Below are 144,179 nucleotides of genomic sequence, written 5' to 3'. Positions count from 1 at the left end.
CTAAAGATTATCGAGTAGTTCGAAATGTTTGGCCACGTTAGAGAAAATCAGTACGGTTGTGATAGTTTCTCTGGAATTAAACTGTACAGAATAATTTAAAAATCGAGATTTCAGATCAGAAAAGGAATGACAGGTAGTCGAAAATTCCTTTTACCTAAAGGTCTGGTCTTATGGTCAATTTATAATCATGCTTTGATTGATATTGACCGTCAGGTATTTTTTATTTTATTAGAGCTTCAATTTTAGAGATTTTCATTCGCCTTTTACGATTTATTGTGTTGGTCTTCTTCTGAGATTTTTTTTAGAGAAGTAAATCAATATGCCAAATTGGGTACGCGCAAATCTGAATCATGGTTTTTAGATCCGCTGTTTGGTGACAAATCCACCATTATCCTTTTCGTTTTTCTCTTCATGCGACCCGTCGTTATAGAAAGCATTGGATATGTGTACTTTCTTATCGTATCCGTTAAATTCTTTGCTCTCTGAATATCACGTCCATCAAGTTTCTCAGTGCTGAAATCCGTAGATTTAATGCTCTCTGACGCATCTATCAGATTTGTACTGCTTCCACTCAGATAAACCAATCTTCGGAGTCCACACCTCATAAGCTTCAATTATTGATTCTCAAAACGATTCTCTTTTATTGAATTGTTCAAATCATCTATATTTTTCCATCTCTCAATTGAGAATTCCAGCACATAAATCTTGTACTACCTATAATGTGCCTATCTCGAGCTATCCAAATTACGTCTTGTAATTGTTAGTGCCCTATCTCAAACTTGATTTTGAACTGTGCATGTAAGCCGTCAGTAATATTGTCTCTCATGCGAACCCCATGACCAAACTGTTCGTGGTCATCCTAGATGAGAACAACATCATACATGTCAGGAAGTGTGTCACCATTTCGAAGCGTGGGTGGTGGCTGTTGAAGCATATGGAATTAGGTGAGAGGGTCTTGCAGTGAAGTGGGTCCCGTAGTGAAGTGGATTTTTGTAGTGGATATAGGAGTTGATCAACATGAGCTTCTTAGTGGAGTACTTCAAAATCCATAAATAATCAATATCCCACTCCAGTGTATCAACTAGACATGATTTAGTGTATAACTATCAACTTTATTTTTTTTTTGGGTATGGCATGTATTGTTTAAGGTGATTTTCATGCTTCTCCAGTGATATTTTATGCAAATATGTGAGGCATTTGGTGTATTTTGTGGTTGCGTCTACAAGTTTTCTAATATTTATGTACATGTCTCCTACACCCTAGATGCACCTTATTGGTCATTATCCCACTTTTTGAGAGAGATATTTAGGCTATTAAGCCTCATTCGTAGGTTGCTTCTTCCATTTCTCAATCAAAGAACTTGATAAATTTTGCACTTATTTATTATTGTAATAGACTCATGCGTTTGAATCAATATTATTATAATTTTACCTCTTCTCGCCTTCTTGTATGGGTATGTGTGGGGAAAAAGGGGATCAAAAGGGGTCTTAAGTGGTCACTTTTTTTATACTCAGAATTTGAAAACTTGATAAGAACAAGAGTTGCAGTGCTCTGAATCTACTTTGTAATGTTTTTATTAGAAAAACATTACAAAGTGTTTAGTGTGCCGACATAAAGTGTTGACCTTTCTTTAATATTTTCAAAATATATTTAGTGAAAAATTATTCAACACCAAGTAGTTTATGTCAGATTTGTTTTGCCATTTTTTTAATTATTGTGTATTTTTTTACTAATTTAAAAAATGGACACATCCGTAAAACCAAAAAAAATGTGTCTTCTTGATTAATCTTTTGGGAACTAGTCAAAAATAATCTTTTTTGTTTTTTTTGTCTACATAATAGAAATTGTTCTTACAAATATAATTTTATTCAAATTTCAATGATCAAGTAAAAATTGAAGCCTAAAATACCATACACAAGTTTTTGATACAAAATAAACACACTGGCAAAATAAATTAAATTTCAAAACGTAAACATAATTAAAATGTAGAATAAATTACATGGTTAGAATGTTAAGATAAAGTTCAAAGTTCAAATGTTATTGTTTTAACATGACATTAAAAGGCATACAAACTTGACATAGAGCACAATTGAGGTTGTGTGATTTATTTACAATTTGCAAAAAGCATGTCTATGGGCACTTACATGTATGTCCATCCCTTTGGGTTGGAAACATCTAGAGAAGATAATAACATGAGTGTGTTATGATATGGGCATTCTATATAACATACTCACATTTCCTCGAACAAAAAATGCCTTAGCTCTTTCTCTTCCCATGTCTCTATACCTCCTTATACATGTCATACTCTTCATCTTCATTAGACTATATAAATGAAATAAACATTTAAGTATAAGTGAAATTTACATATGTGTTTTTACTTTCTTATTCTTATGTTATATTTCATGTATATAGTTTAAAGATGTTGGAGAATTTTTTCATATCTCTACGAACTATAATGTAGATTCTAGATTTTGAAAGATCTTAAAACATTTTAGATAGTCATACTTTAGTAATCAACAAGATCAGTTATCATTTTGTAGTTGTAACCATTGAATCACCAAGTATCTCCTTTCGAAAAGGACCTATTCTTCTGCAAGAGACCATAAATTAGGAGGGGAAAGCCCCCCACACCACAAATCAAGAACTAAGATCCAAACATAATTTTAAAAAACTTCTAATTTTGGAAAGATAATCATAATCCATTTGTTAGGTCCCAGAGACAACTGAGAGGGGGGGGGGGGGGGGGTGTGAATCAGTTGTCTAATAAATTTAAACCAAAAACAACTTAATCAACTTTCTGCTTAATACCGATGAAACAATCTTTTATACCGGTGGACAGTTTTATCAGATAATTGTAATACTAGTAAATATTAAAGCATGAAACAAAAAGAAAAAGTCATCCACAACACATAACACCAATATTTGTACGTGAAAACCCTGTAAGGGGAAAAACCATGGTGGGAAACCTTACCCACAATCAGATGATACTACTACAGATAGTAAGTGTATACAAATGGGGTCTGCACGTGCAGAAAGGCCAAGCACTTAGAGCTCACTGCTCAATCACAAAATAGGAGTCACACTGACTACAATTGGATGGTTAAATCCAATAAGAATGTACTACTCAAAATAGCATCTTCATATGCTGGATTCAGTACCGGTGTAGTTCTGGTTGCCTTCACAAAAACCCTCCTTCACCTTCAAATGATGTCTGCGTGTATAGCTCTGCTTATTCTTGCATATATCTTCACACAATCTTTTTTCGCATTGCACATCTGATCTTACAAATAAGATCTTACATTTATACCGTACCCTAAGACCAATTTAAGTAGGTCGGCTCTAAAGGATAATACAATAAAATTAATTTACAAATCAATTAATACCCAATGCAATAACTAATTCGGCTTAATGCATTTACAACAACAATAAGTCATCTCTATAGCGTTTCATGCTGATCTAGAAAAGATAAACCTGCCGTTGTAACCTGGACCTATTTGCTAGTAATAGAAAATATGTAAATACGAATATTCCAATCAACAAAACACCAAGACAAGGTGTCCACACGATTTCTTTGACATAGCCAAGTGTTTTCTATATCATTCCAAGTGCTGGTGATCATTATATCCTATCAATGTACTAGATACTAGTGATTGTGCATAAGTCATTTGCTTGCCAGTGAATGTTGTTGATTCTCCAAAGTGCCAGAGTTGATAAGTGTTTAGTAGGTGTTGACATCAATGACAAAACCATACCAAAATACCAACACCATTACCAACAATGCCTCCCTACATATCTCTCTCTCCCCCTACCTCTACCTCAACCTCTTTCTATATCTATATCTATTTTTTTCTATCTACCTCCATCAAAATATCTAAGTCTATCTTCCACTTTGTGTTTCTATTTCTAGATACATCTCTCTCTTATTCTCCCTATCTCTCTTCCTTTCTCCCTATAATTTCTTCTATCCATTTCTCTTTGTCAATTTATTTTTGTATCCCTTTCTCTCATTCACATACATACACACCTCCTATTCCTTACTACCTATCTCTATCTCTCTATCTTCCCCTCTCTTTTTATCTCTCTCCCTCTCTGTTACTTGTCTCTATAACTCCCCCTCTCTCTCTTGGCTCCTCCATCTCTAACTCTTTATCTCGCGCACACGCACACACACACATATATATAACTTCTCTCCCTCCATTTCATACTCTATATCTCTCTCTATCCTTCTCTATCTCACTATATATTTTCCTTTATCCCTCTCTCCACCTTGTTTTCTCTCTCTCTCTCTCTCTCTCTCTCTCTCTCTCTCTCTCTCTCTCTCTCTCTCTCTCTCTCTCTCTCTCTTTCTCTCTCTCCCTCTCTCTCTATCAGATGTTAGTCTAGGTTCTATTTTCTAGAGATAAATGCCTAGGCTTGATGGAGGGAATTATAGGGTATGGAAGATTCAGATGGAGACTCATCTGAGATGTCTTGGAAAGGAGATTTGGGAGATTATTAAGAATGGTGTTACATCATTTAATCTGATATTTGGAAATCCTCCTCTAGCTTGTCTGGATAAAGAGCTTGAGAATGATTGTAGAGCTAGAGAAGCCCTTTTGTGTTTACTTTTTGATCAACAAATTATGGGGCTAACTGACAAATCAACTACAAAGGCTATATGGGAAAAATTGGAGACTCTGAATTAAGGTGACCCTACTGTTAAAATTGCTAAACTTGATGGTTAATGGGTAAGGCATGAAAATCTGAAGATGGAAGAAGATGAAAGGATTATTGCTTTTGTGGAGAGAGTTGATGAAATTGTTTCGGGAATTCAATGTTGTGGTGGATCTCTGAGTGAAGATGAAATAGTTTCTAAATTACTGAGAGCTTTTCCACCAACTTATAAGATGAGGGCTATTGCAATTAATACATTTAGAACTATGGCAAACACCTTTGTTAATAGGGATACCTTGTTTGGGAGATTATCCGCTTTTGAGCTTGAGGAATTTGGACCTTCTGGAGCTGTTAAATCTGAACCTTGTTTTCATACATCTACATCATCTACCAGCAAGAGTAATTGGAAAACTTATATGTGAAGGAACTAGAGGATATGAAGAAAGAAGCTGAAGAATTTGAGCAACTTGAAGCCTTATTTTCTTTAAGAGTACCTAAAGGACCGACATGAAGTAAGTATGAAGGAAAATCACCTTTTAAATGCTTTGCATGTAATAAGATGGGCCATTTTGCATCTATATGTCTTGAAATGAATTCAAGATTTTAAGAAAGAGCTAGAAGATCTTTTAGGCCTAACCATGATTATCAAAACAAGCATAAGTACATGAAAAACAAAGAAAAATCATGCTACTATGCAGATGAGGAAGTTGTGACTGATTCTGATGATGAACCGACATAAGATTTAGCTATTGGATCCAACAATAGAAAGGAATGGGTATTTTTGGCTATCAAGGAAGATGATCTGGTACCTGAAGAGAATTCCCTTGCTGCTAAAATTGAAGACAAGGATGAATGGGTAGTTGACAGTGGATGTTTACATCATATGATTGGAGATAAAAGGATGTTCTTATCTATCCAAGAATTTGATGGTGGTCAGGTTAGATTTGGAGATGACAAAGCATGCATGATCAAAGTAAAATGAACAATATCACTGGACCGTAAGCATAACATTGATAATGTTTATTATGTTGAAGGTTTAAGGCATAATGTTTTGAGTGTAGGACAATTGGTGGATAAGGGATTTCAGTTTTAGTTCAAGGATGGAAAATGCAAGATTATCAACAAATCTAGTTTGGAAATTGCAACTGGTACACAGACTAAAGGTAATATCTTTCATTTGAACTCCAGTGAGAAGACATGTTTTGTTGCACAAATTGATGAGAGTTGGCTATGACATAAGAGGTTGTGTCATGTGAATTATGATTGCATTGTGAAGATCGGTTCTACTAAGGTAGTTAGAGATATACCTAATATTGTAAAGCCCTATAATCTGGTATGTAAGGAATGTCAGATGGGAAAGCAAGTCGGAATTTCTTTTAAGAGTATACAAGATAAATCTAATGATGTTCTTGATCTTATTCATACTGATTTGTGTTATCCTACTAGAATTAAAAATTTTCTAGGTTATAGATATTTTATGTTAATCATTGATGATTATTCTAGAATGATTTGGGTTACTTTTCTAAGGGAGAAGTTTGAAGAATTTGCAAAGTTTAAAATCTTTAAAGCTAAAGTTGAGACAGAGACAAGATTGAATATTAAATTCTTAAGGTTAGATCAGGGTGGAGAATTTACATCCGGTGAATTTAACAATTATTATGAGAAGAATGGGATAAGGAGACAATTGTCTGCACCTCGGACACCTCAACAAAATGGAGTTGTGGAAAGGAAAAACAAAACTATCTTGGATGCAGCTAGAACCATGATGATGGAAACTAATCTATCTCATATCTACTAGAGAGAAGTTGTAAGCACGATGATATACACATTCCACAGAGTTCATATCAAAGGAGATACCGGTAAGACACCTTATGAGTTGTGGTTTGGTCATACACCAACAGTTAAGTATTTCAGAATCTTTGGTAGTAAATGTTATATCAAAAAAGATGATTCCATTGGAAAGTTTGATCCTCCATGAAGGAATATTTCCTAGTTATTCTAATGAAAGAAAAGTATATAGATGTTATAATAAAAGATTGCAGAGAATTGTGGAGAGCACAAATGTCAAAGTGGATGAGCGGAACAAAGGTCAAATCAGAACTTGTGAGAGAGAATTGACAGTGGAAATGATCATAAATGAACCAGTAGAACCTATACCGGAATAGAATGTTCAATGAGTTACTCTGACAGTATCAAAAAATTCAATAGTAACTGAAGATCAGGATAGAGGAATAGAAAATCAGAAGACTCCTACGCATGTAAGGTTGAATCATTCTAAAGATCAGATCATTGGAGACAAAAGAAAAGGAGTGATGACAAGAAGAAGGTTGGTAGCTGATGAGGTATATTTTATTTCTCAAGTTGAACCGGCATTAGTAATTGAATCTTGTAAAGATTAATTTTGGATGAAAGCCATCGAAGAAGAATTAGATCAGATAGAAAAGAATAACACATAAACTTTAGTTCCCCGACCTATAAATAAGAATGTTATTGGAACTAAATGGGTTTTGAGGAATAAATTGAATGAGGATGGAGAAGTTGTGAGGAATAAAGCCAGATTAGTTTGTAAAGGACATTCTCAGAAGGAAGGAATTGAATATGATGAAACCTTTGCACCGGTAGCTAGGATTGAAACTGTGAGATTATTTCTTGCTTATGTTGCTCATAAGAATTACAAGGTTTATCAGATGGATGTTAAGTGTGCATTTATGAATGGAGATCTTGAAAAGGAAGTTTATATTGAGCAACCTGATGGATTTTCACTTTCAAATGACAAATACATGGTTTGCAAGTTAAGGAAAGCTTTAAATGGATTGAAACAAGCCCCTAGAGCTTGGTATGCAAGACTGGGTAAATATATTTTGAAGCTTGATTTCTCTAAAGGTAATGCTAACAGTAATTTATATTATAAGATAACCGATGATGACATATTGATTATTGAGGTCTTTGTTGATGATATCATTTTTGGAGGTTAAGATAAGTTGTGTATGAAATTCTCTAATAATATGAAGAATGAATTTGAGATGTCTATGATTGGGGAGATGATATTTTTCTTAGGTTTGTAGATTACTCAAACTGATAAAGGTATTTTCATCTGTCAAACTAAGTATGCTAGAGAGTTGTTAAAAAAATTTGGCATGGAAAATTGTAAACCGGTTAGTACTCCTATAGTTACAAGTGATAAATTGACAAAGAAAGATGCATCTACATCGGTAAATCTTACTAGGATAAAATCTATGATTGGTAGTTTTCTATATTTGACTTAGACTAGACTGGATATAATGAATGCAGTTTGTATTGCATCAAGATATCAGAGTGATCCTAGAGAAAATCATGAGAGTGCAGTGAAAAAGATTTTTAGGTATTTGCAGGGAACAACTGAATATGGTTTGTGGTATCCTAAAAATGATGACTTTACATTATATGCATATATAGATGTAGATTGGGCTAGAGATGTTGATGACCGAAAGAGAACATCCGATGGAGATTTATTTTTTGGAAAGAAACTTGTTTCATGGATTAGCAAGAAGCAGTCATGCACTTCTTTATCTACTATTGAATCTGAGTATGTTGTTGTTGCTACTAAATCTACACAAGTTCTATGGATGAAGCAAATGCTGAAGGATATAAAGGTGGATTGTAATATACCGGTAGTTATTCACTGTGATAACTCTGCTGCTATTGATATATCAAAGAATCTGGTATTTCATTCCAAGACAAAGCATGTTGGCATTCTACACTCTTATGAGAATAGTTGATGTTGTCATTGATGGAAACCAACTGGAAACCAACTGACAATCACCTGGCAACCCACTGGCATTTACTAGCACCGGCAATAGACTTCTACATACATCGACAGGCACTTCACTAGCAATGGCAATAATGCATACCAACACTCAAGCCGACATGGAATAAACTTTTGTTTATTATTGTAATTATCTTTTGTAAATGCCAACATGGCATATTGTAAAAGACTCATATATATATATATATATATGAGATCTTATAGGTCATTTTGAGAGATAAGGAGATGATACGATGACAGTGAGTGAATATTGTGGGTCACCAATCACATCGAGGTTTTTCCCACACCGAGTTTCCTCGTTAAATATCTTGTGTTATGGTGTGTTCTCTATGCTGTCTTTGTTATTTTTATTTTTTGCATTAATTCTTATTTACCAGTACACTGTTTTGGGATACAATGTTCTTAATAAGTTCAAATATTCTGCTAACCAGTTAGACACTGATTCACCCCCCCCCCCCCTCTCAGTGTCTTTGGGACTGTCATTGATTCTAACAAAGCACATATCTTTCAAGTATAACTTTTTGAAGGAGAAGGTGTCAGCAAATGAAGTTAGACTATTTTATGTGAACACTAAAGAGAAGATTGCACACATTTTCACTAAACCTTTGCCTAAAGAATCATTTGATTACTTTAGAGATAGATTGGGAGTTTGTACACCTCCAATAGAGACCTGAGTGATGCTAATTGGCATCAGTCCGGTATGCATTATCAGAGTTATTACTCATTCCTAATTGATGTGGTGGTGATACTACTCAAGGGGAGTAGTCAGTTGTATGATTCAGAGGATTTATGATTTTTCTTTGATGTCTTATGCCAGATCTTTGGTATTGATGTCAAAGGGGGAGGGATATATGTGAAAAATAGAGCTTAACAAAATATCAATCAAAAGGGAGTTTGGTTCAGAACTTCATTGTGTTGGCCATTTGGTGGAATTGATTATGTGTTTCATTGATGTTTTTTCATTGATGTCAACACTAGTTTTTTGGATGCTTTACCGACACCCTTCTGGTCCCGGTAGGTTGAGTAGGTTCTGGTTAACTTAGATCCGGCATGATTCGATTGACTCTGGTATAATCTAGTGATGGAATTGGCTTGTTGATGATATTCATACTTATATTTGGTCAGTTGGTTTCGGTCTAGAGATTGGATGCTATCCTTCTTACTTAGAAGATTGCTTTCTAGTTCCAGTGAGGGTTTCACCGGTAGAGCTTTTGTTGGAGATCTTTGATGCATTGCATAATTGGTGTTGGTGTAGCTTCTGATGAAGTTTCAGGATGTTATTGGTGATCATGTTCGAGGCTTGGCGTTCGGAGATCATTGCTGAAGTGTGTGGACCTATACTTGGTCCCGGTTGATCTAGGTTATGGACCGACATTAATGTAACGTGTGGATAGGACCTATTATTGTATTTTTGGGATGTCTTATGTGTGGATATTATTTTTTTTGGTCTAAAGCCAACATGGTTTATAATTATGTAATTGGTTTATTGTCTGATAGCCGACCTAGTTGTTTATGGTCGAGGGTTTGTATAAATAAGATGTAAGATCTCATTGTAGATCATCATGGTTATTGTAAGAGTTCATGGTCAAGGAATGTAATGTGCCAATTATATAATATGATTCAGGCAGACGATTTGGTCGATCATTGGAGATTGAATTAGGTTTGTGTAAGAGGATTTATTCCCCTAGTTTTGAGCTTAACCAGAACTGTACTCAGACATAGGAGATGCTATCTTTTGCAGTTCAATACTTTTCTGGATTATAGTCTGGATTTAGATGTAGTCAGTGAGGCTCCTTTTGTGATGAGAAGTGTTCTCTAGGTTGTGGGCCTTCCTACAAGTTCACGCCCTTCATTTTAAATTAACATACTTACTCCAGAAGTATTATCTAACTATGGGTAGGCTTCCCACCATGGAATTTCCCTTTATCGGTTTTTTCACGTACAAATCTTGGTGTTGTGTGGATGGAATTTATTCTATGATTATTTATTCTAACTTCTATTCGGGTATTACTGTCTTGCGTTTCGGTATTAAAGTTTAAATTGCTAATGTTTTCGGTAATCTGTGACAACTGATTCACCCCCCCCTCTCAGTTATCTCCTAGTTATCAGAACTATCTAACAATTGGTATCAGAGCTTTGGTCCTCTCTGCAGAAAGCTTAACCACTTGAGGAAGATCATATGACAACTAATAGTTCAAGTTCATCCAGTTCTTCTGGAGCTATCTTTCAAAGGGATATACCGAGGCTTGAAGGAACAAATTATACTATATGGAAGATTCAGATGGAGACTCGTCTAAGATGTCTTGGCAAGGAGATTTAGGAGATCACACAGAATGGTGTCTCGCCCTTTAATCCAGGATCTGGAAATCCTCCTCCGGCTAACCTGGACAAGGAGCTTGAGAATGATTGTAGAGCAAGAGAAACCCTCTTGTGTGCACTTTATAATCAACAAAATTATGGGATTAACAGACAAATCATATGGAAAGGCTATATGGGATAAGTTGTAGACTCTTAATGAAGGTGACCCTATAGTTAAGATTGCTAAACTTGATGGTTATTGGGTGAGATATGAAAACTTGAAGATGGAAGAAGATGAAAGGATTACTGCATCCATCGAAAGGCTAAATGAGATGGTTATGGGAATTCAATGTTGTCGTGGAACTCTGTGCGAAGATAAAATTATTTCTAAAGTCCTGAGAGCCATACTACTAGCTTACAAAATGAAGGCTACTACTATTAATGAGATGAGAACAATGGCTAATACATCTATCAGCAGAGATACTTTGGTTGGGGAACTATCTGTTTTTGAGCTTGACGAATTAGGATCTTCTAGTGTAGGTCCCGGGGACAACTGAGAGGGGGGGCGTGAATCAATTGTCTAATAAATTCAAACCAAAATCTTATTAACTAACTTATTGCTTAGTACTAGTAAGACAGTTAATTGTGCCGGTAAACAATGTTAACAGGAAATGTTGTACCGGTAAGAATTAATGCATGAAACATAAGCACAAAGTCAACCAAAACACATGACACAAATATTTGTACGTGGAAACCCTGTAAGGGGAAAAACCATGGTGGGAAACCTTACCCACAATCAGATGATACTACTGCAGATAGTAAGTCTACAAAGAGGGGTCTGCACATGCAGAAAGGCCAATAGCCTAGAGCTCATTGCTCAAACACAAATGGGAGTCACACTGACTATAGTTGGATGGTTAAATCCAATGAGAATGTACTGCACAAAATAGCATCTTCATATGCTGGATTCAATATTGGTGTAATGCTGATATACTTTTCCAATAACCTAACTTCACTTTCAAATGATGTCTTCATGTATATCTCTGCTTGATCTCACATATACCCTTCCTTAAAAAAATTTCGCATTCCACATTTGAGCTTACAAATAAGATCTTACATTTATACCATACCCTAAGACCAATTTTAGTAGGTCAACTCTACAAGATATTACAATAAAACAGTTTAAAAATAATACAATATCCGATGCAATAACTGATTGAACATGTTGGCTTAATGCATTTACAACAATAATAAATCATCTCCATAGTGTACCATGCTGATCTGGAAAAGATAAACCGCCAGTGTAACCCTAGATAACCTGGACCTATTTGTCGATAAAAGAAAATATGCAAATACGAATATACCAATGATATTACTTCAAGGAAAAGTGTCCACATTATGTCTTCAACATTACCAAGTGTCTTCCATGTCATTGCATGTACCGGTGAACATTATATCCTGCCAGTTAACTATATACCGGTGATTGTTTGAGCATTTTACTGATTGCCAGTGAATGTTGCTGGATCTCCAAAGTAGGTGTGTTAGCAAGTGTTGACATCAATGAAAAAACCATACCAAAATACCAATAGACTAAACCTGCTTTTCATGCATCTACATCTACAACTCGTAAGTAAGACTGGAAAGCTCTATATGCAAAAGAACTAGAAGATATGAAGAGAGAAGATGATGGTTTGAGCAACTTGAAGCACTATTTTCTAGAAGAGTATCGAAAGGACCGGTAGGAAGTAAGTATGAATGAAAAGCACCTTTTACATATTTTGCATCTAAATATGTTGAAAGAAATTCAAGATTTTAAGAAAGAGTTAAAAGATCATTTAAGCCTAACCCTGGATATCAGAACAAGTGTAGATTCAACAAAATAGAGACAAATCATACTACATAGCTGATGAGGAAGGCATTACTGATTCAGATGATGAATCAACATAAGACTCTGCTAGTGGATCTGGCAATGGGAAAGAATGGGTATTCTTGGCTATCAAGGAAGATGATCCAACACTGGAAGAGAATGTACTTGAGGAGAAGGCACTTGCTACTAAAATTGAGGACAAGGGTGAATGGGTAATTGACAATGGTTGTTCACATCATATGAGTGAAGATAAAGGGAAGTTTTAGTCTTTGCAAGAAATTAATGGTGGACTAGTTAGATTTGGAGATGACAAGGCATGTATGATCAAAGGAAAAGGAACTATATCATTGGATGATAAGAACAATACTGACAATGTTTATTGTGTTGAAGGTTTTAAGCATAATCTTTTGAGTGTAGGACAATTGGTAAATAAGGGATTTCAATTACAGTTCAAGGATGGAAAATGCAAAATCATTAACAAATCTGGCTTGGATATTGCAACCGGTACACAGACAAAAGGTAACATATTTCATTTAAACTCTAGTGAGAAGACATGTTTGATTACACAAATTGATGAGAGTTGGTTATGGCATAAAAGGTTGTGTCATGTGAATTTTGATTGAATTGTGAAGACCAGTTCAATGAAGGCTATTAGAGATATACCTAAGATTATGAAGCCCTATAATCTGGTATGTAAAGAATGTCAAATGGGTAAACATATCAGAACCTCTTTTAGGAGTATACAAGATAAATAAAATGATGTTCTTGATCTTATTCATAGTGTTTTGAGTGGCCCTGCTAGAGTTAAAAGTTTTCATGGTGATAGATATTTCATGCTAATCATTGATGATTATTCTAGAATGATGTGGGTTACATTTTGGAGAGAAAAATATGAAGCATTTGAAAATTTTAAAATCTTTAAGGCTAAAGTGGAAACAGAGACAGGTTTGAAGATTAAATTTTTGAGATAAGATCATGATGGAGAATTCATGTATGGTGAGTTTAATAACTTTTGTGATAAGCATGGTAGAAGAAGACAATTTTGGATGCTACTAGAACAATGATGATGCAAGCAAATCTACCTCATATCTACTGGAGAGAAGCAGTTAGTACAATGGTTTACACATTCAACATAGTACATATCAAAGGAGAAACCGATAACACACCTTATGAATTATGGTTTGGAAATACACCTATAGCAAAGTATTTCAGAATTTTCCATAGTAAATGTTATATCAGGAGAGATGATACTAATGGGAAATTTCATCCTAGAAGTGATGAAGGAATATTTCTTGGTTATTCTAATGAAAGCAAAGTATATAGATGTTATAACAAGAGATTGTAGAGAATAGTGGAGAGTGCTAATGTCAAAGTAGACAAGTTGAGCAAAAGTCAAATCAAAATTTATGAGAAGGAACTGGCAGTGGAAATGATTATATGAGTGGCTGCAAGAAGTTGAGTCCCACTTTTGGGCAAAAAGTGGAAGTGTTTTCTCTGTTTTTCAAATTTTTTGTCGATTGATGTCAAAATTTGATGCACTTAGAGATTGAATCTCAAAAAACTTTAGTACAAGAAAATGTAGTGCTTGAAGTCTACTTTTCAAATATGTAATTTATTTTAATACCCACATGGTAGAAATCGCTTTTTAGTAGGAAGGTTTAAAAGCCGATTATTTTAAAATGCCTGTTTTAGGACCATACCACACATGTGTACAACCACCCTTTTTTGATGCAAATAAATGAATTTTTGTAAATGCTTCTAAGAAACGATACTTAAGACACCAAATATTGATGAGAATATTTTTTCTTATTTTTTTAGTGAAAATATTTTTTTAAATTAATTTTTAACTGACAATAAAGTATATTTTCAAAACATCGAGTATACGACCACCATAACTTGATGAAAATTTCATATTTTTGAATTTTTTTTTTAATATTCAAAATAATTGTATGTAGATCGATGTCATATAATTTATTTTTCTAAAATCCTAAAAACAAAAAAGTTATTAAAGTTTTAGTGAACCTCGGCATTTTAGGTTTAGGTTGCACTTTTGAATAATAAATAATATAAAAATAGTAAAAATAATCTTATCACTATGAAATTTACATTTCTGAAATCAGAACGCTGAAAAATCTAATGGGTTTTCGTTTTGTCCAAAAATTCAATCAGAAAGGCCCTAAAAAAATTAGGCCGAGGTAGAAATTTGATGTTGTTTTACCTTGGCCATTTTTTTGGAGGTCCAAGCATAGGTTTGGTGGGACCAAGCCTATCCTAAATCAAGAAACAATGTTAAGGTTTGTTTCCCGCCCCTAATTTTAACAAACGGGCACCCATTTTGCTTTGTACAGTTGAAAGTGATGATTCTAAAAGTGACACTTGTTTCATTAATTAACAGGTGCCCATTTCTGAAAAGATCCATTGGGCCAAAATCTAGCCCACAAGCACAAATCCCAATGATTGAATGATTTTTCAATCTTTTCCTGAAATGTACGATCTGCAAAGAGAGTGTTTTGATTAATCATTTTCTTTTTTGTCTTGTTGTCAATTTGGTAAGGAGATCGATTCGAATTCAAAATTTGGTGCAGCAATGAGATCAAATCAATGCAGGAAGAGGCAAAGGAAGGTTTTGACAACTGAGGAGATTGCAACAAATAGGGAGAAGGAGGCGATACGTCAACGAGAGAGAAGATCAAGAATGAGACAAGGAGCTTCAATTTCCACAATCGTTTCTAAAGAGGAGAACATCAATGAGACCATAAATTCTGACAAAGGAAACACAATAGAACCATTTAATTCAGGTGCATCTTCTAATCCATTATTGGATACATTTATGTCTTCACAGCCCTATGTTTTTTCTCATGAACAAATTGGCGATTTAATAGAAGTAGGTTACTTATTAAATCAAACGCCAATTGAAAATCAAACCCTAAATGAAATTAGAACTCAAGTTATAACTGAAATTGAAATCCAAATTCAAACCCCAAATGAAGCTAGATCTCAACTTGAAATTGAAATTGAAAATCCACCTGCAACTGAAACTAATAATGTGGATGTAGACATGGAAACACCAATTCAAAATGAAACATGTTTGAATGATAATCAAATGAATGAAAATTTTAAAATTAAAAGTGATGTACTAGACAACCTTCCTGGCTTGGTTTCATGGAGACAGATTGGGACACATGCAAATAGATTGTTTAGACATTTTTTTATAATAAGAAATTTGGGTTTCAATGTCAATTAATGGTACAACTAGTTAAAATGACTAAAATGCAAAAAGTGATGAAGAAGTTAGGCTTTTATGTCAAACCCAAGAAGAAGGACGAGTCTTTAAAACAAGTTGTATCGACTATTGCTAACCCCTTTGATACAATCAGAAAGAAAAGTAATTCTAAAGATAAAAAGCGGCATGACAAGCAATAACAATGGCTTTAGTAATCCAAACAACTTCTAATAAAAGAATGATGAGTAACATAAGTGGATATCTTCATATATTCATCGTAAAACTTTGTCAAGAGCTATAAAAAGAAGAGTTAATTTTGAAAGTGATCCAACAAACAATTTATGGACATTGAGTGGTAGACTACCAAGGTCTGATATGAAACTTACTGGTGAAGTCGAAACTTTGATCAAAAAATTCTTGCACAATAATACGAGAGTATCACCTAATGTTAGAGATGTTCTTAAATTATGAGTTGGGTCAAAAATTCATGATCCACATCCAAAACACCTATTGGACATGACTCAAACTGAATTGGACAAAAAAAATTTGGATGATAAGGTGTTGACTATTAGCATTTGTCAAAGGTCTTTTGAAAGTGTAAACCTTGGTATGTTCAAATTAACAAGGAAAGAGTCACATGTTGTTGTAAAACTCATGTTCAATTTTGCTACCATTATGATGTATTTCAATATATACGTGTTACCATGCATAGTAATGGAATGTTCCAAGAATGTGGTATAAATATACCACCTAAAACTATAAATGAGTTTATATTAAGTTTTTTTTGCAACCCACCAAATGAGCAAAATTTTCTTTTCAATGCATGTGTTTCCGGTGTATGTGATATATGTGGCAATCTTGCATTGTTAGATGAATGTTCGCATGAAAATATTTCAAATGATTTTGGACAACAGTTAGTTGATGTTAAAATATTTAAAACTGTTGAGTATCCATTGAAGGATGGAAAGGTTGGAAGACGGTGTGATCTAATCACTGAAAAAGTTAGTTTTCATGCATTTATGAATGAATTTAAGAGTAAGATCGTACCTAAATATGTTAAACACACTCAAAATGCTAGATGGCTCGATGGTCAGATTCGAATATGTAAGGATACATTTCCTATTGGTAGTATACTTTCAATCATTGACTTTGTAGAGAACTACACGCTTGCACCATAAGATGAGGTCCAATCACAATACTACAATTCAGTGCAAGTATAGATTTTTGTCTATATTATCTATAGGCATGTACAAGATAGTACATAAGAGGATCATAAAATTTTGAGAGAGTACCATTTCTATATGAGTGATAATAAATTTCACTCATCTGAGTTTGTCTAGTATTGCTTCAAGACCTTTTTTCAGAATTTGAGGGAGAGAGAAATTCAAATGACACAACATCTAATTTGATCAGATAATTGCACAGGGCAATTCAAGAATGCTAGAATGTTTTATTGGTTGAGTAGGATTCATAAGAAAACTAATATCGAACACATGTGGAGTTTTTTTGAGGCCAGACATGGGAAAGGAGAACATTATGGTGCCATTGCATGTGTTAAGAGAGCCCTTTGCAGAGAGCAACTCAAATTCGAGGAAAAGGCTAAATTTAAAAATGCAAGTGCAATTGTGGATTGGTGTAGTGCAACTTTATCCACAGGATCAAGTCAGAACTCTACAATTAGATGTTTCTTTTGGATAGTTAAAGAGAAGAATATCCTTCCAAGATATTATTGTGATACAATCAATGGGCTAGCTAGATGGCATTAATTTAAGAGTTCTAATTCTAATAGATGGACTATATGGACTAGAGAGCTTGCATGTTTTTATCAATTTTGTGTTGCAGGTGAATGGGAAGAATGCGAGAATATTGAATGGGTCAAAGAATGGAAACACAAATCCTTAACACCTAGTACACAATATCAAGATGTTAGAAGAAATGAAGACCTAGATCATGCATTTGCATCAGAAGATTATGATCATGTTTTAGACCTCAGACAACCTGGCAATTTAATTCAATTTCTTGTTTATAACTTTAAATTATATATTTTTATGTATTGTCATATAATTTATGATTGTATTTGAATTATAAATTCTAACAAGATTTATGTCTACATGTACTTAAATTTGTTTTCTAGGACATGTGTATTTTGTTGTTGCACCTGAGGATAATGATGAGTAGGTTGAGTATTGTCTAGCTAGATGTGTAGAACCTAAGAAAAAGTTGATATGTGATCAAGTAGATGATGATGGTTTTTAGTATCCAGTTGGGTCAGTTGTGGTAGTTGGCACATGGCTATGCAAATACTTAACAAGAAGGAATGGCTTACCAGCTTATGAAGACTACCAATCAGAAAAGAAGATTATACACTATTCTCATTCAGTGGTGGCAACAAACATCAAATTAGAAAGATACAAAGGTAGACCTACTAATAAGGTATTGTGAACACTTTCAGTAGAAGAGCATGAGGCAATCATAGACGCATTGCAGGAGAGAGAGGATGCAGATGGTACATTAGGTGGAATCAAATTTATATGCATGTAAGTTTGTATTAATTATGTGAACTCTTTTATATTTAATTATGATAATTGTTTTTCTTTGTCCCTTTAACATTGTATTTGTCTACATTTGATACAATTTTGGTTTCATAAACAACATTGTACTAGTTATCTTCTTCTTAATGTTATTTTGTACACATTGTAATTGTGTTACAATCATTCTAATTTTTTATGATATATTTATTTTATCGTAATCTCTTCATAGATTAATTGTAAGTTCTTGATTTTATTATCATTTTAAGAATATGATGTTATTGTAAATTGGGATCATTATTTGATTGAATTATAAATTGTTGCACTATAAGATGATCAATCACAATGTTAATATATAAAGTCATAAATAGATCATATATAATCACTAGAGGGAATTGAATCACAAAACAACATCACATATATAATCACTAGAGGGCGCCAAATCACATAACAAGACCTGATATCATGATAGCAATGAAATGACATAATAAAAATTTCTATATATAATCACATAACAATTCCTGATGACATAATAACAAGTCTTGAAAAAATAATAACAAGGAAATGACATTAAAACAAGTCCAAATAACATAATAACAAGTCCCAGGATAACATAACAAGTGTCATCATAAAAAGTCGATAATACAATAAGATGACATGATCTAAAATATATAATCTTAGAACTCTTGTGCATCTCATCTGCAATCCTCTTCACTCCACGTGAAGGTGGCTGAGATGAATCATCTCGCTGCACATGGTCCTTAGATGCACCATCATGTGTGTGTAGTATCAGTGTCTCCACCCTCCTGTACAATATTAAATGATTTTACATGAGAAGAAGATTTAACATGAGAAGAAGTTACTTGCATAATTCACTTATAAAGTAATTAAATACTGAAAATTTAAAATAAATTACCATACGACCATGCTCTACAATGCCCTCACTGGTACTTGGAGGTCCACTATCATGAACAAGAAAAGTGGTTGTAGTCAAGTCCTGTAAAAAAAAACATTGTACATCAATTTTGATAATCCCTATAAAAGCCAGGTACACAGTATAAACAAATTAGAAATTATTTTTCTAATCATCACCACAAATGACAATGTTGACGGTTCCATCTGGCTCAATCCCATAGCCATGACAATACTGGTAGTGGTATCAACCTGAACAACATATATAAAGCATGAATCAAACTTGTATACATACTTAAATTATAAAGTATATATATATACTACAAGTTTATCACAAAAAAGCATACATGTGATGCAGGTAAAGTAACTGATGGGTGAAGGCATACATGTGATGCACCATCAAACAATCCAGAAGCCTACAATTACAAAAAATAATGAACATGAATCGGAGTTGTACATAAACTAGTAAGCATATAAACACTTCAAATTAATGGATGAAAAATATACTAGTGGTATATGAGGTTGAGCCTCAACGGTCCACAAGTCGCGTGAAGAACTACCCACCTTGATGCTACATGAAGCACCCTAAAAAATTGAAAAAATATATCACACACATAATTAAATTAAATTTTTTATTATTTATTTTAAATGTACATATCAATTCAATGTATCTAGATGAAAGTGGATACTGTAAATGGGGGTACCGACATCTCTAGGTATCGAGGTAACATGATGTCTATTCCTCAATGACGTGGTATGATCCATCCTCTGTTAAAAAAAAATTGACTCATGTTATGGTTCATATGTGTATATATAAGTAATTTAATATTGTACTGTAAATTATATAAATGAATTTGTACCTCTGTAAGCTGATCATCGTGTGCCCACAGAAGATCAATATATTAAGAGACAACATCAACATGTGCAGCCTCTTCAACATCATCATAACCACCATAGGCAACATCAACATCATCAAAATTACCATCTCCTCCAGGGGAAGCCTCACTTTGTGGACCCATACATACATTACCGCAACTCGTGCAAACATGTGCTAAGCTGGGGGCAACCCTCAACTCACGCAACTGTTGTACCAAATGTCCTGACAGGGCACTTAATGAACCAAGAGCAAAATCCACTCCTCGATGCTGGGCAAGTGCTGGAAGAACCGGTAAAGGAAGAGGAACCAAGAGATCATCACGCACATAGTTTCTAACTCTGTTGCTCAATTTGACCCCTGACCTATCCTGGGGCATGCCTCTCCCGACCCCCTGAAATGATATAATATTAAAGTAATTGGGTTTTTTTTCCAATTCAAATTCGGCCCATAATTTTTTCAAAAAATGCATGGGGACCCCATGATTGGAGTGTGGCAGATAGTCAAAGACCGTCCACTACCTCTCCCAAAAGTGTCTAGCTATGCCTGGTGCCTACACCATCAAATTGAGATCTGTGGCTTCTTCGGATCTATCTCTTCACCTATCATAGGGTTCGCAAAATATTATTTCAAATCCATTAATTTTTTTTTTTATTCATTTACTTTTTTGTATGTTAGGCCATAAATGTAAAATGCACGCAATCCTTCCCTCCAACTACGATAGCTATCCAACTCGCTATCTAAAGCCTGTACAGACTGTACAATCCCTTACATACTATCTGCAAGGCATAACAACTGCGGAGGTGGATGAGGCTCACGTCTAGTGCTATGGATATCTCTAATCAAAGAATCAATATTCCTCCTAATGGTCTGCCTCAACTCATCAGGTGGAGGTGGAGGTGGCGCTAGACCTAATAGCTCATCTATCTCAAACTCATCCATTATGTGAAAATAACCTGCATATATATACAAACATGAAAATTTAAAATTACTATTTAATTTACATTTCACCTTCCAAAAAAACTTATAATTAAATACAATTTACCAACTTAAATATAAAAAAAGGAAACTCACATAGATCTATATTATTAATAGGTGGGTCTATTTTAATAATAAGCATTATTTAAGAAATATTATCCACTTAAATCAAAGTATAAGAAATATTCTACAAAATAAAACATCATAATGCCCATGCAACTCAAACAATACTTTTTAACATCTAAAGATGGGTTAGTATAAGTTCCATAAAAATTAAAAAAATAATCATGAGAGAGAGAGAGAATAGATAATGAATAATCATCTCCTCTAGACTCCATTGAGGGCTCATTCTCGATTAAGATATTTTTTAGTTGGTATTTTGGGCCATCATGGTGCATTTGTATGTTTGTTATAGAGAGATGGATGATTACAATACCTATGATAGTTGTACTTTGGGACCCATAATAGTTGACCATCTTGTCATGAGAGGCTTCTAATCATAATTTAATGGTAGCGTTGTGTAGAACACTTACATAACTACAATACCTATGATAGTTGCACCATAATGCTAACAAATAACATAGCTATTGGTATCTTCAACACCTCCACAAACACCCAACTAAAGACAAAGAACTGGGGGAAATGGTCTCAAGACTACAACAAACGAAAACTAGCATTGTTGGTGGACTAAATCACACCCAACCACCTATTAGAAACTAGAATCAAACATAAAGAAAACACACTATTTCAATCTCGATTGCAAGATCATACAATAACATACAAAGTGCATAAGGAGGAATACAAATACTTTTGACTCAATAACAAGCTCAAGGTATTCACAACCATTTAAATGATTCACAAATAATACACTAAAGAGTAGGATATTTTGAATTTAAACATAACTCTAATTAATGCAAGTTGATGCAATAGCATATATTTGACAATGCATCTGAAAAACATTTAAACAAATCTCAAATAATGTAAAAATATTTGACTAAGGAAGATATTTTTGAATGATCATTATTCTATTTAATACCACATCCAAATTTAGTACAACCTCCACAACTTACTCCCTTGCAGATTCTGTTTGGGGCTCATAATTAACATGATAGAGATTAACACTTAACATAACATAAGACCAACAATTTCAAACATTTAGAATAACCACCATAAGAATTCAAGAAAGCCCAAAAGGGGGAATTATCAATTCCAACACTAAATAATCAAAATATCAAAAGTATCAACAATAAGTCAAGTTTGACCAAGGATCACAAAATAGATAGATGGAAAGGTTTGGTGACTAGACTAGTCATAAGAAATTTAGAAAATTTGACTCTAGCCCTTATAATAATTATAAATTCTATCAATGACCACAATAAACCACCAATACTTGAAAACCACTTTCACATAACTAAGTGACTAATGTTAGCCACATTTGAGGGAGTAACAACTACATGGTCCCCGAGAATACAACATTCAAGGTACATTGGAGAATGTACCCAAGAACATCAAAAGAATGAGTTAATGCAACAATAAAGAACCAATACACTTAATTATGCAAATGGACATGTGTAGGATTTTATACCACATCCACTTGAAATTCCTTTAATGAAAGGATTAGGTCACTTAGAGTACCACATTAACTAGGAATGTACAATTTTACAAGACTAAGATGTACATTCACACTCAACTAATGATACTTTACACATTCACTTATGTAGGGCATGAATAGAATTCAACCATTTAGAGAATATCCACACTAGGGATATGCATTTACTTCATACAAAAAATCACTACCATGGGCTATGAAAAAATGATATCCACATACTTAACATGGAAAACACAATGGAGGCACTAAGCCCCATTAACACAATGCTCCTACCATGCATGTTTTCCTTTTAATAACTTAATTATGAACTTTACGCAAGATAGGGTTTGCACAAGATTATGACAAATAGATGTTGGATATACAAAATGCATATGACCCATTTAAACTTCTTCCTCATTCTTTTTAAATAGTGAAATTAATCATCTATGTTCTCACATATTGATAAAATATAATGCAAATTAGCGACATAAGTCATTAACCCAAATGATCTATATTAACAATTCACGTTTCTTTCACTTCTCCACACTACTATTTCACACATGCAATAATGCATTCTCATAAAATATCAATAAACAATACACCTTAAGGAAGCATATCAACACAAAATATTTTCCACATATCAAACATACACAATATTTTAACCTCTTTCACATTCAAATGCATCACCTCAATAACCTAATTCACAATGATCAATCATGAGCCAAATCATTAGCATTCCAATCAAATCAGAAAAATTCCCCAATCACAACATCTCATAAAATATGCTTGAGAAAGAGGACCACTTAAGGGCCACTAAGAAAGAATCAAAACATAGAGAAGACAATTGCACATGAAATAAATATTTAGCACACTCAAGGGTCTAACTAATATTTAACATGAAAATCTCAAACATATCATACTAGGGAAAACTAGGCAACAACCCTTGTTGCCAACAACATCCACACAACCAAAAAAGCATGAAGACTGAACAAGAACTCACACACAAGGAGTAACATGCCAAAGAATAATCATTCTCCACATCAAGATAATATTAAATAGGGGTATTTATTCTTCTCTAAGAAGTGCAAAAGGGCCTAGGAGACAGTCTTCCTCCACAACGCATTACTTGGGTTGGTTCACATTGAACTCACTAAAATTCCATACACGGTACCAAGAAACAAGGTACCAATCAACAAGACATAAACCAACTCACAATACAAACACTTACATAACTACAATACTTATGATAGTTGTACTTTGGGATCCATAATACTTGACCATCTTGTCACAAGAGGCTTCTAATCATAGTTTAATGGTAGCGTTGTGTATTTCATCTTTTCAAAGAAGGTAACTTCCATGGAATTACAATTTAGTACCCTTGCAATATTTAACCATTATCTTCAATTAGGCTACCACTTTATATTTTCAACTTGATAGGAAACGATTGAGAGAGAGAGAGCGTAATGATAGAGATGGTGACATCTACGTGTGTGTGAGAGAGAGAGAAGTTTATTGTTGATTTTCATCTCAGGTTTATTGTTCGTTTATTTCTATCTAAGGTATATTGTTCATTTTTTTCTATCTAAGGTATATTGTTCGTTTTTCTGTTTAGGGTTTATTATCTATTTTTTGTGTAATGTTTATTGTTCATTTATGTTTTGTTTTTTTGTTTTTTTCCTATGGTTTTAAGTTTTTACTATTTTTTAAGTTTATTGTTCATTTACGTTTTCATGTTTTTTGCAATATTTAAAAGCTAAAAACTATTTTAAACATGAAATTAAATAAAATAAGAAATGTTTTTCAAATTTTAAAACACTAAAATTAAAAAATAACAATAAATTAACATTTTTTTATGAAAAATAATAAAAAAGAATATGAAAAACAAAACTATGTACCTGGGAAGAGGTAAATAATGGTCTGAGGGGTCAGCTGGGATGAAAAAAATGGGTACCCATGCTCCTCTGAAACGTTTACTCATTTTTGAAACAATGAAAATGATGGAAAAAGGTTTAAAAAAATAAAATAAATCCATTCAAGAAACGGGCGCCCGTTTTGCTTCGGGCACCCGAACCAAAACAGACGCACGCTTCTGGAAAATGTGTGTCCATTTTTTAATGGCTCGGGCACCCGAAGTGAAACATGTGCCCGATTTGTAAAAATCAGGCACTCATTTCTAGCGGGCTCTTTTTCCAACCTGCGGGCTTTTGCGGGATTGGGACCCAACTTTTTGCATTTACCCATATCTGAACTGGTAGCACCTTTACCAAAACAGAGAGTTGAACCAGTTACTCCAGCAACATTAGAGAATTCTATAGTAACTGAAGAACAAGGAAGAGGAACAGAGAATTAGAAGACTCCTAGGTATGTGAGATTGAATCATTTTGAAGATCAAATCATTGGGGATAAGAGCAATGGAGTGATAACAAGAATAACACTGACAACTAATGAGGTATGTTTAATTTCACAAGTTGAACTGGTATCAGTAATTGAGACATGTAAACATGACTTTTGGTTAAAATTCATGGAAGAAGAATTAGATTAGATGGAGAAGAATAACACATGGACTTTGGTTCCCCGACCTAAAAATAAAAATTTCATTAGAACTAAATGGGTTTATAGGAATAAATTGAATGAGGATGGTCAAGTTAAAAGGAATAAGGCTAGATTGGTTTGTAAAGGATATTCTCAGAAGGAAGGAATTGATTATGGATAAATTTTTACATCAGTAGCTAGGATTGAAGCTATAAGATTATTTCTTGCCTATGTTGCTTATAAAAACTACAAGGTTTATCAGATGGATGTTAAATGTGCATTCTTGAATGGGGATCTTGATGAGGAAGTTTATATTGAGCAACCTAATGGTTTTTCACTATCAGATGATATTGATATGGTTTGCAGGTTAAGGAAAGCTTTATATGGATTGAATCAAGCACCTAGAGCTTGGTATGCAAGGTTGGATAAATATCTTTTGAAGCTTGGTTTTACTAAGGGCAGTTCTGATAGTAATTTATGTTATAAAATTATTGATGATGTATACTGATTGTTGAAGTATTTGTTGATGACATTATTTTTGAAGGTGAAGATAAATTATGCATAGAATTTTCTAAGAACATGGAGAAAGAATTTGAAATGTCTATGATTGGTGAGATGATTTTTTTTAGGTTTGCAGATTACTCAGACTGACAAAGATATTTTTATCTATCAAACTAAATATGCTAAGGAATCAGTGAAGAAATTTGGTATGGGAGATTCTAAACTGGTAAGTACACCTATGGTTACAAGTGAGAAATTGACAAGGAAAGATGTTTTTGCACTGATAAATCCTACAAGATACAAATCTATGATTGGAGGTCTACTTTATTTGACTTAGAGTAGGCCTAGCATTATGAATGTTGTTTGTATTGTTTCAATATTTCAGAGTGATCCTAGAGAAAATCATGAAATGGCGGTGAAAAGGATTTTTAGATACTTGAAAGGTACATTAGAATATGGCTTATGGTACCCTAAGAATATTAACTTTACTCTATGTGCATATACAGATGTTGATTGGGATGGACATGTTGATGACAGGAAAAGAACTTCTGGTGGAGCTTTCTTTCTTTGAAATAAGTTGGTTTCATGGATCAACAAGAAATAGTCATGTACTTCTTTATCTACTGCTAAAGCTGAGTATGTTGGTGTTGCAACTAATTGTACACAAGTTTTATGGATGAAGCAAATGTTGAAGGATATAAAGGTGGATTGTGATGCACTAGTAGTTATTCACTGTGATAACTCTGCTGCTATTGATATATCAAAGAATCTGGTATTTCATTCTAAGACAAAGCACATATCTATCAAGTATAACTTTTTGAAGGAGAAGGTGAAAGCAAATGAAGTTAAACTAGTTTATGTGAATAATAAAGAACAAATTGCCGATATTTTCACTAAACCTTTATCCATGGAATCATTTGAGTACCTGAGAGATAGATTAGGGGTTTCTGCTCCTCTGGCAGAGACTTTATTGATGCGGTTTGGCATCAGTTCGACATACATTATCAGAGATACTATTCATTCGAACACTGATGTGGGATGCTACTGCTCAGAGGGAGTAGTCAGCTTTGAGTTTCAGAGGCTTATGATTTTTTCCTTTGATATTTCTGTCAGATTTATGGCATTGATGTCAAAGGGGGATAGATAGTGATGTGAAAAATAAATTCAGAACTTTACAAAGATATTATTCAAAGGGGGAGACATTGATATTTAGAGCTATATGTGGGAGATTGTTGGCTGTCTTCCATAGGGGGAGACTTGTTTTGCATTTCTTGGTACTTAGATATTTTTCACATCTAGTGTTGCCATCAATACCAAAGGGGGAGATTGTTGGCCATTTGGTGGAATTGATAATGTGTTGCATTGATGTCAACACTAGCTATTTGGATTCTTTACCGACACCCTTCTAATCTCGGTAGGTTGAGTAGCTTTTGGTTAACTTGGATCCGGCATGATCCGGTTGACTCTGGTATAATCTGGTGATGGAATTGGCTTGTTCATGATACTCATACTCATATTTGGTCAGTTGTTTTTGGTCTGGCGATTGGATGCTATCCTTCTAACTTAGAAGATTTGTTTCTGGTTTCGGTGATGACTTCATCGATAGAGATTTTGGTGGAGATATTTGATGCATTGCATAATTGGTGTTGGTGCAGCTTCTAATGAAGTTTCAAGATGTTCTTGGTGATCATCTTCGAGACTTGGTGTTTGGAGATCATTGTTGAAGCATGTAGACCTATACTTGGTCCCGGTTGATTTAGGTTATGGACCAACATTAATGTAACGTGTGGATGGGACCTATTGTTGTATTTTTGGGATATCTTATGTGTAGATATTATTTGTTTTGGTCTAAAGCCAACATGGTTTGTAATTATGTAATTGGTTTACTGTCTGGTAGTCGACCTAATTGTTTGTGGTCAAGGGTTTGTATCAATAAGATGTAAGATCTCATTATAGATCATAATGGTTATTGTAAGAGGTCATGGTCAAGGAATGTAATGTGCGAATAATGTAATATCATTCAGGCAGAGGAGTTGGTTGATCATTGGAGATCAAATTGGGTTTGTGTAAGAGGATTTAGTCCTTTGGTATTTAGATTAACCGGAATTGTACTCAAGCATTAGAGATGCTATCTTTTGCAGTTCAACACTTCTCCAGATTGTAGTCTGGATTTATATGTAGTCAGTGAGGCTCCTTTTGCGGTGTGCAGTGTGCTCTAGGTTGTTGGCCTTCCTACAAGTGCAGGCCCCTTCATTATAAATTCACATACTTACTGCAAAAGTATTATCTGACTATGGGTAGGCTTCCCATCATGTTTTTTCCCTTTACCGGGTTTTCCACTTACAAATCTTGGTGTTATGTGGATGGATTTTATGTTGTGATTATTGTTTATGTTAACTTCTATTTCGGTATTAAAGTTTAAATTGCTAATGTTTTTGGTAATCTATGACAATTGATTCACCCCCTATCTCTCAGTTGTCTTCTGATTATCTGAACTCTCTAACACATTGTTATATCATTTTGTGGGAGATTGTTGGTTGGCTTCCATTGGGGGAGACCTGTTTGGCATTTCTTGGCACTTGGATCTTGTTCACATCTAGTGTTGCCATCAATGCCAAAGGGAGAGATTGTTGGAAGTTTGGAGGAATTGATTATGCATTGCATTGATGTTTTGTCATTGATGACAACACTAGTTGTTTTGGTTGTTTACTAGTTTCCAATTGGTTCCGGTAGAGTGGTTGATTATGTTATTGATCTGGTAGGATATGATATGCTTTGGTTTGTGGAATTGGTTTGGATCTATTATTCATGCTGCTAAGATGTGTATCACAATCAGTTGGTTCTGGATTTGATGACTCAGGAGCTATCATTTATTCTAGTAAACCTTTTGGTCACCAGTAAGGGTTTTACTGGCAGAGCTTTGTTGAAGATCTTTTGATGCACATGATAAGTGATGTTGGTGTAGCTTCGACATGGCTTTCAGGATGGTGTTGGTTATCTTGTTCATGTTACAATTCATCAATAGTGTTGGTTTTGGTTTATGGCGACCTATTTTGGGTCCGGTGTTATCTAGGTTATGGACAGGTTTCTGTAATGTGTTGGAGGATGTTCCTAATGAGTTACTAGTGTGATTTAATGTTTTGTTTACATTGTTTTCAGCTAAAGATGACTTGGTTGATCATTGAATTATGGCTTTATGTTATAAATTTATTGTTTTATCTTTTGGGAGGTCGACCTAATTGTTTAGGTCCTGGTTTGGTATAAATATGATGTAAGATCTCTTTGTAGATCAAGGGTTGAGAGGTTAGGGTTATGGGATGATCTCTGTCCGAATAATGTTGTAATCATATGCAGAAGGCTTGGTCGAGCATAGGTGATAGAATTGGGTTTGTAAGAGAGGTTTAAGGCCTCTGGTATTGAGCTTAACCGAAACTGTACTCAGGCATAGGAGATGCTATACTTCCAGTTCACTCTTTTTTCTAGATTGTAGTCTGATGTTTATGTAGTTAGTGAGGCTCATTTTTGTGATGAGAAGTGTGCTCTAGGCTGTTGGCCTTCCTACATGCATAGGCCCCTCATATTGTATTCACATACTTACTACAAAAGTATTATCTGACTATGGGTAGGGTTCCTACTGTGGTTTTCCTCTTTACCGGGTTTTCCACGTTCAAATCTTGGTGTTATGTGTTATGGATGGATGGTAACTATTCTGTAATTTATGTTTATGTTTAAATGCTTTATCAGTCATTCCAGTATTTAGTTTATGTGTTCTGGTAATAAGGATTTAAATGCTTAAAGTTGTATAATTCAGTGACAACTGATTCATCCCCCCCCTCTCAGTTGTCCTCTGGTTATCTGAGTTGTCTAACAGTATGTTTATGAGGACTTCACATTAAGGATTGATTGGAGGTATGTAATAAACAAGGGTAATAATTAGAAAAAGGCACAACCTTTCTTCTTAACTAGTATTTAAAAAATAAATATCTAGTCTCAAATAATATGTTGTATTTATTTTTAGAAAAATGGTTTCAATTAAACATCTTATCGAGTAGAGATAATGAGTACAAAAAAGCTAGAGAAATAGGATAAAGAGTAAATATTTTCTACCCTCCACTTAAGATCTGTTTTTCATAATCTTATGATTATAGCCAATTTTTGTCATAAAATAGAATAAGCATTTTAAGAAGACTCTATAATGTAAAATGATAAATTTTAAACAAATTATCATAATTTCTATAAAATACATTTAATATATGTTTAACTTATGTAATTTTAAAAAATAAAATGCAACTTATCGTTTGAAAAGCAACTTCAAACAAATAACTATGACATGCAAAATTGTCCGTCAAATTTAGGCTTTGCTTCCATTTATTTTTACATTATATATTCATTATTAATATACTTTTGATATAGAAAAAAAATATTGCACATACTCTAGTAGAAATGGTTCGAAGAATATATATATATATATATATATATATATATTTTGTTCATGTATTGTGTGTATCAAATTAATCTTAAGCACTTGAGACGGTAACCTCCTTGAGAGAGATGAATAGATTTTTACATTCCCTTCTCTATTTTAAAAGATAACAATCTCTCCCTACTTCTATAAGCTTCAACTCCCTAGAAGAAAATAAATGGCAGCCCAAGCTTCAAATAGTTGAAATGAAGCTTATGAATTATTTTCCAAAAAATATCTTTCTATTGATAATGATATGTGCCTATTTCTTGGTTGATGCATGATTCATAAAACCACGTTGCTTCCCACTTAGATAAAGTTTTTGATAAAGATTTACGGGTTTTACATAGACCTGAAACCAAAAGTTTTACAGCAATCGACCATCAACCAAACAGACATGAACCAACATCAAAATGGGGGAGCACCCCCGAATAGTCACGAAAAGAAAAGAGACTCAGACAAACAAGACAAAACAAAAGAAAGACTCTCAATTAAGAGAGAGCACCAAATCCTTGTTCATCTAGATGGAAATCTTGTTGATTTCTTCCATCTTCTCCATAATGAATCTGGAGGTACCCTCATTGTTGTTCTTGCTTCTGGTTCTCAAACTAGAACCAGTGGTTTTGTTGTCTCCAATGACCATAAACTATGGTAGGATTTGTAATCAAGAACCATGGCATTGATCTTTTCAAGGCTCTTTGTACTGTTGTTCATGGCTACTTTGCTTATGTCAACCAGGTTCTTGAGATTTTTCTTTATCTCTGCCATAAACTATTCCACCTTTTCAATTCTTGGTTCATGATTGCATTTCATCACCTCAACATCCTGGGAGAGCTTTTGGGTCGTAATCATGAGTTTCTCAGATTTGTTGGGCTCAGGGGAAGTAGTGAAGATATCAATAATCTCTTTAACCCCCACTTTAAGGGTATCAATTTCGTGCTCCACCCACTTCCAGTAGCTCTCATGGGTTTTGGTATCTTCCATAACCAAATTCATCAAGTTACCAGTCCTTTGTATCCCACTATTCTCTTCTTTGGCCATGGTCCCATGTTTTTCTTTCAGGACGTTGATAGGGATGTCGAATTTAATTCCGCGATTAGAAATCTTCGGACCATGGTCCTTAGCCGCTAGCTTCTTCTTTTTAGAGAGGGGCTTAGCCTTAGAGATCAGTTTGCTGGTGGTTTTGTATTTTCTAGCCGCCCATCTGAGAGGATTCTTGCTGCTAAATGTCCTAGGGGGGACCATCATCTCCCCTTCATTCACAGGTTTATATTTAGGGTCATCAAGAGGAACCCCACTTTCTTCCAAATCCATTTCCGAGTCAGAGACATCCTAGATATCAGTTTCTTGGCCAGACTCGGTTAGAGGGGGCACAAATTCAAGGGATTTAGCGTACTCCATGATGAGCACAATAAGTCCCTCATGGAGAGCAGGGTTGTTTGGATTATCCAAATGTTTTTCCAAGATATTTTCAAGAGAGGAGGCCAGATAGAAAGGAACATAAATGATTTTACCATGCCTAAAGTGATTTAAAATGGTAAAATGAGAGAAAAGATGTTGGCATATCTGCCATCGAGCATAATATACCTCATGATGAACTCGGCCATGTCAGCCCAGGGAGCCATAAGATCTTTCCTATTGTAGCCACCATCAGCCATCTTGGTAACTCTAGAGCGCTCCTTGTCTTTGTCAAAGAAAGTCGTCAAGTCCTCACCAGTTTTCCTATCCGTATTAAATCTTCTGCCAGTCGTCGCCAAACTAGTGACCGTCGCCACTAGGGTTTCATCAATCTGATACTCGATGCCATAAGCCCTGAGACTCCCTTTTTTCCACTCGTTGACAAAGACTTTCATGAGTAGAGGAGAAGAGCCGTAGAGTCGATCCAAGAAACGGGCGATTCCCCCATCAACGACTTCCTGCCACACATCCTTGTTTTTCTTCCATTTCTCGCAAGTAGAAGGCTCTTGCCTGTTCTTGTCCCCACCCATTATGCTCCTAGTCGCCGAATAGTAGAAAATGGGCCACACCAGAGAAGGCACCAACCAGTCGCAGAAAGTGGGCCACACTAGAAAAGTCTCCAAATAGTAGCAAAAAATGGGCCACACAATAAGACAGAAAATCTAGTCACGAGGGAAGTTTCTAGATCTTCGGTTAGGAAAAACCAAAAAGAGTTGTTTCCCCATCAACTCAATCGAATCATGATGAAAGATCATTGATTAACACAGTAATCATATGGGCCAGCTCACACAGATTTCTTCGTATGTAGAATATTGTAAGTTTGAAATGAGAAAGCTCACAAGTAATTGCATGAAAAGAAACGTCATAGATTAAATGAACAAATATTCAAATGCATTCAAGGCTGTTTATAAGAAGGCACTATAGATGCTGTGTTAAAAGATTCAGCAGCTTCAAAAATACTTTAGCAGCATAGCTAATCAAAAGAGTAAGCTCCAGGAATGAACTATGAACAGCTCAAGTGATACCACTCATCTTGTGTGCATGCGAATAGTGCTTAGGATTGTAATCAACCATAGCCAAGAATATCATGCAAAGATACCTTGTAAGAAGCAACCACGTGAAAAATGTAGAGGCATGGGGTATTTGAAATGATATACGCCTTATGGCTTATTTTAATATGATTTAATTCAGTTGTCAGAGGCCAATTTTGATCATAAAAATAAAACGAATATCTATCATTTTTAATATAGATAAGATATAAAATTGATATAAACTGTGACCACTAAGCTTGGTGATGCTTAAATAGAATATGCGGGCCATAGACAGAAATTAAAATAACAACCAAGACCAATCTCTAAAAAGTTGCTGATTAAATTCAATGTAGTGACGCAGTCTTTGTTTACCAGGAGTAATGTTAAAACCACAGTAGTTAGGTTGCGGACCTACATATTGTTTGGAATTTAAGTAGGGTCACAGATCGAAAGATTCCAATGCCTTCAATCTGTACGCGGTCTTGAGAGGCGGCGCCATAACATGGATGGATACTGTTAGTAAAAGATGTGTGGTGGCAGATTTGATAGATATGTTTTAAAAAATGAATGCATTAAGAGTCCCATGAAAGGCCACTGACCACTAGAGGTTTTTTCTTGTACAAGTGGTACTTGGACAGAACTTTTGAATTTTGTAATGTAATTAACAAGTAATATACAAATTCAGCTACACTTTATGTTTCCATGATTGTTGAAGTAAAAAATCAAAGATAATTTATTTATATAATATGATGAAAATAATCGTGACCATATGTTGAGGTTGATTTTTACCTTGGCATCTATTTTTTAAAAATGTCTTAGATATGATTAGATCTAATTTGTAAATATATATCAAATAATATCTAAAAATTAAAGAAGATTCAATAAGATCTTTATCTCTTATCCATTCTTAAAGTATAGGCAGGGCACTAATGTTCTTAGGTATCATGGCTATGCTTAAGTATTAAATCTTGGTTCTTAATTCTTATTGTATTTTCTAATAGTCTTTTGTCCCAAATATTTCAATTATTCCGATTTTGAACATCATTTGTCACACTCACACAATCTTGGTCTCTTTCTTAATTATTTCTTGCATAATTCTTTCACTCATACATGCATTCAATTTTTTTAAAGAGAATACTTCTTTTACAAGTCTATATGATTCACCATTGCAAATTTAAATATCAAAGATGTTCATGGATCCAAGCCTTTCAATTATTCCCCTCACTTCATCTTATCTTCATATATATTCATAATATTGCCATTTTCCATGAGTTTTTCTCCATTATTGATGATAGCTTGAAAGGCCTACCTCAGTCTAGCTATGTTATAGATAGGACATTTTTCATCATCTTCAACCTTTCCATGTTACATGTTTTCTAACATTTATCTCCTTTTATCCTCCATCACTTGCACTCACCGCTCTTGTTTAAAACCTACATCTCCATACACACTACCATTATCACCTTACTAAGGTTACATACACTCCCAATATTCTAATGTTTATTCCTTAAGCACTAAAATATGACTAATATGGGAATAACTAGAGCAAATTATGAAGCACACAAACCCTTTTTTCCTTTCCATCAAAAGTTTTTCTATTGATATCTTTAAAGTGGTGCATGATGTGATATTTCTAAAATAGGACAAGGTTGAAAAAAAAAATTTACAGCAACAATTTTGTTAAAGATTTAGATTTGCTAAACCAATGAACATGAGTGTGGTGCAGATAGGATGTAGTATGTTGTCATTAAATGTCAACCCTTCGATTTCAACCATGACCTATACTAGCACACTTATATGTCTAAGGGGGAGAAGATTGTAGTATGTTGACATTGATGGCAACTTATAATATAGTTGTGAGAGGATTTTTTATAGATATAAATAGGAGATGGTTTTGTTTGATGCATACATAGAGTCGACATGGTTGATGGGTCAATAAAGAAATCGTAAATCCACTACATATGACATGAAGCAATCTGAAAGTGGTGGATAGTCTATTTGTGTGTCTAGAGTATGATGTGATGATGGGTACACATATTCAAGGGCATTTTTTCAAGGTGTTTATAGTGTTACCTTGTCATTTGTATGCACCACATCTTATGATATTATTTGAAAATTTAATCAAGGCATAACTTGGTATATTCTAAGGAAAAAACATAATATTTAGGTCTACATTCCTTTGCATTACAAGATCTTATCTTGCAGTTCTAATGTTGAGTTGGTTAAGTAGGAAACATGTTATATAAAAAGTTTCTAGTGGTAACTTCTTCCACATAATGTGTTATAGTTCACTATGTACCAGACAATGCTAAGGCAGTGTAAAGTTCTTCACAGGAAAACTAGAATGCTTCACACTCCTCTAGACAAAGAAATATGGCTGCACAAATTTGAGGACATCTTCAATAAAGTCTCAAGTATTATATGCAAGATTTAGATAATTTCATTAACAAAAATTCAAAATCCAAATAATTAGAATGATAAAATTAATCTAACATGCTCTATTCTCAGTAGTATAGATTGTTTGTCCACTTGTACCAATACATAACTCTTAAACCTTCACCATGAGGCATTTGTCTAGTCTGTTGTTTCTAATGGCTTAGGAAGACCTCTTTACTAGGATTGATGTGTTGATCTTTTGAAAGCATCACCCTCTAATGTAGGGTACTTGGTTATATTTGTGTATCTTATAACTAGCACCATTTTCTCTCAATTATAGGTAAATTAATTTCAAACATTAGTAGTTGATTTAGAAAATTTTGAGCATAAAATATACCTGAATTGCCCTAGACTTCTCATTTCAAAATGATAATTGCTATGAAACTATGCCTCTAGAAACTACAATATATCAGAAAGTTCACATTTTTAAAAAATGTGTTGGTAACACAAGGTAGATATCAAAATGATCTAGGAAGTTGAGGAAGGGATTCACATAACAAATAGGTAGAGGTCTATGTAGACACGAAAGTATTCAATAATAATCACATCAATATCCAATTTCCACTGATGCAAATATGAGGCCTTTTCTTTTAAGAGAAAAACAAAAATTAATATATTAGAATCTCCTCATTATAACACTACAATTATATTGATTTAAGAAAATATATAAACCTTTATGATGAAAAAATCCACACTAGAAGCATCAAGACATTAGCCAGGGAATGCCAATCAATCATGTGTGCATTGTGCTTGTTATTATCCCTTTCCTCAAGGTGAAAAACAAAATAGGATGCATCTGTGTTAAGCTACATAATTTGGTAAATTCCTCATAGCCAACTAGATAGAGTCTTGATGCTAGAAAAACATCCATAACCTTGAAAAACATAGCACTACTGCTAGTGAATATCTATAGCCTTGGTACAATTATCCATGTCACCCAGACATAAAATTCTTTAATTAATATTTTCTACTCTTTGAGCTTTGTTCATTTATTGCAATCTTTAAATCCTCTAAATAATATAATGAGGTTGCCAGGTTGAAAACCAAAGTGGTATCAAGGACAACCTTTAGATTTTGTACTTAAAGTTTATGCATGCCTCTTAAATTCTTCACATTGAGGAAAATTAATTACTTCATTGTGAATGGTATCATGGATGCTACTGCAAAACCAATGAAAAGACAAAAATGGTATGAAAAATTATGACACAAAAGTTAGAACCTCAAGTCAAATCAAGGTAAATCTTGAGATATAAATAAGAAAAATAAATAGATTAAATTTTCACTTATCTTTTAAAAGAAAAGAATTATATTAGTATCTTTCATTTTCATTAAAAGGACATGTAAATAAACTTACCAAATATATAAATCATTAAGAACAGTGTCGTAAACACCTTGACACTTGAAAAGAGGCATGATCATCCACCTCAATATACAAGCGAATAGTTGTCCACATGCACAGAGAATTGAGTTGTCTATAAAAAGTAGTTTATTCAATTCATAAAATCATCTCAAACTAAGATGATTAGGCCTATGTAAGAGAAGTATTAGTGAAATTTTGCAAGTTCAAGTAGTAATGGATATCCCATTAGACTAACTACTGGAAAATTGTAGAGGGACATTTTGGGTGTAGTAAGTGACACAAGGGTGGAGTAGTTGATAAATATAGATAATGAACTAGTCCCCGCTACTGTCAAATGCGTCTCAGGGAAGAATTTCTTAGCATGTAAGGACTAATATCATGTTAACATTGATATTGCATCTCTCTTTGTGGGTTCCTTGCTTGATCCTGGAGCTCCAAAGAATATAATTATAAGGCTAAGTATGTGGTTTCTTGGGAAAGAGATCACTGGTGGGTTGGACCAAATCTTGGAGGTAGCTAAATATGTAGTGGGCATCCCTACAACAATGTATTTGAAGACATACCTAGAGAAGGATACAGTTGTACCCTAGTGGCCTTGTGGCCAATTTCAAAAGCCACTCTCCTAGAAACAATCAAATGCAATGTGACCATGCCATCAAATTCCTCAAAAAAGAAACTAGAGAGGAACCTACCTTCATCTAAGGGTGGCTAGAAAACTTCGAATTCTTGGTTGCCAATTGGGTTCTAGATAACAATGACAGTGATAGTGATATCCCTAGAAAAATAGAATTATTGTAGATAGACAAATATCACTAATACATTTAGCCTAAAATTCCGACAGAGGTTTCAGACGGACAAGGTATATTGTGATAAAACTTGTTTTTTTTTTTTTTAAATGCCCAATTTTGTCGGAATTCCGACGATAATGCAATGACATTTAGGGTTTATTTAGAAAAAGTGCCCGCGTTCATCGAAATTCCGACGACAGTGTGCATTACTTTAAAAAAAAAGAAAAGACCAAGTCATTTCATAAATCCCACCTCTTTACGAAATCCCGCCTCTCATTTGTCCCGCCTCGGTAGCGAACCTGTGGGTTTAATCGTGGTGGGGAAGATCAATATTGGTGTGACAAGCTTGCCACCCGATGACAAACACACCAACATTCCAAATCTATTGCAAGCACTAGATAACAACATGGCACCTTCCGTAATTAAGAGCCTTATTGAGGAGATCAACGAGAGGGAAGAAGAGAACAAGATCACCGGTATAATAGTAGACGCAATGACATGTTTTGGGTTAAAGGTGGTAGCCGATTTCTATAAGATTCCTCTCTTTGCTTTGCACGCATCACTCGTCGCCAACTGTGCCATCCACTACTTCATTATGAGGCCCGTCTCTCTTGGGACCCTTGCTTAGGATGGTAAGATAGAGTCACGCTTCTTCGTAATTTTTTTCTTTTCCTTATCTTTTAAAAGAAAAGAATTATATTAGTATCTTTCATTTTCATTAAAAGGACATGTAAATAAACTTACCAAATATATAAATCATTAAGAAACTTGTCGTAAACACCTTGACACTTGAAAAGAGGCATGATCATCCACCTCCATATACAAGCGAATAGTTGTCCACATACACAGAGAATTGAGTTGTCTATAAAAAGTAGTTTATTCAATTCATAAAATCATCTCAAACTAAGATGATTAGGCCTATGTAAGAGAAGTATTAGTGAAATTTTGCAAGTTCAAGTAGTAATGGATATCCCATTAGACTAACTACTAGAAAATCGTAGAGGGACATTTTGGGTGTAGTAAGTGACACAAGGGTGGAGTAGTTGATAAATATAGATAATGAATTAGTCCTTGCTACTGTCAAATGGGTCTCAGGGAAGAATTTCTTAGCATGTAAGGACTAATATCATGTTAACATTGATATTGCATCTCTCTTTGTGGGTTCCTTGCTTGATCCTGGAGCTCCAAAGAATATAATTATAAGGCTAAGTATGTGGTTTCTTGGGAAAGAGATCACTGGTGGGTTGGACCAACTCTTGGAGGTAGTTGAATATGTAGTGGGCATCCCTACAACAATGTATTTGAAGACATACCTAGAGAAGGATGCAGTTGTACCCCAGTGGCCTTGTGGCCAATTTCAAAAGCCACTCTCCTAGAAACAATCAAGTGCAATGCGACCATGCCATCAAATTCCTCAAAAAAGAAACTAGAGAGGAACCTACCTTCATCTAAGGGTGGCTGGAAAACTTCAAATTCTTGGTTGCCAATTGGGTTCTAGATAACAATGACAATGATAGTGATATCCCTAGAAAAATAGAATTATTGTAGATAGACAAATATCACTAATACATTTAGCCTAAAATTCTGACAGAGGTTTCCAACGGACAAGGTATATTGTGATAAAACTTGTTTTTTTTTTGAAAAAATGCCCGATTTCGTCGGAATTCCGACGATAATGCAATGACATTTAGGGTTTTTTAAGAAAAAGTGCCCACGTTCATCGAAATTCTGATGACAGTGTGCATTACGTAAAAAAAAAAGAAAAGACCAAGTCATTTCATAAATCCCGCCTCTTTACAAAATCCCGCCTCTCATTTGTCCCACCTCTGTAGCGAACCTGTGGGTTTAATCGTGGTGGGGAAGATCAATATTGGTGTGACAAGCTTGTTGCCCGATGACAAACGCACCAACATTCCAAATCTATTGCAAGCACTAGATAACAGCATGGCACCTTCCGTAATTAAGAGCCTTATTGAGGAGATCAATGAGAGGGAAGAAGAGGACAAGATCGCCAGTATAATAGTAGATGCAATGACATGTTTTGGGTTAAAGGTGGTAGCCGATTTCTATAAGATTCCTCTCTTTGCTTTCCACGCATCGCTCATCGCCAACTGTGCCATCTGCTACTTCATTATGAGGCTCGTCTCTCTTGGGACCCTTTCTCAGGATGGTAAGATAGAGTCACGCTTCTTCGTAGTTTTTTTCTTTTCCTTCTTGCATTTTGGTTAGACTAGTTGTTTTTGGTGTTATTGAAGGAGCTCCCAAAGAAGAGAAGAAAGTATGGTATATTCCCTCCATGCCTCTAGAATTGAATAAGGATGGAATAATAGAGAAGGGGGAGATTGTTAGAGCCATTGACAGGTTGCTGGTGGGAGAAGATGGCACAGAGATAAGGAAGCACGTCACCAAATTGATGAGAAGCAGTAGAGATGTGGTGAAGGAAGGAGGATCCTCATTCAACAACTACAGTAAGTTTCTTCACCAGATGAAGAAATAGCTTCTTGACTGAAATATTAGGCCGTCACTTCTTTAGTTTATCAGATTTTTTGTGGTGCGGAGGAGAAACTGGGAGGATATGTGGTGATTCAGATTCATTTGGTTTATTGATTCTATAATGGTGAAATTTCTATAAATGATTTCTTTTTCATTTTCTTTTTTCATCCTTTAAAGGGAATGTCTTAATGTGTATATATATAAATCACATAATTTTGTATGAGATTGGGCTCATCATATTTGTCTTGTTTTAACCTTTTATATTTATCTTTAATCATGGTTAGAAGATGGCTTGGTTAAGACATAAAATTAACATCGAATATCCACCAAGAAACCCAACCTTTTGGCTTCTCATCATGAACTACCTCTTTCATCTCCTTGATGAAGGCATTTGCCAGCTACACAATGCTTTTTTATGAGAATAAGAATGAAAGTTATAAGAAATTCTTCATACACTATACCTCCATGTAAATGTTTACCTTGGAAACATTAAAGATTACTAACCTATCGTATGACCTTTACAACACCATCCATTACAACAATCACTTGGTTTAAGTTTTTACATCATTGTCCATCCTTTGAAACTTAGCAGGAGTAAAAGAAAGGCCATGGACACTTATGACAGCCACATGAATGTGAAAAGATAATTAACCGAAACCTACCTTGGGATCTCCTTGGCCAATCCGAGGGAATACAATATGAATGAAATCCAAACTGTAGATTCTCCCAATGCTTTTTGTCATTCAAAATGACCTCCAAAATGTATTGTTCATAGGTATACTTTGCAGTCGCTTGTACATCATGTAAGCTATCTAGAAAATTTCAAATGGAGCATGTAATATTTTGAACTTTCTAATTTACAAATTTATGTGTGCTAGTTGCATTTATTTAAATTCAAGAATCCACTTCACATCTATATTAGCAAGATTCTTCTCTTTGCAGAGATTCAAACTATTCAAGAAGGCTTAAAACTTAGCCTCGTATTCTGGACCAATAGATAAAAAAAATTGAAATAGCTCACAAAATCTCTTCATTATAAAAAATCTTAGGTTTATACTTAGCCACCCCATCAAAGTTCAGTTTTAAAGCCAATAAAGGGGGGATTCCATTTTATCATTTCTTTTTTATATCTTTTGGAGATTTAAGGGCCACTAACATAGTATGTCAAAGTGGATCTAAAAATGTATCATTTTTTTGTTAGTTTATAGTCCCACTAAGGGAAGTTTAAGAATCATATTATCTAATTTTTATTGACCAGTAGCATTTTGTAAATATCAATTATTATTATTTTTAGATTGAATAAAACAATTAAATATTACAAAATTGAAGCTACAGAAATAACTAATAAACATAACTGAATCACTAGCAGTCTAATAACTCGGAAAAAAAACAAATGATAATGATTTTGTTCAATCAAAGATTCTTTTCTTTAATACCTACTCAATCAAAGATTATTTTCCCTTGACTCAACCTAAATTCCACACACAATTATAGGAGGTCTCGTTATGCATGTCACTTCCCATAAGGAGTTTCCCACTTGAAGCATATCATATCATTTTAATGCACCTCCCCACTCGAAGCATATCATTTTAATGTCCCTCCCCATGATAATTATAATTTTTATCTATGGAATTGGCTTCTTCTTCATTCATTCTCTAAGCGTTCTAACCCTTTATCTCCTCCCTTCAAACTTCTCCAAAAATAGCAAGAATTAGAAAAATTATCCAATAATCTTTAATATAGATAACATGTTAAAAAACTTAACTGTCACCAGAGTTAAGATCTCGGAAATATTTTATTCTTTTTGCGTTGAGTGGAACATAACACGTGTCACCTTGGTATCATTATTTTTTTTGCTTCCAGACAAACTAAAAGTGATAAGATTGTTTCGGTGTAAGCCATTAAGAAAAGTTGTCACTGATTTGATGGCTAATCAACTTCCCTCTAGGTGTGGGAGACTCTACCGGTAGCGTACACATCAATATGGTAATCATATCTTCATATGCCATGGCTGCAGCGGGGAATGGGGGCTGACATTGATCAATCAGTCGTTGGTAATGGGAGACATTATTTTAAATGGTATGAAAAATTTCCAACTATGGCTAGATAGATCATGCTTTGGTTTTCAGGAAGCCATTGGTGTGAAGTTGATTGCATCTTCTGGTGTTAGATAATTTGTATTTTCCTCATTGTAGGGAAGATAGGTTGTGTACTTCATATTTTAATGCTTATCTTGAAGGAGATCGGATATGTGGTGGACATTTATTTCAAATTATTATTGTCCTACATGACCTATATAATCAAGGGGTTCTATTTATAATCTCATTCATTCATATTGTAAACTTGAATTCATTGATAGGAATATAGTTTATTCGTGTCATATTGATCTTCTCATTTTGTTGTGCTTTCCATTAGACCTCTAGATCTTGGGTGGCCATCTCCATAGTCAAATCTTAAAATATTTACCTTTCTAGATTCTATAAAAGAAATGGTTTTATCAAGAATATCATATGGAATAGCTTCTAAATATTTGCATTTGATAACAATATTGTTAGACCATTTTGCTTTATAGGAAAATAATCTAAACTAGACTTTTTTTTTCAAACTAAGACAAAACAAAGTAAGGTAGTACAATAATCACTTTGTAAAAATAATTAGCTAACACATCTTCTTTTGGGAATTTTTGTATTTAGTTCTTCCTTTGCAAATCAACATACCCTATTTTGGTTTCCCAAATATTTACTAAATAACTTTGAAGATAAATTGGGAAGAGAATCCATCATATAGATATTTCTTTTCAATAGCCTTAGAGGACATTGTTTTGTCTATCATTTATTATAATAGCTAATACCCAATTTTTTTATAAGATAACAAGAAAAACCTCCTCTTCACAAACTATGTTTTCCTTAATAATCCAATAATGAAAAAAGTAACCCACATAAAAATTACTTACTCCCTACCATGAAGGCAAAAGAACATCCAATTTAAAGATTGATGTACCAAAAGGAAAGAAATATCACCTCAATATCTGTCTTGAACTTATACATTGAATCTATACACACGAGAATCTCCTTAATAACTCTCTCACAACTTTCAATGCTAGAAGAATGAGTGTTTTCACAAGACTTTCATACTATGATATTTATATCAAAATTCACTTGCATAGTTTTAGAGTCAAGCTAACCCATTCTCATGAGTAGTTTACATGAACCCCTCATAAGAATGGATCACTTAGTACTCATTTCATCAAAGTGATGCTCATAGCGGTGAAGCATTAGGGATTCCTAGGAGATCACCCATACTAATACTACTCTAAATCAAGCATGTTTAACCATGTAGATTGTCCCAAGATCAAACCCATTCAACTTGCCACCCCATTTGCAAAACCTTCATCAAGTGGTGTGCCTTATAAACCATTCATTATAGAGAAAATTTAGCTTATCCATTGACAAGTGGGAGGTGTTGATGTATTTTTTATGCACATGCGAACGTAGAATAAAATACCCAAAATTATCTTATCCTCTCTTGAACAAAGTTACTCAAATGCTAGATATTTGCTTAAGGATCACTTGAGACAACTCGAAGGTTCTGGTATGTCAGGTCACGACGTGTGGATAAACATAGTTGGTTGATGTGATCGTTGGTATCACAAGGGGACTTACGTTGAATTGTCGAATGCTTGAATAGCTAGAACTTGATCATCTGATATTTCAATCTCGCGATGCTTTTTGTCCTAAACTAACTTGAATTGAAAATAGGGAAAAAGGTGAAGTGTTAATAAAATCTATTCTAAGGCCTAGACTGTAAGAAGATGGATCCTAGTTTATCCCTTTAACCCTGATTAATTTATTTAGAGTGTTTAGTTCCATTTTAATCCTTTCTTTTACAATTAAATATTATTGAAAAATTGTATTATTGTTCCAAATTTTGTGGATATTTAGGAGACACAAATAAAATATAAATGTAATCATTCCATATTTTAGTAGGAGATATTGGAATGAGACTAACAGGAAGAGTAGTAAACATGAGTCACAATGAGCACTTTAGAATAAATCTAAACATTATAAGGAAGAGTAGCTTGGAAAAATAGAAGCATAATTTATTTTCCAATATGCAAGATTATTACTTGGGAAAGAATCTTGAGGAAGGATTCATTAATGAAATGGTCATTAACAAGATGGAGAGAATAATAATTATGAAGAGATAGATTTCACATGCTACTAGGTGACTAGATTGGAGAGAAACTAGAGGCAAATAATTTAGCTTGGCCATGACACAAAGTCTTAGAATAGATGCCAACCTTGGTGAATGGAATGAAAATCCCAAACAATTAATGAGTGGTGAGACAAGTAGAGGCATGCATCTATAAATTTTGTTTTGAATATATATAAAATAAAGAAAAAATGGGACTAAAACCAAGGGAAATTCACATGGAAAGGATATGATGAAAATCAAAATAAATAGTTTGAAGATAATATTAGTTACCTAAAGGATATTCCACTTGATTATTTGGTATATCATAACTATTTTTACAAATTTTGAAACCATTAGAGGTACCTTTTACTTCTGTAGATAAAGCATTCATTCATGTTGAAGTTGTGATAGCTTATTTGCCTCTTTATAGACAACAAATTATCCATACGAATTATCATATATAGTTGTAACCTCCATCCCAAACCACCTATTTCACTCTTCTTCCTTTGTGTACCTCTTTTATTCTTCCATTACCTCTTCGCTTACCTAAATTTAATCCAAAACATAGTGTATATAGCATCAAAAAAATTCCATATTTGATTAATATTATCCACAACATATCGAAAAGACAAATACCACACTTACTATGTAATCAACCAAAAATAATTTACTTACATATTCAAAGAGTTCAATAATGGAGAAACATCCATGTGGTGCTCTACACATGTCCTTGAAGGTTCAAGAAATACTTATCCTCTATTGGTCCAAACTTTAAATCACTTTCCATGCATGAAAATAATTGCAACCATACACAATTTCCCACCCAATGGATTCTCTCAAACTAGTTTACTATCTTAACATAGGGTCAAGGAAAAGCGGGCCAAAATAGGAATCCAAGTGTCTTAAAAGCCTTCAAGACAACAGTGGTGAGGATTGAATTTCTTTCTTTAGTGGTATCTTTCTATAGATTAATTAGTTGGGGATTGTATTAGGACCTTTTCCTAATTAAAAAATATATATAAAGATTACATCCCTAAATATTGCATTCATAATAGAATAAATTTCTGCAATATTGACACTATATTCATAATATATTTATAGTGATGAATAAAGAAATATTTAAGATTATGAAAAAATTGATGTTTTCTTTCTCCCAACCGTCATTGGATATTGGGTGATCTTTGAGGCATTATGTCAAATAGTTCATGTGCCTTATCTAAGCTTACATATTTTGCATGCATGTGTACTTGGGCAGTTGCACTACAACATCTATACTCACTAATCACATTTGGTTGGAAGTTTCTAAATCCATTTCAAACACATCTTGTGCATATCTTGCAATCTATGCTAACGATGATTGTCTTTAATGGCTTCATTGTGTGCATAATTGATTGGCTCTTCACTCCTAAGACCTTCAAAAGTCTTTACTGGCTTCATTGAGTCCTTTTGTCTTCAAAATTCACTTGCACCAAATTGATTTCTCCTTCAATGCTTGATTGCCTATTCACTTGGAATTGAATTGATTTTATAACTAAGAGATCACTTGATTTTATATGTCTTGAAAGCATTTTATCCCGATGGCTTTAAATTAAAGTACTTTCTCTTCTATCTGGTATTGGTGGAGCAGATCCTTTTATGATATGTAAGTTGAGAATATTTTATGAAATGTCCCTAAATGAATACACTTTAAACTGATTTTAATATACCTTGAAGTGTGCAATATGGAAGGTTTGTATTCTTAATCTCTTGCCCATTTCTTAATTTAAAAGATGATATCTTTATTAACTTGATTTCTCCTTCAATTCTTGATGAATGCTTGATTGCACATTCAATTGGAATTGAATTGATTTTATAATTAAGAGATCACTTGAATTGTAGGTAAACCCCTTCAAATGACAGGGTAGGCTTCCTTTTATACCTAATATATGTCTTGAAAACATTTTATTGTGATGGCTTTAAATTAAAGTAATTTCTCTTCTATCTGTTATTGGTGGAGCAGAGGTTGCATTGCATCGTTCTAGGATACATATTTCTGCAGATACAACACAAGTTAAATGTATCCCAGGTCGATGCAAAGCAACCTCTGCTCTAGAGATCACCAAAAAATAGAGAAAGAACTTTAATTTAATGCCATTAGGATAAAAGTCTTTAATCAAGACAAATAAAATTTGAGTTTGATTGTCATCATTTACTTTGCCAAATTCTTCACACGTAACTCCTGAATCAATTTCCTACTCACAAGAATTTTATTATGTCTCAAATATAGCAAAACAGAAGGCTTCAAATAGTAAACTTGAACATGCAACTAAATCCATTAACTAACCAGAAGAACAAAATTAAGAAATGGTTTGATCATCTGAGAGATGTTGTAGACTTGCAACTCACCAGCTAAGTTTTTGTGGGTAAGAATTTTTTTTGTTTTGGTTATGGTTGTGGTGTTTATAGGGAGACATTTACAAATTTATATCTATTTTCACTATTTAATGGTTTATGGGTTTGTAATGGTAATTTAATGTTGTTTCATATTTTTGTATATATCCTTTATAATAGCCTATTATATTGATTTGTTCTATTATGCATAATGGTGTGGGTCAAACGGCTTTGCCGTCGGTGGATGAAAGCATTGAACGAGTTCTACTTTTAAAAATTACATGAAACATTTTTAATTTATTTGATTCAGTGTTATTTGCAAAAAATGATTATCAATGATGTTTCCTTTCTCCAAGAATTGTCTATGACCTTTCTGTAAGATAAAATGTAACATTGAATGACTAAATCTTTTCATTACAAATGCTTATTTTATTTAATTATTATCTCAGCATGAATTAAAATTTATATCTGTACGGAAGCAGAACATACAAGTCCAAGAGTCATGTGCAAGAAAATTTCCTAAAAGAAAGCAAGCAGGCATTATCTTGAATGACATGGAAACAAGCTCATCAGCTGCCTAGAAGAGAGCAATTGGAGAATGGCAGAGGAAAGTGTTTAACGGTGATAAATAGATAGATAGTATGCAATACAAACAAACAATGTTTGGAGTGTCTGATGTGACGTCTCTAATTTATGTCCGGAGGGTCTAACTGGTTTTGGAGTTCCTGCGAAACCTATTGGGCCACGCTCGGAGGAAATCAATGTGTTCATGCAAGGAGCACCTTTTTTATATTATGAGAATGATACTTTTGCACCTAGGGATATTTGGAAGTCAATATCCAAAAATTTCTATAGTGTGGACAAGAGTTGGTAGACTCGAAGTATAATTGTCAGCTTTCAAAAGACCAAGAGGTTATATACACAATCTCCCAATAGAAGAGAGATTTCAAGAATTACCTCTCCCCCCCATGACTATTCAGGAAGCACTTCCTCAAATAGAGGACTATTGGCCTCCATGGGATCAAAGAAAAATATTAAAGCATAGACTCTAGACGATGTGGTGGTGTCCTCCGTGAAGAACTCTACACTATAATTGAAAATTCACAAGGGAAACTACAAGATAGTGAAGAGAAATACAATCTTGAAAAGTGGAAAGAATGGATCTTGGTTTGGGTGGGGCCAAGTTAGGTGGCTCCTCTAGAGGTTGACGAGATAGAAATCATATTAGGATTTGAAAAAGATCACACTCGTGGAACTTCGTGTGCGAGTGATCGATTGCGGTGTTTGGGTAATGCATTCCAAATAGATACAGTTGCATTCCAAATAGATATAGTTGCATGCCATCAAGACTGTATCTATTTGGAATGCATTACCGAAACACCGCAATCGATCACTCGCACACGAAGTTCCACAAGTGTGATCTTTTTCAAATCCTAATATGATTTCTATCTCGTCAACCTCTAGAGGAGCCACCTGACTTGGCCCCACCCAAACCAAGATCCATTCTTCCCACTTTTCAAGATTGTATTTCTCTTCACTATCTTGCAGTTTCCCTCATGAATTTTCAATTATAGTGTAGAGTTCTTCACGGAGGACACCACCACATCGTCTAGAGTCTATGCTTTAATTTTTTTCTTTGATCCCATGGAGGCCAATAGTTCTTTGTTTGAGGAAGTGCTTCCTAAATAGTCATTGGGGAGAGAGGTAATTCTTGTGGTCGCTCTTCTATTGGGAGATTGTGTACATAACCTCTTGGTCTTCTGAAAGCTGACAATTATACTTCGAGTCCGCCAACTCTTGTTCCACACTATAGAAATTTTTGGATATTGACTTCCAAATATCCCTAGGTGCAAAAGTATCATTCTCATAATATTAAAAAGGTGCTCCTTGCATGAACACATTGATTTCCTCCAAGCGTGGCCCAATAGGTTTCGCAGGAACTCCAAAACCAGTTAGACCCTCTGGACATAAATTAGAGACGTCACATCAAACACTCCAAACATTGTTTGTTTGTATTGCATACTATCTATCTATTTATCACCCTTAAACACTTTCCTCTACCATTCTCCAATTGCTCTCTTCTAGGCAACAGATGAGCTTGTTTCCATGTCATTTAAGATAATGTCTGCTTGCTTTCTTTTAGGAAATTTGCATGCAAGAGACTCTTCAACTTGTATGTTCTAATTCCGTATAGATATAAATTTTAATTCACATTGAGATAATACTTAAATTAAATAAGCAATTGTAAAGAAAAAATTTAGTCATTCGATGTTACATATTATCTGACGGAAAGGTCGTAGACAATTCTTGGAGAAAGGAAACATCATTGATAATCATTTTTTGCAAATAACACTGAATCAAATAAATTAAAAATGTTTCATGTAATTTTTAAAAGTAGAACTCGTTCAATTCTTTCATGCACCGACGACAAAGTCGTTCGACCCACGTCATCTCTCGTCGTCGGAATTCCAATGCCCACTACTGAAATGCCTGACAAGGATGCTTTGCATTCCATGGCACTCCTCTGTCGGAATTTTATACTTTGGTGTCAGAATTCCGACGACAGCCCGAGATGGCGACGGTATTCGTTCGCGGAATGAGCATGCATGGTGGCCGTCAGAAAGGTTGTGGTAATGTTGAAATTGTGACGACCACGAGGATAGTCAGAACTTCTGACGCAAAGTTTTTGATGGCCATTTTTGTCGGTAGTGCGATGAAATGTGGTCGGAAATCCGACGATTGGCCGTCGAAATCTTGACCCAAATGTACTAGTGTATGGTGACAAGGGAGATAGTGAAGGTGGAGGAGATGGCCCCTAGACATTGTGATGTCACTTCCTACTCCCTTGTGCCACCATGCAATGAAAATGTTTCTTTGAAAACTATTATTATTTTTTTTGCAAATTTTAAAAAAACTATTTCAAAAATTTGTGATATTATGTAGAGGGTGTCATATATGTATACATATATTTTATAAAAATTATTGTGCAAATGAATATATAAATACATAATTTTTATATTTTTCTCTCTTGCAAAAATTATCCATGCACATGTTTACATTTCTTTTCTCTTTTTGATTTCCATTTAGCATAATTGTATTCACTTTTAAAAGTAGAGCTCTAATACATGAAAGGGTACAATTAATTTGTTGTCGAAATGTCATTCCAAATAAATGTGAGTTTTGACATTTCATTGAATTATGCACTTAATTTTTAAAATGAAATACTTGAAACACAACATACAAAAAATGGTGATACGAAGCGCATACCTATTTGTTGAAATGTGCATAATTATGCAAGGAAGTACCTACATTCAAACCTTACGATGTTTTGTTCCTACGCTGGGCAAGCATAGATCGTGAAATTATGCTAGGTCATAAGCATTTATGACCACACATACCAATAATTGTCTCGTATTAACAAGATAACAACTTTAGAATTAAATAGGGCATTCTAAAGGACCAACACTTTGCATAGACATTGCGGAAAAACTTAAAACCAATAAAACAACTCCACAAAGGAGAGGAAATGTGCAACTACACCTCTTGGAAATGAAAACTCCTAACTAATCTTCTTTAACCTAGCCTAAAACAACAAAAATGAGGCTAAATAAAAACATTTATTGGGGTTTTAAAATAAATTCCCTTCTTACCTAGATATTTAAATCTCCCATGCTTTTGGACTATAGGCAAAAGGATGAGTGCAAGCTATCAACTTGCAAATTTCCTAATTTGTTTCCACAAACCAAGAACAAGTGAACCCCTAGCTCTGAGCACCCACTCAAATGATTACAACGAGTATAGATTCCAATACAAATTAGGTACCATGTTGCAAATGAGGTTTTGTAACACCTTGTTATTCTACTCTTTCTATCTGATCTCTTCTTCTTTGTTCTCTACCCTTTGTCTTCTCTACTCTGTCCAGCTATGCTCTATTTTGCTCTGCACATTCTGTTTCGTGGTCTTTGTTGCACCCTCTCTTACTCTCTTGTCTGCACACACTTCTTTATTTGCCTCAGTCCTGTACACTCTGATCTCTTCTTGTTGCTTTCCTTCTTCTTTTCACCCTTGTGCTCTCCTCTATCTTCTCTCTTCTCTTTCTTTTGGATACCTCTTATATTTTCTTCATCTTATGATCTTCCTGCATGCAGTATTTTCTGCAATGTTAGATCTGCACTATCATCGTGTTATTGACCCTTGCTGGAGCTATTTCTCTACACTCTCTCTCACTTAGTTCTATAGCCTTTTCTTTTATAGTGCTTCTTCTCATGCACGCCAATCACACACTCTCTACTTCACACATCTATTTTTTCTCTTCTTTTCCTATTCTTTGCTTCTTCTTCTCGTTGCCTCTGATTTCCTCTTTCACTTTCAGATTTTTTTGTACACAAATTTTTATCAGTGTTATTGACAGCCCCGACTTCGTGTTATTGATACCTATGGAAAACACATTTTTACAGCCTCTATTTTCGCAAAGCTTCTACACTTACACACTTTTCATCTCACACAACACTATTCTTCAACGGCAACTCATACAACTTAATCTTTTTCCTTGGTGGTCATCATATTCTTCAAGAGTTTTCTCTCCAAAACATAATAGGTTGTTCCAGCTAGACTTTCCTTCGAGAAGCTGCATTCCCCAAAAATGATTTTTCGAGCCCAAAAATCATTTGAGCTGATCATAGTTGCATATTGCTCAGATCTAATTTCTTTGTCCATAGCTATGAACACTTAATGTGTCTCTTTGCCTTCCAATAATTCTTTGAATTTGAATTGTTATTTTTAGCAATTTATCTGTCTATCGGATTTGATATCCTTCCAAAGGATCTTCCTGAAAATCCTCTTGAGCTGCACACCTTTCTATTCATTAAATATATTATTACATCTTTCAACAACCTCTGCAATATGATTTAATTATGCACTCAGCCTCCAATTTGAAAATCATATCTTCAGTCACCGCTCTACTCCAACATTAATTTCTCTTCTAGTTTGTTTCTCTAACTGATAAAATCTTATTTGACACGCATTCCCCTTTTGGTTACGAAGATCTATCAAAAATATTTGTCTACCTAATCTTTCACCTATCACTGAGCCACTTAGTAGATAATGGGACCCATCAACAACTTCCTTTGTTTACAAAAGTTCCATGTGTCGAAGAAATCCACATTGGATTTGTGGGTTGTGCAAATGTGTTTCACAGATCACATAACATGCGTGTTTTACACATCGCAAAATAGCAACTCTTCCTTCTTGCGAGCTGGCAAGATAACGCGCTTTCAATCGATTTCCTTATCCTGCTTCATTTCCTCTCAGTCCTTCTTACCATGCACGCTAACGGGATTCATCCATTCCCTTTGGTATTTTTACGTTGCACGACCATCTCTCTCCAAGTGTGCATGTTGCGAGATAGAGGGGAACACACTTCCCTTTTCTCTTCATTTTTCCTTATTTCACGGGCTTCACCTCCCTACTTGGTCACATGAGATAGAAAGATGACTTTTCTTTTCTTTCCCCTGCATGATATTTTGTGTGCCTCTTAACTTGTGCACGATAAGGGGATCTATGATCTTCCCTCTAGTTCCTTATCCCGCATGACTTTTGTTGGTCACTTTTGACATTACGGAATAAGAGGGACTGCTTTGTTCATCAAACTTAAGTTATCCCATGCGACTAGTCACGTGACCTTTCTAATAATGTGGGATAGCGACTAGTGCCACTTTTGTGTTATCCCACGAGGCATTCAACATTCGACCAACATGTTGTGGGATAAGGAGAACACCATTTTCTTTTCTTAAGTGTTATCCTACAAGGTCATACACCTTCAACCGCACATGTTGTGGGATAGCAGGAAACATATTATGCTTCACTTAAGTGTTATCTCGCATGGTTATCTAACAAAAAATAACATGTTATCGGATAACAAGGTTCAGGTAAAAGTACAAAACTATGTCACGTTTCAAGCCAACATATCAGCACAAGTGAATTTAAGTAATTCTAACTAAAAATTAGTTTTAGTCAAACATATGGTCTATATATAGATTCCTTATAGCTAAGTAATATATGGGCCACAAATTTTCCAATTGGAAATGTCTACTAAATGTATATTTTATACCACTTAAGGTCAAATTACAAAAAAAAAAAAAAAACTCGATGTTTCAACAACTCCTACTCTTATAAATAATATATTTTTGGAAATGTAAAAATACCCTTTTGAAGATCTATAATTGAATTTTCCAAAATATATATTGTTTAATATTTTAATTAATTTTTATATTTAATATTTTAATTTTATTGAAAGTTGGTCACCAACACTAAAATATAAGGTTAATTATCTTTTTAAGGAAAAATACTAAAATTAATTTAAATGTTTTGAAAAATATATGATGCAGTTGAGAAAAGAATCTATGTCAAGATGATATAATTTTTTTCTAATTTGGATAAATAGTTAAGAAAAAAAGTGGTGGGATTTGGAAAGAGTTATATTTCAGCACATGCAACTTTTAAAATTTATTGAAAAATATATATTTATAAATATATATATATATATATATATATATATATATATATATATATATCTATGCACTAAAGTTTCAAGTTATCAATATACATAAAAAAATGAACAAAAAAGGTAAAAATTACTAAATAAAGTGTGGCAGCTTGTGTAACTTCAATTTTAGCATTTATTTTATCAGCAACTAAATTATAGTGTTTACTTTATAAAAAACTACAATCAAATAATTTTTTAATTTTTTCATAAAATTACAAACATAAAATAGACAAAAGAATATAAATTTAATTATTTTACATTATTTCAACAATAAAAACATATATTTCAGTTTCTATTGATTTAACTTAAAAATTTGAATTAGTATTGACCATTTCCTTTATAAAAGTGTGACAACTTTGTACTTTTACTCGTTCGCTATTTGCTTCACTTAAGTGTTATCCTGCAAGGTTATCTAACAAAAATTGACATGTCGCAGGATAAGCCAAGCAACATAACCTGCATGTTATTGACAACTCTGTCACACTTTAGCGACTAGCCCGCATAGTATTTTGCCTTAAGTGTTTCTTGTTGCGGGATGGCGGGGCGACTAAACTGTCATGTTATTGACATCCCAATAGACCAACATGACTAACCCGTCATGTTATTGACATCTGCAGTTACATTTTGCAACTTTGTAGATAGAAAGAACCTACGTGTTATTGACAAATATGATTGATGCTCCCTATAACTGCATGTGATAACTTGTGTGTTATTAAGAACTACAGCTAACTTTTTCTGAGTCAGACCAGATTTCACAATACATTTTCAACACAATTGCTTGTGTCCTCCTTGTCCATTTTTCATGTCCCAATAGCATACTTCATGCGTTCCTTTTGTATCTACTTGTGCATATAACACGATGTATTATATGATGTTGCAGCAATAGTTTTTCCAGCTTGTTAATCTGATCTCTCCACTACATCTTCTCAATTGTTGATGTCAATGACAATCTAATGCCAACAACGTTTACTTCCAATATTTTTTTTCTAATTTTTTTGAACTACTATTGAATAAGAATACTTATAATAATAACTTCTCAAATATAGAACTAAGGCCTAATGTAAATAATATTGTTTTTCCTCCTTTTCCTCATTCTTTAAAACTACCCTCTTTCAAACTTTGGTCTAAACATATTTTTACTAGATTGGATGACTCTCTCCTATAATTAGCTATGACTCAATTATTAGTAACCAATCATCTTAAATGCTTCCTAATTTTTATCATTTAGGTACTAATCTTCCTCGACCATGGGGATATTCTCTTTAGCTATTTTGGTCTTATTATGATAGCATGATATTGGTACATCTATCTAAAGAAAATGATAAAATCAATGATATGATATAATTCTATCCATATTAAAGGAGATAATTATCATGAAAATAAAATTCTAGTGGGTCTCCCAATTTAAATAGGTATAGATTAAAACCAATTCATTCCCCTAGCATAAATAACCAAATAATTTTGATCTTAAATTTGGGTTTTCTACTCATCTCCACATTCTTCCATGGATCTTTCCTTTGTAAGTGCTTTTTATACTTATCCATCATTGACAAATACCCATGTATTATCCCATGATTATTTCATTGATTCCATTAAGGTACAACCTTCTACATCATATTCTCTCAATCCTCCCATTCAAAGATTTATATTAATGGATATCATGGTCCTTCCTATATTGATATATAGTTATAAAATAGATCACTAGTATGATTTTTATGGACCTATTTGTGGCTTCAACATAATGATATAGTAATTCACTCTACCATTAGGATTCGTACACCATATCTAATGTTTCACTAAGGTTAAATTGCAACACCTTCATTGATGCTTAGGGTGCATCATTATTCTAATGAAAGTGTATCTAAATAACCTGACACTCTTTTGTCATATCATTCCTACTTCAAATTAATTTTATATTTTATTAGGTCTGAATTAAGTTGTCCAAGATCAACTTGTGTCTTATGTGATCCACCAATCCATGAAATTTATTTGTGATTATAAGATGAGCATGAATCCATACCATGGATAGTGGTCCATTTTGGTGATTGATAAATTTATAATAAATTCATTTATCATTAATCTCATCGATTTTCCCTATAAACATCATCACACATTTTTAAATATCTAATACTATTATAATAATCAATGGGCTTTTATTCTTGCAAACAACCCTAATCGCATTGTTCCTATTTCTTAATTTGTTATTCCTAGCAAACCTACTCATGAAAGATTTAACATATGTTTTCTATATTTCTATATTCTTGATCGTCATCCTTTTTGGGTGCTTGATTCCTTTTTTCATCATTTTAGACCCATTCCTACCCTTATTCCATCTATCAAATTTTAAAAAAATGGCCTTAAAATCCTTCTACTTAGCTTTCCCTTCACTAACTTAACTCTTAGTTTCCTTCTTTTAGCATATTACAAAACCACATCATGTTTCTCAACCTAAAACCCTTTAGTTTCTTATCTTATAATCTTACGAGCTATTAGTCACCCTACCTAATATACCTATTATTATCTTAACTCCTACATATTAGCATTATCCTCCCAAATATAACAATAAACCTCAATTTTATATATTACACATAATATTCTACAACCCAAATATAAACATATCACCCCTTCTACCATTGATGATTATGTACCCAATCCACCTATCATCCGAAAAAAATCTTCTTGCTGATGTTATGAATCACTTACAATATTTTGTGGATTCTTCTACACATGTTATGATATTATTCCTTTAGAGGCCTATAATATATCTAATCATATTCTTACTATTATTCCTCTTTGGAATTATCTTGTTTTTAAAATTAGTTTTATTTCTTTTGAGTATCCCCTTATTCCATCTTCTTATTTAATGATTACTACCACTCTGATAGTTTATCCTAAATTAAGGGTTTTTGCACCTCATGATGATTGTCACTTATAAAATAAAATAAATTTGCTCTCCATTAAATCTTTGTAGCTAGCATTATTTTTTAATCTATGTCTCTCATCCCAATGGTTAGTTTGATATTGTTTATCTCATTAGATATTGTACAAAAGATCTTGAGAATGACGAGACACTTGATTATTAATAAATATAGATGTTATTACTAGTCAAAAACCTTACTACTATGCATGCTACCTTCTTAACACTTAAAAATATTTATCATGCCCTTTTGGATAAACATAAATTTTATTTTGGAGGAAATCTTCAATGTAGCTAAATTATTTATTTTTCCATTTCAATTACTTTTAGGTCCCTAGGAAAAGGACCTATGGGTAGAATACATCATCAAATTTTAAGTGGCTAATATTTATGAATTGACAAAAAATTAGTATGGCAGATTCAATTTTTTGCAAATAGGACAAGTTGTACGAAGCATTAAATTAACATTTTTCACTAAAATTTAGTTTAACATTAGCTGAATCACTCAAAATTGATTTTATGAAACATTAAAATCAAATAATTTTATCAAGATATATTATGTATGATTGAGGACTAATATCTAATAATTTATAATAAACATTATAAATATAAATCATATTCACCTTTAGTATTAAATTTCTAAGTTTTATGGCCATATAATGTCTATAATCAAATTCCAATTTCTTTTGTTTAAATATTCACTTTAAAATTTGCTGAGATTCAACACGTAGAATTTGTATGTGTAATTAGATTTTCAATGAATATGTTTTGACAACCATTGTATGGTTACTTGTAGAAAAGCCTATTTTGATAATAGGACTTATTGTCAATTCATGCCCACCTTGTGGTCCACCCAGTATATCCAAGTTGAGAGAACCGCAATGGACCACCTTACATGAAGTTAAGTTTGTCCTTACCTTTGCCCTCCTTGTTCTCTTAGTTAATTGCACAAATTCAAAAATCTAAAAATTGACTACATCTGAAGGAATTTTGAGTCTTCTATCCTATATAGAATCCTCCCTCCTTGTTCTCTTAGTTAATTGCACAAATTCAAAAATCTAAAAATTGACTACATGTGAAGGAATTTTGAGTCTTCTATCCTATATAGAATCCTAATAGGTATTTATAAGATAATTTTGATGAAAATTGGACTAAAGGTGACCAAGTTATGCTCATGCATGTTTTTAATCTACTACTGGTTGCAGGCAATTGAAACTGAACTTCTCAAAAGTATAGTTGGGACCAAAATTTTCACATGTCCAGATGAAAGGTCAAAGTTTCATGGAGGAAAACTTTATGGATTATTCTGAGTGGACCATTACATGTCAAGGGTTCAGATGTCGATGTCTTCCCACAACTTCACTTGACACTTACCAACCCACATAGCGTGATGAAGGTCAAAATTGACTAGTGTAAAAATGCGAGTGGATGGTTCCCAGCTTCTCATACACCCTAAATCAACTCGGACTAAACTTTCCATAAGTTAAATGGAGGCATTTGTTCCGCATGATTCAATTTTTGACAACGTTCCCGCAGGAAGAAGTTTGTGAACTTTTGTTGGCCTAACGTAGTTTTGAGCAGATGTAAGTGAGCAAGTTCAAAGGGTGCACTTGTGAGTGTGCTATCCTCGCAAATGAAGTAAAGTTTTGAAACGGTTAAGTTGCTTGTAAGTGTTTCCATCTGAATTGACCCACTGTTCCAAGGTGCAGTTGTCGATTGAGCACACATACGGACCTGATACAAAATTGTCTTAGTATAGATTTTGTGTACCATCAAATTCCCACAATTGTTTTTATTTGGAGTTCCTTGAACGACTCGATAGCGAGTATTTTCTGCATTTTTATAGGTGTTTCCATCCAAACCGTTATAAATACTATAGTTTGGTTATCAATTCTTTATCTTTTGTTGTAGATGTAGGTCTTGCAACCACATCAATCCAATGAAGCTCCAAAAACAAAATTGGGTAAGTATAGATTTTACAAGGATTTGATCAATATGTACAATTGTGAGTGTTTCGATCTGAATAAGTTAGTTATTCAACTGTGTAATTGGAGTTCTACAATTCCTTTAATGTTGCGATCCCTCCTTTGACATACCTATTTTGAATAAGGGGATGCTGGAGGTGAATTTAATACACTTTGATACTAATTCTTAGGAGAAAGATAAACCCCATGCTAATTAATTGATTTTGTGCACATCCCTTTATTACGTGCTCATTTTAGAGCCACAATTTTCATTGATTTCATGGGATTTTCCTCACACTTTGTAAAAGACAGCATTGTTAAGGTATGGAATGGATTTTTGGGTTGATTTTTATGCTTCTCAAGTGTTATTTCATTCAAATATGTCAAACACTTGTTGTCTTTTGTGGGTGCCTCTACAAGTTTTTTAATGTTTATGTACATGTGTCCTACACCCTAGATGCACCTTCTTGGTCATCGTCCTTTTCTCTAAGAGAAATATGTAAGCTATTAAGCTTCATTTGTAGGTTCTTCCTTCCATTTCTCTATTAGAGTACTTGCTAAATTTTGCACTTAATTGTTAGTGTAATAGAATTATGCCTTTTACTCAATATGATTACCATTTTACCTTTTCTCTCTTTCTTGTATGGGTAAGTGCAAGGAAATGGAGGACCAAAAGGGGTCTTAAGTGGCCATTTTTTTTTTCAAATTAGGAAAGACAGATATTGAATGAGAAATTGGGGATAGTTATACTTAAAATTTGAAGACTCAAAAAAAATAATAGTTTTAGTGATTTCAATCTACTTTCTGAACTATTATTATTTTTAAATAATGGAGATTAAGGGGTTGAAATATGGGCACCACACAAAGTGCTCCTATTATTATTAGAAAAATATTACGTAGTGTCTATTGTGGCCCCCCTAAAATGTTAACACATTAATGATTTAAGCATTTGAAAGGTTCCATATAATATTTTCTAATTGAAGGGGATTATAATAGAGCCACTTAGGCCAAATACCCTTGGATAGAACCCCCATAGTCTTAAACCAAACCCTCGATGCTATCTCCTTCATACCTATCAAAATGTTAACAAAAACCATTTTTCTCTTCACCTTTTGTGAGATCAAATGAAGTCATTTCGAAATTATTTTTTAAGGATTTAGTTACTATCATAAGAGTTCCAAAAAGTATAATTTTTAATATATTTAATTTAATTATTGTAGTTATTTTTAATTTTCTAGTGAACATAGTTTTTTCATTAAGCATTAAGCTATCTATTCCTAATATATGAAAAAATAAAGAAATAGAGAAACAATTCTTAAAAGTATATACACATTGGGTGTTGATGTGCTCATTTAAAATAAGAAGAAGATGTTAATTTTGATATATAAAAAAATATTATGGATTATGGAATAAATCTATGTCTGAATTTTAATTAACCTTCAAAAAATAAAAAATATAAATATTCAACAAAAAATTATGAAAAAACATCTATGCATTAGATATACTGTGGTCTATTTATGTTGTGCATCTGGGTGCTTTTTTGCACCTTTTTCATTTCACTTTAGGGTATGAAACATTATTAAAATTGATAAATATTCTTGACAACAATAATCATTTATGTTTTATCTATCTTAGTGAATACAATAACACAAAGTTGAAATATGAAAAGTGGATCACAAAATTTTCCAATGAAATGCTCTCCAAAGAAATCACTATTGGTGCTCTATACTATAGCATGTTCCCAAATCAACTACTTATAGACAATAATTTTTATCTCGTTTTCTGAAATTTTTAAATAAAAAAGAAGCTCAAGGTGCATTCTTCAACATAATAATAGCAACCTAATAGGACTAGAGGAATGCACATGAAAATTATGCACTTGTAAAAAGACACTGAAAAGAGATTTCATAGGTGCAAGAATGGATGCCTAGAAGTTCCCTAGGTAATAATGGATCTATGAATTCCAAAATTAAGATTCTTTTTTATAGTACTAGAAAAATACCTAAATTATAAATGACTGACCTTGTTTAGTTTCTAGGTGAGTAAGAGTGAGCCCTATGAAGTTGCTACATCAAAATGAAGTGCAAATACCTATAGAATAGAGTGTTGGCAACAATAATGAAGGAAAATTGAGAGAGGGTGGGGGGGAGGGGGGGGTGAATCAGTTTTCTACCAGATCTATAAACTCAACCATAAATACAAATATGATAAAATACAGCGACAACAAAGATAAGAAAATTGATAACACAACACCAATATTTTGACTTGGAAAACCCGGTTAAGTGAAAAACCACAGTGGGAACCTACCCACAATAAGATGATACTTAGCAGTAGTATGTGAAAATATTACAATGGGAAATGCACATGCATTCAGGAACACTACCTAGAGCTCACCGCTCAAATGAAAATGGCTCGAAAGGCTACAACCCTCAAGGAAATCTCACTGACTTACAACAAGATTTAGATTACAATCTAAAAGGAATGAACTGAAAAATAACATCTGCAAATGGCTGATGATAGTCCCGGTTAAACACAATTGTCTTCTCTGCAATGCCAATGTCTGCTCAATCACAATGTTGAAGGATGAATCACTTGTTCGCACATACACCACTCTCTAATAATGCAAACACAACCTTGATACTTAAATTAGTTGATAATATCATATATTTATACAATTCATCAACCTTGACAACAAGGTAGGCTAAACCCTCAACTCACAATTACAAAACTATAACACATGATACAAAGATCAACCATTGAACCAATATAATGATATACATGACATAACATGGAGCTAGATCAAATATCCACATATGCAACACCATTGAAAATCACGCCAAGATCAATCGCAACATTCTACACCCCTAAGAAAGCCACATAACATAAATAACATCACTGGTTTAGAAAATCACCAATACCGTGCACACCGATCAATGTGGATTGTCAAAAAAATAGGACATATTTAGGAAACACCATCAAGCACATTAGAATCATCAGTAACAGCTGCACCAACACCACTTATCAAATCTTCATTTGTCAACGTCTGAATATCAAGAATACCCAAACAACAACAACTGTCACATAGAAAGATAACTTGTGGAACACCAAATAATGAACCATCTACAATGAAGATACAATCCTTAGCAATCTCCCAAAATATCAGTTCAAGATCTAATCACACCAAAATATATGGGAGGAAATACTGAACTCTGCAAAGCACATATCAGAAAAACAAACTGCAAAAAAGGATCATATGATGTGATCAATCAAGCTTTTTAGATCACCAAAACCGATAAATAAAGATGTAATAATATTATAAATACCCCATACACCAAAACATGATCACAATACACCAATCTGCAATCACCAAAGGAAGAATATGTTGACATCAATGACAACAACATATCCTGGCAGCAGCAATGACCAACATAGAGTCCTCAAAGAACTGAAAATATCATGTTGATGTCAATAGTTGATTTCAGAATTATGATTACAAGGTAACAAATTGGTTATATGGAGTAAGAGGATAAGTGAATGGTCCATATATATTATTTTTTGTGTCTAATGAGGTGGAATTAGTGTGGTGGGTTTTCTCTTGTGTATGCTAATGTTTACAACTAATTAGAATTGTCCTTAAATTTTGGCAAATGTCTCATCAGTGTTACTGCATGTAATACAAACTATGTGTAGTCTACGATACCTACACCTTTTACCAACTACACCGTAAACAATCTAATATCACTAATAAAATTGGTATCTCCATTTTATCTCAATATGCATGCAATATTACTTAAAAATGAAGAAAAATTTTGTATAGTTTAGATATAACTTGATAGAATAATATGCTAAAGAATACTCTAAAATTAAGTTACCTATTAAAATAGTAGATTAAGCAAACTAAGATCTTTGTTATCTTGGCTTCTTGGTGTTTCTTTACATAAAACAAAAGACAAAACAATTTCTTTATTATAACACCTAGACATTATGGGTAGCTTAGATTTTTTCCACTATTCACCTCAAAAGAGACTTTAAAAGGCTCACTTACAAGACATCTAAATACCCCAAAAGAACTTTTATAGAATGAAACTAAATTAGTCTAAATGAAAACTTTGTTTTAACAATATGCAAAATTTTAAAATATAGTATGATATATATGTTAACAATCATTATTGAATACCTAACATTTTATGAAAAATGAATACCTTTTTTCTTAACTAAGATTTATAAAATAAATATACATACTTTAATAATATGTATTTATTTAAAAAAATGATTTTAATTAGACATCTTAGTGAGTAGAAATTATGAGTATAAATAAATAAGAGAAACAAAGAAAGAATAAATATTATCTACCTTCCATATAAGACCTAATCTTGATGGCCATATGATTATAATTATTTTTTGTCTTCAAGCATTTAAAATATATATATATATATATATATATTATAAAAAAAATAAAAATCAAACAATCAAATTTTATGTAAAATACTTTTAAGATTTATGGATAAATGACTATACATGCATAATATTGTAAGTTTGAAATGAAAAAGGTACGAGTAATTGCATGAAAAGCAACGTCATACATTAGATGAACAAAGATACAAATGCATGCAAGGCTGTGGTCGATAAAGGATAAGAAGGCACCATAGACGATGTGTTAAAGATTCAGAACCTTTAAAAATGCTAATTAAAAGAGTAGTCTCAAGTGATGAATTATGAACAGCTGACGTGATACCATTCCTCTTGTCTGGGTGCAAATAGTGCAAATAGTGCAAATAGGATAGCAATCAAACGAAAACGAAGAACTTATCATCTATCATTTTTTAATATAGATAAAATACAAAATTGTCATAAATGTGTTCGACCATTAATATTGGTGATGTTTAAATAGAATGTGTGGGCCAGATACAGAAATAAAAAACCAACCAAGACCAATCTCCAACACATTGCTGATGAAACTCAAACTGTAGTGATGTAGTCTTTGCTAGGCAGGGATAATGTTAAAACTGTGGATGGAAGCACAGGGCCTACATAATGTTATATTAAGACATTGATGCTCTTGGGCACTCAACTATGCTCAAATGTTAAATCTAGGTCTTGACAATTATAGAACCCTAATTTTTATTGTATTTTATTATAGTTTCTAGCCTTAAATATTCTTATAAATGTAATTTTGAACATAATTTGTAACATTCAGACACTATTTGTCTCTTGCTTATTGATTTATTTCATAATTCTTTAGATCATACATGCATACAAATTTTTTAAAGAGAACATTTGTTTTACAAGTGGACAAGATCACCAATGCATATTTAATATCAAATCTCTCCATGGATCCAAGCCATAAAATTTCCCTATCATTTATCCTCCTCCATTCATCTTATCTTCATTTATCTCCACATTATTATCATTTTCCATAAGTGTTTTTTCATTATTGATGCCATAGTTAGAAAAATATACCCCACTCTCTCAATGTTGTAGATATGAAGTTTCCCCACCATCTTCAACCTTTCCTTATTGCATATTTTCTTATATATCTCTCTCTTTTATCCTTCATCACTTGCACACATTGCTCTTGTCTAAAACCTACCTACAACTTCGTCTTCTTAAGATCGAATCCTCATACACACTATCATAATTACCTTACTAAGATTACACACACTCAAAATATTCTAAAGTGAATGTTTTAGAGCAGCTTATGAATTACATAAATTAGTTTTTCCATTCCATCAAAAAAATTACTCTTGATATCTTCATTGTGGTGCATGGTGTGATATTTCTAAAAAAGAAAGAGGTTGATAGAAAGTTTAATGCAATAATTTTTCTAAAGGTTTAGATTTGCTAAAACAATAAACATGAATACCTAGGTACAAGCATGATTTTAAAAATTTACTATAATCAATCTTAATTCTACAAGGATGTTGTTGGAAATCTAAGTTATGTTGTCATTGATGTCAAACTTGGGTGGCTTGAATGTCTTATTGGTCCATATGTGGTCTGCTCTTATATCTTGTTGTCAAACTTGTTGGTGGTCTAGATATGTTATTCGTCTAGATATGATCTAGTTCGAATACTATCTTGTGTTGTGAAAACTACTTGTGAGTTGTCATTATGGTGATAGGTGACCAGTTATTATATTGACATGCAAGTATATCAAAGTTTCAATTCTTTGTACTATTGATTAAGAATGTCAGAAATGCGTATTGATGTTAAGTTTGATTGATGCCTCAATTGAAGTTTGTTATGGAAGAAGATTGGATATTTATGATGTTGATGTTTCTATTGAGTTTGATTGGTGCCTCAGTTGAAGTTTGTTATCAAACATGTATGATATCAATATGTGCTTCTTGGTGTTACTGTTGAGTTTGATTAGTTAAGATTGTGTTATCATTGATGCTATAGTAAGCTAGTGACTCATGTTTAGTGGTATATTTGGCTTGGTATTGAATGTTCAAATGTTGTCATTGTCTAGTAGAGATGTCATGCTTACACAAGGACACTTTTTGAAGGTCAATGTTGCAGAAGCTTCAATATGTAAGAAAGAGTACTTAATGCCCCAAGGAAAGAATGTGTTGATCTGGGTTATGAGGAGTATAGTGTGCGAACTTAGATATAATGCTAATGTTTTGTAAATAGCGTACTATCAAGTTTGTAGGTCCTCTAGTTGCTCAAATGATGAGACTAGTTATCGCTATTCTCTAATAATGAGAGTGTATGTTAGACAAGTTTTGAATCTACGTGGTTTCTTTTGGATACGTGAATTCAAGTATTGCAGATTGTAGGACATGCTTCTTTGGTTTGTGTAGGGTTCTAGTTCAAATCTTTGGTGTTTCTTTTGTTCAGCATGTAATTTATGTTTGTATGTGCTTAGTTTGGTTAGTTGTGTTGGGCCTCAATGTGCCAGGATGATTTATCTTGTTTGGATCATTCTTTTTGGTCCAAATATACATTGGAGGTCAAATTCAAATATTATTTGTTGGAATCCAAGAACACTGAGAGGGGGGGTGAATCAGTGTTCTACCATACTGATTAATTTTAATCTTATTAAAACATGCATACACCAACTGGTATACCGGTTAATATCGAATTGAAAGAAGTAAAGAAACCAATAAGCCAATCACATAAATGGATACCATAACACACAAAATTATACATGGAAAACCTCAAAGAGGAAAAACCACAGTGGAAAATGCATAAGCCATATGAAGAGATATTACAAAAATAGGGGCATGCACTTGCAGGAAGGATTACAGCCTAGAGCACACTGCTCAATCACAAAAGGAGCATCATTGACTACATACAAATCCAGACTACAATTCATAGAAATGAATGAATTGCTAAGATAGCATCTTCTATGCCTGAATACAGTTTCGGTTAAGCTTTGTCTGTTCCGGTCTGGAACCCTAAACCCTTTACTGGAATAACCCTTTACAAAAGTACCCTCTCATAGATAATATATATCATATATTTTGCATCTGCTATCCATCCATATTTGCATTCTTATCATCATCATATCAAAATGATCTAATCCAGCTGACCTATATACCCTATACAACTTACCATGCCTTATGTCGCCTTACAAAGATAATTGTATAATATCAATATACATGTCATCTAGATAACATAAATACATGAATATCTAAAACAATTGCCGATATCACATCTAGAAGATGTCGGCCTTCAATACCGATAACCTTATTCTAAACCATGTCGGCTTGCATTGCTGATAACCAAATAAATTCGTCCATCCTATCAGTGTCAGTGAAGTGTCTGCCGTAATAGATTGTCAAGTTGCCATTAATGACAACATAGTGAAACCAACCAATTGAGTATCAAATTCCAACAATCTCCCCCATTGGCATTGATGGCAACACTCATGTGAAAAATGGTCAAGGTTTCCAACTGCTTGTTTCATCCTGAACCTACTCCCCCTGAGCTGAATATTCTTTAATGATCATAATAAAAAATCTTCTATACTTCCATAGTTTCACCTATACTCCCCCTAATATATATAACTCCCCTTTTCTTTTTCACATTTATATCAATCCTTGTTTGACATCAATGCCATCAAAATTTTCAAAAAGAGTACCAAATATCCAAAACTAGGACAAAGAATGAAAAAATTGTACAATGAGTATCCCCAAAATACCTTACCGGAGCTTAATATATTTGAAAATATATGGATATGCCTTCTCCAATAGCTCAAGATAAGTATCCCAACCAGATTTGAAAGTGTCAGAAATAGATATAAGTTCATTTAGCATATGGGCAAATGACTCTTTCTCATTTAACTTTGCCAGTGTGGGCTTACCAACCACATCTATACACTCTTTCTTATGTACACTAAGTGAATCCAACCAGGGACTCACCAAACCTCTAAGACTTCTAGCTCTTCTTATGATTCTGTCTTTTTCTTTCTCAAGAGTAGAAACTTGGGCTTCCAAAACCAAAATCTGACCATCAATGGATGTAGTCAATGAATTCAATCCATCAAAAGAATTTACTATACCTACAATTTTCTCCCAAGATTCCTTAATCCTCTTATCCAAATTAACTGTAAGTATAGCTATGTTACAACATACTCTATAAATATTTTGTACACTGATTTAAAAAATTATCTATCAATTTCAACTTTTCATTGATTTCCTTCTTTTCAGACTCAATCACTTGATCAAATGTAGCCCTCTTTGCCTATCTGAACCTCTCCAGTGCTTGTCAGTTTGATATTTGCTGCAAGGATTGAAAATCCTTTGAAATGTGCTTGGTGATTGTCTTAAGCTTGTTGGATGGGCTCGGTTCTCTATCAAACTTGCACTCCAGGAGAAGTCTATGCAAAAAAGTGATAGACTGGTCAATAACACCTTTATCCATAGATCCCCCCTTCATCATTTTTTGTGCAGCAATTATCATGAGTTTCGTAGAACTCATCTCTGTTATGCTTTGCTTTTCAACCTCCAAGGTGTCAATTGACAAAAATGATGGACTCACTACTGGTTCCTTGTTGGATTCCCCTTTCTTCTCCTATGATGTTTTAACATTTATAGCTTCCTCACTTGCACCAGTGGCTTCACCACTTGGTGCAATCTCAGTAACTATCAGTTCCTTTCTAGCAACTGTAACCTCATCTTGTACATTTGTATCTGGAGGACTGTTTTCCTCAACATTAGTATCTTCTATATTATCAACCTTTACACTCTCTGTATTTGTCGGTGTCTCAATATTTGCATGTACATTTGTATCTACCAGTCGCTTAATTTCCACTATCTTAATGTTTTTTTCAAAATTGAGGGTGAAGTACCCATAATACCTTTTCCTTTTCCTTCAACCAAGATGTCTACAATATCTATCTTAGATTTCGGTGAAGTATAAAATCCAGGGTTCTCTTCAAAGAACTTAACCCATGCCTTGTGGATCTCCTCGATTATCTCATTTACCCTTCCTAACATAAGACTGATTATTCTATGCTTGTTGTTAAATATTTTCCTATCTGCAACCTCAAGTGTCTTATCCATCTCCTCTGGAGCAATAGAAACCCAAATAGATAACAACTCTTGTATCTTAATATTCTTGTCCTCTTTCATTGTGGACAGTCTTCTAGCATCTAACATATCATACAACTCAACCGATATTTGGTTTTCAATTTCTATCAAGGCTTTCCTATAGATATCCAAATATAACAAAACTGCTTCGTCTACTTCTCTTTGTTCATCATCCTCTAAATGTTCATAATAAAACTATACATTCTTTAACATACCATATTTAGTAATCTCATCAACTAACTCTGCACAACTCTTTGGTGGAATGATAGTTACATTACCAGATTCAATTGCCAGATCAAAGTCATTCTTCTTCTTCCTTCTTCCAATATCGGATGGGGCTGAAGGTGTTACTATAGGTGCTTTTTTTTTGTGTTGGTACCTTGATAGTAACATTCCTAACTAGTTGCTTCTTTGCCTCTACCTTAGCTTCTTCAGTTTTCTTCCTTATTACCCTTTTAAATGTCAGGGGTGTGTCATCTTCAAATGTAGATTTTGCTGCAATAGGCTCAATGAATACTTTTGGTTCTTTTCTCTTCCTGCCTTTCTCCGAAACAACATCAATCAATGCTTTGATGTCCTGTAAAACCTTTTCAATAAACTTACTTGCCTTTCCTTCCTGCTTTTCTCTCTTCGTCTAGTTGAACTCTGTTCAACATCTTGTGTCTTCTTCTTATCAGTACCAAAGGTTTTTATAGTTTCATCTACTGGTGCATCAATTTGTTGGAATCCAATAACACTAAGAGGGGGGATGATTCAACTTGTTATATCAGAATGATCAATTTTAATCTTATTAAATCATGCATACACCAACAGGTATACCGATACGTACAAAATTGAAAGAAGTAAAGTAGCCAATAAGCCAATCACATAAATGAGAATCATAACACATAGAATTATACGTGGAAAAACTCAAAGAGGAAAAACCACGGTGGGATTTGTGACCAACAGTTAGTCCCAACCGGTGCTGAGAGGGGAGGGGTGAATCAACACTTTACCAGTTTTACTCAATTAAAACTTTTAACTTAAGTTTTCACTAACTCAACATTCATCAATATAAATAACTACTACAGTAGAATAAGCATGCATGAAAACATACATAGTGACACCAATATTTATCTCGTGGAAACCCAAATGGGAGAAAACCACATTGTGAGTAGGAACTCACAAAATTTGTACTCTTCTCGAGTACGCATAGTGAGGAGTCATCCCTGTTAGGAGATTACAAAGACACTATTCGGTGCCACCCAGTTAAGGGATTTTAATTTAGGCCTATTAGAGCCTTTACACCATTGAAGGTAGCCTTGTTTAAAGTCTTAAGATCGTCAATTTACATGACACCCGATTAAGGGATTTTTATAATGGGACATGTTAAAGTCCACCCTATTAAGGGATTTTAATTGCAATGGTTAGAAAGCAATATAAAGATGATCTACTGAAGTGGCTACTAATAGCTTGACTAGATCACACTGAAACTCATGCTATATTTGCATCGGTTGTGTTTGCTCTGCACAACACCGGTTTCCTGAATATACCTTCGGCTCTGCACTCTATCAATCTTCTGATCCTCAGATCTTCACTTTGTCCGTCCTCTAAACTTTGACTCTGCATTATGTCGATCCTCTGACCTTTGGCTCTGCACTATGTTGGTCCTCTAACCTTCGGCTCTGCATTATGCTCCGCTCCCCCTATGTTCATACTTTCTCACATCACTTTTCACATTAACAACAACCTCATCAACAATAAATTATGTGAGTTTATTATCCTATCAATTTGTCACGAACTTTCCCTCCAAAACATCCTATTCAAAATTATGCTACCGCGCCATTAATCACTCTCCAGAAATCATTCCAGAAATCTCTGTCAAGACAGTCGTTCATGTCAATAAATCCATTGGTTGCTTGGAAAAGACTGCCAGTTTAACTGGATGTTAACTGAACATTACCAGTCTGTCAGTTACAAACTCTACTGATGTACTGATCAAAATCTACCTAGCCGAGTACCTTTTGTATATCGATCTGTTTACTTCTTAACCGGTTGACCTCTTCTATGTCGGTCTACTCACTACTTGTCGATTGATCTCTTGTCTACATACTACTTAACCGGTACCCTCTATATACCGGCAACTTACTGTCGATAGACTGTGAAAACTTGGGAGATGATGTTGCCAACAATGACAACCATATCATTTACCGGTCATCAAAAAATGCACCAGAATGCCAACAAACTCCCCCTTTGGCATTGGTGGAAAACTCTACAAAACTATGTTGGTTCCCCCTGTTTCTGACCCCTGTAACTCACACTGTACAAGTCTCCAAAATTCCTCCTTTTTCCATCAATGGAAAAGACTATACAAAAGAATTTTTTGAAGTAAAGAAAAAATTTCCTTGAAATTTTCTTAAGCAACTTTTAATGAGTATTCCCATGAGGATTTTACTTGTTTCACGGTTGTGAAGTTCCCATGCATAACTGCAATACAAACCTTCATATCATCAACTCTCTTACAGTCAGGTTCACTTATGAGGTGATCTGCTTCTTTAATGTTAATTTGCATGAATTCAATAATAGGTGCCAGATAGCACTGTAGCTCTAACAAACTAAGACCTCGTTTCTACTCTTCATCTTTCAACCTTTTGATTTCCTGATTGAGTTGTTTGACCTTGCCAGTGAAAATTGATGTTGAACTGGTGAGAGGATCAAAAGAAATGATTAGATCTTGAATTTATTTTTGAGTCTGATTTCTCTTGTCTTCTAGATCTCTAATAAAATCAGTAAAAACAAAAGATTTGACCAGTAATTGACCAACTTCTTGAAGGATATTTCTGACTTCTTCTATAAGGGTGGAGAGGGCAACTTTCCCAATTGTTATTTGTTCCATTAAATTTTCTCCTCTCTTTGATTCGTATTGCCTTACTACAACTTTCTCTAGATTGGTTGCCTCTGAACCAATTGTTGTAACAAGAGTACTCAATTGATCAATGATGGGGGCAGTATTATCAACAACAATGTTAGGAATGAGGTCAAAGATAATTGTCTTGGCAGAATTGAGAATTCTTGCCTTCTTTTTCTTTGCTCTTAACTTAGCCTTTTCAACTTGAATTTTTTAGTTTTTCTGAAACCTTCAATGTTTAGGAGTCATCTTCTTTATATCAATGATGGATTCTCATTCTTCTTCCTCCTCTATTTCATCTTCATTTTCTGCAGTCTCAACTTCTGAATTAGCTGCTGTGAAGATTTTTACCTTCTTCTCACTTTCATTTTCTCTGTCTAACTTCCACTTTTCCAGAGGAGTATCCATCATTGCTTTCTTATCCTCTATTTTCTTCTCTTCCTCTTTTCCTTCCTCCGTTGTCTTCTTTTCCTCTTTTCCTAATTCTGACAGAATAGGATTTTGTGCCAATGAAGCCCTGTGAGGTGTATCCTCATATAGAATGTCTTCAACTATTACTTCATCTTGACTGGGAAGCTTAGTTTGATCATCTTCTTTAATTGATGTAGTAGGAACCGATTGTTTGACATCCTTTGTCAGAATGGGAATGTCTAACACAACATTTTTCTATAATCTCATTAAGTGAGAATACATCAAAACCTTCAGTGGAGTCTTTTTCCTTACCTTTTTCTTTGTCAATGATAGTTGCACCTTGGTCCTATTCTGTTTCCTTTTCTATTTCTTCTTCAGCTTCCTTTTGTTGATTCATGATTTTCTTCCACAAGGCAACACCTTCTTTGTGCACTGCTTTAACTTCACCTACTGCCACTCACCCTGTTTTATTTCTTATCTTGAAATGTTGAATGCATGCTTTAGTCACTAGTAAGGTTTTATCAAGGTCTAAATCATATTATACTTCCATGAGTGCTTTTATTTTGTGTTCTTTCTCAACAGCCAGAGTTATTTTCCATCTCCCTTCAATTTTATCTAGCAAATCTGATGGGATTAATCCATATAATTTGCTAGGAGTCCTACAAAACTTATGCAAGTTCTAGATCCGGTCGTCTTCAATTTTCCTTTTGAATCTTCATTACTGAGGGAATATGTTCTTCCAACACTAGACAAACATTGAAATTCTTTGATCCCATGGACCAATTCATCAACTATTGGAGCTTTGTTTCTTCCACTTCGTCTAGCCTCTTTAATTTCAACATCTGATTGGGTGTTAGTGATATCACCCTCTTTCTCATCCTTTTTTATTTTTGTATCAACTTTTCCTTCACTTTTCTTCTTTCTAGTATAAGCCACTCCTACCGGTCTATCTTTACTTGGGGATGATATAGGAGTACCTGAATCCTTAACTTTTGTATATGTTGCAGGTTTGGTTGTTGCAGTCCCCTTTGGTTTTGTCTTTGACACTTTCTTCTTTTCTCATGTTTGTTCTTTATCTTTATTAAGTTTGACCCATGTTTGCTCACTACCACCAGTGGAGGTAGTGGCATTGAATGCTTCACCTCCATATTTCTTGTCAAGAGTATCAGTCATTCTTCTTACTTTTCTTTTCATGATTGGTACCTGAAGTTCCTATTTTATTTTGGAGCTTGCCTCATCACAAGTTCCAAATCTCTTTTCTTTCGAGTTTATCAGTTTGGACAATAGTATATTGACATGAATTTTAACAATATTTTATGCAACCTCATAGCCCATAGGTGGAACCCAAAAATTTCTGGGTTGAACCACTTGAATGATACAACAATCTGTATCTACAAGAAAGAAAATGTTGTTTTTGTATTTCTGCACTATACCAGTTGGAATTATTTCCCTCTTGTGTATCCTAATATGGAATTCCTTAAAGTATCCCCACATTATTTCACCAAACCTATCTCCTAGATCCCTAATCATTTCACCTATCTGAACCATGATAGGTTTCTCTTTAGACCATACTACATTACCCTTACCGAGGAAAAAGTTTTGCACATAGAAAAATATACATACCAGTAGTGAGCCATATTTGAAAGATTGCTTCTTGTCCTTCTTAATCCTTTCCATGTTCACCATAAATTGTCTTTTAATCATCTCACAAATATAATAGGTTGCATCCTCCTTGATAATTCAATAGCCAGCATGTATGGCACCGCTCAACACACTATTCATCTGGCTTGATTGATAAACCCTGTAACCCAACACTGTAGAAGAAAATCTTACTTCAGCATCCTCAATATTGCTGATTGTCATTTCTTTGCTATCACATTGGGATTTGGTTAACTAGATGACTTCAGATGATGAAATCGTTCTTAGGGTTAACGTTTCATCAGTTGCACTAAATCCTGTCACTCTTCGAATCACCTCCTTTGTAATCTTGATTGGTGATTGAGCTTCTAGCCACAAAAATTGATCATGAACTCTACTCAATACATACCTAACCTAGTCGACATGAAACTAATTAGAAAAATCAACAACATTAGACAAACCCTTGGTTTTCAGTGGTAGAAATTTTGCCTTCAATTGATCATTAACATAGAACCCTTTAAATTTATTCTGAATGAACTTGTCTCCAATTTCTTCGAGCTTTCAATGAATGTAGGAACAAATTTCTTCAACCAATAAGACACTGGAGGGCACAAATGATAAGGCATTGGTCATGTCAATCTCACCGATTTTCATCAAATGCAGCTTGAACTTGGGTTGGGGTTCTTTGATAACTTCAACCAACATAGGAGTCGATATCGGTGCTTCCATGATGACCTTCGAACAAAATTTTCTCAAACAAGGTTTGAAAACCTTTTTCTCGGAAATACCAACCACCACTATCACTTTGCTTGAACTTTCTGCACAAAAATTGTTAACAAGATCTCAATCGCCTTTCTTTGCACAAGAGCTCAAGAAAGTTCACAAGAAGTCAGTGTAAATGAAAATGTGTTAACATTTCCTTATTTATTCATTGATATTTATCAGCATAATGATATGACGGTTAGTTTTGGAACTTACAACTTAAGCTACACTGATTAACCTTTTACCAGTTGTTTGTTATCGATACTAATATAAAAATAATTAACTCACATGGCATTTCTCAAATAGGAACTTTTGTCTAATTTTTGTGCATCTCAACTATGTAGATAGACATAACTTTATATTGGTAAAGGGGATACAAAAATAATCTTACCATATGTGCTCCCACTGGGCATTGGTATGCCTAGTTAGAAGAGGAATTGTCATCACTGATGGATGATGACCTAGTTTCAGAATGACCTTCTCCTTCTTTTCTTTCTTTCTTCTTGATCCATGAGTTTTTCATTTCATTTTACTTCTTCAATTGCCTTATTTCCTTTCAGGTCATTTTTCTCTTTCTTCTTGCTAAACCGGTTCTTGTTTCCAGACCAGTTGTAGGATCGGTTCCTGCACTCTCTGGCTAAGTGGCCGATCTTATGGCAATTGAAACATGCCATTCCAGTTGTCCTCCATAGTCCTGAATTATTTCTCTGACCCATTCTCATTCTGCAATTTTCTGCAACATGACCAAAATTACCACACGTGGAACAAGTGGCATTGAACTGATTACTCCTTTTATTAGGACTGACCTATTTGAACGGTGATCTTGATAAATTTGACTTGAATCTACTTTCTTCTAATTTGTGTCCAAACTTATTGCATGTGAAGCAATGTCCATTTAAAAAAATTCTATTTGACATATGGCTAGATTGAGATTTACACTCATAAGGAGTGTGGCCATACTTATGACAATTATGGCAGTAACCATCAAAGGTGAAAATCTTATTTTGACTAACCGGTTTATTTCTACAATCATTAGTCTTATGACTTGATTTACCACAATGATTACAAGAAGATTTGGAAAAATTCATACCTTTCACTTATGAATGGTTCATTTTATCATCCTTCATCTTTTTGGATTTAGATGATTCTCTAGTTTCCATAGGACATGTATCGAGGTAACCAAGACTAGTTGTTTCCTTTGTTCTTCTATGAACCTTCAACTGTTTATCTACCTTCTCAAAGCTTTCATTGAATTTCCTCAACTTTTCATTTCTCTCATTTTCAATTTTCAACTCACTCTTGAGTTGTTCAATCTCTTTCATCATCTTCTCCTTTACTTTTGTGTTTTCATGCAAATTCTTATGTATATATTCATTCTCCTGGGTGACAATTCAGATTTGTTCATATTTCTCAATCATGATTGCATCATTTTCTCTCATGTAATCTTCAGCAAGCCTTCTGGCTCTTTTAGCTTTTGACAGATCTTCTTCTGCCTCTCTATTTCTTTCATCAGCACTTCTACTAGCCTCTAGTATCTCAATCATTCTCAGGGCCTGACCTTCATGTTCTATTTTGAGATGTGTGACTTCTTTGGTCAGCTTCTTGTTCTTTTCCATGAGTTCTAAGACTACTTATTTAGCTTCTTCAAATCCACTTTGTTCAGAGAGTCGATCTATGATGTCCTGACTCGCATTTAGCTGTTGAGCTAATTCCTTTATTTTTGTAAGATATTTTCTTAGTCTCTCTTTCTGTTGAGCAATAATTTTATTTTCTTCATCAATCTACTTCTAATAGGGATATTCTTTCATGATCTTTATTCTCAAGTTTTCAAGCTTCACTCCAAAGGAACAAAGCTCTGATACCAATTTTTTAGCCTATTGGCATTGTGTTGTCATTGATGTCAACCGGTATGGGATGACTACCGGTATGAGAGATGTATGTGCAACACTATCATGAAGGAGTACAAATTGAGATACCTTTGATCACACCTTCTGTTGCAGAATACTAGTAAGGTAAGGAAGAGAATGTCATTCAAAATAATGACCACTAGTGTTATCGGTACACAAGTTTGTGCCTAACTTGTATGAATGGAATGGTAAGGTTACCGGTACCAGCACAATGTATCACTAGCAAGAAGAGTATGTCAACTGGAAAGTGATGTGTTGACAATGAGGAGGATGCTTGGTTGTTATTTGTGATGAAGAGGCAGAATGTTACCTGAATCACATCAACACTGGAAGAGAATAATGAAAAAGTCACCAGTATGCTGTGAGGTTGTAGAATAGCAGGACTCCCACCAGATCACATGTGCCTATTTGAAGATGATGCACAAACATGGATGTCACATGAGTACATTGTAGGGTGCATATGACAAGGTGTTGTTCCACCGATAAGTGGAGCTTATCTTGTATTATGCATAGTGTGCATCATAGTTCCATGAGATAAGGCAAATGAGGCAAAGGCAAGTGCTTGAAGGTTCAAACCGGATCTACCAGTGAATTGAGGGAATGCCTTAACTGCATGAGAACAGGAATATGCACCGAACTGACAGAGAAGGCAAGATGAGTTTCCTGAATAGATGGATTGTGATGTGTTTTTCATCTTGACGAATAGGTTGTGATATGGTCTGAGCTAATCTGGGAGAAGGCAAGGCTAAGGAGATGTAGTTAGAATAAAAGGGTCAGATTGAAGATAGAGTTTGCTGAAGGTTGATGACATAGAGTCATCAAGAGGTTTTACCGATATGAATGCTCACCGGTAATATGGACAAGGTGCAGATATAGAAGACTTCCCACTTTGTGACAATGTACATGCTTTGGATAGACATGTCTAGCAATAGGTTAAGGGGTTCCACCAGCAGTTCAGCTATGTGCTGACATGAGGTGTCAAATGGTAGAATGTGAGATAACGAGAGGGTTAGTAAACTAGCAAAAAAGAGGAATTGGTAGAATGTTTGGTCGGTGATCCTATCTAGACCGACATGAAGAGCCAAGTTGGAAGTTGGTCGACATGGATGCCACATGGAGTCAAGGTGGCAAGCTCACAGAGATTGGTGAAGTGTCATGTAGAGAGGTATTTCCATAGGTGCGAATTGAATATGGATCCCGTGATTTGTCGATCAGATCAGAGAAGTTTGGCTTGAGGAAGAATGAATGACAAAGAAGAATTAGGGAGTTGTTGGCACCTAGATAGAAGCGAGAAGATCAGATTATGAGAAGACCTCGAGAAGGAAACAACAGAAACATTAATGGCGTTTTGACAGAGGCAGGTCGAAATACATGACCGTGTTTTCTATATTTGGAAAATGTGTATTGGAAGGTGCGTTAATGGAAGAGTTGTATAGTTAATTATTTGGGAGATCAGATCAGGAAAGATCTAATTGGATTTGGTTTTCCTCAAGGATGATGAGGAAATCCTAACTGCCTAGGTTTTGAATAGGCTTTTGGCAGGAAAACTAGACTATAAATATGTAGGCCAAAGACATAGTTAAAGTGTTGCTGAATGGAAGAAGAGTGTACTGCTATGAAGTGATTGAGTGTTACTTTTGCATGTAAGAGAAAATCAGCCAAGTGCTCAATGCATATCTGAGAAGAGAGTGAGAGTGAGGGAGAATTAGGTTGAAGTATTCAACCAGTAGCAGTGTAGAACCAGTAGTGCCCATACCAACAATATGGTAGAGAAGGAAGCTACACAGAAGGGAGATATAGAACTGGTAGAGTATATCACCGGTAAAGTGTAGAGTAGTGAGGAGGAGATTCAGTAGAGAAGAAGAAGAGGAGAGGTGTTCAGGTAGTGTTTACCAGCAGAAGATTAAATTGGTGTAGTAGAGAAGGTATCTCATCGGCAGAGTAAGCTATTTGGAATGGTTGCAAGATTCACTTGTAACATAATAACTACTTTTGTAAATGATGTTCTCCTAGTGATGACTGAGTTGTAGCTTAGTGTAGGGATTGTAGATCCTTTGGGTTGTATCCCATAAACAATTTAGGGGTTGGTTCTCCTTGGGTTGGTTCCCTAAATGAGGGGTTGTATCTCCTTGGGTTGGTTCCCTAAACTTTAAAGAAGAGTTTTCACTATGAGACTGGATTGGAGTAGTAGACTCCAACAACATTTCTCACCAAAGTTTTTCCCATCTTGGGTTTTCCTCGTACATATTGGTGTTATGTGATGCCCTTTGTGTGTGTTTGCATTTGTGTTGGTCTCCCCACTAACTAGTAAGTTTGTATTATGTTAGATCCCATAAACGGTATACACATCTAGGTTATTAAAGGGAAAAGATTTAGAACCACTAGCAGTTGCAGCATTGATGAAGAAGGAACCCACCTCTTCATGGCTCAAGGATCTGAATATGAGGTGCACACATCTGAAAGTGATAGGTCAAATATATCCCACCGACAAGATGTGTTTGGCAGTGATAGTGAAGGTGAAGAAGAAGATGAAGCAAAACTTGATCTTGAAGGAGAGCTTGTAAATGCACCTAAGGAACTCAATAGAGTAAGAGAGGAATAGAAGCTATTCAAGAATGTTGCTATAGTGGAGTAGAACCAGTTGATAAAGTGCCTTGAAGAATCTAAGAAAAGCATCTCAGAGTTGAAGTCCCACAAGAAAGACATCAAGGAGTGCCTGTATGAAGATATAGCATCTAGGCTAGAAGTTAAAAATGAACAATATCAACAACTGCATGGAGAAATGGAGGTTCTCCAAAATGACCTTGAGAAATGTGAGGATGAGCTCAAGGTAAGAATTTAGTTTGATGGTAGCAGTGATGCCTTGGACAAAATGTTGAAGAAGCAAAAGAATGCCAAGGACACTAAAGGTTTAGGAACCAGTGTCGGTGAGTGCTCCACCAACAAGAATGTCCCTCACAATGATATTTTGTTTGTCTCCTCAAATGGATAAAACAAGGGACAGACCTTCATAGTCAAAAATGCTCCCTGGAGGAAGGTTGACCTAAGTACAACCAGTGAAGACTTGTAGACAAGAATAAAGACCGGTGCTGCAAGAAGGAGGAACAATGCAGATCCCAAAGGCAAAGGGAAGATGGGAGAAGATAGCTTCTCCAGAAGTAGGAACATGAGAAGATAACAAAGAAGACCTCCTACTGATAGAGGAAAAAGAAATGCTACCACCCACAGGGCTAAGCAAGTGTGGGAAAAGAAGAGACTAGATGGAAAAGCTGCACAAAATGGACAACTAGGAATCCATTCTCAAAAAGGAAGAAATGGAGATGCTAAACCGGTAAGATCTCCTCATGCATGGCAAAACAAATTTGTAAGTCATATGCCATCCTTTACCAGTTACTGCTTTGCATGTAATACTTATGGCCATAGGGCAGAGGAATGTAGAAAGAGGTCTAGAAATAATAATATAGGATCTCATGGACATCATGCATATGAGAAAAATGTATCCAGGAATAGATACATGCATGTCCCCTCTCTTGGTTATGCAAATGTTGTTTGTCATAACTGCAATGGTTTCGGCCATAGAGTTTGAGTGTAGGAAGAGGAACCTGCAGTCACATGGAGGTTGGTATAACTATGCTCTATAGAAAGGGGAATATAGAGCATATGGAAGTCAAAGACCTGCATGGAACCAAAGGAGAAATGTCCCTACAGGAGCAAGAGGTTCACCGGTTTTGGTTGCCTGTCACAGCAACATGACCATAAGAAGATGATCAAACCGGTATGTCAAAAGATTCCCCAAACATGAAGTTGGGATGGATGTTGTGTGCTACTATAGTACTACTTCTATCTATGATGGAGAATTAGGAAATGGAAGGACCCATCTACAAAAGAAGGAAAGACCTACTCCCAATTCTGGAAATGGGAAGAAGAATGAGATCAAGAAGGTATGGAGGAAGAAGACCATGGACCAGCACTATCCATCCAATGCACAGATGATATCTCCTAATGTCTAAAGGAGATGCAAGATCTTAGGGGGAGTAGCACATTGAATTTATCATTTTCCCCCTCAGTGATGAAGGCAACATGGAAGAACATATTGTTGTTGGTATGAAGAATGAAAATGAAAAGATAAGTGTGTGTAGATGCTTCCTTGTCTACACACCTACATATGGAAGATTGAATCACTATTGTTGTGTCTATGCCTGATAAGATAACAATTGGAATCAGATACAAAGTGACATAAAATGTTAGGAGTCATAGAAAGGTGCTCCGGTAGTGATAGCGGATGAGTACAATAAACTGGTATGTGTAGATTGTTACTAGTATGACTACTAATAGGTACTTGCAGGTTATGTAAGACAATGAGGTTGGTGTTCATTGCAATAGCCCTGATAGCATGGTATGTGAAGTTATGTCTTAGGTGGTGTTGATGAAGACCTGAAAGACATATGTTGGCCCCAAAGTTGATCATGCAGGCATGCATATTTTTGGGCTAACCGGTTTAATTTATGGCATGGTGATGTCATTGTATGGCATTGTGTGGATTCTGAATCATGTCATAGGTTGTGGTGGATATAATGGAGCTGAAGAATCATAAGATGATCACATATGCACAGCTAAATCAATATATGGAGGAGATTGGAGTCCTAGTATTGTACCTGACCAAAGATAAGAACCTGATATATGACTCAGGGGGAGTTCAAGTGCTCATGATGCAGAGCCGACATGCTTGAAATTGTAATGATATTGACTACCCAAAGTGTAGGTGATGGAAATTTCAGTAGGGATACCAAAGAGAATTTAATAGTTATGGGTATCTACTTGTCTTCTGGTTGTTTGTATTCATGGTATAATCATATTTGATTTTAAAGAAATTTGGGACCAAACAGGAGGTGTTGCAGGTTGACTGATAGGTGAGTAGTATTCACTGACACACAAGTGGTGTCAAAGGAGGAGATGCATCAAATGAACACAAAGGGGGAAGAAAGAATTATGTCAGTGACTAGTAGATACAAGGAGGAATGATATCTTGACAGTGTCCTTTGCCATTGTTGTCAAAGGGTGAGAAATATTTTGTAGTATAGTGCATACTACATGTGTGAGAATCCATTTGATCATACAAAGGGGGAGAAAGACTATGTAGTATGTCAGATACTACATGAGTTGACATCAATGCCAAAGGGGAGATTGTTGGCATTGTGTTGTCATTGATGTCAACTAGTATGGGATGACTACCAGTATGAGAGATGTATGTACAACACTATCATGAAGGAGTATAGAATGAGATATCTTTGATATCACCTTGTGTTGTAGAACACCAATAAGGTAAAGAAGAGAATATAATTCAGATTAATGACCACTAGTGTTACCGGTACACAGGTTTGTGCCTAACTTGTGTGGATGGAATGGTAAGGTTATCGGTATCGGCAAAGTGAATCGCTAGCAAGAAGAGGATGTCAACTAGAAAGTGTAGTGTTGACAATGAGTAGGATCCTTGGTTGTTGTTTGTGATGAAGAGGCAGAATGTTACTTGAATCACATCAACACCAAAAGAAAAGAATAAACAAGTCACTAGTATCTTGTGAGATTGTAGAATAGCAGGACTCCCACCGGATCACATGTTCCTATTTGAAGATGTTGCACAAACAGGGATGACACATGAGTACATTGGAGAATGCAGATGACAAGGTGTCATTCCACCAGTAAGTGGAGCTTATCTCGTATTATGCATAGTGTGTGTCATAGTTCCATGAGATAAGGTAAATAATGCAAAGGCAAGTGCTTGATAGTTCACACCAGATCTACCGGTGAATTGAGGGAATGCCTTAAGTGCATTGAACCAATAGAGAAGGCAATTTGAGTTGCCAGAATAGATGGAGTGTCATGTGTTTTTCATCTTAACAAACTGGTTGTGATATGGTCTGAGCTAATCTGGGAGAAGGCAAGGCTAAGGAGATGCTCACAGAATAAAAGGGCCATATTGAAGATGGAGTTTGAAAAAGGTTGATGACATAGAGTCATCAGGACATTTTACTGGTATGAATGCTCACCAGTAATATGAACAAGGTGAAGATGCAGAAGACTTCCCACTTTGTGGGAATGTACATGCTTTGGATAGACATGTCTAGCAACTGGTTAAGGGGTTCCACTCCTAGTTCAGATATCTGCAGACATGAGGTGTCAACCAGTAGAATGTGAGATAACGATAGGATTAGTAAACTGGCAGAAAAGAGGAACCGGTAGAATGTTTGGTCGGTGATCCTCTCTGGACCAACATGGATGCCACATGGAGTCAAGGTGGCAAGCTCACAGAGATTTGTGAAGTTTCATGTACAAATAGGTATTTCCACAGATGTGCATTGAATATGGATCCCGTGATTTGTGGATTAGACCAGAGGAGTGTGGCTTGAGGAAGAACGAACGACAGAGAAGAATCGGGGAGTTCTAGGAACCTGGATTGAAGAAAGAAGATCAGATTGTGAGAAAACCTCGAGAACAAAACAACAAAAACATTAATGGAATTTTGACAAAGGAAGGTCAAAATAGATGACCGTGTTTTCTATATTTGGAAAATGTTTGTTTGAAGGTGCATTAATGGAAGAGTTGTACAGTTGGTAGTCTAGGAGATCAAATCGGGAAAAATCTAATTGAATTTGGTTTGCATCGAAGATGATGAGGAAACCCTTACCACCTAGATTTTGAATAGGATTTGGTAGGAAAACCAGACTATAAATATGCATGCCAAAGACAGTTAAAGTGTTGCTGAATTGAAGAAGAGTGTGTTGTTGCCAAGTGATTGATTGTTGCTTCTAAATGTAAGAGAAAATTAGCCAAGTGCTCAAGGAGTATCTGAGAAGAGAGTGAGAGTGAGGGAGAATCAAGTTGAAGTGTTCAATCGGTAGTGTCCATACCAGAAGAGCAGTAGAGAAGGAAGCCATAGAGAAGGCAGATACAAAACTGGTAGAGTATAGCATTAGTAAAGTGCAGAGCAATGAGGAGGAGATCCAATAGAGAAGAAGAAGAGTAGAGGTGTACTGGTAGGGTTTACCGATAGTTAAACAACAGAAGAGTAAGTCGGTGTAGCAGAGAAGGTATCTCACCGTTAGAATAAGGCATTTGGAATAGTTTCAAGATTCACCTATAACAAAATAACTACTTTTGTAATTGATGTTCTCCTAGTGATCACTGAGTTGTAGCAAAGTGTTGGGATTGTAGTTCCTTTAGTTTCTAGCCCATAAAAAATTTAGGGGTTGGTGCTCCTTGGGTTGGTGCCCTAAATTAGGGGTTGTACATCCTTGGATTGGTACCCTAAACTTTGTAACAGATTTTTCACTATGAGGCTAGATCGGAGCAGTAGACTCCCACTACATTTCTCACCAAGGTTTTTCCCATCTTGGTATTTCCTCATACATACTGGTGTTATGTGATGCCCTTTGTGTTTTTGCATTTGTGTTGGTCTCCCCACTAACCGATAAGTCTGTACTATGTTAGATCCCATAGCTAGTATACACATCTAGGTTGTTAAAGGGAAAAGATTGAGAACCATTGATTCACCCCCCTCTTAGTGATACATTATGTCTAACATTATGTCTAACACATCCCAACCAGTGCTGAGAGGGAAGGGGTGAATCAACACTTTACTCGTTTTACTCAATTAAAACTTTTAACTTAAGTTTTCACTAACTCAACATTCATCAATATAAATAACTACTGCAGTAGACTAAGCATGCATGAAAAGATACATAGTGACACCAAGATTTATCTCATGGAAACCCAAATGGGAGAAAACCATGATGTGAGTAGGAACTCACAAAATTTGTACTCTTCTCGAGTACGCCTGGTGTGGAGCCATCCCTATTAGGACATTACAAGGACACTATTAGGTGCCACCCAGTTAAGGGATTTTAATCCAGGCTTGTTATATCCTTTACCCTGATAAAGGTAGCCTTGTTAAAGGTCTTAAGATCATCAATTTAGATGACTCTCAGTTAAGGGATTTTTACAATGGGACCTGCTAAAGTCTACCCTATTAAGGGAATTTAATTGCAATGGTTAGAAAGCAATATGAAGATGATCTATTGAAGTGGCTACTGATAGCTTGATTAGATCACACTGAAACTGATGTTATATCTGCAGCAGTTGTGTCTGCTCTGCACAACACCGGTTTCTTAAATATACCTTCGGCTCTGCACTCTGTAGGTCTTTTGATCCTCGGCTCCACACTCTGCTAGTCCTTTGACCTTTGGCTCTACACTATGTCGATCCTCTGACCTTTGGCTCTGCACTATGCCAGTCTTCTGACCTTCAGCTCTATAATATGCTCTACTCTCCCTGTGTTCATACTTTCTCACATCACTTTTCACATTAACAACAACCTCATCAAGAATGGATTATGTGAATTTATTATCCTATCAATCTATCGCCATCTTTCCCATTAAAACTATTGGCATTTTTTATGTTTATGTTGTGATTGTCATTGATGGACACACACTTGCATTAAGATCCTCTTTATATGTATGAGTTAGAGCACAACCAATATTTGTTTCAACTGGTATGTTGCAAGTATGTTGTATTATAGTCATTAGACTATTGATGTTTTGCAGAATGTGTTTACTAGTCTAAAGCGGCATGTTGACCTCAAGCAATACGAGGGATTAAAGTGGCATAACACATTTCGACCAGTCTCCATTTTTGTCAAACCGGCAACCGACTTCTTCTATGAACCGGTAATACTCTGTGATGAGTTACCAACTGACATTTTGTGATGAGTTATCAATCCACTAATTGTTTGACGGTGCCGACACACTGGCGGTGCTTCTTGTGTCATGTTACTGAGTATGTCTAGATTCATTGAACCTAGGAAATTGAAATGTAATCCTATTGGACCTACATGAAATCAAATTCCTTTAAAAGGACATTATGTCTAGGGTTTTAGGTTGTTGCTGAAAGGGTTTATGTTGTGGCTAGGGTTTAAGGTGGTTGAGGAGTGGAAAAGAATATGAATGTGTAGAAGACTGAAGTAATGCAAGAGTGCATTAAGAACGAGCTATCAAGGATCTAACTGAGAAATCCATGCTATTAGATAGATCAAACACTTGTTGATTACTCACATCTTTGACAAGTCTGTAGCCCTTAACCAGGTAGGCCCAAAAGCCTATTGTAAAATCCTCTAACAAGGTGGTTCACCTCTATGAATATAAAATCCTCTAGCAAGGTAGTGTTTAATTGGACTTATCTCCTAATAGAGATTGAGATTCCTAACAGGATCTGTTCTGGTGAAGAACATTGTAAGACCTTAACTGACCTGACCTTAACCGGTCTAACCTTAACCGATCTGGTTTCTATTTTGCAGATAGTGACTTGTGAGTTCCATCTCACCGTGGTTTTTCCCTTTTGGGTTTCCACATCAAATATCTTGTGTTATGGTTGTATTGCTTTTGTGGGTGAATGCTTTATTTGCATTTTGGTTTGCATGTGTGATAACCAGTCTATCTGTTAAACTATTTTACCGGTTTATCTTTAGACTGTTTAAGTGTTTAAGTGCAATGTTTTTTGGTATACTAATTCACCCCCCCTCTTGGTATTAATCAATTGGTATCAGAGCCTACCTTTCTATAAGTTTAACCACTTGGAAAGAGATGTGGGGGAATACACCTTGAGGTAACTTACTCAACGGATCACTCAATCTGAGCAAGCCTATGATGATCTTATGGTCAAATACAAGGCATCTCAAGCAAAAAGGAGAGAACATGCAGAAAAGTTGATGGAGCTATTTGAAAATAGTTCTACAGATGAAGCAAACATGGAATCCCTAATTGCAAAAGTAAATAAGTTGAATGAATCAAACTCCAACCTAAAAAAGGAGTTGGAAGGACTGACTATCTGGATATGTCGAGAGCTTGAGAACTGGATAAAAACTGAAGACCTAGTGAAAGAAAGAGATTGTGAGATCTCCAAGTTGAAACAAGAGATGAGTGCCCTAAATGCTCAACTCCATGCAAGAAAGGTGGAAAAGGAAGACATGCAAGGAGAACTGAACACTGCCATCTTTGAGAATGAAAATCTATTGGAAACAAATGCTGCTATTTCCAAAGAATTCTCTAAGTCAGAGGAAATACTTGCTAAGTTCAGCAAAACAACTGTCAAGCTAGAGCAAAAGCTTGAGTCGGCTAGACCGGTAAAGAATACCAATGGACTTGGTTTCTCTGGACATGAGGAAGGAGAATCCTCAGGAACAAATGCTGAAGCATTAAAGAAGCAACTGACATTCAAAGGTAAATATAAGGAAAAATTCAAACCTGTTTGCTTTAATTGTCTTAAAGAAGGACACACTACCAATGTATGTAGGAGAAAAGCCTACAATAATTTTCCTTACTTTATTAACAATGTACCTAGATCCAATAGGTTCAATGGTCATTGTTATGCATGCAACAAGTTTGGGCATAGAGAATTTGAATGTAGGTCTATCATGAATGAGACTAGAAGATATCCTCAGAGGACCCAAGGAGTTGGTCCTGAACCTTTTGCGAACTGGGATCACAACCAATTTAATGTCTTCAATCATCAGCCAAGAAGTAGTGACTATTAAGCGGCAACTGGATGGAGAGTAAATTGTATGATCTGTCATGGTCATGGTCGCACTGCTGCAACATGCAGAAGGAAGAATGGAAACATGAACAATGGACCTTGGAGAGCACCTGGATTGGTTTACTATCACTGCAACAAACCAGGTGACATTGCAAGATTTTGCAGAAGCAGAAAAAGTATATCTGATGATATACCAGTCACTCAGGAAGGAGGAATTGATGTTGAAACAGTTCAAGCAGACATGAACAAAACCTAGAAGAGGAAACTAGTAATGTTGGAAGAGGAACCAGTTTCTGCACATAGTGTTGAAATATTAGAACCAGCAAACTAAGCTTCAAAAGGCTTAGGGGGAGCAAACGGAAAAATATTTTCGAGCCCCCAGTTTATACCGGCAAAAGACCTTAACCGGTATATGATACCTATCGCTTGGCAGAAGACCAGAAACCGTAAAAAGGCAAATTAGGGTTTATGCCCTAATGGAGGAGCATTAATGATGGTAGGTGAGGACTATGTTTAAAAGCATTTTTGAAATCATTTCTAACTATCAGTTTTTGAGTGAAGAAAAGTTTTTCAAAGAGAAAAGCAATGAAAAGGTGATTTGAGCACAGATTTGGAGAAATTGAGAAACCGCGAAGGAGATTCAAATTCAAATAGCAAATGGTCAAGTGGAGAACACAAAGCAATGATTCAGCTACTGACGAAGTGAGGAGTGAAGGAGAATCAGAAAGCTCTAAATTCGCATGTTTTAAAAGGTATTTCTTGAGTTCTTAAAATTTCTACAATGGCTTCCGCATCTCATACCAGTTATAGTGCATCTATTGAGTATGAAAGTTTTATTCAATGGAAGTCAAAGTATAATGACCTATCACAAGTTCTGGCTGGAGTGATAGTAGAAGAGGGAATTTTTGACTACATAGATTGCAAGATTGAAGACCTAGGGTCTCTAGCCATCACCTCCCAACTAGGTCTGTTTTGTGGACAAGATAAGATGATCAAATTGGAGTATAGGATTCTGGAGAAGAAGAAACTCCACAATGTTGTTTACTTCTTGAAGGATTTCACAGAAGATCATATAAGGATTATTCTAAGCAGGGTCCATGGTGGCAAAATGTACTTAGAGAGAATGCATGATATCACACCAGAGGCAATTCATGCAGTCGCCAGTTTTTGCAATACAGGGGAAGTACTAGCCCTAAGGACAGTTAGCAAAACTGAGATGTCCAAGCTCACCGGTTCAGTCAGTGACTCATGAGGCATGACTGTAAATTCAATCAAGGATGATCTGGTTAAGTATGCCTGCATGGTGATAGGCTACCAAACATTCTCAGCTAGCAGAATTAACTCTATATCTGTTGCAACGGTAAATGTCGCTTATCGAATGATAAAGGAGGATGCATCATTTGACCTATGCACCAGTATGCAAAGGCAACTCCTATTGAACCTGAAATCAATCAAACAAGATAATGCACTGAGGTTCAAGTTTGGACAACTATTGGTTGAGTTGTTCTTTTACTTTCAAGGATACTTCCTAGGAGGAGGAGACGTTCAGTGGTCTGGTGACCAACCGATAACCAAGCAAATCAAGGAAAGCATTCAAGCACTTGGAACTGGTTACCCTGATATTCTGAACAAGTATCTTGATGAGTTCAGAAGGAAGATGAGCTAAAGAGTGAGGATATCAGGAGACATCATCAAGAAATATGAAGATGATATCTGCTTCACCATCCAAGTAGACAAATGTATAATGGAGGCTGTTGAGCCTAGAATGGAAGAAGTGGAGCCAATGGACTATGAGGTGATGTACGACATGTTGGAAGGGTATGTCTTTACCCTTATTGCCTCACCGCTTGATCCTAAGGTGAAGAGAACCGGCACCTACCTGGAGAGGATAGCACCGGCTGAGGAACCACTAGCAATGAAAGAGAAAGGACCAGTAGTGAAGAAAGCAAAGGCAGTGCTTGCAAAATTAGTACCGGTTACTACTGCAACTCCAAAACTGACCAAGCAGTCACCAGCTAAGAAGAAACCGGAAGCTGCACTAGCTAAATTCTTCCAGAGAAAGAGGAAGACAAGAAGCAACTCTCCAGACTCAGAAGAAACTGTGTCTAAGGAGCAGCCCAAAAAGGCAAGACAGACAAGAAAGAAGACAAAGAGTGAACTGGCATCTTTAGCACTAGTAAATATAGATATCTCCTCCTACAAACCTTTGACACATTGTCAAAGAACTATAAAAAATATTAGGAGAAAAGTATTGAATGATTTAATTGATTATTTTGATAACTTTAATGATGATGAAAAGGAGGCAGTGGAAAAAGAAATAATTCAATATTTATGTATTAATGACTGGTCCCCTTCAGAAATTAAATCTAAAACACCGTATTGTTTGTATAAGTCCTTAGAAAATAAATGGCACATTTCCATAGAGTAGGAATAGGAAATAAGAGAAAAAGTTTTTGTTGAACACTTTCCTGATGTATCAAATTCGGAACTGTTTGATATAATGAACAAGTACAAAGGTCTTTTCTTCATGAGAAGAAGAAGACTCATGTTACTGGAAGGAAAAGGTAAAGAAGTACTCAAGGATAGACACACTCGTACCCTAGACACTCTGAAGATGCATCAATTGGCTGAAGCCAACCGACAAGCTGAGAAAGAACCGGTTATACCCAAACCGGATGAAGCATTTGATGATGAAGGAAATCTGGTTGATGAACCGATCAACACTATTGATGTTGATGCCCTGGACAGAGAAGATGTTACCTAGGAGATACCATCTAAGGCAAGAGGTCAAGAGCAATAGGCTGAACAAGAGAAGAAAGCTAAGGATAGTCAAGAAGTGGCAAAGAAAGAGGCCGAGTAGAGGAAAAATGAAGAAGAATAGAAGAGGAAGAAGGATGAATAAGAGAAACGGAAGAAGAAAAGAAGAAGAAGAAAGATGAAGAAGAGAAGCAGAAGAAGAAGGAAGAAGAGAAAAAGAAAAAGGATGAAGAGGAAAAGAAGCAGAAAGCTGAAGAGGAAAAGAAGAAGAAAGATGAAGAGAAGTAGAAGAAGGATGAAGAGGAGAAAAAGAAGCTAGAGGATGAAAAGAAGAAGGAAAAAGAAGATAAGGAATAGGAGAAGAAGAAGGAAGTAGAAAAGAAGAAGGCTAAGGATGACAAGGAACTAGAGAAGGGGAGAGAAGCAGAGAAGAAGAAAGTAGAAGAGGTAGGAGAAGCGACAAAGAGCACCCAGATGGAGACTTTGAAGGCAATCAGGAGTCAAGCCAAACCGGCTGATCTCTCCAGTCCTATAGATCTCCAGTCTGCAAGTGAATCAGAGCTAATGCAGAGCATCAAGGTTGCTCAAGAGTGCCTTAAAATCATTCAAAGGAAGAAGGAGCAGGATATAATTCAAGTGACTGTGGACACACTTACCGGTTTGATACCCGGTACAAATCTTCCCAACACTGAATCATCACTAGCAAAACTTAAGCTACTATGCACAGTAGTGGATGATCAGGTGTAGAGCCTAGAAGAAGCAGCTAAGGAAAATGTCAAGAGCATCAAAAAGCTCTTAACATTGCTCTGGTAAAGAAGTTGAATGAGCTTCGATCGGAATTGCAGAAAGACCAAAAGGATATAAGGGACGCTTTGGATGAGGGAAATCTACTACTTAGCAAAATCTGCCAACCCCATCTATTCTATGATGATGTGCTAGTTCAAAAGCAAAAGCTTCAAACAGACTTTAAGTCTTACTTGAGCACATTCAAGCCACTCTAAGATTCCTTCACAACTTATGGGCAAACCATTCACCAGTTTCATATCCAGTCCGCCAAAATGGAGCAAGAGATCAGCACACAGTCTAGAGATTTGCAGGAGCTTCAACTAGTTTTACTTCCACGTCTGCAAATTCTTCAAAAGTGTTATCTGAACCTGGATGCCTTGACAGTTACACAGGAGATGAGCACAGTTGATGCCATGGAAGAACAGGTCTCCTAGATGCAAATAGAGAAAGAACTGGCCACCTCCCTACTTGAGTCCTGGTCTCTATCAATGAAGCAATTCTTGCAAGACTATAAATCTGTTTTTGACAAGTACTATTCCTTGTTGTCATAAACTTTTATTATTTTTATATATTAAATGGAAACAGGGTTGTTTAGCGGTACTTTTTCATTGTTGGCTAAGGGGGAGAAGTATTTTATTTTGGAGAAGTATAGGGGAGAAGTATCTAGTATTTAAATTTTTTCTATATGCTTTGATATATGCTATATGCTTTGATATCTCAATGTTTATGCTCTGTATGCAAAATTCCTATACATTGTATTGATTAAGGGATAGTGTATATGCTTAGGGGGAGCAATTTTGCTAATGGCATGATTTTCTTGTAAAACACTTAGATGTCAAAATTTTATTTCCTAAGTGTTTCCATCAATGCCAAAGGGGGAGGTTGTTGGCATTTTTGATGTTTATGTTGTGATTGTCATTGATGGATACACACTTGCATTAAGATCCTCTTTATATGTATGAGTTAGAGCACAACCAGTATTTGTTTCAACCGGTATGTTGCAAGTATGTTGTATTATAGTCATTATACTATTGATGTTTTGCAGAATGTATTTACTGGTCTAAAGTGGCATGTTGACATCAAGCGGTATGAGGGATTAAAGTGGCATAACACAATTTGACCAGTCTTCATTTTTGTCAAACCGGCAACCGGCTTTTTGTATGAACTGGTAATACTCTATGATGAGTTATCAATCCATTGATTGTTTGATGGTGCCGACACACTGGAGGTGCTTCTTGTGTCGTGTTACTGAATATGTCTAGATTCATTGAACCTAGGAAATTGAAATGTAATCCTATTGGACCGACATGAAATCAGATTCCTTTAAAAGGACATCATGTCTAGGGTTTTAGGTTGTTGCTGAAAGGGTTTATGTTGTGGCTAGGGTTTAAGGTGGTTGAGGAGTGGAAAAGAATATGAATGTGTATAAGATTGAAGTAATGCAGGAGTTCATTAAGAATGAGCTATCAAAGATCTAACTGAGTAGTTTGTGCTATTAGATAGATAAAACACTTGTTGATTACTCACATCTTTGACAAGTCTGTAGCCCTTAACTAGGTAGGCCCAAAAGCCTTTTGTAAAATCCTCTAACAAGGTGGTTAACCTCTGTGAATCTAAAATCCTCTAGCAAGGTAGTCTTTAATCGGACTTATCTCCTAACAGAGATTGAGATTCCTAACAGGATCTGTTTTGGTGAAGAACATTGTAAGACCTTAATCGGTCTGACCTTAAACGGTTTGGTTTCTATTCTATAGATAGTGAATTTTGAGTTCCATCTCACCGTGGTTTTTCCCATTTTGGTTTCCACGTCAAATATCTTGTGTTATGGTTGTATTGCTTTTGTGGGTGAATGCTTTATTTGCATTTTGCTTTGCATGTGTGATAACCGGTCTATCTGTTAAACTATTTTATTGGTTTGTCTTTAGACTGTTTAAGTGTTTAAGTGCAGTGTTTTTTGGTATACTAATTCACCCCCCACTCTTAGTATTCATCAAAAACATCCAATTCAAAATTATGTTACCGCGCCATAAATCACTCTTCAGAAATCATTCCAGAAATCTCTATCAAGATAGTCATTCATGTCGATAAATCCATTGGTTTACTGGAGAAGACTATCGATTTAACTGGATGTTAACTAAACGTTACCAATCTGCCAGTTATAGACTCTACCAGTGTTCCGATCAAAATCTACCTAGTCGATTACCTTTTGTATACCGATCTATTTACTACTTAGCCCATTGACCTCTTCTTTGCCGGTCTACTCACTGCTTGTCGGTTGAGCTCCTATCTACACACTGCTTAACCAGTTAACCTCAATATACTAGTCAACTTACTACAAATAGACTGTGAAAACTTGGGAGATGATGTTGCCAATAATGACAACCATATCATTCATCGGTCATATAAAAATGCACTAGAATACCAACACCAACAATATCAATCCACTCGCCATATGAAGAGATATTAAAAAATATAAGGGGCCTGCACTTGCAAGAAGGCTTATAGCCTAGAGCACACTGCTCAATCACAAAAGGAGCCTCACTAACTACATATAAATCCAGACTACAATCCAAAGATGTGTTGAACTACTAAGATATCATCTTGTATGCCAGAATATAGTTCCGGTTTAAGCTTTGTTTGTTCGAGTCTGAAACCCTAAACCCTTTATTGGAAAAACCCTTACATAAATATCCTCACATACATAATCTCTTTGATATATTTCTCATTGTATCACGTTCACATATCCATCACTATATCTGTTACTCTTTTATTACAAAATAATCTAATCCAACTGACCTATATACCCTATACAACTTATCATGCCTTATGTCAACTTACAAATATAATTAAAACAACAAATTGCATTTCAGATAGATAACATGAATGCATAAATATTAAAAACAATTGTCGATGCCGGATCCAAGAGATCTCGGCCTCCAATACCAATAACCATATTCTAAACCATGTCGGCTTGCATTGTCATTAACCAAATAAATCCTTATGTCCTGTCTGTGAAGTGCCTACCGATACACAACTGAACCAAAACATGAAGTCAGAATAAGTTACCATATTTCCATCAATGAAAACATAGTGAGACCAACCAATTGAGTGTCAATTTCCAACAATCTCCCATTTGGTATTAATGGCAACAACCATGTGAAAAATGGTCAAGGTTTCATCTATCAGTTCCATCCTATCTACTACCCCTAAGCTGAGAATTCATTAATGAAAAATACTTCACATCTCCATATCTCCATATCTCCCCCTAATGTATACAAATTCTTCTATTCTTTTTCACATCTATATCACTTCCCCTTTGACATTAATTCCATAAAAAATTCTACAAAAGAATGTCAAAGATCCAAAAAACTGTAAAATGAGTATCCCAAAAATATCTTGCCGAAGCTTAACAAATTTCAAAATTTCTAGATAAGCCTTCTCCAATAGCTCAAGATAGGTATCCCAACCAGTTTTGAAAGTTCTAGAAATAGATACAAGTCCACTTAATGTATGTGCAAATGACTCTTTCACATTTAACTTTGTCAGTGTGGACTTCCCCACCATATCCATACATTCTTTCTTATGTACACTCAGTGAATCCAACCAGGGACTCACCAAGCCTCTCAGACTTCTAGCTCTTCTTATAATTTTGTCTCTTTCCTTCTCAAGAACAAAAATTTGGGCTTCCAAAATCAAAATTTGACCATAAATGGATGTACTCAATGAAGTCAATCCATCAAAAGAATTAGCTATATTTGCAATTTTCTCCTGAAATTCTTTTATCTTATTATCCACATCAACCGTAAGTATATCAGTGTTACAACATACTGTATAAATATTTGTACACTGCTTCAAAGAATTTTCTATCAGTTTCAGCTTTTCATCAATCTTCTTCTTCTAATATTCAATCACCTGATCAAATCCAACTCTCTTAGCCTGAGTGAACCTCTCCAATGCTTGTCAGTTTGAAATTTTTTTTAAGGATTGAAAATCCTTTGAAATATGCTCAGTAATTATCTTCAACTTGTTGGATGGGCTCGCTTCATTGTCAATCTTGCAGTCTGGGACTAGTCTATGTAAAACAGTGATTGACTGATCAATAATCCCTTTATCTATAGATCCCTCCTTCATTAGTTTTTGTGCTATCATCAACATGAGTTCAGTAGGACTCATCTCAATTATGTTTTTCTTTACAACCTGTGAGGTGCCAATTGACAACAATGATGGACCTACTGCCAGTTCTATGTCAGATTCCCCTTTCTTCTCCTCTGATGATTTATCCTTTATGGCTTCCTCACTTGCACCGGTGGCTTCACCACTTGGTGCAGTCTTTGTACCTATCAGTTCCTCTCAAGGTATTATAACCTCAACCTGTACATTTGTATTTGGAGGACTGTTAACCTCAAAATTAGTATCCTGTACATCATTAACTTTTCCACTCTCTGTATTAGCTGATATCTCAATATCTCTCTATACATTTGTATCTATCAGTGGTTGGATTTCCACTATCTTGATGTTTTTCAAAATTTTGGGTGAAGTACCCATAATACCCTTTCCTTTTCCTTCAACCGGGGTGTCTATAGTGTCTGTCTTTAATTCTAGTGAAGTAAAGAATCCTTTGTTCTCTCCAAAGAACTTAACCCATTCTTTTTTAGTCTCCTTTATTATTTCATTTACCCTTCCTAGCAATAGACTAGTTATTCTATGTTTTCTATTAAAGACTTTTCTATCTACCACCTCAAGTGTCCTTTCCATTTCCTATGGCGAAATAGTAACACAAATAGATAATAACTCTTGAATTTTGATATGCTTATCTTCTTACATTGTAGATAGTCTCCTAGAATCTAACATATTGTACAATTATGGCAGTATTTGATTTTCAATTTCTATTAAGGCTTTCTTATAAATATCAAAGTATAATAAGGCTGCTTCCTCTACCTCTCTTTGTTCATTATCCTCTAAATGATCATAGTAAAACTATACATTCTTTAACATGCCATCCTTGGTTATTTCATCTACTAATAATGCACAAGTTTTAGGTGGAACATTACTAGATTGAATAGTTGTACCAGTGTTATTCTTCTTCTTTCTCTTTGCAGTATCAGATGCAGCTGAAGGTGTTGCCTTTGGTGCTTGCTTCTATGCCAGTATTTTGAATGTACCCTTCATAACCAGTTTTTTTTTAGCTTCTACCTTTGTATCCTATGTTGTCTTCCTTACAACCCTCTTGAATGCCATGGGTGTGTCATCCTCAGATTCAGACTCTATTGTAATAGGCTCAATGTGTACTTCTGGATTCTTCTTGTCTTCTGGGATAGCATTAATTATGCTTTGATGTCCTATGAGACCTTCTCAACAAATTTTCTTTCTTTTCCTTCCTTATTCTCTCTCTTCTTCTGGTTGAACTCTGTTTCAACCTCTTGAGATTTTTGTTTCATAGTACCATAGGGCTTCTCTGCCTCATCAATAGGTGCATCAATCAAAAAATTTGCATAGGTCTCAAGGATCTGTGCATCCACTTCATAGCCCATTTCCTCAATCCAAATATTTTGGCAATTAACTACTTCCATAAGTGTTTCATCATTCTTCACCATGAAGCATATGTCAGTTGAATATTTTTCTACAATATGCTTAGGAACCCTTTTGCGAGACTTCATAGATTTCTGAAACCCCTTGAAATATCCCCATACCTTATCATCTCTTTGACTACCTAAAGTAGAAATTGATTGTTTCAGTTTTCTCCCTACCAGGATGTCAAATGCCCATTTCCTCTTACCAAAACTGGGTGTATCATTCATAAAAAATAACATTAAGCAAACTGTTAAGTTGCCATACCAGAAGGTTCCCTTTTTGTCTCCCTTAATCTTTCATAGGTTTATTAATAACTCATCTAACATCCAACCGCATAGATCCAATTTCACATTCTCTCTTATCATTTTGTATGCAGCAAAAATACAGGAACTGGAAATAGAATTCAGTCAGTTTGATTGAGTTACCTTATACCCAATGATCGTGCTACTGAATCTGATGTCCATGTCGGTAATAGTGTTTATTCTCATAGATCTCTAGTCAGATGTCGAGCCGATGATTTTGTTCATGAAATCATTCGAAACCTTCTTATCTGGATGTTGCCCAACCAATGGTAAACCAATGATTTCCCTGATGACTTCCTTGGTGATCTTGTAAGATCTATCTAACCAGATAAACTCCCCATCTACTCTTCTCACAACATACCTAATTATCTTAACTTTGAATTCTGGGATGTACAGAATGTTGGTAAACCCTAAGTCTTCAATGTGCTTGTATACTGGTTTGATCTTTCCAGATTCTCTCATTAGTTGGCTCATGTACATGCCCTTTATTTTAGATGTTCCCAAGTCCTCAATGTGATAGTGTATGTATGCCCCAAAATCTTCAACATAGAGAACTCTCTCTGGAACATAAGAAAATGCTCCAACTGAATCTTCCAAGGTAGCCATATGCGGATACCACTTGAAAATTGGCCTGGGGTAGTCCTTGACCTCTACTCTAGTCGGTTTTGCAACAAAGATAGGAATAGATGATGATCTTGCTTCCAAGTTTAAAGATAAATAAATGTTGATCACTTTAGGTGAAAACCCTTAACAAATTCTTCCATTAGTCGGTGAAATTGCTCAAGAAGAAATCTGATTGCTCTAAAGTGCCCTGATCGCTCTTAGTCTCTCTTAATCACTCTAAAATCGCTCTGAATGAAAGGTATGTTGGCATATGTGTAGAGTATGTTGACATGATGATATTGTGTTGTCATTGATGTCAATATGCTAAAGGGAGAACCGGTAATATGCTGAAGAGTGAATTGGTATATGTGCAAAAGGTGAAGCAGTATGTTTGTGCAAGTGAACCGGTATATGGAATGTTTTCTATCAAGGTTTAATATGGTATGACTACTGGTTGGTGGTCCCAGCCTTAGGGTTTCCGGTTGAAGTGTTTCAAGCCTGTCTGATTCAACCGATGGCATTGTGTGATAAGCTAGCATTGTAATGGAGATCAGATCATGTTGTCATGTCATCCTTGTGCGTGTGAAGGATCTTGCATGAGGGGGATTTATCCTATCTACCCGGGGGTAAGTGTACCAAGATGGTGAACAAAAAGGGGGGTATAAGTGGCCACTTTTTTTTTTTCTGAAAATAGGTAAACCTGAACTTCAAAGAGATATTTGAAGGTCACGCACTCAAAACTAGGAGTTGAGAAAACAATAAGAATTGTATTACTCTGAATCTAGTTTCTAAACTACTAAATTTTTTTAAAATTAGATAATATTAAGAGGGTCAAACCTTTCTCGCACGAAAAACTGTTCCTGATTTTTTCAGAAAAACATAACATAGCTATTTTTGTGCGCTGCATAAAATATATAATTAGACTTAGTATTTTGAAAAACCCTTTGGTAGGATGATAGGTAAGATTGAGATCTAGAAGTTGTGTATTTTTTTGTAATTTTTCAATGAATATTTTTTTTTAATGATTTTTTGAAGTGACGGCATCCTGAAAATTTGGTACATGTTCGTGCGCTGGACATAACTTGCATCAAAATAATCAAAAATGAAAACCCTTTTTTTTTAAATTGTATAGAATCTAGTGTAGAATAGTAATATGTAATTTATTTTGAATTTGGTCAAGTATATCAAAAGTTATTAAAAAAATGGTAGATGTATGTCTCTGAGGACTATCAAGGCACTAGTAAAAAAAATAAAAGTTTGCTATGCTAATGTTGTCTAAAAATAGAAAAATTTATCTGGTCAGAAAGATGAGAAGACGTGTGAGATTATGGTGGTAATTTTAGAGATACCCACTTGATCATTTGTAAACCTAATGATGATGAAGTTAAGAAATCATGTTGGAAGATGAAAAAACATGTAAAGGGACAGAAATGGAGGGAAAATGGGCTTCCAAGTCTTAGGGTCATTTTCCAACCCTCTTACCAAGCCAAAACCCGCATGGGTTCTAATGTGATATATAACCTGCTCAGGTTTTGAAAAACAAAAAGTACCATTCATAGTTCTACATAACCTATATGGGTTATGTAGAACTAAAACCATCATTTTGAATTTCCCAAAACTCGTACGGGTTATGAAAAACCAAAAATATGGGTTTTCATAACCCGTACTAGTTATGATAAACCAAAATTATGGTTTTTCATAACCCATACTAGTTATGCAAAATATCATTTTGAGTTTCACAAAACCCGTACGGGTTATGAAAAAACATTATTTTGATTTTCACAAAATACATATATAATATGTGTTTATGTATGTATATATGCATATCTATAGTTATATATATAAATATATTTATATAGATATATGTATATATGTTTGTATACATGCATGTATCTCTTCTTTTTCTCTCTCTTGTCTTCCTTCCCCCATCATCGTCTTTGTCTATTCTGAGCCCTAATTATCCTTCTTGAGTTCTATCTCATCTCTTTCCCCCTCACACTTCTCTCTCTACCAAGTCTCTCACCCTCTTCTCCTTCTCGTTCTCTCTCTACCTCATGTATCTCACCTTCTCTCTCTCTCTCTCTCTCTCTCTCTCTCTCTCTCTCTCTCTCTCTCTCTCTCTCTCTCTCTCTCATTATCCTATCCTATTATCACCCTCTCCCCTTCTCTCTCTTTCTCTCCCCTACCTCTCCCTCTCCCCCTACCTCTCCCTCCCCCTCTCATTACCTTATCATATTCTCTCTCCTCCCCCTCTCTTGACCCTTCTCTCTCTCTCTCTCTCTCTCTCTCTCTCTCTCTCTCTCTCTCTCCCTCTCTCTCCCTTCTCTTTCTTTCCCTATCTCTCTCCCTCTCTTCCTATCCCCTTCTCTCTTTGTTCCTAACTCTCCCTCCCTCCCCCTCTCCTTATCCTATTCTCTCTCTCTCTCTCTCTCTCTCTCTCTCTTAATCCTATTCTCACCCTCTCTCCTTTCTCTTTCTTTCCCTATCTCTCTCCCTCTCTTCCTATCCCCTTCTCTCTTTGTCTCTAACTCTATCTCCCTCCCCCTCTCCTAATCCTATTCTATCCCTATCTTCCTACCCCCTACTCTCTCTCGCTAACTCTCTATCCCTCCCCCTCTCCCTCTCCTCTTCTCTCTCTCTCTCTCTCTCTCTCTCTCTCTCTCTCTCTCTCTCTCTCTCGCTCTCTTCTCTTTCTTTCCCTATCTCTCCCTCTCTTCCTATCCCCTTCTCTCTCTATCTCTAACTCTCTCCATCCCCCTCTCCTTATCCTATTCTATCCCTCTTCCTACTCCCTAATCTCTCTCTCTCTCTCTCCACTTCCTATTTGGTTCCTAGTTTTATAAAACCCGTACGGGTTATGCAAAACTAAGACAAAAACTTATAGTTTTGCATAACCTGCGAGTTCCTAAAAAGTATAATGTTCCTCAAAACCCTTTATGGGTTTTGAGGAACATTTCATTTTTTATTATAAAATATAATGTTCCTCAAAACTAGTATGGGCTTTGAGGAACTTTTGATTTTTTATTATATAAAAATAATGTTCCTCAAAACCAGTACGGGTTTTGAGGAACTTTTGATTTTTTACTATAAAATATAATCTTCCTCAAAACCCATACAGGTTTTAAGGAACTTTTGATTTTTTATTATAAAATGTAATTTTCCTCAAAACCTGTACAGGTTTTGAGGAACTTTTTGGTTTTTAATTATTTTTTGCTAGGATTGGTGTTACCAAGCCTAGCGCATTTTTGAATTTCCAGAACACGCACGAGTTATGAGAAATTTTGTTTATTTTTGCATGTGGCCACTTTTTTGTTCACCATCTTGGTGCACTTACCCCCTCAGGAATGTGCGAAGTCCCTACAAATAGTGAAGAACGCATGATGGGTTATCGCCTCCAAGAAGCGGTGAAGAACGAATGATGGAGAATGTATTGAGATCTGTTCAAGACCATTGTATTCAAATGCAAAGTGTTTAATGGCCAGGATTGAACCGACTGAATTGCTCAACCTAAATGTTTAGGGTTTAGGGTTTATGCTACCGCCCTATTTGTTTCCTATAAGGTCGATGTTGTGTTTCATGTTGAGGTTGTTGGCAAATGTTGTGTGTGTATCTAAGTGCAAAGATACATGATTCTTGCCAGACCAAATAAGAGAATTGATACCTGCAAAGTGTGTGCGCAGAAGGAAGGAACTAAAACGGATCTGCATTGGCATTGAGTGCTATTACTAGATCATTGTAATACCTGTTGATCTCTAATCACTTCAACAGTTGGAAAATCCCTTAACAGGGTAGCTTTAACTAGTTTGTTGTAAATTCTTTAATAGGGTGACTCAAAGCCATTGAGTTCATAAAATCCTCTAACAAGGTTTAACCCTTAACCGAGTATTCTAGCCATCCCTTAACCGAGTGATCCCTAATAGGATCGGTTCCTAACAGAACTATTGTAACAGTCTTTAATCGGACTAGGCTCCTAACAGGGTGGACTTCTCAAGAGTTAAAAAATAGCTTGTGGGTATTCATCCCCACCATGGTTTTTCCAATTTGGGTTTCCACGTGAAAAATATGTGTGTCATATGTGATGCCTCTTTCATGTGATATTTTGTTATTTCCTGTTTAGTGGTGAATCATGTTGTTCTAGTAAATTATTGTATCTCTGATGATACATTATCTGTTTATGCATAAGGATGAAGTGGAAATGAGAGAGTAGATTGTATGGAAAGCTAAGTGTTGTCGGTTTATGTCCTTCACAGTCTCATTATGTTTAACTGGTAGTAATTTGGTTTAGATCGGTATTAGTGTTTGTCTGTCAAGTGCACTGTTTGCAGTCAAACCGGTTAAGGAAAAGTTTTTGTGTCTATACTGATTCACCCCCCCTCTCAGTACACGTTTGTTACTCACTGTTCATCATTGAGTTATCAATTGGTATTAGAGCATCCTCCAAGTCCTCTATGTTGTAAGATTAACTGCTTGATGGAAATATCCTATTGTAATGATGAAGAGGGAAGGTCCAAATTTCAATAGAGATAACTTTAAAATATGGAAGGATAGAATGAAGATATACATCAGAAGCATGGGTTCTCAACATTGGAGCTATGTTGAGAATGCTTATGTTATCTCTACCGGTACTCTCACCGATGACCAAAAGAGAGAGTTTCAGGAGAATGGGCAAGTCATGGAAGTCCTAATTAGTAGTTTATCTGACATTGAGTTTATTGATGTTCAGGACAAAGAGAATCCCAAAGAAGTATGGGATGCCCTTGAGAATATCGATGGCGGTGATGAGCATGTGAAACAAGCTAAGGAAGAAAGCCTTAGGGGAAATTTTGAAGATATGTAGATGGTTGAAGGAGAGACCATTAAACAATATGGAATAAGAATCAAAACTATTGTTGGAGATATCAAGAGTGCAGGTGGTAAAATGGAAGATTCCACTATTGTTAGCAAAGTTTTGAGATCCTTATTACCGATCTATGAAATAAGGGTTGTAGCTATTTAGGAGTTGAGGTCTGTAGACAAGACAAAGGTATCCCTAGACTCCATCATTGCAAAGCTAACAACTTATGAGCTAAATAATTATGATGCTAGTATTCAGAAGACTGAATCAGCCTTCAAAACATCTGTTGCACCATCCTGAAAAGGCAAAGAAGCTAGTACCAGTGGTGAACCAAGACAGAATAGAGAAATGGATGATGAGGAGATCTTGATTGAATTTGAAGCTCTTCTTGCCAAGAGTCTTCCTAAGGGAATTGATAAATACAGAGGTAAGCTCCCTTTGAAATGCTTTTCTTGTAACCGGATAGGACACATTGTTGTAAACTATCCTAATGGTGATAGCAAGGACAAACCCAAAAAGTTCAAGAAGTTCAAAGGAGGAAACTGGAGAAATTTTTTTGTAGTAGTTGATGAAGGTGTCATTGACGAGGAATCAAAAGATGAAGAAAATGAAGATATTATGTTTGTAGCAGTCAAGGAAGATGTGTTAGACAAGAAGGCTCTTGTCTCCCACTTTGATAATTCCAATGAGTGGGTTATTGATAGTGGTTGTTCTCACCATATGACTGGTGACTGGAGTAAGTTTCTATCTCTGGAAGAATATGATGGTGGTGTGGTTCATTTTGGTAATGATGCACCATGTATGGTAAAAGGTAAAGGGTCCATCTCTTTGAATGGAAGAAGCAGTGCTGGCAATGTGTATTGGGTAGAAGGTCTAAGGCACAACCTTTTGAGTGTTGCACAACTAAATAATAATGGACTCACTTTGGAATTTTAAAATGGAGTGTGCAAAATCAAAGGAAAGAGTGGCGAGCTGATGGCTACCAATATGCAGACCAAAGGTAACCTATTTTAGCTAAATGCTAATGTCAGTACATGTCTTATGGCTAAGTTTGAGGATAGCTGGATATGGCATAGGAGACTTTGCCATGTAAACATTGATAATATTGTGAAGGCCAGTAGGATCAAGGCAGTTAGAGAATTTCCTATGTTGAGAAAACTAGAAAATCCTTTGTGCGGAGAGTGTCAACTGGGGAAAATGTCTTCCTCAACCTTCAAAGGTAAACCTTTCACTGCAGACAATTTACTTGATCTTGTGCATACTGGTTTGTGTGGTCCTATCAAAGCTAGGAGTGTGCAGGGAGATAGGTATTTTATGATTCTTACTAATGACTACTCAAGAATGATGTGGGTCACATTCTTGAAGGAAAAACCTGAATGTTTTGGAAAGTTCAAAGCCTTCAGAGCACTTGTAGAAAAAGAAAGCGGTAAGAGGATTAAGTGCTTAAAAACTGATCAAGGAGGAGAATTCACTTTTGGTGAATTCAACAAATATTGTGTAGAGAATGGCATCAAGAGGCAATTGTCTACCCCCCAAACTCCACAGTAGAATGGCCTAGTAGAAAGAAACAATTAGACTATGGTTGAAGTGGCTAGAACTATGTTGATCCAAGGAAAGGTTGCTCACACCTTTTGGAGAGAAGCGGTGAGCATTGCAGTCTACACAATGAACTAGGTACTCATCAATAAAGGAAAGGATAAGACTCCTTATGAGTACTGGACCGATAAGACACCAGTAGTAAGCTACTTCAGAGTGTTTGGTAGCAAATGTTATATCAAGAGGAGTGAACATCAGAACAAATTCGATGCAAAATGTGATGAGGGAATATTCTTAGGATATTCCACCAAAGTAAAGCTCTCAAATGTTTCAACAATAGGACTCAGAGAATTTTTGAAAGCATCAATGTTAGGGTTGATGAAAACTCTGAGAAACCTGAGGAAATTGGTGGAGAGCATGTAGGAGATGAACCGGTAGTAACCTTCTATGAACCAATTGCAAATCAGCCTAGTACCAATAATTGTCCTCCTACATCGGTGGATGTTGATGCTAATCAAGATGAGGATGAAGACAAAAAGCTAGAGGAATCTATTAAGAATATACCTAGGTATGTAAAACTAAATCATGATCCAAAGCAGATCATAGGAGACAAAGATGCAAGAATTCTTACAAGAAGAAAGGTCAGAGAAAAATCATGTATGATCTCTTAATTTGAGCCTAAATCATTCAAAGAGGCACATAAAGATGAAGACTGGATCAAGGCAATGGAAGAGGAACTTGATCAGATAGAAAAGAATGGTACATGGTCTTTAGTACCTAGACTGGAGCATAAAAATGTCATTGGAACCAAATGGGTCTTCAGAAATAAACTGAATGGGGATGGCATAGTGGTAAGGAACAAAGCCAGACTAGTATGTAAAGGATATGCCCAAGAAGAAGGAGAAGACTATGGAGAAACCTTTTCTCTAGTAGCAAGATTGGAAGGAGTTTGTATGCTTCTTGCATATGCAGCTTTTAAAGGATTCAAGGTATACCAAATGGATGTAAAATCTACATTTCTAAATGGAATACTCGAAGAGGAGGTGTATATAGAGCAACCAGATGGGTTTTCCCTATCAGAAGATAGTGACATGGTGTGTAGGCTACATAAAGCCTTGTATGGACTGAAGCAGGCACCTAGAGCATGGTATGAACACTTGCACTCCCATCTTGTGAAGATTGTATTTGAAAGAACAAGTGAAGATAGCAATACCTACTTGAAATCAGAAGGAGATCAAATTCTGATCTGTGAAGTATTTGTTGATGACATAGTCTTTGGTGGAGATGACAAGATGAGTCATGACTTTGCAGATGAGATGAAGAAGGAATTTGAGATGTCACTCATAGGGGAGATTAAGTTCTTCATTGGACTACAGATTCAGCAAATGAAAGATGGAATCTTTATTACTTAGTTCGAGTATATCAAAGAGGTGTTGAAAACCTTTGGCATGGAAGACAACAAACCGGTTGGTACACCAATGGTGACCAGATGTAAACTATCAAAAGAGGATGACTCAACATTGGCAAATGAGAAGGAATACTGATCAATGATTGGCAAGTTGCATTATGTAGTGCATAGAAGACCGGATATTGCACATGTAGTGGGTATTACCGCTTGGTTTCAGAAAAGCCCAAGAGAATCCCACTTGGTAGCATTCAAGAAGATTCTTAGATATCTGAAGGGAACTATTGACTATGGATTATGGTATCCATACAATGATGATTTCAACTTGAAAGTGTTCACAGATGCTGATTGGGTTGGTAATGTGGACGACCGGAAGAGCACAATTGGTGGTGCATTCTTTCTTAGTGGTAGACTGGTCTCATGGATGAGTAAAAAGTAGAGTTGTATCTCTCAGTCTACATCAGAAGTGGAGTATGTTGTAGCTTTTATGAACTGCACCCAGACTATTTGGATGAAGCATGTATTGAATGGCTTCAAAGTTCATGTATCTGAACTGGTAAGTAAATTTTGTGACAATACAAGTGCAATTAACATCTCCAAGAATCCAGTTTTACATGCTAGAACCAAGCACTTTGAACTCAAGTATCATTTCTTGAGGGAAAAGGTTCAAAACAAAGAGGTGGTATTGGAACATGCTTCTAGTAAGGAGCAGTTAGCAAACATATTCACCAAGCCTCTACAAAAGGATACTTTTACCTATCTGAGAGGTGAATTAGGGGTGTTGCCCCTTGAAGAGGTAAACTAAAGGTTTGTGCTCCACATCAGTCAGATCTTAATTTGCTATATCTTTTCAGGATTGATGTGTTGAAGGATGCTACTCCTTAGGGGGAGCAACATAGTGGAATAGGGAAGCTCATGCCTCCACTTTGGCATTGTTGTCAAAGGGGGAGAAGATGTAAAGTGGAGAATATATCTATAGTATTAAGGAGAAAATTGTGATGCAGAAAGAGAGATATATTTGTATATTACCATCAATGCCAAAGGGGGAGATTGTTGGCATATGTGCAGAGTATTTTAACATGATGATATTGTGTTGTCATTGATGTCAATATGCTAAAGTGAGAACCAGTAATATGCTGAAGAGTGAACCAGTAATATGTTGAAGAGTGAACCGATAATATGTTGAAGAGTGAATCAGTTTATTGTAGTTCAGAAAATGGAAAAGTGAACCGGTCTAATGTTGTGAACTGGTATAATGTTGTGAATCGGTATATGTGCAAAAGGTGAAGTGGTACATTTGTCCAAGTGAACTAGTATATGGAATGTTTTCTATCAAGGTTTAATATAGTATGACTATCGGTTGGTAGTCCCAACCTCAGGGTTTCTGATTGAAGTGTTTCGAGCATGTGTGATTCAATTGATGGCATTGTGTGATGAGTTAGCATTGTAATGGAGATCAGATCATGTTTCCATGTCAGCCTCATGCGCGTGAAGGATCTTGCATGAAGGGGATTGATCCTATCTACCTTGGGAATGTGCAAAGTCCCTACAAACGGTGAAGAATGTGTGATGGGTTATCGCCTCCAAGAAGCGGTGAAGAACGAACGATGGAGAATGTCTTGAGATCTGTTCAAGACCATTGTATTCAGATGCAAAGTGTTTAATGGTTAGGATTGAACCAACTAAATTGGTCAACCTAAATTTTTAGGGTTTAGGATTTATGCTACTGACCTATCTATATCCTATAAGGTCAATGTTGTGTTTCATGTTGAGGTTGTTGGCAAATGTTGTGTGTGTATCTAAGTGCAGAGATACGTGATTCTTGCCAGACCAAATAAGAGAATTGATACCTGCAAAGTGTGTGTGTAGAAGGAAGGAACTAAAATGGATCTGCATTGGCATTGAGTACTATTACCAGATCATTGTAATACCTATTGATCTCTAACCACTTCAATAGTTGGAAAATCCCTTAATAGGGTACCTTTAACAGGGTGAATCAAAGCCATTGAGTTCATAAAATTCTTTAACAAGGTAACCTTTAATAGGGTTTAACCCTTAACCGGGTATTCTAGCCATCCCTTAACCGAGTGATCCCTAACAGGATCGGTTCCTAACAGAACCTGTTGTAACAGTCTTTAACCGGACTAGGCTCGTAATAGAGCGAACTTCTAAAGAGTTCAAAAATAGCTTGTGGGTATTCATCCCCACCATGGTTTTTCCCAGTTGGGTTTCCACATGAAAAATATGTGTGGCATGTGTGATGCCTCTTTCATGTGATGTTTTTTTATTTCCTGTTTAGTGGTGAATCATGTTGTTCTAGTAAATTATTGTATCTCTGATGATAGATTATCTGTTTATGCATAAGGATGAAGTGGAAATGAGGGAGTAGATTGTATGGAAAGCTAAGTGTTGTCAGTTTATGTCTTTCACAGTCTCATTATGTTTAACTGGTAGTAATCTGGTTTAGATTGGTATTAGTGTTTGTCTGTCAAGTGCACTATTTCCAGTCAAACCAGTTTAGGAAAAGTTTATGTGTCTGCATTGATTCACCCCCCCTCTTAGTACTAGTTTGCTACTCACTGTTCATCATTGAGCTATCAAGGTAATCACTAATAAAGTGAATTTGACCTTTGAACTATTGGCATTTTTTATGTTTATGTTGTGATTGTCATTGATGGACACACACTTGCATTAAGATCCTCTTTATATGTATATGGTAAAGCATAACTAGCATTTGTTCCAACTGATATGTTGTATTATAGTCTTTAGACTATTGATGTTTTGCAGAATGTGTTTACCCATCTAAAGCGGCATGTTGATCCCAAGTGGTTTGTGGATACCAAGTAGTACGAGGGATTAAAGCGACATAACACATTTCTACCAATCTTCATTTTTGATAAACCGGCAACTAGTATTTTGTATGAATCGGTAATACTCTGTGATGAGTTACCAATCCACCGATTGTTTGATGGTGCCGACACACTGGCAGTGCTTTCTTTTTATCATGTTACAAAGTATGTCTAGATTCATTGAACCTAGGACTGACATGAAATTAGATTCCTTCATAAGGACATCATGTCTATGGTTTTAGGTTGTTGATGAAGTCACAACAAAGAGTTTATGTTGTTACTAGGGTTTAAGGTGGTTGAGGAGTTGGAAAGAATATGAATGTGCAGAAGACTGAAGTAATGCAAGAGTGCATTAAGAACGAGCTATCAAGGATCTAACCGAGCAGTCTATGCTATTGGATAGATCAAACACTTGTTGATTACTTACATGTTTGACAAGTCTATAGCCCTTAACCGGGTAGGCCCAAAAGCCTTTTGTAAAATCCTCTAACAAGGTGGTTGACATCTGTGGATCTAAAATCCTCTAGCAAAGTAGTCCTTGATCAGACTTATCTCCTAACAAAGATTGAGATTCCTAATAGGATCTATTCTGGTGAAGAACATTGTAAGACCTTAACTGATCTAACCTTAACTGGTCTAGTTTCTATTCTGCAAATAGTGACTTGTGAGTTCCATCTTACTGTGGTTTTTCCCATTTGGGTTTCCACGTCAAATATCTTGTGTTATGGTTGCATTTCTTTTGTGGGTGAATGCTTTATTTGCATTTTGGTTTGCATGTGTGATAACCAGTCTATCTGTTAAACTGTTTTACCAGTTTATCTTTAGACTATTTAAGTGTTTAAGTGCAGTGTTTTTCAGTATACTAATTCACCCCCCCCCTCTTAGTATTCATCAATTGGTATCAGAGCCTACCTTTCTATAAGTTTAACCACTTGGAAAGAGATATGGGGGAATACACCTTGAGGGAACTTACTCAATGACTCACTCAGTCTGAGAAAGCCTATGATGATCTTATGGTCAAATATAAGGCATCTGAAGAAAAAAGGAGAGATCATGCAGAAAAGCTGGTGGAGCTATCTGAAAATAGTTCTGCAAATGAAGCAGATATGGAAGCCCTAATTGACAAAGTAAATAAGCTGAATGAATCAAACTCCAACCTGTGAAAGTTGTTGGAAGGACTGACTATCCGAATGTGTCAAGAGCTTGAAAACCGGAGAAAAATTGAAGACCTAGTGAAAGAAAGAGATTTTGAGATCTCCAAGTTAAAACAAGAGATGTGTGCCCTAAATGCTCAACTCCATGCAAGCAAGGTGGAAAAGGAGGACATGCAAGGAGAACTAAACACTGCCATCTTTGAAAATGAAAACCAGATGGAAACAAATGCTGCTATTTCCAAAGAACTCTCTGAGTCAAAGGAAATACTTGCTAAGTTCAGCAAGAGTACTATCAAGCTAGAGCAAAAGCTTGAATCTGCCAAACCGGTCAAGAATACCAATGGACTTGGTTATTCTGGTCATGAGGAGGGCAAGACCTCTAGTACAAATGCTAGAACATCAAAGAAACAACTAACATTCAAAGGAAAAGGTAAGCAAAAATTCAAACCTGTTTGCTTTAACTATCTTAAAGAAGGACACACTTCCAATGTATGTAGGAGCAAAGCCTACAATAATTTTCCTTACTTTATTAACAATGTACCTAGATCCAATAAGTTCAATGGTCATTGTTATGCATGCAACAAGTATGGGCATAGATCATTTGAATGCAGGTCTGTCATGAATGACACTGGAAGATATCCTCAGAGGACCTAAGGAGTTGGTCCTGAACCTTTTTTGAACCGGAATCACAACCAGTTTAATGTCTTCAATCATCAGCCAAGAAGCACTGGCTATCAAGTGGCAACCGAATGGAGAGAAAACTGTATGGTATGTCATGGTCATGGTCACACTGCTGCAACATGCAAAAGGAAGAATGAAAACATAAACAATGGACCTTGGAGAGCACCTGGATTGGTTTGCTATCACTGCTACAAACTGGGTCACATTGCAAGATTCTGTAGAAGCAGAAAGAGTATATCCGATGATATACCAGTCACTCCGAAAGGAGAAATTGATATTGACACTATTCAAGTGGACATGAACAAAACCTAGAAGAGGAAACCAATAATGTTGGAAGAGGAACCAGTTTTTGCACCTAGTGTGGAAATATCATAACCAAAAAACTAAGCTTCAAAAAGCTTAGGGGGAGCAAACGACAAAATATTTTCGAACCCTCAATTTATACCGACAAAAGACCTTAATCGGTATGTGATACCTGTTGCTTGGTAGAAGACCAAAAATGGTAAAAATGCAAATTAGGGTTTACACCCTAATAGAGGAGCATAAATGGTGGTAGGTGAGGACTATGTTTAAAAGTATTTTTTAAATCATTTCTCACTATCAGTTTTCGAGCAAAGAAAAGTTTTTCAAAGAGCAGAGCGATGAAAAGGCGATTTGAGTAGAGATTCAGAGAAATTGAGAAACCATGAAGGAGATTCAAATTCAAATAGCAAACGGTCAAGTGGAGAACACAAAGTGGTGATTCAGCTACCGATGAAGTGTGGAGTGAAGGAGAATCAGAAAGCCCGAAATTCGCGTGTTTTTTAAAAGGTATTTCTCGAGTTCTTAAAATTTCTACAATGGCTTCCGCATCTCATACCAGTTCTAGTGCATCTATTGAGTCTGAAAGTTTCATTCAACAGAAGTCAAAGTATAATGCCCTATCACAAGTTCTGGTTGGAGTGATAGTAGAAGAGGTAATTTTTGACTACATAGATTGTAAGATTGAAGACCTAGGGTCTAGACATCCACTCCCAACTAGGTCTATTTTGTGGAAAGGATAAGAAAATCAAACCGGAGTATAGTATCTTGGAGAAGAAGAAACTCCATAATGTTGTATACTTCCTAGAAGACTTTACAGAGGATCATATAAGGATCATTTTGATTAGAGTCCATGGTGACAAAATGTACCTGGAGAGGACACATGATATCATGTCGTAGGCAATTCATACAGTCACCAGTTTCTGCAATATAGGGGAAGTACCAGTCCTAAGGACAGTTAGCAAATCTGAAATTTCCAGGCTCACCGGTTCAGTGAGCGACTCATGGGGCATGACTGTAAATTCAATCAAGGATGATCTGGTTAAGTATGCCTACATGGTGATAGGCTACCAGACATTCTCTGCTAGGAGAATCAACTTTGTATTTGCTGCAGCAGTAAATGTCGCTTACTGGATGATAAAAGAGGATGCATCATTGGATTTGTGCACCAGCATGCAGAGGCAACTCCTATCAAATCTGAAGTCGATCAAACAAGACAATGCACTAAGGTTCAAGTTTGGAAAACTATTGGTTGGGTTGTTCTTTTAATTTCAAGGATACTTCCTAGGAGTGGGAGACATTCAGTGGTTTGTGGACCAACTGGTTACCAAGCAGATAAAGGAAAGTTTGCAAGCAGTGGGAACCCATTACCCTGAAGTTCTAAATAAGTGTTTTGATGAGTTCAGATGAAAAATGAGCCAAAGGATGAGGATCTCTAGTGATATCATCAATAAATATGAAGATGACATCTGTTTCACCATCCAGGTGGACAAATACATAATGGAGGCTTTTGAGCCTAGAATGGAAGAAGTGGAGCCAATGGGCTATGAAGTGATCTACGACATGCTGGAAGGGTACGCCTCTACCCTTATTGCCTCATCACTTGATCCTAAGGTGAAGAGAGTCGGTACCTACCTAGAGAGGATAGCATCGGTTGAGGAACCACCAACAGTGAAAAAGGCAAAGGCAGCTCCTACAGCATCCGCACCCGTTACTGCTGCAACTCCAAAAGTGACCAAGTGGTCACCAGCCAAAAAGAAACCAGAAGCAACACCAGCTAAAGTCTTCAAGAGGAAAAGGAAGACAAAAAGAAACTCTTCGGACTTAGAAGAAACTGTGTCTAAGGAGTAGCCCAAGAAGGTGAAACAGACAAGAAAGAAGACAAAGAATGAATCGGCATCTTCAACACCAGTAAATATAGATATCTCCTACAAACCTTTGACACATTGTCAAAGAACTATAAAAAACATTAGGAGAAAAGTATTGAATGATTTCATTGATTATTTTGATGATTTTAATGATGATGAAAAGGAGGCCATGGAAAAAGAAATAATTCAATATTTATGTATTAATGACCAGTCCCCTTCAAAAATTAGATCTGAAACACCAGATTCTTTGTATAAGTCCTTAGACAATAAATGGCGCATTGCCATAGAGCAAGAATAGGAAATGAGAGAAAAAGTTTTTGCTAAACACTTTCTTGATGTATCAAATTCAGAACTGTTCGATGTAATGAACAAATACAAAGGTCTTTTCTTCATGAGAAGAAGAAGACTCCTGTTACTAGAAGGAAAAGGTAAGGAAGTGCTCAAGGATACACACACGCGTGCTCTAGATTCTCTGAAGATGCATCGATTGGCTGAAGCCAACCGACAAGCTGAGAAAGAACCAGTTATATCCAAACTAGATGAAGCATTTGATGATGAAGGAAATTTGGTTGATGAACCGGTCGACACTATTGATGTCGATGCCTTAGATGAAGAAGATGTTACTCAGAAAATACCATCTGAGGCAACAGGACAAGAGCAACAGGTTGAACAGGAGAAGAAAGCTGAGGATAGACAAGAAGCAGCAAAGAAATAGGCCAAGCAGAGGAAAAAGGAAGAAGAAGTGAAGAGGAAAAAGGATGAAGAAGAGAAGCAGAAGAAGAAGGAAGAAGACAAAAAGAAAAAAGATGAAGAGAAAAAGAAGAAGAAAGATGAAGAGGAGAAAAAGAAGAAAGATGAAGAGGAGAAGAAGAAGAAAGATGAAGAGGAGAAGCAGAAGAAGGATGAAGAGGAGAAAAAGAAGCTAGAAGATGAAAAGAAGAAGAAGGGAAAAGAAGATAAGGAATAGGAGAAGAAGAAGGAAGCAGAAAAGAAAACAGCTAAGGAGGACAAGGAATTAGAGAAGAGGAGAGAAGTAGAGAAGAAGAAAGTGAAAGAGGACAAGGTAGGAGAAGTGGCGAAGAGCACCCAGATGGAGACTCTGAAGGCAACCGAGAGTCAAGCCAAACTGGTTGACCTCTCTAGTCCTATAGATCTCTAGTTTGCAAGTGAATCGGAGCTAATGCAGAGCATCAAGGTTGCTCAAGAGCACCTTGAAATCATTCGAAGGAAGAAGGAGCAGGATATAATTCAAGCGGTTGTGGACACACTTACCAGTTTGATACCTGGTACAAATCTTCCAAACACCGATTCATCACTAGCAAAGCTTAAGCTACTATGCACAGTAGTGGATGATCAGGTGTAGAGTCTGCAAGAAGCAGCTAAGGAAAATGTCAAGAAAGAGCATCAAAAAGCTCTTAACATTGCTCTGGTAAAGAAGTTCAATGAGCTCTAGTTTGAACTGCAGAAAGACCAAAAGGATATAAGGGACGCTTTGGATGAGGGAAATCTGCTACTTAGCAAAATCTGCCAACCCCATCTATTCTATGATGATGTGCTAGCTCAAAAGCAAAAGCTTCAAACAGACTTACAGTCTTACTTGAGCACATTCAAGCCACCTTATGATTCCTTCACAACTTACGGGCAAACCGTTCACCGGTTTCATATCCAATCAGCCAAAATGGAGCAAGAGATCAGCACACGGTCTAGAGATTTGCAGGAGCTACAACTAGTTTTACTTCCACGTCTGCAAATTCTTCAAAAGTGTTATCTAAACCTAGATGCCCTAACAGTTACATAGGAGATGAGCACAGTAGATGCCATGGAAGAACAGGTATCCCAGATGCAAACCGAGAAAGAAGTGGCCACCTCCCTACTTGAGTCCTGGTCTCTATCAATGAAGCAATTCTTGTAGGACTATAAATATGTTTTTGACAAGTACTACTCCTTATTGTCATAAACTTTTGTTATTTTTATATATCAAATGGAAACAGGGTTGTTTAGTGGTACTTTTTCATTGTTGGCAAAGGGGGAGAAGTATCTGGTACTTAAAATTTTGCTATATGCTTTGATATATGCTATATGCTTTGATATCTCAATGTTTATGCTCTATATGTAAAATTGCTATACATTGTATTGATTAAGGGATAGTGTATATGCTTAGGGGGAGCAATTTTGCTAATGGCATGTTTTTGTTGTAAAACACTTAGATGTCAAAATTTTACTTTCCTAAGTGTTGCCATCAATGCCAAAGGGGGAGATTGTTGTCATTTTTTATGTTTATGTTGTGATTGTCATTAATGGACACACACTTGCATTAAGATCCTCTTTATATGTATATGGTAAAGCACAACCGGTATTTGTTCCAACTGGTATGTTGTATTATAGTCTTTAGACTATTGATGTTTTGTAGAATGTGTTTACCAGTCTAAAGTGGCATGTCGATCCCAAGCAGTACGAGGGATTAAAGCGGCATAACAAATTTCTACCAGTCTTCATTTTTGTTAAACCGGCAACCGGTATTTTGTATGAACTGGTAATACTCTGTGATGAGTTACCAATCCACTATTTGTTTGACGGTGCCGACACACCAGCAGTTCTTTTTTTGTGTCGTGTTACTGAGTATGTCTAGATTCATTGAACCTAGGAAATTGTAATGTAATCCTATTGGACCAACATGAAATCAGATTCCTTTATAAGGACATCATGTCTAGGGTTTTATATTGTTGATGAGGTCGCAACAAAGAGTTTATGTTGTTACTAGGGTTTAAGGTGGTTGAGGAGTTGGAAAGAATATGAATGTATAGAAGACTAAAGTAATGTAGGAGTGCATCAAGAATGAGCTATCAAGGATCTAACTGAGTAGTCTGTGCTATTAGATAGATCAAACACTTGTTGATTACTCACATCTTTGACAAGTCTGTAGCCCTTAACCGGGTAGGCCCAAAAGCCTTTTGTAAAATCCTCTAACAAGGTGGTTCACATTTGTGGATCTAAAATCCTCTAGCAAGGTAGGCCTTGATCAGACTTATCTCCTAACAGAGATTGAGATTCCTAACAGGATCTATTTTGGTGAAGAACATTGTAAGACCTTAACTGGTCTGGTTTCTATTCTGCAAATAGTGACTTTTGAGTTCCATCTCACCATGGTTTATCCCATTTGGGTTTCCACATCAAATATCTTGTGTTATGGTTGTATTGCTTTTGTGGGTGAATGCTTTATTTGCATTTTGGTTTGCATGTGTGATAACCAGTTTGTCTGTTAAACTATTTTATCGGTTTATCTTTAGACTATTTAAGTGTTTAAGTGCAGTGTTTTTCAGTATACTAATTCACCCCCCTTCTTAGTATTCATCATGAACCTCCGAGAAAAACCCTTATCTTTCATTGACATAAATGACTATCAGTGAAAGATATTGGATCTCAAACAGAACATATCTATGCCGGATAAGCATCTCCAATATTTGGAACATCTTCCATAACCTCTTCTCAAGGAATATACAACATCTTCATGATTTTTTCCTAACCTTAAGGCATCTACCTTAGCTACCAGATGAGCTACCTATCGGTGTAGAAGCAACCTCCTATGTCGGATAAGTAACTAGTGCATTTTCATCTTATGATTGTTCTTCAGTCCTTTTAACCCATCTTTGAGTATGATCTTGTCAGATTTCACTAAACTTCTCTTTCCCTTTCTCATTTAATCCTCCATTACCAGCCAATGGATTTCTGCTTCTATAGCATTTAGTAATATGTCTATCCTCATTACATGAATAACATGTAACATTATTCCATTGAATTGCTTTGCTAAAACTGATAAAATTGCTTGACCTGTACTGATTAGCCATATGTCCAAATTTTCCACATGCATAGAATTTAACATTCATTCTGCAATCTTTTTTCCTATGACCATACTTATTTCATTTAGAACATTTACTGGGAGCAGAATCAAGGTTTTGATTTGCTCTGTTTCTACAGTGTCTAGCCATGTAACCAAATCTATTGGAAACAAAATATCTACCATTAAATATATAAGCATTAAATTACCTTACCGATTCCTGATGGTTTTGATCTTCATTAGCGGTACCAAAAATTTGTTCTTGCTCAAATACAAGTCCACTGGAATCTCCAATTTGTCTCTATCTCTTCAATAACTCATCTAGCTGTGCTGAGCTAATCTTGAATTTTTCTTTATACTCACTTGTAGTAGTTATATTTTCTCTTAGAATTATTATTTGTCTTTCAATCTCTTGTTCATTACTCTGGGATTGTACTAAATCAGTTCTCAATATATCATTCTCATGAACCAACCTACCACATTCTTAAAAATATTTCTTCATGGATACAACAAGATTTTCTTCCGTTTTCTTTCAGTCCTCAATCTCCTTATACATTCTCATAGTTATAACTTGCATTTCATTTTTCATAACCATGTTCTCCTGACTCAATTTCTAACATTGTTCTTTAAGTGCATCTTTCTCTTCATCATCCTGACTTTGCAAAAGTTCCTTCCTCCTAGCTTGAACAGATGATAGCCTCTCTTGTAGGACAAGAATGAATTCCTTACAAGAATTCAATTCATCTTGTATCTTTAAGTTCTTCAAACTTTTAGCATCATAATCTTCAAGGAACATCTCAAGTTGTTTTTCCAAACCCATATACATGGATTCTGGATTTAGGATCTTCCTCAAACTGTTAAACTTCTTCTGAGGCACAAGGCTCTGATACCAATTGTTGGAATCCAATAACACTGAGAGGGGGGTTGAATCAGTGTTATACCAGAATTATCAATTTTAACCTCATTAAAATATGTATACACCAACCAGTATACCAGTACATACAAAATTGAAAGAAGTAAAGCAACCAATAATCCAATCACATAAATGAGAATAATAACACAAAACTATACATGGAAAACCTCAAAGAGGAAAAACCATGGTGGGATTTGTGACCCACAATATCAATCCACTGGCCATATGAAGAGATATTACAAAATATAAGGGGATTGCACTTGTAGGAAGGCTTACAGCCTAGAGTACACTCCTCAATCAAAAAAGGAGTCTCACTGACTACATATAAATTCAGACTAAAATCCAACAAAGTGTTGAACTGCTAAGATAGCATCTTCTATGCCAAAATATAGTTCTAGTTTAATCTTTGTTTGTTCCGGTCTGAAACCCTAAACCCTTTTCTGGAATAACCCTTACATAAATATCCTCACATACATAATCTCTCTGATATATTTATCATTGTATCATATTCACATATCCATCACCATATCTATTACTCTTTTATTACAAAATGATCTAATCCAACTGACCTATATACCCTATACAACTTATCATGTCTTATGTCGTCTTACAAAGATAATTATAATAACTAATTACATGTCAGCTAGATAAGATGAATGCATAAATATTAAAAATAATTGCCGATTCTAGATCCAAGAGATGTCAGCCTCCAATACCAATAACCATATTCTAAAGCATGTTGGCCTGCATTACCAGTAACCAAAGAAATCATTTTGTCTTGTCATTGTCGGTGTCGGTGTAGTGTCTATGAAGTGTTTGCTGATACACAAATGAACCAAAACATGAAGCTAAAATAAGATACCATGTTTCCATCAATGACAACATAGTGAAACCAACCCATTGAGTGTGAATTTCCAACATAATTAATATCTTTGCATTGTTGGAAACCAATAACAATGAAAGGGGGGCTGAATCAATGTTATACCGGAATACTAGATTTTAGCCTTATTAAAACATATTTACACCAACCAATATACTGATATAAATAGAATTGAAAGAAGTAGAGAAACTAATAAGCCAATCACATAAATGAGAATCATAACACGGAGATTTATATGTGGAAAACCTCAAAGAGGAAAAACCACGGTGGGCTTTGTGACCCACAATATCAGTCCACTTGCCATATGAAGAGATATTACAAAATATGAGGGGCCTACAGTTGGAGGAAGGACTACAGCCTAGAGCACACTGCTCATTCACAATAGGAGCCTCACTGACTACATAAAATTCTAGACAACAATCCGGAGAAGTGTGAACTTCTTAAGATAGCATCTTCTATGCCAAAATACAGTTCTGGTTTAAGCTCTATCTGTTAAGGTTTCAACCCCTAAACCCCTTACCCAAATAATCCATTTAATAAATTCCTCACATACATGATCTCTCTAATATATTTCACATCATATTACACTCAAATATCCATAATCTCTTATCTCATGTCTATATCTCTATATGAAAATGATCTAATCTTAACTGACCTATATACCCTATACAGTGTTTTTGCCTTATGTCACCTTACAAATATATATACAATATTAGATTACATATCTACCAGATAACATAAATGAATAAATATTAAAATAAATTGTCTATGTCAGATCCAAGATATGTCGGCCTCCAATACCGATAACCTTTACCTTACCATGTTAGGCTACATTGCTGGTGACCAAAGAAATCCTCTGTCTTGTCAGTGTCGGTGTCGGTGTAGAATTTGTGAAGTGTTTGTCGATACACCATAGAATCAAAACATGAAGCCCGAAGACAAAATCATGTTGCCATCAATGACAACATAGTGAAACTAAGCAATAGAGTGTCAATTTCCAAAAATCTCCCCCTTTTCCATTGATGGCAACACTCATGTAAAAAATAGTCAACGTTTCATCTACCGGTTTCATCCTGGCCTCCTCCCCCTGAGCTGAATATGTAAAATACTCCATATCTCCAAAAATTTTGGCTCTTCAAATTATTTTTTCTCTTTCTTTCTCAAGAGAAGAAATTTGGTTCTCCAAGATCAAAATTTGACCATCAATTGATGTAGTCGATGAAATTAATCCATCAAAAGAGTTAGCAATACTTGAAATTTTCTCCTGAATCTCTTTTATCTTTTTATCTACATTTGTTGTAAGTATTTCAGTATTACAACATACCCTATATATATTTTTACATTGTTTAAAAGAATTTTCTATTGGGATTAGTTTCTCCTCAATCTTTTTCTTCTCTGTATCAATTACCTGATCAAAAGCAGCTCTCTTAGCCAGAGTAAACCTTTCTAGTGTTTTTCGGTTTGATATTTGTCATAAGGATTGAAAGTATTTTGATATGTGCTCAGTGATTACCTTAAGGTTTCTGGATGGACTCGCTTCATTCTCAATCTTACATTATGGGACCAATCTATGTAGAACAATGATTGATTGATCTATAATCCCCTTGTCTATGGATCCCTCCTTCATTAGTTCTTGAGTATCCATCATCATCAATTTAGTGGGACTCATCTTTGTGATGGTTTTCTTTTCTACCCGAGAAGTGTCAATTGACAATAATAATGGGCCAACAACTAGTTCACTATTGGATTCGCTTGTTTTCTACTCTGATGTGTTATCCCTTATGACCTCCTCACTTGCACCGGTGGCTTAGCCACTTGGTGCAGTCTATGTAACTATCGGTTCCTCTGTAGTAACAGTATCCTCAACCTATACATTTTTATCTAGAGGAGAATTTTCCTCAATATTAGTATCCCATACAATGTTAGCTTGTTCATTCTCAGTATTAACCAGTATCTCAGTATTTATCTATACATCTATATTACCGGTGGATAAATTTCCACTATCTTAATATATTTCAAAACTGATGGTGAAGTGCCCATAATCCCCTTTCCTTTTCCTTCAACCAGGGTATCTACAGTGTCTGTCTTGGTTTCTAGTGAAGTAAAGAATCCTCAGTTTTCTCTCAAAAATTTGACCCATTCATATTGAGTTTCCTTTATTATTTCATTCACTCTCCCTAGCATTAGACTAGTTATCCTATGTTTTCTATTGAAGACTTTTTTTTCTGCCACATCAATTGTCTTATCCATTTCATATGGAGCTATAGTAACATAGATAGATAATAGTTCTTGAATTTTAAAGTGTTTATCTTCTTGCATAGAAGATAATATTCTATAATCTAACATGTTATATAACTCAGTCTGTATTTGATTTTCTATCTCTGTTTAAGCAATTTAATAAATATCTAAGTATAATAGAACTGCTTCTTCTACCTCTCTTTCTTTATCATCCTCTAAGTTTTCATAATAAAATTTAATATTCTTTAACATGCCATCTTTAGACATTTCATCTACAATTTATGCACAAGTTTTAGGTGAAACCTTACCAGAATCACTGTCATTCTTCTTCTTCCTCTTGGCAGTACTGGATGCAATTGTAGGTGTATCTTTAGGTGCTTGCTTCTGTGCCGGTAGCTTGATTGTGACCTTCCTAACTAGTTTCTTCTTTATCCTCTAACTTTGCTTCCTCCATTTCCTTCCTAACAACCCTCTTAAATTCTAATGGTGTGTCATCCTCTTATTCAGATTCTGTAATAACAGGTTCAATATGAACTTTCGGATCCTTCTCTTTTTTCCTTTCTCCAGGATAGCAGCAACTAGTGCTTGAACATCCTTTGAGATATTTTGTACAAATTTGTTTTCTTTTCCTTCTTGTTTCTCCCTTTTCTTTCGGTTGAACTTTGTTTCAACCTCTTGAGTCTTCTGTTGTGCAATGCCACAAGGTTTCTCTGCCTCATCTATTGGTGCATCAATTAGCATTTTTGCATAGGCATCAAGAATCTGTGCATCTACCTCATAGCCCATTTCTTTAATCCAAATATTTTAGGGCTTAACTGCTTCCATGAGAGTCTCATCCTTCTTTACCATGAAGCATATGTTGGTAGAGTATTTTTCTACTATATTATTAGGTACCCTTACCCTAAACCTCATAGAATTTTGAAATGCCTTAAAATATCCCCATACCTTATCATCTCTTTGGCTTCCTAATGGAGAAATTGACTGTTTCAATTATCTTCCTATCAGAATGTCAAAAGCCCATTGCCTCTTACCAGAACTAGGTGTATTATAAAAAAAAAATAGCATCAAGAAGACTAACAAGTTCCCATACTAGAAAGTGCCCTTCTTCTCACCCTTTATCCTTCCTAAGTTGATTAAGAACTCATCAAACATCCATCCGCATAGATCTAACTTTACATTATCTCTCATCATTTTGTATGTAACCAAAATGCATGAACTGGAAACAGAATTCAGTCCGTTTGACTGAGTTACCTTATATCCAATAATCATGCTACCAAATTTGATGTCTGTGTCGATGATAGTGCTCACTTTCATGGATCTTTTGTCAGATGTAGTGCTGATGATCTTCCTCATGAATTCATTTGAAAACTTTCTTATCTGGATGTTTCCCTACCGATGGCAAACCAGTAATTGCCCAAATGACTTCCTTGGTGATTTTGTAAGGTCTATTCAGCCATATGAAATCCCCATGTACTCTTCTCAGTACATATCTAATTATTTCATCCTCAAACTCTGGAATATTTAGAATGTCTGTAAAGACTAGTTCTTCAATATGTTGATATGTCAGTTTGATCTTTCCACATTCTCCCATTATCTCACTCATATACATTCCCCTGATTTCTGAAGTTCCTAAGTCCTCGATATGATAGTGAATGTATGCCCTAACATTTTCTAGATACACAAATCACTCTGGAATGTGAGAAAACACTCCAATCAAGTCTTCCAAGGTAGCCCAATGTGGATACCACTTGAAAATTGGCCTGGGGTGGTCCTTGAACTCCATGATAGTTGGGTTTGCAACAAAAATAGGAATAGAACATGATATCGCTTCCATATTTAAAGATAAATACCTCTTGATCATTCTTGGTCAAAACCTTCAACAAAATATTCCAGAGGCCGGTGAAATCGCTCAAGAAGAAATCTGATTGCCTTTGAATAGCCTCTGATCCCACTTAATCACTCTAAATTTCTCTAAAATCCCTCTGAATGAAGTGTATTAGACCTTTTAACCTTTGAGAAAAACCCTAATCTTCCATTGACATAAATGATTGCTAGTGAAAGATACTAGATCTTTCTTAGAACATATCCATGCTAGATAATCATCTCCAATAACTAGAACATCTTCTAGAACCTCTTCCTGAAGAATATGCAACATCTTCATGAATTTTTCCTACCTTTAAGGAATCTTCCTTAGTTACCAAATGAGCTTCCTCCCAATGCAAGAGCAGCCTCTTCTGTCGAATAAGTAACTGAGACATTCCCATCTGATGATCATTCTTCATTCTTCCTAACCAATCTCTGAGAATGATCTTGCTAGATTTCACTAACCTTATGTTTTTCTTTTTCATTTGATCCTCCACATTACTAACCAGTGGATTTCTACTTCTACAGAACTTAGCAATATGTCCAACTTCATTACATGCATAACATCTAACATTGTTCTTCTGAATTGCTTTGCTAAAAATGGTGAAATTGCTTGACCTACACAGATTAGCCATATGTCCAAATTTTCCACAAGCATAGAATTTAACATTCATTCTACAATCTTCTATCTTATGACCAAAGTTATTACATTTAGAACATTTATCGGGAGCAGAATCAGGGTTCTGATTTGTTATGTTTTTACATTGCCTAGCCATGTGACCAAATCTATTGCAAACAAAAAATCTACCATTGAATTTATAAGAATTTAATTGTCTTACCATTGGCTTATGGTTTTGATCTTTATTAGCAGTACCGAAACTCTATCCTTGCTCAAATCCAAGTCCACTGGAATCTCCAATCTGTCTTTGTCTCTTCAATAACTCATCAAGTTGTGCTAAGTTGATCATGAATTTTTTTTTGTACTCACTTGCAATAGTTAAATATTCTCTTAGTATTATCATTTGTCTCTCAAGATCTTTCTCATTATTCTAGGATTGTACCAAATCAGTTCTCAACATATCATTTTACTGAACAAACCTACCACAGTCTTCTAACATGTTCTTCAGGGATACAACAAGATTTTTTTCCATTTTTCTATTTATCCTCAATTTCCTTAGACATCCTCATAGTTATAACTTTCATTTCATTTTTCATAACCATGTTCTCTTGACTCAATTTCTGACATTGCTCCTTAAGTGCATTTTTCTCTTCATCATCCTAATTTTCCGAGAGTTCCTTCCTTCTAGCTTGAACAAATGATAGCCTTTCTTGTAGGAAAAAAATGAATTCCTTAGCAGAATTCAATTCATCTTGTAGCTTTAAGTTCTTCAACCTTTCAACATCATAATCTTCAAGTGTCATCTCAAGTTGATTCTCCAAAGCCATATTCATTGATTCCAGTTTCATAATCCTCCTCAAGCTGTTAAACTTCCTCTAAGGCACAAGGCTCTGATACCAATTGTTAGAAATAAATAACACTGAGAGGGGGGGGTGAATCAGTATTATACCGGAATAGTAGATTTTAGCCTTATTAAAACATGCATACACCAACTGGTATATCAGTATAAACAGAATTGAAATAAGTAAAGCAACTAATAAGCCAATCACATAAATGAGAATCTTAACACACAGATTTTATACATGGAAAAATTCAAAGAGGAAAAACCACAGTTGGATTTGTGACTCAAAATATCAATCCGCTCGCCATATGAAGAGATATTATAAAATATGAGGGGCTTTCTCTTGCAGGAATGCTTACAGCCTAGAACACACTGCTCAATCACAATAGGAGCCTCACTAACTACATAAAATTCTAGACAACAATCCAAAGAAGTGTGAACTGCTTAGGATAGCATCTTCTATGCCAGCATACAATTCCATTTTAAGCTTTGTCTATTCCGGCTTGAATCCCTAAACCCCTCTACCGGAATAATCCTTACAATAAATTCCTCACATACATGATCTCCCTGATATATTTCGCATCATATTACACTCACATATCCATAATCTCCTATCTCATGTCTATATCTCTATATCAAAATGATCTAATCTTAACTGACCTATATACCCTATACAACATTTTTGCGTTATGTTGGCTTACAAAGATATCTATCATATCAGATTACATGTCCGACAGATAATATAAATGAATAAACATTAAAATAAATTCTTGATGCTGGATCCAAGATATGTCAGCCTCTAATACCGATAACCTTTACCATACCATTTTAGGCTGCATTGTCGGTGACCAAAGAAATGGTCTGTCTTGTCAGTGTCGGTGTCGGTGTTGATGTAGAATCTATGAAGTGTCTATCAATACACCATAGAATCAAAACATGAATCCCAAACATAAAATCATGTTGCCATCAATGACAACATAGTAAAACCAACCAATAGAGTGCCAATTGCCAACAATCTCCCCCTTTGGCATTAATGGAAACACTCATCTACAAAATGGTCAAGGTTTCATCTGTCAGTTTCATCCTACACTGCTCCGCCTGAGTTGAATATGTAAAATACTCCATATCTCCAAAACTCCAAAAATCTATAACTCCTTGTAGCTAAAAATATTGTAAAACATCAAATACATCATAAGCTATGCAACCACAAACATAACCTAGTATATGATAATTCTAGCAAAACATTCAAAAGAAGAAGGAAATAAAAACACTATTATACTATGCAAACCATATATTTGAGCTCATTCCTTGACCTCCATTGTTTCTCTTTCTCCTCCAAATTATTGTGGATCTCACCTCCAAAATGCAAGTGTATGCAAGCAAGATTATAATTCGAAAATGATAGCGTAAGGATACTAGAGACGTGGTCCCTAAATGATTGAAAGAGGCCTCCAATTTATAGAATTTGGAGAGAGATGAGACAAGAATTCGACAGATGAGATCGATTCAATCTGACGATCGACATTGCATGCAAAGGGGAGTCTCTGGGGAAATTGCCATTTTGATGGCAAGTGGAAGATGAGTTAGAAGGACAATTCCATTTTCGACACTTGGTCGAAAATGGAAACTTTGCCTTTGAGAGAGGAGACAAATGATTCACTTTTTAGAAAGTGAATCACTTAAGTGAAGACATTTGAGTGAGGTGGAAATTAATAATTAATAATTATTAATTTCACTCATAAAATCAAATTAGCCAACTAATATTAAAAAAAATATTAATTGTGACATGGACAAAAATATGGTGAATAAATAAATATATATTTATTTATTCAAAAAGGGACATGTTAGTAAGAAAGGGGATTAATTAATTATTTAATTAATTAACCTAGGGGAAATGATTTGAATAAATTAAGATACCAACCCTAATGATGAATTAAGTCCCAATAGTGATAATTTATTGGCTAATAATTGATGAAAATTAATGACAATTGACTGAATTTGACAACAAAATAGGACAAAGGATCGAAAAAGACCCAAAATTGATAATGATTTTAATAAGAGACTGATAAGATTGATTGATAATGATTGAAGATTGTTATCAAAAAGACCTAATTCGAAAGCGAGAAAAATGAGGAATGCAGAAGAAGGACTCGATGCTCGCAAATGATAAAGACCAAGTGCGCAACATAGAAGAAATGTTAATGCAACACAAGAACCCTAAATAAGGCAATGCACAAATGTTAAAGTATGACTCCACAAGTGTTGACCATTTTTAGATGTCTACATTTTGCCCCTCTTTGAGACAATGTGATTATGAGCATTGTTTCAAATAATAATTAAGAAGATCATGCCCCCGTAGATCGAGGGATGGAGGTGGGTGATTCAATCTGACGGTCGACATCGCATGCAAAGGGGAGTCTCTTGGGAAATTTCCATTTTGATGGCAAGTGGAAGATGAGTTAGAAGGACAATTCCATTTTCAACACTTGGTCGAAAATGGAAACTTTGCCTTTGAGAGAGGAGACAAGTGATTCACTTTTTAGAAAGTGAATAACTTAAGTGAAGACATTTGAGTGAGGTGGAAATTAATAATTAATAATTATTAATTTCACTCATAAAATCAAATTAGCCAATTAATATTAAAAAAAATATTAATTGTGACATGGACAAAAATATGGTGAATAAATAAATATATATTTATTTATTCAAAAAGGGACATGTTAGTAAGAAAGGGGATTAATTAATTATTTAATTAATTAACCTAGGGGAAATGATTTGAATAAATTAAGATACCAACCCTAATGATGAATTAAGTCCCAATAGTGATGATTGATTGGCTAATAATTGATGAAAATTAATGACAATTGACTGAATTTGACAACAAAATAGGACAAAGGATCAAAAAAGACCCAAAATTGATAATGATTTTGATAAGAGACTGATAAGATTGATTGATAATGATTGAAGATTGTTATTGACAAGACCTAATTCGAAAGCGAGAAAAATGAGGAATGCAGAAGAAGGACTCGATGCTCGCAAATGATAAAGACCAAGTGCGCAACATAGAAGAAATGTTAATGCAATGCAAGAACCCTAAAATAAGGCAATGCGCAAATGTTAAAGTATGACTCCACAAGCGTTGACCATTTTTAGATGTCTACACTCCCCATAATGTATACAACTCTTTTATTCTTTTTCACATCTATACTACTCCTCATTTGACATCAATGCCCAAATAAAACTTTAAAAGGAATGTCAAAGAATAAGAACTATACATTGAATATCCCCCAAAAAATGTCTTATCGGAGCTTGACCAACTTCAAAATTTCTGGATAAGCCTTCTCCAGTAACTCCACATAAGTATCCCAGTCAGTTTTGAATGTGCCAAAAATAGATACATGTACACTCAATAAATGTGCAAAAGACTCTTTCTCATCTACCTCTATCGGTGTGGGCTTTCCCACCATATCCATGCATTCTTTTTTGTGTACACAGAGTGAATCCAACCATGGACTCACCAAGCCTCTTAGACTTCTAGCTCTTCAAATTATTTTATCTCTTTCTTTCTCAAGAGCATAACTTTGGTTCTCCCAGCTCTAAATTTTATCATCAATTGATCTAGTCAATGAAATTGATCCATCAAAAGAGTTAGCAATACTTCCAATTTTCTCCTGAGTCTCTTTTATCTTTTTATCTACATTTATTGTAAGTATTTCACTATTACAACATACCCTATATATATTTGTCCATTGTTTCAAAGAATTTACTATTAGGATTAGCTTCTCCTCAATATTTTTCTTCTCTATTTCAATTACCTAGTCAAAAGCAGCTCTCTTAGCCTCAGTAAACCTTTCTAGTGCTTGTTGCTTTGAGATTTGTTGTAAAGATTGAAAGTCTTTTGATATGTGCTCAGTGATTACCTTAAGCTTTTTGTATAGGCTCGCTTCATTCTCAATATTACATTCTGGGACCAATCTAGGTAGAACAGTGATTAATTTATCTATAATCCCCTTGTCTATGGATCCCTCCTTCATCAGTTTTTTAGTAGCCATCATCATCTGTTCAGTGGGACTCATCTCTATGATGGTTTTTTTCCTACCTGAGAAGTGTCAGTTGACAATAATGATGGGCCAACAACTAGTTCACTATCAGACTCCCCTATTTTCTCCTATGATGTTTTTATCCTTTATGACCTCCTCACTTGCATTGGTGGCTTTGCCACTTGGTGCAGTCTGTGTAACTTTCGGTTACTCTATAGGAACAGTATCCTCAACCAGTACATTTGTATCCAGAAGAAAAATGTCCTCAATATTAGTATCATGTACAATGTTAGCTTGTTCATTCTCAGTATTAACTGGTATCTCAGTATTGCTCTTTCCATCTATATTTATCGATGGCTCAATTTCCACTATCTTAATATTTTTCAAAACTGATGGTGAAGTGCCCATAATCCCCTTTCCTTTTCCTTCAACTGGGGTATCTACAGTGTTTGTCTTATTTTCCGATACAGTAAATAATCCTCTGTGTTCTCCCAAAAAATTGACCCATTCTTTTTGAGTTTCCTTTATTATTTCATTCACTCTCCCTAGAATCATACTAGTTGTATACACATAAAAATGGCTATGAGCAATTAAATAAATATTTTATATTTATTTTATAATTATTCTTCTATTAAATAGTTAATTTGAAAAGATTAATTTATTTAATTCATTTCATGTCTTTCTATTAATTAATTCATCTATCTTATTCCTCTAAAATAATTAAATATCTAATATTTAATTATTTCTCTAACCAAGTTAATTAAATATCTAATATTTAATAGTTATTCTCCTATCCTATAGTCTCAAGTATTAAATAATTTCTTAAATTATTTAAATCCGTTTTCCAACTCACCTTCCATCTCCACTTCATCTTCCCTTTGCCAACTCATCCAACATGTGGGTAAGGAAATTAATATTTCTTAAATATTAATTCATCATTTATCTTCAACCTCCAAACTTAATGAATATTGTGTATGTACACATATTTCATAACCATCTCCTATATTCTCTCCAACACCCCCTAAATCTTAGGAAGGACTTGAGTCCACTTGTCCTATCATGCCTAAATCTTCTCCAACCATCCCAAGATTCCCTCAGTCAGCAACCCAGTCAAGCTGAGATGAGTGACACTTGTCTTCTCCTTCCCCCTTTCTCTCAACCTTTACCTTTGCTCACAACCATCCAAATCTACAGATTTAATCATGACCATTGATCTGAGCCACATCATCTCATCCTCTCAAGGTCTATAAAATCAAGAGCTTCAGGAGAGAGAGAGTTAATCTTCAAGAATCTTCAAGTTAGTTTTCAAGTGCATTTTCAAGCAAATAAATTGTAAAACTTATGCACCCGTGAGTTTTAATCTTGAAGCAAATAGCAATTATTATATAGCATAATCATGTATTATAGCATATCATAGCATCAGTTAACTACTAGTTATCAGATCATTCTTCATATGCCATCTTGGAAGCTATCAGTGCATTGTCTGAGAGCACACCATCTGCAACCAAGAACAGTGGAGTTAGGAGACAATGAGACATAAACCATGAAGGTAATATTAATGTCTTTATTTCATATGTATTTCATGTAGTTTCATTTGTTGAGTTTGGATTTCCTGTAACATTTCTATTGGTATTTTGTGAAACTAACTTGTTACAGGAGGCATTATGAGGATGAAATTAAAGTCAACACATTTTGGCACCCACTGTGGGGCTCACGGACCTCACATATACCTTTAAAAATATCGCAAAAAATAAAATTAACGCATTTGTAATGCAAATTCATGCATATGTGAATTCTAACAATGCTTTTTCTCATAGGTTAGCGCATTTGCATCTCTAGTTAGCGCATATGCCATGCAAGTTAGCGCTTTTGTCTGAATAATCTGTGCATTTGCATCACTGGCGCATATGCCATGCAGGTTAGGGCTTTTTTCTAAAAATCTATGCATTAGCATCGTCAGTTAGCGCTTTTGCCTTCTAGGTTAGCTCTTTTGTCCTCTAGATTAGTGCATTTATTAAAGAAATCATGCTTTTGTATCCGTAGAGTAGCGCTTTTTCTCTACAGGTTAGCACTTTTGAGGAGAAAGATAGTGCATGTGTTAAAATAGCGCTTTTGTTTCCAACTAACAAAATTTTTTTGTAGGCCCGAATGTCCAAGAAATTAGATTTTTCAAACTACTAACATGCATGTGCAAGATGTTGTTTAAGGCAAATTTTATGCATTTATTCATCTAGTTAATTAGACGCCTTATTTTGGGAAGTAATATATCATGTCTTGTTCATTTAGTCTAACTAAGAGGATAAATTGACAGCATGCAACTTGCATTTTTAGTAACTTCTCTAAAATAGTTGCACATAGACTTCTAAAAAGGCTAAAATAAACACCATGCTTGTTGGAGAAACATCTCCAAATAGGCCTTAGCCAAAAATTGCTTTGAAAAGGTTAAAAAGAACACTTATATTTCATGTCTCGAAAATGGTAGGTATATGCTCTCCCCTTAATTGGGTGACCAAAAAGCCAAACCCACTCTTTTATGCTTTCTTTACTTTAAAGCAATTAACTCCTTTAGAGGGCCTACCTTCCTGAGCTGCCTTGAGGGGGCCAGTGAGAGGGGAATGACCTAAAGTGGAAATGGGCTAATACCGAGTCCTTCCAATCCACTATAAATAAATCATGTTTGTGATGAAAGTCCCAAACAACATGTACTGATAAGTTCACACTAACACTATGTTTCCCCATAAACCCTATGGAGCATAACCTCTATAGGCTAAGAACCTTCTTTATTTACAGAGCCGAAAGTGCTACATGTATGGCCACATGATCGAAAGCCTTTACTAAAAACCACTTGTACTAGTTGTTAAAATCCTTCTAGTTGTTGGCGCAAGAGGTTGAACCTCTGAAGTGGCTCACACACATACGGTTCCTAGTAGAGATATAAAGTTTTCCATGAGGATTTTTCATGGAAACTGGTGCTTGGTTCCCTCGAAGAAGTGAGTGCCGAGGGTGGAGCCAGTGGGGTCAAGCATCTAAATATTTGCTTTGAATAGTGTAGCCTCGGGGGAAACCCCACGTGAGATTCAACAACTATTGTCTCAGCCTGCCATAAGATTTGTACTTGCTTGTGCATTTTGTTTATTAGACATTGTGTCTTCTATGTTTGTTACATATTCCAAATGGTCAAAAATTGAAGAAAATTATCATCTACGCATGAGCAAAAATCCAACAAATTTCTGAAAAAGTTTGATCAAAAGGGTAATACAAAAAGCTTTCCAACACTTGAAACACCAGATCAAAACCAAAGTGTCAAAACATCAGTATCAAAATTATTCTTGAAGTAGGTTTGTCTCTATACCATCACATATTATCAAACTAGCTCAAACAACTAGGTCACTAATCCCATAGGTTATTCCCAAGAAGTTCTATAAACATCAACATTTAACAAGCTATTGATTCAAACATCTTAAGTGCAAAAAAATCAACATCATTATAAAGTTTATCATCGGGATAATTAGATCCTCTATCACGAAACTTGATCAATCTATACTAGGTTCATAATCTTGGATATATCTTTCCTATTTTGAACCTAGGTTATATAAAAATCAGAATTGTACCAACATTGGAATCAAACAAACTTGTAAATTGTCGAATGCTTATATGACTTTTAAGTATCACCTTAAGAGAAGAAAACCCAATTATAAAGCTACTCAAAAAAGAATAAGATTCTTGTATATAAATCGCAAGATCTTATTATAACATACGACATTCCTACACCATTTTCGTCACTACCTACGTGCCTATGGTATAAAGTTTGACGGATAAATTTTACAAGGACGTGCTTTTCAAAAAAGAGATGCTTTATCACAATGAGCAAACAATAGCGGTAAAATCAAAATAGCATATCTTCCTAAACCAATAATCACCTATTGACTTTGGCCTTTGGTCACTTTAACAACTTTGAAATAATCACATGCCAGTTTCAACTAGAGCCCAATACGAACAACTTAGAAAACAACAACAAATGGAGGAAGAAGATAATCTTGTATTTCAAACTTTTGGTTTTACCACTATTGACGAAGAAGAAGTCAATAGCACTATTAGAGACCTCGAGAAAGATTTCAAATTTTATAGGCTAATGAAAAAATTGTTGGCAAAGCAAAAAGAGAAATATCTCTTAATGTTGGCAAAATCTGGGTCTAAACTACCACAAGACTTTAACATAGAAAGCTTGAAACAAGATGTAGATGCAAGTAACACCAAAAACATAGATGATCCAAATAACGAGGATGTGAACAAAGAAAGTCATGAAGAAACAAGGAAAGAACGTAGTGATAAAAGAACTCTCGAAGAAACAAGGAGAAACTATGTGGATAATCCATTATCAAACCTTACTCAACAAATGAAAACTTTACAACAATAGATACAAGACATGCAAAATGGAAAAATCTCTAAGAAGTATTCATTAGAAGATATATGCCCATATCTATTTGATAAGAATCTGAATATGATACCATTTTCGCAACATTGCGAGATTCCTAAATATGACAAATACGATAGAAAATCTAATCCTCGGGATCACATTAGGGAGTTTTGTATTATGGGCATGGAATTTGCTCATGATGAAACTTACCTTATGCATCTTTTTCCTAGGAGTTTAAATGGACAATCAATGGAGTGGTTTTCAAGATTACCATCTGGAATCAAATCTTTTGAAGAACTTGTGATTAGATTAATTTCACAATACTCCTACAATATAAGGAATGAGATAATGATGTTGGATCTCTGCAATGTTAAACAAAAGAATGGTTAATCTTTTATGATCTTCTTACAACGATGGAAACATGTGTTTAATAGGTATCCCTGAGATGTACCTGATCAAGAAAAATGGACATATTCATTGATAATCTTATCAATGAAATGTGTTATCGACTAAGAATGCAATCTCCTCCCTCTTTTGCCAAAATGATTGAGAATGGTCTAAAAATAGAGAACGCAATGGTAAAGAAAGGAGAACTAAAACTTTACAACAATTCCAACAACAACAACAATAAAAATGACAAACCTAAGTTGTAGTGAAAGACTAGGAATGTCAGCAATGAAGGAAATGACAATAATAGTACTACAAAACAACAACAACCAATTTTTAATCTATCAAGTCAAATCTCAAGCAATAATAATCCAGAAAACAATAAAGCCAAGTCCTTTTTCTCCAATCCTTGGAGGAAATTCACAAACATTGGAGAACCTTTGGAATCAGCTCTAAAAACTCTAAGTGCCAACAAATTGATTGTTTTACTAGAAGCAAGAAGTTATGAACCACCAGTCAATCCAAATTGGTGGAATGACAATCATTTTTGCAATTACCATCGGAATAAAGGACACCTAATAAATGATTATCAGATATTGAAGCACCTTATCCAAGATCTAATCGATAATGGAACCATCACAGAGGATAGCCATAAGACAAATGATTCACACCTGGCTTTCAAAAGTCCACTTCCAAATTATGACAAAGGTGAACCATCATAATTAAAAGATGATAAAGGGAAAGGAAAAGTGAATTACACTTATACATATGATGATGTGGTAAATGTTATCATTGTTAACGATAATCCATCTTCAGAGCCAATCAATGTTATTACTAGAAGCAAAGCAAAGGTTACCTTTCCAGGTATAGAAATAGATCCAACATCCACTTCACAACAATACAATTTAGTAGAGCAATTACAAAGAATACCCGCTCAAATATCAATTCTATAACTTCTCAAGGTTTCACCTATGCATAAGGAAATTTTGGAGAAATCTTTAGTAGAAACAACAGTTTCAAAAGATTTGGATATAGATCAGTTCCAAAACATGGTAGGACACCTTATAGCTCCTCATTGCTTATCGTTTTCTAAAAATGATGAAACATCCTTGCAACATCCTCACAATGCTCCCTTACATATTGAAGTGTCCATTAATAAAACTCATGTCAAATGTGTACTCATAGATGGAGGAGCCAGCTTAAACATTTGTACATTAAGTTTGATAAAAGCTTTGGGATATTTAGAAAATGCGGTGGACCCGAAAAAGAAAATAACCATCAAGGCTTATGATGAAGCAGAACTTTCTTCTAAAGGAATTGTTGTGCTACCAATAAAAATAGGACTTGTGGAAATGGACACATTGTGTCAGGTTTTAGATTTGAACCTCTCTTACAACATTCTTCTAGGATGACCATGGATTCACAAGATGCAAGCAGTTCCTTCTACACATCATCAATGTGTGAAATTTACTTATGAAGGACAAGAGATCACTATAATTACAAATTCTAGTCAATATTGCAATAATTTGAAGCCAACACAAGATGCAAGAGTTCCACATAACAGAGAATCAGTATATCCTACCAAAGAAATTCAAGAAAAGTTATGGGAAACTTTTGAGGAAAAGCTCAAATTAAATTATGAAGGAATGGGAAAATATTCTTTGCATAATTTTCCACTTTCCCCTAAGTCATATGGAAAGCCTACAGATATTCAATCAAAGACATCAGAAAGATCAAACCATATGTTTAAAGGGACATTTGTTAGTGTTGGAACTCTTGAAGAAGAAAATGAAGATAAATACATTCTAGGTTGGTTGTACAAAGATGAAGATAAAACTATAGCAATAGCAGCAGAAGTCAATATTCTCATAGAACAATATGGCAAAGGTAATGAAATCATGCAAAAAATGGGATATGAAAGAAAGGGACCAATTGGTAAGTGACATCAAGGTATTTCAGAACCTATTTGTCCACACTCACAATCCAAATAAGATAAATCTCGGCTTGGATACCTAAAATCCAATCAAAAGCAACATAATCATCCACAACAAAAGTGGAAAAAGAAATCAATTTCTAAAGAAGAAAATTGGCAAGAAAAGCTACATCAAGCCACATAAATAGTAATAAATAAACAAAAGGAGCAAGAAGAACATGAAAAGAAAGACAAGGAGATTACCATCAAGGGTAAAGAAAAATCATGTCAACAAGTTCTAGAAATACAAACAAAGGCAAAATCTGAACAAGATATTCCAGAAGCAGTAAAAATAGAGATAGTAGAAATCAGGGAACTTTTTGTGCCAAACAACATTCCTGTATGGTATAGTGGAGTAGTCCTAGATAATGATTTAGAGACAGATTCAAATGAGTATGAATGGGGTCCAGATGTCTTATCTACTACATCAAGTAAGGAACACAATGAAGACCAAGAAGCTATCACAAAAGAAAACTTGTCTATTGCAAAACAAAAGATGGAGTTAGAAAGAAGACAAGAAAAACTCAAAATTCGGAGAAAAGAGGCACATGCAAAAAGGAAAGGGAATGACAAAGACAAAGAAGTAATGCCACAAGAAGTACAAACAAGGATAGATCAAGCATCTAAAAATACAAGATTTTCATCAAAAGAGGAACAAGATGTATCCAGATATGACAAAACCATAGAAGAATTAAGAGATAGTCAAGTTGGATTGACTGTGAGGCCCTCCCTTGACTCATCCTAGCATTTTAGTATTTTTTCATGTTGAGACTATTATGGATGCTTTATTTTTATGCATTATGGATTTGGAACTTATATGATTTCATGGTTTGGATAACATTAATATATAATGATGTTTCATTTATATGCATTATAGATATAGAACTCTATATGATTCTAGAATAGGACTACTTTGTGATGATGTATGTCATTATTGGAATTGCAGGACTTTACTATGATGATTGAAATAGGATGCATGCTTATGTATGGATCAAAATTATGAGGATTATGATAATTGTTTATGTGGATTTATTTTGATACAAGATATATTGATTTTGTGTAATATCAATTGTATGCATAGTGTTTGACGTGTATTCTTATTCATGTGTTTAAATGTTATATGAGGTTAATTGGAAGTACTAATGTGTAATTGACATGCATAGGAAAATTATCCATGTGACCATGGAAATATTATGGAGAACCAAACCTAGACCTATGTATGTTCATAAAACTAGGGTTTGTCTATTTGCAAAGACAACACCCCATTCGTATCGTATTTTATTTGTGAAAGTGAATATGGCATGTGTGTTAAATTGAATTTATTAAATTGTGTAAATCCAACAAGAGACAAGATTTCATGTGTAATTTTGTAAAAGTATTTTTATTGTGTAACTTAACACATGTGTTGATTTATGTCCTGATTTTTGAATTGTCTCTTGGAGGGAGTTGATTTAACCATAGCTTTTTCAAATAATTTAATGTGGTTCTATATTTTCCTTGGGTAGAAAATCTTTGGGGTGGTCAACTTAGGTTTGACCCGAAAGTTAACTTTAGATGGGTTTAAAAGGGGTTAAATGGACTCCTAGGGGTAGTTTAAAGGTGTTTCCTAAAGCCCATAAGGTATACCTAAGGGTTAGGAGTAATTTTAGGCATGTGACAACTCCCATGTGGCTGTTTAGTCAACCTACAAAGTGAGTTTTCTAAGATGTGCGAAAATTGAATTTAGAAGGCATCATCTAGGTTAGTAAACTTTCCTTTTGATGAGAGATCCCTTTTGATCTTTTTCTGACTTTTCCTTTTTGAATTTTAGAAACCCGTGAGAACTATCACTGAGGTCTTCTTAGGCAAGAATGAGAGATTTTTCAAGTAATGACCCACTCTCCATTTTTGGAGACAATGCAATTTTGAGAAAAAAAAAAAAAAGATAGATTTGGTTTAGGAATTTGGCTAAGGGTAGAGAAACAAACATTGTGGAATTGGGCAGCTCATCCTCAACTAATCTAGCATACCTTTGGGTAGTTGAAGGCTGGTTAAACCTCCCTTTGAGTTGTTCTCTTTCATGTTGCATGTTATTAGTTGTTGTCTTGCATTTTAGTTTGTAAAAATTATTACGCTTTATGTCTTTGTTTTCTTATATGCATTGTGTGTTTTGGGAGTAACCAAGACCTCCTACTCTTGGGAGAGAGGATGTTCTTATGGGTGGTAGAAGTATGACAGCCCTCAAGTGAGAGGCTCTCATTATGAGAGTGATCTCAAGGGATATTTATGTGACCCTTGCTGCATGGCTTGTTTATGCATTTGGTGGCCCTAAGGAGGAAAATAAGGCATTAATGCCTTGGGGGGCATAAGGATGCAGAGATTATTATACTTATGATATATCTTTGTTTGCCATGAGGTGGCTTTATGTTTTACCAGACTTCTCCTCAGGGTATTTGGTCCACTACCACCCATGTAAAGACATCACATTGTATGGTGCAGTGTAGCCTTGGTTGGGAATATGTTTGTGATTGTTTTCCCCTGCTTGTTGTGTTTGCATGTGTGTAGCCCATCTAGAGCTTGGTTCTCCCAGCTCGGGGGTGGCTGCTAGTTAGCCTAGGTTGGGAGGTGAGCACTCCATGGTCATAGCCTATGATCTATTTGCAGGTTGTTGGAAGAAAGGAAAAGGACAAGTAGAAGTTGCTGGTTTTATTTGTTTATAGAAAAAGATTTGGAAATGGAAAATTATGTTTTTAAGTTGCAACATTGTAAAGGGAAACTATGTTGTATTTGTTTTCGAAAGGGAATGTATCTAATATTATAAGATCCTCATTTAATAGAAATGAGAGATCCATTTGTAAGGTTGACTATAATGTATTATAAATATACCTTAAGGAAATACAATGTTTTTATTAAAGTATTATTTGGTTGTAAAATGAATTATTTATGTTAAGTTTTCATTTTCTAATGTTCCTAAAATTTTAAATGATTGCATGCATGTTACTTTGAAAATAAATATTTAGTTTATTTCCTATTTGCATATCTCTAAGGATAGATTCAAATGATTCTAGATAAAATAAGTTGCAGAAATTAAAATCACATATTTATTTGCAAAAATTTAAATCTAGACATTAGATGGTCTATCTAGTTTAAATAATCACATATTTAGATAGTTGTTAAAATTATTAAACTCTGTTATTTACTTATTGCAGAATATAAAATATTAAGTTAAATAGCCTAGCTAGTTTGATTAATATCTTTTTATTTAGATGTTGTTTCAATTCCGAAGTCTGTCATAAATTTAAGGCTAAATAAATTATTTCAGATTTTAGCAACTTGGGATTTAAAACAAAAAAAAAATAATATATGTTTTCTTAAAAGAAAATTTATCCCTAAATCTAATGAGTATCCAGAATATATATATATATATTAATCTATATTTATATTTAAATATATTTATATATATAATATAATTAAATATATAAATATATAAATATATAAATATATATATATATATATATATATTTATATTTGAAAAAAAAAATATCAAAAAAAAATAAAAAAATATATATATTTTTGACCTTGGGAAGGGGACTCGGCCCCTGTGGATGTCCCCATAAGGTGGGCCCCCCCTCCGCACTATGGGCGATGACCCTAGTGATGACTACGGCCGCCACTGTGGGCAACAACCCACAGTGGGGAGGCTTCGCCCCCCGCCCCCCCCAATGGGTGGTGCCTCATAGTGGCGACGCTGCCAAGGCTGCAGGCCACATCCCACAGCGGTGGCCTAGGCCGCCTCTGTGCGCCTTGACCCACAGGCTCGGAATTGGCCGCCCCTGCAAGGAGCCCCCCACCATGGCCACCGCAGTCCCTCCCTCTTTTAAAAAAAAAACTCGGCCGCCCTCCGCCACCCAGATTTGCTCAGCCCCTGCAACAATCAAGAAATTCGAAACCCTAACCCAGTTTGGGTTAGGGTGTTCCAAAGAAGATAGTATGAATTAAGAAATGAAAAAATATTAAAAGGGTTCATTTTTTATAATGTATTTTTAATTAGGGTTAGCATGGATAACTTATAATAAAGAGAAAACATATTTATTTATATATATAAATACATGTATATATATTTATGTATATATATAATTATACATAGAGTTTAAAATATAAAAGAATAAGGCAAATTTTAGATTAAATAATTTATTAAGTGTTTATAAATTATATATGTTTTAATAAACATATGGACAATTAAAAGTTTTGATAACCATAAGGGTATTTTAAAAGAATGTTGTGTAAAATTATATTATTATATTTGGAGTTTAATCTGATATAGGTCTTTGAGTTTAAACTTTATATGAAAATATTCATTATGAATTTAATTGACCCTTTAATCAATTTGGTTTAAACACTTTTTAATTATTGATTAAATAAAATATAGACATTTATAAACTAAGTGGTAGGACTAATTTAATTAGATCCTAAAAATAAATAATGGTTATTGGAGATTAATTTTATCTTCATCAATTATTTTAGAGAGTTTTGATTTAATTAATCTATTGGCTAAATTTGATGAGATAATAAATTAATTCATTTAGTATTCTGCATTTAATTTTAAATTATTTTCATTTACTTGAGTTAGTGGTTAGAGTTAACTCGAACATAGTTAAGACAAACTTGCTTGTGCATTTCATATTGGCAATTTTAATGTTTTTAGGTAGTAAATTTAAAAAAAAAAAATCCCGTTTGTGCCCAAAAGTTTGGGCATGACATTTTGGTATGAGAGCAAGGTTTCCAACACTAGGAACCTTTCTCCATTATGTTTCGCTTTAATTAATTTTATTATATTAATTTTCTATGATATTTAAATTTAATTAATTAAATATTTTTCCGAAAAATTAGTTATTTAATTTATTTTAATTTATTTTATTTTGTTTTCTCCTAAGGATGCCTCTGACTATGCGACAAGCTTGCAAGCACAGAAGGGGTCCTAGATGTGAACGCATAGCATGCGAAGAGGTAGATAGCGAGGAATCGGTTTTGGAAGTGAACCCAGAGGCTCCTCCCGAACAACTAGTTGACCCAAACCGAAACATCTTAGAAGCACTCCAAAATCTGATTGGTATAGTCTAGAATAGGTTTCCAGTAGAGGATCATCATGTTGAAAATCAGAACTCAGGGAGTCATAGATCGACAAATAGGGAATGAAGTAGGAGTCCACCTCCTATTCCTATAGAGAGTCAGGGTGGGAATGAGCCTGAGTCGGTGAACCTACCAAGACCACCTTAAGTGGAAGAGCCAATATATTATGAGAGATCACGTCAAGATCCAGGAGATCTTATCAGGGAGGTTATGTGCCTCCAGCCACCATCTTTTGGGGGATCTACTGACAGGGTAGAAGCTGAGGCTTAGCTTTTGAGCCTTGAGAGGTGCTTTGCATTGCGCTCTTATGAGAGCAATCTAAAGGCACGTGTAGCAGTCCATCTATTGAGAGGAACGACCTCCACATGGTGGAGATAGGAGGAATACAAGTGTGGTTTAGTTCCTGATACTCTCACATGAGAGATATTTATAGAGAGGTTCAGGGAGAGGTACTTGTCAGAGCATTACAGACAGTGTAGGATAGATGAGTTCCATGACCTCTAACAAAAGGGTCTATCAGTAACCCAATATGAGAGCAAATTCTTTGAGCTCTTGCCATACATGGACTACCTAAAAGATGAGAAACTTCTCGTCAACCATTTCATCAGAGGGCTGAATGTCGGCATAGCAGGACCAGTAAGGATGTCTGCTCTAGGAGCCTTCGGGTTGTCATGGAGAAGGCACTGATAGCAGAGGAGATTTAGGTCAGGCCACAAGATACAAGGGATCGGTTCTAGAACCAAAACCCTATATCCTAGACATATGGATTTCAAAAACCCCATTGGAAGGGAAATAACAGAAACACACAGGGGTTCTCCAAACCCCCTCCTCCGCAACAGTCATAATAGAACCAGAGGCAGAGGCCTCCGCAGAATCAGTAGGGCGCAAAACCCAAGCAGTGGCAGTCTCAGGGTCAGAGGTGAGATCAGCGATCTCAGGTTCCCTACACACCTCCAGCGAGGACTCAGCAATCCTTCAGGGGTGGGTACAGTGGTTCTAGTAGGACAAGGGGACAGGGTTTCTCTAGGCCTCAAGGCACCCAGTTTCAGGCATGTAGTGCTTGCTTTACATGTGGAGCCATGGGGCACATGACGAGGGATTGTGCTCAGGGCTAGATGGTAGGAAATCAAAGGATGGTAGCATCAAAGCCTACAGTTGGAGATATTGGTAGGTCCCACAAAGTCTTCGTAGTGGTTGACAACCACCAGGTAGAACACTAGGCCATAGTCATTGAGGCTGTAGGTATGATCAAAGGTAGCAGTGTATCTATTTGATTTGATTCAAGAGCTACTGACTACACTATATCTCCATTGGTTGTGGAGCATTGCGGGCTAGTGGCAACTAGATAGTGTGTCAGTTGGGAAGTGGAGTTAGCTTCAAGGGCTAGAGTGTCAATGGAATCAGAGGTTAGGGCATGTCAGCTTCAGATTGGTAATACCACCACCCTAGGAGACCTTAGAGTTATACCACTTGGATCTTATGGAATCGTACTTGGCATGGATTGGCTTTATGCCCACAGAGCCAAGATGGATTGCCACCAGAAAGAAATTGAGTGTGAGGATGATCAAGGTTCACCCATAGTAATCACAGGGATTTAGAGACCTGTGTCTCTTTGTATGATCTCCGCAATGCAGCTTAAGCAGAGCATGCGAAAGGGATGTTAGCTATTTGCCATCACCATCAGTGATAGAGAGGAAGAGGATGAAAAGGAAACATTGATTGACGACCATCCTATCCTTAAGGGATATTCTGACGTGTTTCCTTCAGAGCTACCTTGGATGTCGCCCTGTAGAGAGATTGACTTTCATATAGACCTTGTACTAGGAGCTGAGCCAGTTTCTAGAGCACCTTATAGGATGACCACAAATGAGCTTAACAAGCTCAAGATGCAGCTTGAGGAACTCCTAGAAAAGGGTCACATTCATCCTAGCGTATCCCCTTGGGGTGCACCAGTCATCTTCATGAAGAAGAAGGACGGATCTCTCTGATTATGCATGGATTATCGTCAATTGAACAAAGTAACCATCAAGAACCGATATCCCTTGCCCAGAATCGATGATTTATTCGACCAAATTTAGGGTGCCAAAGTATTTTCCAAAATTGATCTGAAGTGAGGATACCACCAATTGAGGATAGTGGAAAGTGATATCCACAAGACCGCATTTCGCACTAGATATGGCCACTATGAGTTCACCGTGGTCCCATTCAGTCTTATGAATGCTCCAGCTATTTTCATGAGCCTCATGAGTGGAGTATTTCACATATTTCTTGACTATTTTGTGATTGTGTTCCTTAATGACATATTGATATATTCTCGGAATGAGAAGGAGCATGAGGAGCACCTAAGATAGGTTTTGCAGTGTTTGAGGGACAATCAGTTGTTTGGCAGTTTGTCAAAGTGTGCTTTCTTTTGATCAGATGTCAAGTACTTTGAGCATGTTATTTCCAGTGATGTGATCTCAGTAGACCCATCCAAGATCAGAGCTATTATGGATTGGCCAGCACCAACCAGTGTGACAGAGGTTAGGAGCTTCATGGGCTTAGCAGGTTATTACTGATGCTTTGTTGAGGGATTCTCTAGAGTCACACATCTTATTACTTCTCTTCATCATAAAGGGAAGAAATTTGAGTGCACAGAGAAGTGCGAGAGGGCCTTTTAGGAACTCAAAAAGGCACTTACTAGCGCACCTATCCTTGAAGTACCAGATCCCTCCACTGACTTCATGGTTTGCATAGATGCTTCCCTAGAGGGCTTAGGAGCAGTCCTTATGCAGGATGGTAGGGCTATAGCTTTTGAGTCTAGGAAACTTAAGACTCATGAGCTTAAGTACCCTACTCATGACCTTGAGCTTGCAACAGTAGTGCATGCACTTGTGAGGTGTAGACACTTCCTTTTGGGTCATCATTTTGAGCTTCATTCAGACCATCAGAGTCTTCAGTACATATTCACTCAACCGAACCTTAATGTACATTAGAGGAGATGGATGGAGTTCTTGTGCGAGTATGATTTTGATGTTCACTACATCAAAGGGAAAGAAAATGTAGGTGCAGATGCTTTGAGTAGGAGATGTCATGAGGTATACACCATATCTATGGGCACGGATTTGAGAGATCGTATACTATAGCAGTTGCCAGAGGATGGATGGTATTTAGAGGTTTGTTAGGTGATACAATCTCAAGAAACTCTAGAAGGGAAATATGTTGATTATTCTTTGGATTACGATGGACTATTACACCATAAAGGGTGCATCTATGTACCTTCTTTCGGGGGTTTGTGAGAGTTCATTATCACGAAGGCTCATAGAGCTCCTTATGTAGCACATCCCAGAGTTAAGAAGATGCATGCTAACTTGAGACAGTTATATCATTGACCAAGAATGTGGCAGCTCATTGCTGAGTTAGTAGCCTGATGCCTCAAGTGTCAGAGAGTCAAGGCGAAGCACCGCCATCCAAGTGGGTTGCTCCAGTCTCATGCTATACCAGAGTGGAAATAGGATACTATATCCATGGATTTCATCATTGGTCTTCCTATGTCATCTCATCGCCATGATGCCATCTTGGTGACAATTGAAAAGTTGACCAAAGTGGCCCACTTTTCACTAGTTCAAACTACCTTCATAGCACTAGCAGTAGCATAGGTGTTCTTGCAAGACATTGTCAGACTTCATGGCATTTCATGCAAGATTATTTGTGACAGGGATTCCCTCTTCACTTCTTCCTTTTGGAAAGCATTATAGGTAGCTATGGAAACTAAGCTCAACTTTAGTATAGCCTATCACCCGAAAATGAATGGACAAACAGAGAGGGTTAACCAGGTGTTTAGCATTGCCACCTAGCCTGTCATGCATCCACGATGTGTTTCATGTATTAGTTTTGAGGAAGTATATCTATTATGAGTCTCATATTTTAGATTGGGATGCCTTGCAGGTGGAGTCGGACGGGCAGCTAGCTTTGGAGCCCATTTGCATTTTGGCATGCCGGACGCTAGCCCTTCGAGGTCGAAAGTTGGACCAGGCTAGGGTCTAGTGGGATTGCTATGATGAGGTTACGGATTCATGGAAGGATGCAACAGATATGAGATCACAGTACCCCCATATTTTTTATGAACTCTAGGAGGAAGTTCATGCCTAGAGGAGGAGGGTGTGAGGCCCTACCTCGACTCATCCTTGCATTTCAGTATTTTTCATGTTGAGACTATTATGGATGCTTTATTTTTATGCATTATGGATTTGGAACTTATATGATTTCATTATTTGAATAACGTTGATATATAATGATGTTTCATTTCTATGAATTATAGATATAGAACTCTATATGATTCTAGAATAGGACTACTTTGTGATGATGGATGTCATTATTGGAATTGCAAGACTTTACTATGATGATTGAAATAGGATGCATGTTTATGTATGGATCAAAATTATGAGGATTATGATAATTGTTTAAGTGGATTTATTTTGATACAAGATATATTGATTTTGTTTAATATTAATTGTATGCAGAGTGTTTGACATGTATTCTTATTCATGTGTTTAAATGTTATGTGAGGTTAATTGGGAGTACTAATGTGTAATTGAGATGCGCAGGAAAATTATCCATGTGACCATGGAAATATTATGGAGAACCAAACCTAGATCTATGTACGTTAATAAAACTAGGGTTTCTCTATTTGGAGAGACAACACCCCATTTGTATCATATTTTATTTGTGAAAGTGAATGTGGCATGTGTGTTAAATTGAATTTATTAAATTGTGTAAATCTAACAAGAGACAAGATTTCATGTGTAATTTTGTAAAAGTATTTTTATTGTGTCACTTGACACGTGTTGATTTATGTCTTGATTTTTGAATTGTCTCTTGGAGGGAGTTGATTTAACCATAGCTTTTTCAAATAATTTAATGTGGTTCTATATTTTTCTTGGGTAGAAAATCTTTGGGGTGGTCAACTTAGGTTTGACCCGAAAGTTAACTTTAGATGGGTTTAAAAGGGGTTAATGGACTCCCAAGGGTAGTTTAAAGGTGTTTCCTAAAGCCCATAAGGTATACCTAAGGGTTAGGAGTAATTTTAGGCATGTGACAACTCCCATGTGGCTATTTAGTCACCCTAAAAAGTGAGTTTTCTAATATGTGCAAAAATTGAATTTAGAAGGCAACATCTAGGTTAGTAAACTTTCCTTTTGATGAGAGATCCCTTTTGATCTTTTTCTGACTTTTCCTTTTTCAATTTTAGAAACTTGTGAGAACTCTCATTGAGGTCTTCTTAGGCAAGAATGAGAGATTTTTTGGGTAATGACCCACTCTCCGTTTTTGGAGACAATGCAATTTTGAGAAAACAAAAAAAAAAAAACATAGATTTTGTTTAGGAATTTGGCTAAGGGTAGAGAAACAAGGATTGTGGAATTGGGTAGCTCATCCTCAACTAAACTAGCATACCTTTGGGCAGTTGAAGGTTGGTTAAACTTCCCTTTGAGTTGTTTTCTTTCATGTTACATGTTATTTTGGAAGGATTGTTTGTGTGGAAAAAGTTGTTCTCTTGCATTTTAGTTTGTGAGAATTATTACGCGTTATGTCTTTGTATTCTTGTATGCATTCTGTGTTTTGGGAGTAACCAAGACCTCCTACTCTTGGGAGAGATGATGTTCTTGTGGGTGGTAGAAGTATGACAGCCCTCAAGTGAGAGGCTCTCGTTATGAGAGTGATCTCAAGGGATATTTATGTGACCCTTGGTGCATGGCTTGATTATGCATTCAGTGACCATAAGGAGGGAAATAAGGCATGAATGCCTTGGGGGGCATAAGGATGCGGGGATTATTATACTTATGATAGATCTTTGTTTTCCATGAAGAGGCTTTATGTTTTACCAGACTTGTAGTCTCTTTAGGGTATTTGGCCCACTACCACCCATGTAAAGACATCACATTGTGTGGTGCAGTGTAGCCTTGGTTGGGAATATGTTTGTGATTGTTTTCCCCTGCATGTTGTGTTTGCATGTGTGTAACCTATCTAGGGCTTGGTTCTCCAAGCTCAGAGGTGGCTACTAGTTAGCCTAGGCTGGGAGGTGAGCACTCCATGGTCATAGCCTATGATTTATTTGCAGGTTGTTGGAAGAAAGGAAAAGGACAAGTAGAAGTTGCTAGTTTTATTTGTTTATAGAAAAAGATTTGGAAATGGAAAATTATGTTTTTAAGTTGCAGCAATGTAAAGGGAAACTATGTTGTATTTGTTTTCGAAAGGGAATGTATCTAATATTTTAAGATCCTCATTTAATAAAAATGAGAGATCCATTTGTAAGGTTGACTATAATGTATTGTAAATATACCTTAAGGAAATACAGTGTTTTTATTAAAGTATTATCTGGTTGCAAAATGAATTATTTATGTTGAGTTTTCATTTTCTAATGTTCCTGAAATTTTAAATGATTGCATGCATGTTACTTTGAAAATAAATATTTAGTTTATTTCCTATTTGCATATCTCTAATGATAGATTCAAATGATTCTAGATAAAATAAGTTGCAGAAATTAAAATCACATATTTATTTGCAGAAATTTAAATCTAGACATTAAATGGTCTATCTAGTTTAAATAATCACATATTTGGATAGTTGCTGTTAAAATTATTAAACTTTGTTATTTACTTATTGCAGAACATAAAATCTAAAGTTAAATATCCTAGCTAGTTTGATTAATATCTTTTTTTTTAGATGATGTTTCAATTCTGATTTCTGTCATTAATTTAAGGCTAAATAAATTATTTCAGATTTTAGCAACTTGAGATTTAAAACAAAAAAAAAAAATATGTTTGCTTAAAAGAAAATTTATCCCTAAATTTAATGAGTATCCTAAATATATATATATATATAATTATATTTAAAAAAAATAATATCAATAAAATAAAATAAATAAATATATATATA

This window comes from Cryptomeria japonica, chromosome 7 (genome assembly GCF_030272615.1).
Source record: "Cryptomeria japonica chromosome 7, Sugi_1.0, whole genome shotgun sequence".
In the NCBI taxonomy this organism is placed as follows: Eukaryota; Viridiplantae; Streptophyta; class Pinopsida; order Cupressales; family Cupressaceae; genus Cryptomeria; species Cryptomeria japonica.
The sequence above is the reverse complement of the archived record's forward strand: the minus strand, read 5'-3'. Positions refer to the sequence as shown.